Genomic DNA, 143580 nt, shown 5'->3' on the forward strand with positions numbered 1-143580 from the left:
AGGGATTCACCATCATCTAAGTAGCACTCGCTAGGCAAGGGTCATGGGTTCCAAAACTGTGTGAATGGAGAGAGGCTGGGGACAAGTATTAATACTTGGTGGCATGGGCCCCTTGGTGAGGGCCTTACATGCTGATTGCACTTCCTCCTCTCTCCACTGTGGAATATCAGAGCTAATTTTGATTTCATTAGAAGTCTAGTTATAGGCTGCTGAGCTCACTTTGGGCTGACAGTGCCCCAGCACTGGGGCTCCCCTACTATAAGCTGAATTCACCTAAGAGCTGAAATCACTGAGTGTTGTGTTAAGTAGTGGGGGAGCCTGAAGATATATTGTGGAGCAGTTTGCGGGAGGGCTGGTGAAGCAGTTCGACACGGAGCAGTGTGTGGATGGTAGGAGCTGCTTGTGGGCCGTGGAGCTGAGTGAAGGAGTTCGTGGGGCGGCTGGCGGAGCGGAGCGCAGCTGAGCGAAGGAGTTCGTGGGGCGGCTGGCGGAGCGGAGCGCAGCTGAACGAAGGAGTTCGTGGGGCGGCTGGTGGAGCGGAGCGCAGCTGCGCGAAGGAGTTTTGTGGGGCGGCTGGCGGAGCGCAGCTGAACGAAGGAGTTCGTGGGGCGGCTGGTGGAGCGGAGCGCAGCTGCGCGAAGGAGTTTTGTGGGGCGGCTGGCGGAGCGGAGCGCAGCTGAACGAAGGAGTTCGTGGGGCGGCTGGTGGAGCGGAGTGCAGCTGCGCGAAGGAGTTTTGTGGGGCGGCTGGCGGAGCGGAGCGGAGCGCCGCTATGGAGCTATGGGGCGGTCAGCTTCAGATCACGTAAGGTGCCTCTTACCCCCGTCCCATTTCCACCCAGGTTGGGAGGTAAAGCTCCGCCGATAAACTTTCAAACTCTGGGGCCGCCCTGACCAGGGACAGAGACTTTTGGGGCATTGGACTTTTGGGATTGCTGGACTCAAGAACCAAAGGGAAAAGGGCATGCCCCAATTTGCCTGGGGTGGGGTTGTTTTGCTCATGGGTTGTGTTATGAATCCTGTTGGTGGTGTTTCCCCAACATAATGCCACATTGTTTCTCTCTGTTATTAAAAGACTTTTTGCTACACTCAGACTATGTGCTTGCGAGAGGGAAGTATTGCCTCTTGGAGGCGCCCAGCGGGGGGTGGTATATATTGGTCCCAGGTCACTGGGTGGGGGCTCGAGCCGGTTTGCATTGTGTTATTGGAATGAATCCCCTAGATATTGAACCCGGCCCTTGTTGCTGCCAACTCTGACGGGCAGAAGGGTTACATACATAATACAAATAAACTGAAGCCTTACATGTGTAATTGTTTTGGCTGCCAGGTGTATGCAATAATTCAACACAAGTCATTGCTTATGAATACAAAGTGTCAGCTGAGGCGGTAGCATTTTCTAGCATGCTGCTTGCCTCTCAGTGAAATGAAAAGGGCTTTTTGAGCAATGGCATTCAGTAAAAAGGTTGTATCTGGGGCTGGTCAAAAATTTCTCCTCCAATCTGCTTTTGATGGAAAATTGGGGTTTTGACAAGACAATTTTTTTTTCACAGAAAGATCTACTTTCCTTTTGAAATTTTGACTTTTTGTCCAAAAAGGAAAAAAGCAACCCAAGAAAACAAAAAGGTTTTCATTGAAAACCCAGAAATTTTGGGTTTGGAAATGCTGTCATAGATTCCAAGGCCAGAAAGAATCATTGTGGTAATCTAGTCTGACTTCCTGTATAACACACTTCTCCAAAATAATTCCTAAAGCAGATCTTTTAGAAAAACATCCAGTCTGGATTTAAAGATTGTCAGTGATGGAAAAATCCACCAGGACCCTTGATAAATTGTTCCAAAGTGTCTCATGGTAGTTGTTTCTGGTTTATCATGTCCCCATTCTCTTCTATGTGACTGTCGGACTCCCATAAGTCACAGCAGCATCTCAGGAAGAGGGAAGAGCAGGATATACATATGTGTGAGGATCTATGAGTATAGACAGAATACTGACCATGCCTGGCAGAAATACAGAGAACTGAGATTATTTAAATCCAGCCCGGAGCTAGATCCACACACTGATTTGCTAAAATATATGGCCAATATATGGTGTAAGTGCAGTTATCCTTATAGTGTACAGTGCTACATCTAATATTTCGAGTTTTGTAGGTGTATTTCTGTGAGAGAGAGGGGGGGAGGAGCAGAAATTTATATATTTTTTTAGAGTATGCAGTATACACACCTTCTTCCATAAGAGTATATGAGCATCCTTACTTCCATGTCCTGAGTTGCCAGGCTTATTCCAATTCACACAAGTAGGATGGGTTGATGTCAATATACATCAGCCATAATCCTTTACCTGAAAGGATAAAATATATGATATGCAGTTTCTACAGTGCCAGAGTCTAGAGAAATGTTTTTAATACAGAACTAAAGCAATATCAAATTATTGAAGTCTAAAATGCAGTAATTTATATTTTCTTTCCAACTGTGTTCTATCATCTAGTCCTCTCAAATTCTCTCTAGAACACTCCTACACCAGCATCAACTTCCTGGACAATATGATCAGCAGAATCTAATAGACAACTATATATAAGAAAGCCATGCATCATCATGCTTATTTTTACAGATTCAGTAACAACGCAAAACACTCCAAGAAATCTGTTATCTACAGCCAGGCACTCAGATGACACCAAATATGCTACAAGGAGAAACTCCAGGATACTTACTTTAACATACTTAAAACCTCCTTCACCAAAAAAGAACAGTCCAGCAGAGAAGTAGATCACATCATGGAATGGGCCAGACAAACACCCTGAGAGAACTTGCTTCAATACAGGGCTCCTGCAGAGCCCTAGTTGTCACCTACCATCCCGCACCAGAACCCATATGGGGAATTATTAAATAATTACAACCCATACTCGGCTGGGACCACATCCTGAAATAAATCCTTCCTGAACCCCCTCTTTTGGCCCTCAAAGAACACCCCCATCTCACCAACCTCATCAGAAGCAAGCTCCTCACAGACCAGGATACATCAACTCAAAGGAGGACCAGACCCTACCATAATAACAGATGCAAAACCTGCAGACATATCTCTCCTGCTACGAAGATCAGTACCCCTCCACAACTCACCTTTCAAGATCTATGGGTCCTACACATGCCTATCACAACATGTGATGTTCTCATCCAATGCATCAAATGCCACAACAACTATGTAGGTGGCACCAAACAATCGTAATGCTCTCAAATGAACTCAGACAGAAAAATAATAAGACAAAACCACCCTATCATTCCTGAGCAAACACTTTTTTCTAAAATGAGCACCCCATGTCTGACTTCTCAGTCCTCAACCTGAAAGGAAACCTACACAACGCCTTCAAAAGACAAGCCTGTGAACTTAAATTCATAACTCCGCTAAACACCAAAAATCATGAACTTAAGACACTGGGTTTATGGCTCATTACAACAACCTGTAACCCTTCTTTGTCATAGGAGTGTTGAGGGTTAACTGCCCATTTCTCCTTGAATGGTCTCTTGCAACATGTGATAACTCCTTATCTGCGGGCTGTGACTCTCTATACCTTTCCCGGACCTGAAAAAAGAGCTCTGTGTACGCTTGTCCCTTTCATCAACAGAAGTTGGTCCACAAAAGACTTTAACTTCACCCACCTTGTCTCTCTGATATCCTGGGACCAAAACAGCTACAACAACACTAGAAACAAGACATTTTTTGTCGTGTTCTTTTTGTTGCTTCTGTTAAAAGTTTTGTAAATATAGTATCATTTGGGTTTATTGGAAAGATCTCTAGATTTAAAAAAAAAACCAGAGTGCTCATCAGCTCACAGGATCAGCCTCTCAAAGAGCAGTACTGTGTGTATGTATACACACTGTAACTTGGCATAAATAAATTATGTATGTATTTTGCCAAATTGGTTGATGCCAAAAAGATGTTTGGCCCTTAGATACCTGTATTTCCAGATAAAAAAAGTATTAGCTATGATATAACTTACTGTAAATTATTATGCACATGTACATAATTTTCAATGGTTTTGAAGGTCATTTTAGACAGCAAATCCAACTACATATTTTTCTTGTTACTGAACAATGGTAGACCATTGGGAACATAAACATCTAATTATAGATGAAAGACCTCTTAGGTCATCTTGTCCATTCCCTGGCCAATGCATGACTCTTCCCTATAATATATTCTTGAGCTCTTTATATACGCCAATTTTAAATTATTTAAATGACGGGTCTTCCACCACTTCCCTTAGGAGATTGTTCCACTGTCCTCTACATGTTTATTTCAATGTGCAATTTAAATGATCACACTTTGAAACTTGACTGAAGTATGAGCAGATGGGCAAGGAATGAAAAGTTGGTCTTCACCTTTACCTTGTTAGAGCTTGTTTTCTAGAGCATATCCTGGTGCAAAAATACATGCCATGAAACAATTTCTTCTTTAGTTTCAGATTCCTATAGTAATGAATTAAGATTCCACAAAGCTTATCACATCATCATTCAATTATAACCAAACAACTGAACACAACCACCTTGCAAGAAATACAAAGAACACACAAGAGCAAGGCTGAGTGAACACTGCCCAACATCTTCTGCCCACAGGTAGGCTCAATTCCTCCAGGTTACTAATGCCACAGTAGCCAGAGGGTAGAGTTCATTATGATACAGGACAGACACAGGATTCCCAATATTTTATAGGTCCAAAGCACACATTAGTTAGAATGTGTACCACAGCTATCTACTAGATGGAATGGCAGACATGCACAAATATATTTATCAGTCCACTCAAGTGGCTAAGTTAGTGGCATGACATGGAACTGAAGGAAGCAAGATCGAGTCCACATGCTGCATATGCAAAAGACATTTAGCTTCAAAATCTACTACCATTGTCAGCTAATGGGACATAGTATATGCAAGGGGACTAGACTTCTCAGTCTTCCTTTCCCAGGCATGATTCTCTACCCAATGAGTTGAAGGAGAAGCTGAGAGGTAAAGATGTGTTACTCAAACTTTTGAAAACTGAGCACCCGTTGAAGAAAAGGAAACCAATCACGATCACTCTGCAACTCCACCATGTGGTGTTCAAAGCCTATCCATCTTACTTTATACATTTTCCATGCCTTCCCTGCTCCAGCTAGTCTTTTGGGGAGCGATTCCAAAGGGAAAGATTAGTGTAGTTCTTTTCTCTTTATTACATGCCGAGAAGAGCAATGAACTGGTTAATACACATTTTTAAAATATCATGGTTGGCAATTAAATTAGCACTCATTAAAATGAATGGAGCAGTTTATACCCCAGAGCTATTGTTTCAGGCTCTCTGCAAACACGGGTAGACATTACTACTGTGGTTCCACTAGAGTCACATTTTGAAGGTTTTTTTCATGGTTTTTTCCATGACCATAGCAGCTAGAGCTTAAGGCCCTGATTCTCATTTATGTATAGGCTCTTTTATATCACTGTACAATTATAGTGCCAGTTCTCCATGCCTTTCTTATTTTAAGGCTAAAGAATTTCATTTTCCAGAGCAGTTAATCCGGCATATTTTACAAGCAATAAAAGTCAGTACATTTTCAATGTGGTCTGGCTCATTCATATAGCAATTATTTGTTAAATAAATAAATGTCAAGCCTCTAGCATTTGACAATATGCAGAAGTGCATAATTCCATATATTGCACAACATTTTTCTCCCTGTGGCAAAGAGTATGAGACTATTTTCATATAAAGCACATCATTTCTAAATCTGTTCTCATGTCATGAAAAATTACAAATCCTTTCACTTCCATAACAGTGCCATTTAAATCATATTGTATGTGCAAACTATTCTGTCAAAGGAAGGGTAGCCTGTCATCTTTTACACTGTAATCTCTCTGATGATTCAGAGATTAAGACTACAGTAATCTCTCTAATAATTTACAAAGCCTGCCTTTTCTGGGATGACACACACACACTTCTGTGTGTGTGTGTGTAGATGTCCCGATTTTTATAGGGACAGTCCTGATATTTGGGACTTTTTCTTTTATAGGCACCTATTACCCCCCACCCCCATCCCGATTTTTCACGTTTGCTATCTGGTCACCCTAGTGTAGCTAGATAGATAAAGGCTGATCCTGCAAGGCGCTAAACTCTCTCAACTCCCTTTGAGATCAATGCAAAGGAAGGGTAATCCTCAGGATTGGTCCTTAAAATCCTGCACTCTGTTTGATAGAAAGATGCTCAGGGCAAGATTGTGTCAGTTGTGTTTTTAGATCACCTGTCAAAATGGGCCCCAATGTAGACTGAAGCCTCCAGGCAATGCAAACAAAATATATTTGTAATTCAAACTATAACTTTTACTGATGTAAGCAGAGTCAGGATGAGCTCCACCCTGACATCTGGTGGTGAGGTGTGGCAAGTTGTGGAAAAGAACTTCAGGGGCCGATCTCGTTTGCATAGGCACACCCACCCGCCTAGAATGAGGCCATAGCTGCCCAAATGGTCACTTTGGCTGCTGTGGGATCCCCAGTGTCTCTGTTATTGGGGCGGGAAGAATAAATTATTACCCTGATTATGGGAATCAAGGACAGTGGAACTGTACTTGGCCTTTTGTTATGATGGAGGGACTCACCATCAACTAAGTAGCACTCGCTAGGCAAGGGTCATGGGTTCCAAAACTCTGTGAATTGAGAGAGGTTGGGGACAGGTATTAATACTTGGTGGTGTGGGTCCCCTTGGTGAGGGCCTTATATGTTAATTGCACTTTCTCCTCTCTCCACTGTGGAATATCAGAGCTAATTTTGATTCCATTAGGAGTCTAGTGACAGGCTACTGAGCTGAATTCACTTTGGGCTAATGGTGCACCAGCACTGAGGCTCCCTTACTACAAGCTGAAATCACAAAAGAGCTACATTTACTAAGAGCTGAAATCACTGAGTGTTGTGTTAAGTTGTGAGGGAGCCTGATGATATATGGTGGAGCAGTTTGCGGGACGGCGAGCAGAGCGGCTTGTGGAGCAGTTTGCGGGACGGTGAGCAGAGCGGCTTGTCGGATGCCTAGAGCAGCTCATGGGGCGGCTGGCAGAGCGGAGCCCCATGGAGAGGTGGGGCCATCAGCTTTGGACCACGTAAGGTGCCCCTTAAACCCCCCCCCCGATCTCCACCCAGGTTGGAAAGTAAAACTCTGCAGATAAACTTTTGAACTCTGGGGCTGCCCTGATCAGGGAAACAGACTTTTGGGTTGTTGGACTTTTGGGACTTTGTGTGATTTTGGGTTGCTGGACTCAAGAACCAAAGGGAAAGGACATGCCCCAATTTGCTTGGGGTGGGTTTTTTGCTCATGGGTTGTGTTATGAATCCTGTTGGTGGTGCTTCCCCAACATAATGCCACATTGTTTCTCTCTGTTATTAAAAGGCTTTTTGCTACACTCAGACTATGTGCTTGCGAGAGGGAAAGTATTGCCTCTTGGAGGCGCCCAGCGGGGGTGGTATATATTTTGTCCCAGGTCACTGGGTGGGGGCTCGAGCGGCTTTCCATTATTGGAATGGAACCCCTAGATACTGAACCCTGCCCTTGTTGCTGCCAAATCTGACAGGCAGAAAGGTTACACTTACAAATAGGACTTGTGAAGGTCACTGTAAGCAAGTGCCTTGAAACTAATTTGTAGCCTAGAAAAGCAAAATGGAAAGGCTATTGAGGTGGCTTTCACTAAATATTCTCTACACAAGTAAAACAAATTACACATTAGCCAATGTCTGGCAGAAGGATGAAAACAAAGTGACAGACACACAGAAGTTAACATGAGAGATGGAAGCAAACACCAGCTGTATTAAATTATAGCAAGAAAGTAGCAAAGAGCAACCTTTTTCACCACATCTTAAGAACTATTGACTTTTAATGTGTGTCAGTGTTCTCTTGCCTTCCCTTCCTTCCATCTGTCCTCTGAAGAGTTTGGTTTTAAAAAATAACCCCAAACCAGCTGGACTCTAGATGTTTGTGGGAAAACTAGAAAAAGAGACAGACATAAAGTACCCTTTAATTTTTTTAATTGTAACTAAGGAATTCACAACACTGAGTTAGGTGCCTGGTCTCCCTATATAGTGCATGGGGAGAGAGAGATGCCTAAAGAATGGGATCCACAAAGGACAGCATGCTCAGCGGGGAACCACCTAAACTAGACAATGGGGAATGCTGAGGAGAGGGGTGTAGCCTCTAAGTCCTGTTTCTGAAATGGAGATAAGTGTCTCTCTCTGGCTTTAGCCCAAGGGTGAACACTTACCCAGGTTATGGGAGACCGTTCTGCTTGGTGTGCAGCTGTGACTTGAACTTGGGTTTTTAACATCCCAAAGTACTAGCCTATAAGATACTCTAGGGTAGGGCTTTCCCAGTCTCTCCTTTTGGAGTTGTTCCACTTTCTATAAATAATTAAATATTCCTTGGAGCAGGGGAACTGATGCCTGAGCCTCCCACCTCTCAGATTAGTGCTCTAACCATTGAACTATAGAGTCATCCTCACTCTCTCCCCGGCCCAGTGAATATTTAAGTAAATTTAGGTGACTGGGCACATGACCAGCTGCTGAAATTTAGGTGACTGTGGGACTTCAGTGGTGGACACATAGGTACCTAGGGACTTTATGCACCAACAGGGTTAGGCAGCAGCTGAGCAGGGGCTTTGTAAATGGAACCTTAAGTGGTAGCTAAAGACCTAAATTCACCTTGTGGATCCCACCCTTAAAGCCTAAATTCCACTGACCTTCAGTGAGATTTGGGTTCCTACGTGAAGCTGGGAAACTAATGGATTTTTCAGTTCACTGACAACTTTGAAAAACTGAAAAAAAAATCTTATTGGGTTGACTCAAAAGCAATTTTTTTTTAAATTTTTGGCAAATCACAAAGTCAAAAAATGTTGAGTTGGTCCAAAATTTTAAGTTTTGCTTCAACAGTCCCCCCAAAATCAGGTTTTTCAGTGTGGTCAAAACTCTTTCATGAATTTGCAAATAGTATCGGGTTGACCAAAACTGTATTTTTTTGTGAATAAACTATTCACCGAAAAAAAAATTAAAATTAAAAAAAATCCCCAGCTGACTCCTAAATTCATAGGTCACTTTTGGAAATGGAGCTTAGACCCCTAAATCATTTTAGGATTTTGAAAAGTGCATCTTTAGGCTCCTAGAATACTTAAGTGCTTTTGAACATTTTATCTATAAACTCTTTCAGGTAAGACAATATTTTCCTAAAACTATTATGAGTAGAGATGGACTGGAACTGCATATTTTGTGGGCTGCTCCAGATTTTTAGGTGGTGATTTTTAAAAGCCCTCAGCATTGACCTAACTCTTTACTTCAGTAGCAGTTTTATCACTGTGTTCAGTGGAAGAGGTGTTAAGCTAAAGCTGAAGTGCTCTGGAAAATCTCACACTTAAATCCTGAGGATGTTCAGATCCAGGGGTTTGGTTTAGCCAATTATAGGGTCCAGTGACAAAATTCCAGTCTGGATCCATATTCAGATTCTGCACCCCCTTTGATTCCCCCAGAGTTCAGACACGTTCAGATCCAGAGATTTAGTTTAGTCCCATCTCTAGTTATGACACTGGAAAGGAAAAAGAGATTTTCAGTGACATGCTGTTCCTGCTGTACTGGTCTCCATAGAAGAGGTTTGACTGGATGGATATGCGCTTAAACGTACCTCAATAATTTCAACAGAAGTTTTTTAAAATATTTATACCAATTATCAGAGGTGCCGACTCTCTATTGTGCCAGGGAGTGCTCGACCCCCTGCTCTGTCCCAGGCCCCACCTCTACTTCCCCTCTTCCCCACCTCTTCCTGCCCCTGCTCCACTCTTCCTGCCCCCACACCACCCCAACTCCGCATCTTCCTGCCCTCTTCCACCCGCTCCCTCTGCCCTGCCCTGCTCTGCCCTCGCGCTGTGGAACAGCTGGTCATGGTGGGTGGGAGGTGCTAGGAGGGAGGGAGAGGAGCATAGCCCGCCAGCAGGCAGGAGCTGCAGGCAGGAGCAAGAGGAGCTGATCGGAGGAGCTCCAGCCCCAGAGCACCCACAGAGTCAGTGCCTGTGCCAAATATGTAGGAAAAAGGAAATGTAAATTCAATAAAGGAATCATTAGAAAGCAATGTAAAGGCCTGAAAAATAATGTGACAAAAGAGCAAGGAGTTATTAGAGGTAGATTTGCCATGATTATGTCAACAACTCCACTTTTTTTAAAGAAAGCACTGCTAAGAATGAACGGCAATACCATGATATTAAAGCATTAAAGATGGAGTAACATCCTGTCCCACATTCTGAGCTATCAAAGAAAGATTATGACATATAGAACTTTATTCTGATTTTACTGACACTAACGTAATCCCATTAACTTCAACTAGGTTACTTGTGATTTACAGCAGTGTAAATGAAAGGAGAATCAGACACCTGGGTGCGTCCATTCCTTGATGGAGGAAAAATGGGTGGACACAGATGCTGCATATGCTTCTTGGTCTATTTTATTCACAGTAGCCTGAATCCCGAAGTCTTGCCTTGGTTAATCTGGTTTTGGTGTGTGTTTGCCATGATTCAACCTGGGTAAAAATCTGAGCAAGGATATCAGGAAGTTCAAGTTCCCATATCAAGGTTGCTTTTCTCTGTGACTTTCATTGCTACTCACATACTGTTTCCAATTGTATATAAAATGTACTCAGGCCAAAACCACCCTTCTTCAAGTGGTTGTCCACATGGATTCCATGCTTGGTGCACAGGCATGTGAGACTGGATTATTTTGGCCAGTAGTGTCAGTTGAGGCTGTGCCTTAGAATATGTTCTAACCACTTAGCTAAACAATCTCTTCCATCTTGCATTTAGCTATGTCTCTGGGAGTACCTTTCCTAGAGCTGAAGAAGAACTCTGTGTGGCTCAAAAGCCTGTCTCTCTCACCAACAGAAATTAGTCCCATAAAGAATATTACCTCACCTACCTTGTCTCTCTAATCCCCTGGGACTGACACAGCTAAAACTACACTGAAGATAATAAAATGCATATCTATCTTTCCGAGAGTGCTAAAGGAATTGGCGGCTGTGATTGCAGAGCCATTGGCCATTATCTTTGAAAACTCGTGGCGAACGGGGGAAGTCCCAGATGACTGGAAAAAGGCTAATGTAGTGCCAACCTTTAAAAAAGGGAAGGAGGAGGATCCTGGGAACTACAGGCCAGTCAGCTTCACCTCAGTCCCCGGAAAAATCAGGGAGCAGGTGCTCAAAGAATCAATCCTGAAGCACTTACATGAGAGGAAAGTGATCAGGAACAGTCAGCATGGATTCACCAAGGGAAGGTCATGCCTGACTAATCTAATAGCCTTCTATGATGAGATTACTCGTTCTGTGGATGAAGGGAAAGCAGTGGATGTAGTTTCTTGACTTTAGCAAAGCTTTTGACACGGTCTCCCACAGTATTCTTGTCAGCAAGTTAAAGAAGTATGGGCTGGATGAATGCACTATAAGGTGGGTAGAAAGTTGGCTAGATTGTCGGGCTCAACGGGTAGTGATCAATGGCTCCATGTCTAGTTGGCAGCCGGTGTCAAGTGGAGTGCCCCAGGGGTCGGTCCTGGGGCCGGTTTTGTTCAAAATCTTCATAAATGATCTGGGGGATGGTGTGGATTGCACCCTCAGCAAATTTGCGGATGATACTAAACTAGGAGGAGTGGTAGATTCGCTGGAGGGCAGGGATAGGATACAGAGGGACCTAGACAAATTGGAGGATTGGGCCAAAAGAAATCTGATGAGGTTCAATAAGGATAAGTGCAGGGTCCTGCACTTAGGACGGAAGAACCCAATGCACAGCTACAGACTAGGGACCGAATGGCTAGGCAGCAGTTCTGCAGAGAAGGACCTAGGGGTGACAGTGGACGAGAAGCTGGATATGAGTGAGCAGTGTGCCCTTGTTGCCAAGAAGGCAATGGCATTTTGGGATGTATAAGTAGGGGCATAGCCAGCAGATCGAGGGACGTGATCGTTCCCCTCTATTTGACGTACTGTGTCCAGTTTTGGGCCCCACACTATAAGAAGGATATGGAAAAATTGGAAAGAGTCCAGCGAAGGGCAACAAAAATGATTAGGGGTCTGGAACACATGACTTATGAGGAGAGGCTGAGGGAACTGGGATTGTTTAGTCTGCAGAAGAGAAGAATGAGGGGGGATTTGATAGCTGCTTTCGACTACCTGAGAGGTGGTTCCAGAGAGGATGGTTCTAGACTATTCTCAGTGGTAGAAGAGGACAGGACAAGGAGTAATGGTCTCAAGTTGCAGTGGGGGAGGTTTAGGTTGGATATTAGGAAAAACTTTTTCACTAGGAGGGTGGTGAAACACTGGAATGCGTTACCTAGGGAGGTTGTAGAATCTCCTTCCTTAGAAGTTTTTAAGGTCAAGCTTGACAAAGCCCTGGCTGGGATGATTTAATTGGGGATTGGTCCTGCTTTGAGCAGGGGGTTGGACTAGATGACCTCCTGAGGTCCCTTCCAACCCTGATATTCTATGATTCATTTACTTATGTGTAAGCACATTGTTAAATCCTCTTGCTAGTTAATATTTATGAGAAAGTTACAATGTGTATACCAGGTTTCAGAGTAGCAGCCGTGTTAGTCTGTATTCGCAAAGAGAAAAGGAGTACTTGTGGCACCTTAGAGACTAACAAATTTATTTGAACATAAGCTTTCGTGAGCTACAGCTCACTTCACCTTCATTTCGGATTCCAATTTCTCCTTTACATCATCACTTTTGTGTGCATTCTTCTTTCACATGAACATATTTGGAGTAAGGTTTTCAGAGAAATCTTCCGTCCAGTTCTGGTTTCAGAGCCTGAGTTCTAGTGAAATGAGCTTTAATGCAGCTGGGTGGATCTAACTCAGCTCATTCATAAAATGTGCTTTCATAGTTGTAGACCCAATTTGATAAACTCCATGGGGATATTACCTAACCCAAATCCCTATCGGCAAAGACCATGAAATATAGGTGTGTTCCTGAATTATTTTTCCCTGTTAAGGTAATATGAAAATGCACCGACTACATCAAGTGCATAAAGTGGACTTTCAGCATCAGGACTTTCAGAACTTTCAAAAAGTGGGAGGGCCCTCTGTTCCTGCACCACTGGCCAGGTTCTGAAGTCCTCTTTATTTAGTCCTAGGCAATCTCTTACTAAAGAAACTTGTTAGAGTAAGAATGTAGTAAAAATTGAGTAAGGCCTTCAGAATTGTATTGATATTATGTATCTGTAATAGTGAACATGAACAGTCATAATTTGTCAATGATTGCCACAATGGTGAATTTGTACCCCCACAGAGTACACAAATCAGAGGTACCTGTGGAGAATATGGGTTAACCATTGGAAAATGTTGACTTTTTCAAGTTTTCCACTCCACAACTAAATATGATTGCGCACACACACTTCCACCCTTTTCAGACCCTACTATCCACCATTTCCACACCCACATCATCATTACAAATATACTTGCTACACTGAATGCATTGGGGCTTGATTTTAATTATCTCCCAGCCTACTGAGATGAAACTATTCCCTTGCTGACAAAGACAATCTTTGGATTCAACCCCAAGTGAATCAACTCTAGGCAAACTTACTGATGATTCCCCATCTCCTAAGAATTGAACTGTGGATTTCTACCAATGATTCTCTGAGGCAGCTGGACACAAGCTAGCTAGCACACAAAGATGGGTTGGACGGTTTGGTAAGAGCTAAGTACATTGGCAGAATAGTTTATAGAGCCTCGCTTTGCAACCATCATTATTTCTATAATTTTAGTGTTTCAAAAAATGCAGCTTTGGTATAGCCCCTTAACACAGTCACCCCCCTGGCTTTCATAAGCGGTTAATTGTCCAATAGACATTGCAACTATTGTTAGCAGTTAATGAAATTGCTTAATCTAGGATGATGATAATGAATTTCAGCAGAATTAAGAGCCAAAATGAAGAAATAATGACCAGAAATAAGATGAGGAGAGTATTTTTGATTAATCTCTTCAAGTTAGATGGTTCCAAAAGAGAACCCTGGATACAAACTTGACTCCTAGTCAGAAAGGTTCTGATTAATGGTCTGACTAATGAAAATATAAGTACATGGTATTACAAGGTATTTATTAGCCATTTATTACAAACACGTAATAACATTTTATTAGTAGTAAGCAACACATTTTAAAAAAATGCTAATACTGTAACCACATTTCTCAGGTAATTAAAGGCACTTGGCCTTCATTAGACACAGATCCAGTCTGAAAAGTTCATATCTTGATTCAAATCAAAATCTGAATTTCCCCATAGTTTAAAATGGGTGTCCATGGGGGTGATGGAGTGTTGGGGTTTCCAGTATGGCCTATTTTAGAAATAGACTCAAGCTGGTAAATTGACCTCAGTGCTAATATAGATCTACTTCCGAACTTCCTCAAAGTTTGTTGGCAGTGGTCCACATCCAGCATTCCATTTCAGGCCTGCCTTTAATCCTTCAGCCTGATGCTGCAAACTAACTCAAGAAATTAAAGTACTATCCATTGTCAAGTGTTACTATTGATATATTACAGCAATGCGAAGGTCCAATGTAATTGACAGACTTTCTTTAAATGCTGTTTAATGAACCATGGAAGTTCCCACCTGGAATGGCATGCTTGGTTTTGTTTGTATTCTCTTTCCTTGGGACTTATTCAAAGCCCAGCAAAGGGAACTGCCCTCTACTGTGTCTCTAGGCCTCAAGTGAGGTGGCCTCCTAGCAGAAGGAGTTGCAAAACAGAGCATCTTTCAGCCCATCAGACATGCACTGTCTTTCAAAAATGAACACACAGAAATAAACACAAATGCAGTGTATTACCAAACATAGTATGTTCCATCCTACCAATAAATATGACCACCAAGCACATTCCTGAGCAATTCTAAGAAACAGGCAGACCTTGAGCAGACAGGCTTATCAATCAACTGCACAGATGCTTGTTTTATAACAACAAAGAAGTGAAGCAACTGAGAGAACAAGCGTATTTTCCACACATGAATCACACTGTGCGATATTTTTTCAAAATCCAATAAGAACAATTTCCAGCTTGCTTAACTGGAACCTCAACCAGCAAAATAGAAGTTAATAAACAGTGTGAGTCCTTTCAGATGATTCATTATGTCCTGGCTCCTGTAGGGATGAGCACCCCAGGCACAGTTAACAGTGTCGAATGGCTTAATACTGTAATTGGTATGCTTCCTGGGCGCACACAATTTAAAAAACAGTGGGTTAGCACTTACCCAATATTTCATAAGTGGCCACTGCTGCTAATATTTAAAATACAGCCAAGCGCCAAAATTAGCTAGACAGATGACCTACACCGCTGAGAACTACCTCACCTTTTACTTATAATACTGACAGGGGCTTAGGAATATTCATGGAGTTGGAGAGTGAAAGAGAACATATTATCATGTATTTTGTTCACATGACAAAAATCACTGGAGAAGCATCACTCAGATGAGGCCAATCTTTTTTTTTTTCATTAAAATAAAGAACATTTTGGCCAATGTAAAATCAATGTTTTTTTGTTTGTTTGTATTTTTAATGAAATTTTAAAATTAATTTTGTATTTTTTTGGCATCAGATTTAATCAGATCCTTTTTAATCAGATCCATTTTCACCAACCGAAAGCGCTTGGAACAGGGAAGGGGTATTCATGAGGATGAAAGGTGGTTTGTGTCTGTTTGGCAATATAGCTAAAAAGGTTTGACAAATGGAAGCGAATATGTTAAATGGATTTGCAAAGGTCGTTTTGTTGGTGACAAGCAAATTTAAAAAGAAAACAAAAAAAACACAGCTTTGCTGACAAGGAGTACTTTTTCTGAGCAGCTGTACTTTTGCCATACCATAACTGTCAGGCGCCTCTGTTCAATGTATCCTAAATTACCCCCAAAGCGTCAAACAACTTGCCAAGCCATAGAAAAAAGCTACCGCATTAATGAAACAGAAAATTGCCAAAAGCAGGATCTTTACAGATATTATGGCCTTATCCTGAAAGCCCTTCATATTCTGAAGTAAGTGGGTATTTTGTATGTAGAGGGCTTTGGGAGTCATTTGGGGTATGCTTAGCAGAGACTTCTGACAGAATATGGTGTGGCTAAAAATGCATAATCACTGGCAAATCAGTGGGGTTAAAAACAGGAGGATGGGGATGCTTATTATAGACCTGTTCTTCAGACATTTTATCATTTTTAACACTGAGGCCCAAGTCTTCAATTACAGCTGCAGAGTGCTCCGCACAGCTGAAGATGGGGGATGGAGAGGTGTTGCTCTTATTAAGGCATGAAAAGCCTATATTTAAAAGTTAATTTTTTTAATTTAAAATTTGCTTAAGAATAACACAAAAGAAACCTGAGCCTGGAGTTGACTGCAGCTCACCGCTCCCTGCCATCTAGAACCCCACCTTCCAAAATGGATAACTGCCCTTACACCATGGTCCGTCCACAGAGACCGGTACTCCACACGTTCTCTCTCTCTCTAAAAATCAAATTTAAACTTGAGTCTGTGAGGCTCTGGACATGTATCCTGCAGTTCTCTACAGTTGCAGTGTGTTCTTTCCAACAGTAGTCCACCAAGTCCACCTCTAGAGGCACCCATAGAAATTTTCTTCATCTTGCAGAAAACCTAAAAACATCACGCTGTTGATTGAAATAGTGCTGGAAGTCTGGTTGGTATGAGATAACACTTTAGAGAATTCTTTAATGGTCATTATTGCTTATCCTGAAGCTTCTTCTTATATCAGACTCGAGTCTGTTCCCAACAGTCTGGTGCATGATCTCTAGTCACTCTGTGTCCAATTCCCTCAGAAATAGTAGGATATTATTTAGGATGATGTTCCTCCTCCTCCTCCTACCATCTGCCTCATTTTGTGATAAGAATTTAAATTTATCTCTTGGAAAGGGCTTCATTACCAGCTACTGATGAGTTTTATATGTCTCCTTCAAGCTCAAATTCAGAAGTTACCTGTAGACTCTGTGGCACTCAGTTCACTGGAGGTTGGACAGCCATTATCTATATTCTGCACAGCTGAGGGTACTGTGATTTCCTCCCCATTTACCAGGACCTCTGACCGTTTCTCTGTGGAATCAATGTACAATGGCTCATCACCAGCGCTATCACTGTATCCACAGTTTTCTTTTGCCAGCATTGTCTAGCAAAACGTACTTAAGGCAGACTTTTGCCCACATGTTGAATGATCTCTATATGCATGTTCTCATCCCCATCTCCCACACAGTCATCTGGGGGCTTGTACACCCTATCACTTATGTTGGTATAATTTATGTCACTCAGGGGTGTGAATAAGCCCCCCCCCCCCCAGTGACGTAAGTTACACTGACCTAAGCACGGGTGTGGACAGCTCTGTGTCGGTGAGAGAGCTTCTCCCAGCAACATAGCTACCACCCCTCATAGAGGTGGTTTTATTATACTGACAGGAGAACTCTCTCCTGTCAGCATAGAGTGTCTTCACCAGACATGCTACAGCAGCACAGCTGTATTGGTGCAGCTATGCCATTGTAGCACTTCTAGTGTAGACTAGTCCTGGGCTGTTTGAGGCAATGTTAGGCAACCTTTCTTGTGCTGCCTAATTTCCTTGTATGTTTTCTCCTCATACCCATCATTCAAATTCCACTGCATGATAACCTCATGTCGGCTTCTTGATTCTCCTTACTTAGGGTCTGTGCTTGCAATTCTGCTGGTTTGCAAATTTGTGTATTTTTCTTTTAAAAAAAAAAAAAGTCAACTCACAATATCTCAGCAAATGGTCACGTAGCTTTCCATGCTGGCAGCCCACCACCAGCCAATCTAGACTCAAAGGATCTCTTATGGGGGCCAAACTTGAAATACTGGCTCTTGAACTTTCACAACACTTTTTTCCGTGCCTTTTACATTCTTGTGTGGAAGAGGAATCTTTTGTAGGCTTTATTCTTTTTGTAGATAACCAAAATTAGTGTTGGGCAAAGCTGTTAGCTGGAAACTATTAAAATTATCTAGGGCCTCTGCACCAGCTACAGTTAGAGTCATAGAGTTTAAGGCCAAAAGGGACCACTATATCATTTAGTCTGGCCTTTTGTATATCACAGGGCACCAACACCATCCAGCATCCACACACTGAAATTAGACCAAAGTCTTACAGCCAACAGAAGACTAGATTTGTATGTGCCAAAGGCAGAGAGACCGAGGTGCACCAGTGCTTGTGGCCCATTCCATGTCAGTAAAATGATTAACTGAGATATAATCCTGGCAAGTGACTAACACCCACACACTGCAGAGGGAGGCAAAAAAATCCTAGGTCAGTGCCTATCTGACCTGAGGGGAAATTCCTTCCTGATCCTACATATGGTGATCAGTTAAACCCTAAGCATGTGAGCAAGAACCATGAGACAGACTGCTTGGTGCCGCCTCAGAGCCCTGGCCCACCCCATCCAATGTCCCACCTCCAGTTGTGGCCATCCCAGATGCTTCAGAGGAAGGAGATTAAAAAAAACAACCCTCCCACGATGTATTGTGGTGGGAGGCATTCTTTCCTGACTTCTGCAGGTGGCCAGCTGAAACTCTGAAGCATGAGCTTTTAGGAACACAAGACATAAATCAGAAGTGAGCCCCAGGGCTGTTGAGTCCTGTCCCCAACAGTCACAAGTAATCCCATCATACAATTGAACTCATACATTTGTCCAGCTCCCTCTAAAAACTAGTTAAATTGTTCCCCTGATCATCCTAGTAGCTCTTCTCTACACCCGTTCCAGCTTAAATTAATCTTTCTCTAACTTGGGTGACCAGAATTGTACACAATATTCCAGATGAGGTCTTTTGAGTGGTTGAACAATGGCATTAATTCTCTGTCTCTACTGGCTGCCTCATCTAATACATTTTAGGATCTCACTTGTCTTTTTCACCAGATGCATTGCATAGGTGGCTCATAGTCATCCTGTGATCAACCCACACACCCAGGTTTCTCTCTCTCTGTTGCTTGTAACTGATGAACTCCCAGCTTCTAGCAGAAATTATTATTATATCCTAAGTGCATGATCTTGCATTTTGTACTATTGATTTTTTCATCCTATTTCTGTCACTCCTCTCTTCAAGATCACACAGAATTTCTTGTCTGATATTCCGATCATCCTATATATTGATGATGCCCCCCAATTTTGTATCAGCAGCAAATTTCATTAACATGCTCCTGCTTCTTGTGCCAAGGTCATTAATAAAAATATTGAATACGATTGGTCCCAAACCCGATTCTTGAGGAACTCCACCTTAATAATAGGGTCACTTTCCTGGTACCACTAATTGTGTCTGCAGCCACTGGAGTTGTATACAACAAAAAACTTCTGTTTGAACCACTTCCTCGCTTTCTCCACATTGTCCCCAAACCTTAATTCAGGTAGTGGTCTCAGGCCCTCCACACTTACTGGCTGTGTAGGTATATTTCAGGCATCTGGAATTACTGTGAAAATTCTGCCAGTCCTGGTTCCATGTACTGTTCTTCTTTTTAGGGCACAGAGAGCTTGTACTTAACACTTACATTATTTTTATTTAAACATTATATAACTCTAGCAGCAGGAGACACAGCTTGGTGTTGGCAGTAGCCTATAGCTCCTTGTACTCCAGAACCTTGCTTTCCAAAATGATCTTTGTAGCCACACCCACATCTCTCCACACTAGGGTTGAAGAAAGGATGCATTAAGATACCTTTCCTTTCTCCTAATTCTGGGGCACTCCCACCACTCTACTCTACACCTATCACCACACCCTCAGGGGCTAGACCAGCAGCCAGGAATCAATGGAGGTGTGTGCCAGTGGCTGGTGTTGGGGTGCACTTGCTTAGTTGTTTTGGCATCTCAGTATTAACCAGTGCTTATGGCAGGTGCTGCTGTAGGGTAGACAGGCTTCTGTAGTGAAAGCTAAGATCATGCTTTCATTATAAATCACTATTTTCAGATATCGCTTCAAGCTGATGTATTTGCATGGTTAATATTGGTATAGTTAATAGCATCAGCTTCTCCCTTAACATTGCTATGACACAAAATAAAAAATGAAGTCCAGCGTATAGCTATCAGAAAGGTACAATGAATGGTATCACTTCAAAACTGGCTGCCTAAATAGCACCTGCAAAAATTGTGTAAAGAATAACTGCACATATGTGAGGAAGGTGACACTTCTATGCAAAACATGCACTTCCATTCCTAATTACCAGTGGTGAGACCATCCTGTCACTCTCCACAGTGGGAACTCTGTGTGGATCTCCTCTCCCTCACAAGAAAGTGGAACTCAGCCAACTCTGCAGCACCATTTCTCTTTGGGTCTGGTGTTTACACTGGTGGAAGAAGTGGACAGGCTGGGATTGGGGCCCTGTGGGGTTTAGATAATCTTTCCTGCAATCATACAGCGTATCCCAGGAAAAGCAGCCTGGGACTGCTACTTTTTTCTGTGGAGTCCCTCATTCCAGGAACAATTGGAGCCAGGGGGAAGTCCCACGTAGCACACCACTACCAGGCATTGCAGCCAGAGGCCAGAGCAGTGCACAGGAGATCCTATGTGGGATGGCCTTGGCTTCGTACTGATCTTTGGGGGTAGCTCTAATGGCTTAGTCTTCAGGGGACAAATATCACTTAACCTTCAGGTAGAACAATAGGGCGGAAATTCCCAGAGCAGACCTCTGTGGACATCTCCTTCTTGTTAGCTCCTTCCCATGGAAAGGGGCAATTTGGCCTTTGAACTGCGCGTGCAAATGCATATATACACATTCCAACAGGTCTTGCGGTGGTATTTTTTAAATTGTTAATTTGTTTAGTCACTGGCAGCTTAATCCTGACTATTTTAAGAGAAAAATGACTGTGTATTATGTTTTTGGGGTTGCTGTTGGGGTTTGTTTGTTTGGTTTTTTAAAAGCTAAAAACCAACCAAACAAAAAACCACCCTAAAACTTTCCTTTTAAAAATAAATCTATTTAAGATAATACATGTAAGGAATTTTTTTTCAGGGTTGAGTTTCCAAATCTGTACAACTAGGAACTGATTGTGAAATCACAAAAAAACCTAGGCTAAGGTTATTATTTGTCCTGTATTTTAAGGATGTCCTTTACTTCTTTCCTCTTCTCCCATGATCCATTGCAGTAAAGTGCTACTAAGAACCATATAAACAGTACATTTTCAAGCACTGATCATGCAAACCATGACACAGTCTGAGCCAAAATGTATGAACTTGTACCTACAGCAAAGGACGTATGCTTTGAAAAAGACAAAGTGACTGCCACAATTTCTTTTCCTTCTTTCCAGATTAGCCAAAAGTAGGGAATGAAAATTACATACAGCTCTGATGTCCAGGACAAGAAAATTCAGTTCTGGACTAATGATGTGTTTAAGGGCTAGAGACACTTGCTACATCCTATTGGATGTCTAGGAATTCCAGCTTTTCAGAGAGGGGTATAGCAACCCTGGCAAATCACAAGATGCTGGAGTTTAAAATTGCAAAACTGAAGCCAGTGCTTTGTAAATAAGGCAACTAGAATGTAGGGTACTTAAAAATAAAACAATTACAACTATAAAACCCCAAAATATGTTCTGAAAGATCATCTCAAAATGGGTCCTAATGTAAATACATGATAATGTATATTGTATAAGGGTTTCTTTGTACTCATGACAAGGTGCCGAGCACATTCTTGGTACTATGTTAATAATAAATAATAACACACTCATGGTTTCAGCACATGTGGGTAATGCAGCCAGCCCAACCTAATGCCAATACAATCTTTATATCTCCACATGCCATCCTGTATTCTCTCTATACATATACTGTATACTTTACATATTATGTCAACATTTCTACACTACTACTAAAACATTGATCAGGTCACTGTATATTTTAAAATCTCTGACATCTGGAAATCTTAAGCTCCTATGGGATGAAATGTAAAAGGGGCTTCAGAAAGTCAGAAAGAAGTTGCTTACAGAAAAAAATCTGACTGGAAAGTAATGCATAGAAATCACAAAGTGTCAGTGGAAAGTAAAATGAGTTAATGTGAAAAACACAGAGAAAGCATTTGGGTTTTCAAAAATGGGAACTTAGTGATCACACTGAAGAACCATGCACACTGTAGGCAAAGGACAAAAACCATATGACTTTAATTTTATAAATTACACAATGTTTTGATCGGCAAATGTTCATTATATTGATAGCAGCTTCTGTTCCGCTTCACCCTCTCCCTGTCCACACTCTCTCGTGCATTCCAGGAAAGATTTGAAACATTTTAATCTGTCCAAAACCATGGACTGACTAGTCTGAAAATGAAAGATGTTTGCTTTTATGCCGTGTCTTTTTCAGATCATTTATATTACTGTTTCAGGTTTTAGATTTCAGGCTTTGCTGTTTGAAGCTGATCCTTTCTGTGGTCTGGGCAAGGTTCATGGAATGATGTGTTTTCATCAGGCTATGTCTAGTTCTGCCAGCTGAAAATATTACTGCGTATGACAGCACTTCACAAAATACCATTTTCTCTCCTCTCACTAAATATATCTTCAAATACTGTAGGGGCTTAAGGTATGTTTGCAAAGCTACAGTACCAGTTCCATAGTTTCCAGTGCAGTGTAACCCCATAAATGTCAAAAAGAATACCCATGTTTAAAGTTAAGTAAGTTTATGGAAAACAGATCAAATGGTTAACTGATCTGACTTTTGAGCAAAGAAAAGGGGGAAGGAAATGTGACACAGTAATTGAAACCAAACTGTCCAACAGTTCAGATGAAACATGCTAAAAGAAATTAGTTAGGAATATAGAATTTGCCACACCAGATCTGATATAATTTGTTCATCTAATCTAGAACCATGCCTCTGACAATAGTTATTGCCTATTATTTTGGAGTAAACTAAAAATACCCATAAGGCATCTCTCTCTCTTCCAGGCTGGGACAGGATATGCATCTATAACCTTCACAGCTTTCCACACATTGTTGGCACACAGCTTATAATGATTAATAATGGGATAAAATTCTTTCCTGATTCCTGAAGCAAAGTTTTATGCCCTGAAATATGAATACTGTTCATTCCTAGTTAGACATGGTGTTGCTACTAATATTACTGGTCAAAAATTACCCAATCCCTTCTCAGTTCTATAGCATATAAGAAATCATGTGTCTGATGGTCAAATTAAATCACTGTCAGCAAGTATCCAGTGATGGATAGGTTAATTTTCCTCAGCCCAGACCTATAAAATTTTGTATTATGACTTTCATTTAGCCAATAGTGAAAAACAGAATAAAAACCAAGACAAAATGGTCATATTTTCAAAGATATTTAGGAGCTTAAATCTGCAGATAGGTGCCTAATGGGATTTCCAAAAGCACCTAAGTGAGTTAGACACCTCAACCCAGATCTGAGTGATCTCTCAGCAAAAGCAATGGCAGTTTGTTGCCTAGCCTGCTGAGGTGCTTTTGAAAATTCCACTAGGCACTTAACTGTATCTTTATGTGCCTAAATACCTTTGAAAATCTGGTCTCAAGAATGAAATTCTTCTCTGGCTACATTGTTATAGCAATACTTAGTATTTTTCTATTTGCATGTTCAAAACACTGTACAGACGCTAACTAATCTTCAACAGCATGTGAGATAGGTGAGTAAATATTATCCATATTTTACAGATAAGAAAGCCAAGACAGAGGGATGCAATGACTTATCCAAGGACATACTAAGTCACTAGCAGTGCTAGGATTAGAATATAGGGCTCCTGACACCTGAGGTTGTGCCTATTCCTCCATACCACATCACATAAAGCAGGAATAGTTACTTCAACACTTCTGTGCCTGGGTTCAGGGCACTGGATCCATAGAAATGTGCCCTCAGCAGCCCCACACCAACAATACTTGCCGCTCCCTCATGTTTAAGGACAGTGCAGAGATCCACTTGGTGGCATGTAGGCAGTGTGCAGAGCTACTTCTCACCCATCATCCCTCCACTCACAGAGAATGTGGGATGTAAGTGGTGAGGAGAGTCTTGGCCAGGCTCACTCACATGGGTGAAATTTCACCCTTTATGTGGTCTCTTTAATAAAGTTTAGCACATATGGTATATTTTCACTGAGCACTACATAAACTAATTAATCCTCGGTGAGGTAGGTACTAATTATCCACCTCTCACATAGCTGTACAGTGCCATTCTTGCCAGATTAAATGGAGGAACTCATGTCTCAAACACAACACTACCTCTGTGGTGGTTCACGTTTAAAGGAAACCAGCAGTGATTTTTACTATAGTGTCATGGATGATGAAAGAAACATTCACAAGTAACTAAAAAAAAAAAAAAAGTATTTTAAAAATACCTAACAGTAGTTCCAATACTCAGTTCCTATGAATCAGGAATCTGTGTAATCCTTGGTGGTGGCCGTTTTGATGGTAATTCCAGCAGGATATGCAGCCAGATGACATATCTGAAAACAGGACGATTAGAGCTGCAGCTGGTAGCAAACAGTGGGAGATTTGCACTGTACTGTTAGCTTCATTCTGTATTTCAATCAAGGGCTTTGGAAATCTCTTGCTGTTCTCCAGAGCTCTCATGCAGCTTCTTGTGTCAGATCTTTGCCTTGATACATATTATCCAGCTTACAATATGACTTCCTGCTTCAATTCATATCTCAAGGGTTTTTATACTGTATATACACGGTTACGTAAATTTGAAAGAATCAACAATAACTGTAACCTCTTTTCAGTGATTTAGGCCTCTATTCTGGAAAAACAATCATGTGCTTAACTTTAAGCATATGCATGTTCATAAGTGCTTTGCTGAATCAGAGACTTGGTAAAAAAAAATTAACAATGGCTCAAATAACTGAAATATTTTATGTGTAATTTTAGTTTTCCTTTTAATATCATCATCATCATCGTTCACATCTAGGCAAATCTCAAAGGGACAAAGGACCTTTACATCGCTGCCTGGATCCATCTCCATCTAGGTCTTTAAGACGCCCTGGCTAGAAGTTCAGTCTGTGTCCATCATTGGCAATCTTATTGAACTACCAAAGATTTTGGTGTCCATGTGATTGCCCACCATGTAGCGGCATTCCTTGGAAAACATGCTTACAATTCATTAGTCTTCCATTCTAATCATATGGCCATACCAAGAAATCCACCAAAACCAAACCAGTGCCGATGGATACAGTTAGTAGCTTAGGCTATCAATATCCTCATTGTTGATCTTGCCCTGCCACTTAATATGGAGCCTCTCATGAAGACAGTGAGAACCAAAAATGTCAGTCTGCTGTTTTTCAGGCTTCCTCGGCACCCACGTTTCTCTGCAGCACAATAGAGTTGATATAACCACAGTTCTGTAGATCTCTAGCTTCATAGTAAGCTTGATGTCTTGACAAATCCACAGAGGTCACTGAAGAGTCTTTAATATATTACATAATAAAAACCCATGGCAGATTTGTCCCTGTTATTTTGCCAGATGTCCATCACTTATTTTTTTTGTTCGTGGGAAAATAATTCCAATAGAAAGAGGAAAGGTGAGTGTCATTAAGCCCAGCTGAGAACTTCAAGTTAGCTTCAGCTCAGCCTTAATGCTTATGAGAAAAATGCTTCACTGAACCTCAAATATCAAGACCAAAATGGTATGTTAAAATGAGAAAAAATCCAAACCAAATTTATAAAACACATCCCATGAACCTGTTTAAAAACATTGTATTAATGCCTTTAATATAGTTCTGTGGTGAATGGCACTTATCTTACTTTTATATTTTTGAACTAGTACATAATGGCTGGTCCCAATTCTACTGAAGCCCAAAATATGAGTCTTTTAGGGTGAATGACAAAATGGGGCCCTGGTAAAAGTTTGCATGTGGGTCAATAATTGTGTTACTACTCAATTACATTTTACATTTCCCAGCTGCACTGTTCAATTTAGATGATAATAATAATAATAATTGATAATAATACTGAAAGGTTAATAGAGTGATATTTCAAATTTTCAACACAAATTTTTGTAGGATGTGAATGCCATTCATCTCAATAAGAAATTCAGTTCAACTACATCCTGAATTTGCTAAAATTTAAGACACTCAATTTACTTACTACAGTCTGAATAAAGATAAATTAATAATGAGGTAATTACCTCCTGGGGCATAGGAACTCTATCCAGCAACTGTAGCCAGATGTCAGGTGTTTCTGCTCTCAATACTGGCTTTAAATATTGTGATCAGCCTGTCAAGTGGGAAAGGGAGCTGTAGAAATTCACGTTCTAGAAAATGCAGGTCATTGTAAATACATGTGTGGTAAATACAAAGCCATATGTGTGAAAGGTTTTTGTTCATTGCTTTTCCTAGGGCAAAAGACTTTTTTTCTTTGTTTATGTCCTACACTAATCCTGAAATGTGCAAGTCTCATGCTCTGGCAAAGACTTTTGGGTAAAAGGGATGTGTACAAGGATCTGGTTCTTAAAGAGCTTAGAAGGAATGGTATGTTCTTTTTGCAGAAGAATAACTGAATAATGCATGACACGACGCAAAGAGCAAACTGGCTGATATTGCAATGGCTGATGCATTGTTACAGCTACTTTATCTTATTGTTTGTTTATTGTTGTGGTGTGTTTGCTTGTGAAATGATATGGCTAGTGTGTTAAGGAGCTGCTACTTAATGGGAATACTTGCAGCATGGAATTTCTAAAAGTAGAAGCAGGCCCCAAAACCAAGGTGTCTTACACCATGGAGGGTATTGTGAAATTTGACCTTAGGCCTGTCATTTGGGGGAAAAAATAGGTTCATAACTAGATGGTTGTGGTGTGATTGGTTAAACCAAACCACGTGTTTTTACTAAGGGAATTTTTGTATTAAAGAATTTAGCCAAGTCCCCTCTTCTTTCACAGAAGGTGTTAGTTAACTGTTTATGTTTTGAATGGAGAGGAACAATTTCATTATTTTAGGCAAAGAAATGTTGGATTATCTCCTACCACACTATAAAGAAGGCTGGTCTGTGCAATCAGAGAGAGGCCTGTTTTAGGAGAGCTTTAGAAGTGATCTGCAAGACCGGATTTTTAATGCTTGTGTGTGATGTAAATTAGTAGCTAACTTGTAAAAACTGGGCAGTAACAGTTTATTATGTATTTTAAGTTTATTATATATGTGTAACTTTTTATTTATTAAAGTGGAGATTTTATATAATCCTCCTGTTGCTTTAATGAAAGAGCCTAACCTCTCACATCACCTTGATAGCAAACATAGTAGGAGGTGAAATATACAGTAGTGAGTTAAATTTATTCTTGACATTGCCCTATTGAGATCAGTGGAGTTACAATGGAATTTGACTCTCTTGTTTGCATGTGATAGATGAAATTACTGGCACAAACCATGAAGGGCCCAATTCTTCTCTGATTGATGTCAAAAGCAAAGTTGTCATTAACTTCAAAGGGGGAGGATGAGGCCTCAAATACTAAGAATATATCTTGAAGTATTAAATATTTTAATTTGACTGAGATGAGTCTAAGTTCCTAAACTCTGGATGGGGGCATGGCCCAAGTTACGCCTATACCTTGCCCCCTTAGTGCAGTCCTGTGCTCTCAGTGAAATTCAAAAAAGTTTTGGTTGACATGAAACTAAATGTTTTGTTTCAATTTTGAGATTTTAAAAACATTTCAAGTGTTTGTTTTTTTCAGTAAAATTGAACCATTTGAAAAAAATAAAACAATGTTGACATTTCTGAAAAAAAAAATTTTTTTTGACTGAAACAATTCATCAAAATCCACCCAAATTCACGAATTTTCAGTCAACCCAAATCTGCATTTTTCTGTGAAAAAAAGTTTCACATGAAAAATATCCCTCAGCTTCAGTTGCAAAGCTCTTCAGCCATACAAGAGGTGCACTGATATCTCACTGTAACCTTTGATTTATGTATTCCCAATTAGAACTTGAAAGACAAGGCATAAAACTAAACTGAATTCTTTATGGTTTGAGCTTCTAGGGTAGTTACAGATAATTTAATTTAATGGAGGACTGTGAATGATACAGCGAATGATAAAATTAAAGACTTTATTGAAAATAAAGTTGTTAAAGCAAACAGGCATTGCAATATAACCATACACTGTGTTGATACTCACATTCTAAGATGAAATGTTGCATCCAGGAGTGATCAGCCCCTTGATGGGAAGAATAGGTATAATCCTTTCTTTAGCAGTACCTTGATGGTGGATGGGCACTCCTAATCTAAACTTAGTGTGCTACCTTTGGTATAGTCAATTTATAATAAAATCAATTAACTAAATAACATTAAACCCACCTTTTACCTTATCTATATTTCCACTGTCATAACTAAAAATTTTCTCATTGGCTATGTACTATAAAGCATCACATTAATAAATATCTGCATAAATGCCACACCAATAACTATGAATAGCAATAACATTTTCCAAAACATTAACATTTTATCTAAAACATTTGTAAAAGCCAGTTAGGACTAAAACATGTTTACAATGTGACCTGGGGTTATGCCATAACTTATCTCTAACTTGCCTCTGAATTGTCTCACTTCACTTATATTTTACCAGGCCTCGCTTGACTATTGTCAGACCTATTTTTAGGCAATAAAATTTTGGGCCTACTTATATTTCAACACATTTCTATATAACATAGGTAAGCATCATCTCTATAGGCTATATTGCCAATGGACTGGATTGGCTTATATCGGAGTACGGCTCATTAATTATATATATAATTTGGCCCTAGATATAATTTAAAATGTTTTGTGCTGGTTTGCAATATCAATCCTTCCCCATGAAAAGTATTTCATAGTAAAATAATGAGAGGGAATAGTAGCAAAAAGATTATAAACCCATTATCTCAGATATTTTGACTATATTTATTCCTTGCTATTTTTTCTAACCCTTTTTCTCTTTGATGAAGGTTCCCTTTCTACAGCAATTTATATCCTAACAATCACTTTCAACTCACCTTCTTTTATTAAAAAAATATTTTGGACTGTTGAACAGATCCCAGTTTAGCATTTACATTGGAAAGTGGGTGGAAAAAAACCTGAAAGGGCCAAATATTGCTGTTGAAAAGGGTTTCTTGACATTTTTAAGGAAGGGGAAGTTTAAAATGTCTATTTTTTTTCCTTCAGCCCTTCCCTCCCCTCACTTTTTACTCCTCACGACTACCTCTCTTTACACCTTGTATCCCCAGGGTGCCTTATCTGTGTCCCTCACATTGATGTTGTCCCACTATTGAGCAGAATATGCATAGGGATTTTTGTGTGTGTTCCAGCTGTGCATTCTTGTAAGTTGGCATAGAACTGTAACATCACCAAAAGTACCCAATCAGAATGCAGTATTGGACAATTGGTACCAGATTTGCATTGCATTGTATTTGCATTTTGTCCTGGGTAGTCTTTAGTGGTAGGGTTTTTGTGGAGTCTTGACTAGATTTCAAAGCTGACTTCCCAGGAATAATTATCTCCTGCAATACAACTACCCCCTTACCCCCATCCCCAGCAGGGGGTGGGTGCAGATTGTAAGTCATTGCATCAGCGGGGCGAATTTGGCCCTATACTGCTAATATATGATACATAAGCCAGAAAGAGATGAAATTTGACAAGAACACTAGGGATCCTATTTAGCAGTGAAGCATTCAAGAGTTTTAAAAATATGAAAAGAAAGAAGCCAATTTCTAGAGACAAATTTAGCTTTTACTAGAAACTTTTTTTCCTTTTTGGGGGGGTGGGGGGCGGTGGAGGGGAGGGAATGGAAAAAATGTACCATTTATAGTTTGCTCCTTAAAATGTTTCTGGACCAATTTCATCTTTACCCTTTTTGTCACCTTTAAACTTTGAAATGGAGACTGTCCTCAGCAATGTTAGGGCTCATCTGTCCTTTCGCAAACATCCCAGCAGACTCTGCATGGATCAGCACAAAAGAACCCAAATGTATAGAGTACACAGGCCTTGGCGTGGAGTGAGCTGCCAAAAATTGAACTCTGTGCTCAAGCTTCAAGAGCCCTATAAGTATGTGGTCAAAAGGGGAGGGTGGAATGCATTCCTAATGAAATACATACTTTAAAACTCAAATTAATAGGTTTTTAGTTACACTGTGGTTCAGAGACGAGTAGATGTGGAACAACTGCTTACACAGACATAAAACAGTCTCACTCTCTCTGGGTCCCTTAGGATGCGGTTGGGCAGATGGATACACATATGTGCAGAGGAATCCTCAACAAAAAGCCTAGGAAGAAAGACAAAGGAAAGTACTTATATATCAGAAATGTAATTAAATTCTCAAGTAATGAGGCTGACAGCCTGCCAATGCACATTTGCTGGATATATAATTTATAAGAATCATATTTTTAAATGTTTTATCAAGGATACCTGGAACACTGGGGAAAATACTTTTTTGCTTTATGTACAAATTGAAATAACTAAATCATAATAAAGAGCAATACAGTACTGATGGAGGAATTTAAAATTTTTAATTTAATTCAGTTTTTATAAATGCTATGGATCTCATTCATTTAACACTAGAGTATTTTAAAAGAAAGCATTTGGGCACATATAATTTTGCAGCCATTCATTGTTCAACAACACGTAATACTGGAGCTTAGGCTCCCCTTAAATATTTCTGCCACAGCACACAACTGGCTTAGAAATATTGTTGTTCTTAACATTTTTTAAGTTTGTATTTCATTCTTGTGTGTCTTGTCAATGAAATGATACAGTGTACGTACATATTTCCTATGAGAAGCTGAGAGGATTTTTTAAACTGCCTGAGGGAATTGAAAGTGTCACTATTTTCAGTGATAACTGAGTGTCTGTTTCCTGAGGTGCTTTTGAAAACCTCACCCACCACGCTATTTGCAAGTTGGATGGCAAATACAAGTAGGAGTTCTATTGCTTTTAATTAGACCTACTAAAATACATTGTACAGAGTCTTTTATCAAAGGACCTCAGCATTCTTTACAAATACTGATTCAGCAGTGTTGCCAACTCTCAAGATTTAGTCTCCAGTCTCCTGATGTTTGGTCTTTTTTTCCTCAGAGCTTCAACTCCTGGAGTCATGTCATTTTGTGAGAATCTCAGCTTTCATTAAAAACAAACTAAAGTTTCTAGCCTTCATGGTTGAAGAGCAAAGCTTGAAAATGTGACCTGAGTGCACCCTAAAGATTCAAAAACCATTGTGTAAGACTGCATATCCCACATTTTAAGTGCAAAGCATCTCTTAGAGGAATATAAAAGGGACTAATACATTGTGGAAGAGAAGGCTGGTTCCAGCCTTAACTATTAAGAGACATATGTATTTTTGGAAGAAAGGTGGTGTGGGGGATTAACCTTTCAATGGACCCACCATCCCACAGGAAAAAGGCCTGGTGATTTTTGTGGGATATTTCCTGCATAAGGGCTGCAGAACTGAGCCCTGGAGATTGTGGTTAGAACATGCAGCGAGTAGTGCAATTGGCAGCCGTGAGTCTGTTCCAATCTTTTATTTATAATTCCTGCTTCATATGTAATCTAGTGTCGAAGGAGAAAATTTTTGTCTCTGTGCCTCTCGAATAACAGTGAGATTGCAAGAAGTGAGTTTGTAAACAATGATAAAGAGAACTATGCTGCTGAGCAACCCCGTTACACTGGATCCTTTCCCAAGCTTTCTGTCTTTGATCCCTAGTCTATAGTTTATTACTTTATCTTACAAGGGATGCACTGATCGTGCAGCACAACGGAACTTTCGCCCAGTGTGTACTAGATGAACTGTAGAGCTATCACATTCGGCTTTCATGTGGTTTCAGTGTGACTGAAGGTCAGTGACAAATGGCGCTTAGAGTGAATACAAAGTTGGTTTTACCAGCTACTGAGTCTACTTGTATACTTCTGATTGCCTTCCATTACCTCATCATGCACTTCTGTCAAAGCAGAAGGGCACAGATAATAAGGAGATATTAAAAGCATAAATGGCAATGCTATTGATTGTTAAAATTGTAAAGAACACAACATGCCCCAATGATTATTCTATTTTAAAACCATGAGGAAGGTGATTTAGTAGAGATGTGCAAAATATTATATCCTAGGTATATCCTACTAGGTTGGACTTAACTCTACCACGTAGATCTGGTTCTTGAGGGCTGCAATGATTACCAAGTACATGATTTTACAAAAATGGAAAAGTAGTCTTATGCCCAGAATAGAGTAGTGGTATTCGGACTTGTCTGAGTTACTAATGAAAGAAAAGCTTATTGACACACAGAAAAATTATATTAATTTAAGAAATTTGGGCCCTCCTTTCTTGATACATTTGGATAAAGAATGCAGAGGCAGCTCATATAGTGCCAGACCTCCATTCCGCCTGACCTCTCTGCTTTTTCCCTTCCTCTCCTCCCCGCCACACTTGTGCATTCCTTCCTTTATTTGCCTATTGGTATATATCTTTTTTTTTTAATTGTTACCCCCACCCTAACATGTTATGTCTGTGTAATATTGTCTGGTTTTATACTGTCTTTCAGTTTTGACAAGTTGTAAAGGTGCACAATTGCATAATTTTATTGGATAACCTGTGAAATGTGCAGTATTTGGTAACATATAAAAGCTATAAGTCATTTATCTTTTTGTATTTTTTACTGTTTCTTTATGAAAATTAAAAAAATCACAAAAAACAACATGCAGTAGTCTGACCAATACTAAAGAAACTATTGCACAGTGCCAGCAGCATCACAAACTACTACTCAGTTTCCAACCTCCCTTCCCTAAACAAGCTAATTTGAAAAGCTAATCTAAAATTAGCCTTTAGTGCCACTGCTCTGCCACCTGGATCTCTCCCAAATAAGCTTCAGACCAGGTTGTGGTATAGAGACAGCACTTGCTTTGGTGGATAACTTCCTCCTGCTCATAGCTAGGAAGCATGCCTACATTTCTCATGTTAGATTTCTCCTCCACCCAACTTCTCCACCAATGCCCTTTCCAGTCCCCCACCAAATTCCATATTATCCTCCAGGACCCTACTACATCTCGAAGCTCTACTAGTATCCCATCCAGCAGTTCTATCGCATCCCTCACCTCCTACCCGCTCCACATCCAACCCCCAGATTACCACAAGCCCTTCAACAAAGCTTCAGCAACCCTACCTATTACTTCTAACCCAAGATCCATCAGCCTTAGTGCTTCCCATCAGCACCCAGAATCCCGCATCTACATCCCCAGCACCCAGGACCTTGATCAACAAAAGGGGAATCCTATGGTTTTCTGGAAAATTATATTTATACTGCATGAATGAACATTAAGGGTCTTGAAGTGTTCTGGAAAAAGACAAGCTGATGCCACATCTTCCATTTATGAGGCCCTGTTATCAGGACTTTTTGCACAGTTCTCAGATTGGTTGGTAAATAAAGGAATCTGTGTGCCCAGGGCAGCTGTTATTTTAATTCCAGACTCTGCAAACCTGACTTAATCCCTCCACACATGCAATAGTTCACATTTTAGTTTATTTTTAAATTTGGAAAAGGAACAGTAATAGTAAATTAGCAGTTTTTCTGCTACAAAAGAATTGATGTTGCTGAGCATTTAGGGAAACTTTATTTCACTTTTTATTTAGAACTCCTCAGGTGGGTTGTGTCCCAGTGATCCATATACAAAGGAAACTTCTGTGTATCAATCTTCTCCTGTCCAAGGGGAAGATGAGGACCAGCTGTCTGTGACATCATTCCATTGACTGCTGATTGGAGATTTACCTGTGCGAAGGAGGCAGGCTGAGGGCAGGAGGAGAAAGTTGGGGTGGGGGAGTCATGTATTGTCTCCCCACCCGCCATGTGGGTAATTCCCAATAAATTAATATAGGGTGTACTACTTTTGTTTGTGGAGTGTTCCAGAGTAGGGATGCACTTCTCCCCAGAAACAGTACTGAGGCACAGTGCCTCTCTGTAGATGGCCCTGGCTGCCAGTGAATGCCCCAAGATTCATGTGAACTGGGTATGAAAATAAAATAATTTTCAAACTATGGGTTACCCAGAAATTGGTTGCTTCATCTATTTACTATTCATATTGTATGGCTGGTCCCATAAATCAAATGGTGCTGTTTCTGCTCTCTGGCTGGATGACTGAGACTATTTAAAGTGAATAAGCCAGTAAAGAAGAGCAAACAATGAATAATGCCCATCCAGTATGAATTTTCAGACAAATTATTATTTGTGACAAAATGTATTAAATTTTTCTATTTCATTAATAATTTTGCTAATACCTAGTGCTTGTCAAAATCTACATGACCCCACCAGTAACATTTTAATTGTCCCCTGGCTCTACTGATAATATAGCAAAATGTAGTTCAGACTCACATTGTGCACTGCCTGAAATACTGGAAATTTTATTGCTGCAAAAGTGGAAATACTTTGCCCATGCAGAAAATAATAAATATTCTGCGTGATTTAAACAGCTCTGAACCAGGGACAATGACAAATTCAGTCTAGTTTTTGTGCACAGCAAAATGCATCCCACTTAATGATTACAGCATGTAAAAAGATAAACAAACTACTTCTTCACTATACGAGGTGGAACCCTGCTAAGTATACTGTATAACCAGGAGATCATTAAGCAGCTAGCCAAAGGGTTATTGTTTCATTTAAAATTAAGAGGAGTCATATGGTCCATCAAAGACATTTAAAAGTTTTCTTTTTGTTTTTTTGCAACTAAATAACAAAGACATCATCATCATAGCAGCAAGCAATCTTTTCCTGTTTCTTATATTAAACCATCATCTATCCAGTCTAGTAATACTTTTTTGTTTATACTTACAGTGGCTCAGGGACAACAGAGCATAAGCATTAGCATAAGAAATCATTTCAGTAGTCTTCATTTGATTTATAGCTCTTATTGTAGCAAAGATACCTTATCCAAGAAATTAGTATATATAATGTAGATAAGAACAATTTATATACATTTACATTTTCTACTGCAAAATAATAATGTTTTATCAAATGTTAAATATGTTCTTGCCTACATATTGTCTTTATAGGGAACCAAGCTCCTTGTGATGTGACACTGATCATCAAATCCAAGACTATTAAAAAAAATCTGTAGAAAATTAATTTTCCGAAGACCTATGGCATGATCTTCAATTCCATAGTCCAAAAGGAGTTCAAGTCCAGTTCATTGTTCAGACTCCCCAGATTATGGGTGGGGCTGGCAGAGCTTCCTATTAAAGTTTCCTGACATTGCCCATTATAAGATTCTGGTTTCAGTTGCTTATAACTTTTCCAGACTTTAACCACTCAGGCTGAAACTTTCCACTCTGTGTATCTGCCTCAGGCTGAATTTTTCTGGAAAATTTCAGCCAAAACAGTTCAAATCTTTCTGAGAATGAGGCTAGGGGAAAATGTTTTTTACCCCATGTTAAAAAATTCTGGTGACCTTTTCTTTAAAAAAAGATCTAGCACCACCATGCTTTGGAGCAAGGACTTGAAATTTGGCGGGGGTAGGGGGTTGCCTTTATGCCAGGGATGTGCCTTTTACCATCCCCATGGAAATCCACTCAAATTCGGCCAAGTTATATGCCCTTTAAAAGCTCACACATGCTCAATAAAGACACCTTAGATTTTAGCAGCTAAATTCTCCAAAGAGTCTGTCTTCACACAGCATGCTGCCACCTGGGGCGGAGCAGGACTTTCCCTGCAATTGCAGGTCTGGGCTGCTGTGGGCCATGCTCAGTCCAGGCACCTGAACTGAGAGCAGAGAGCCAGTCACCCTTGCTGGGCCTACGCAGCCTGGAGGAGGAAGCTGCCTGATTGGAATACAGAGGAGACAAGAGGCACACCTGCATGTGGAGAAGAGAATAGATTAGGACTAGGAACCTGGGTGTGTACCTGTGCAAAAAATTGAACTGGCACCAGCCAGGGAGGGAGAGGGAAACTGGGAATTGGGATGTGGTGAAGACTGGTACTATAAGTCAGGGAGGGAAATGAGATGGAGAGGAGTGGGAGCCAGTAGATGTGGGGGAGACTTAGATTAGATGAGGAAGTCTGGGACTGGCAGGACAAGAAGACTGGGCCTGAGAACCAGTGGGGTGGTGGGATAGAGGTGAAGTGAGGTGTGACAAGACAGATCTGATGAGGAGCCAGTGTGTGGGATCAATACTGGGGCTGGCTGGGCAAAGAGACTTGGACAAGGAGTCAGGTGGTGGGGCACTGAGTTTGGATGAGGCACCCAGGAAATAAGACTGGGACTAGGAGACACTACGATAGAAAAGCAGATTCTAATCAGGCGCATGATATTTTGAAACAATTAGAAAAAGTGATAAATTCAGTTTGTAAAACAAGGGAAATTGGCAATAATGCAAAAATGAAGGGAAGCAGTTCAGGAAATGCTGGTACTGTGGGGAAAAAAATGGCCACTAAAAGAAGGATTGTTATAAATAGAAGGATGGCCAGCATAAAGCATCATAAATGCATAATGAAAGTCCCTCTCCCAGTTCAGGAGTTGAAGGGGCAAAGCTCAGAGGTACAAGGATCAGGCCCACAGTTTTTGAATAGGTATGGGGCAGTTAAACAATAATAATGGGGATTTAGCTATTGAACATCTAATAGGATTTATGACTCGCACAAGAACACTAGATACTGACTCAGGAGTCAGACGTTACAATTATTAGACCAGATATGCTAAAAGGGAGTGGGGAATCCTAACTGATCTCAAATGAAGACAGTGGCTGAGGAACTTTCACCCATCGGAAAATTGGGTTTGAAAATCTAGAGATAGAAAAAGTCTGTCTAGCCAAGCTAGGGGTGAGCTAATAATAGGTTGGGATTTCATTATGACATACAACTGCTTCATAAATGCACAGGTATTTACACTCCCAGCTCCTGATGCAGGCACAGTCATTGTTTCCTTGTACTCCCACATCAGTCTGTCTGTATCCATCTGTTGTCTCTCATCTCATGCTTAGATTGTAAGATCCTTGCGTCAGGGACTAGAGACTGGTGATTTTGGGGGGTGGGGGGTGGGAATAGTAAATTTGATAAATAATACAATTTCCTCCTCAAACTGGGAATTACACCCCTCCAGCTTGAAGTGAGGACATATCTAATGGTCAACATGATAGGCAGTGGTCTCAACACATCAGTAGTTACATTTTCTTTTCTTTCTGTCTGGGATTGGTTGGTTAGAGTGTCAGCATTTTAGCTCCAATAGAATGATGGGTGGAGCAAAGATGGGGTGATGATATGAGTTGAGTTAAGCCTCATTGAAACCAGTGGGTACAACAGTCATCCTTCATTATGGATAAATGTAAGAAATGATTAAGCTCCTTTTATGGAACCAGGTAACTGAAACAGTAGCAGCCTCCACCCACAACACAGGCACATGTTACCACCCAAACTAAGGCACCTGTTTGGGGAGGGAGGGAAGGGAGCGAGGGAGACCAGAGAAGTTGGGAGAGATGGCAGGAAAGAAGCACCAGACACAGAAACACTGGCTCTGAAGGCGGCGGGGGGGACGGACCCAATACCACCACCACTGAGAGAGACCTTTGGGGCTGAGTGCTGGCTAAAAAGGGGCTTGAAGAAGTGAGCAAAGAAACAGTCTCCTGCTGTTGGATTCCTGCTGTGTTCAGGGAGACAGCACTTTGTGCATTCTTTATAAATAGACAGGGTTGCATCGAAGATACTTAGCTTCATCATCATTTTATTCTAACAGAAATAACCTGCAGGACCTCAAATTTGGCTACTCCTATTTTGGCTAATAGGGGTAACCATTTTAGGCTATCCTGGTTACCAGGACAGCCAGTTGGTAGTGGTTATGCCAGATCCAGCAGGGAGTTCCAACAGTTGAATGGCAGCCATGGGATGCACCCCATCTCATGTACTGCCTTTGTCCAGTATGCCTGATCAAGGATTGGATAGATGGGAGCAGCCTGCAATAAGCCACGCAATACCCAGGTCACAGTAAAGAGATGTGTGTATAGAACATCTGACACAGAGATCTAGTCCACACTGCACATGGCTAGCTACCACACAGGTAAAGTAGCAAGTAACAGAAAGATTATGGAGTTAGAATATGAAATACATGTATTGCTGGGTCAGCATCTATTTACCAAACTTGTTGGGTCTTGTCTCAAAAGACATTACTCACATTGTAGTACAGTGTCACGCACACACACATACACACAAAGGAAATGAGTATGGAGACCACAGAATCATGAATTAAATTAGAAAATAAAAGGCTATTTGTTCAGCACACTGGATCACCCAGGTTTTTCACAAAGATAGTAGATGAACACATTAGTGACTGTCACAATTGCTGCCAAATATATTAATACATGAACAAGGACTCACATGAGATGTGCATAGGAAGAAGCCATACAAACTTTATAAAAAATAATTGTCTTTCTTTAGATTTTTTGATCCATTCTATAGAATTTAACAGAATTGTATCCTCTTATATCTACAGGATGGTTAAAAAGAACTATTCCAAGGATATTCTCTTGAATTATATTCGCTTCTATGTCATTTGTATAGCACTCTAATGGTTTCATCTCTATTCAATTATATAGGACTTTTCCATTAGGGAGTAACTAATTTAGTTGCATAGCACTGTGGCAAATTGCTGGCACAATTATGATAGGTCCCATGCTTCCTCTTCTTGTGTGTGTGTGGGGGGGGGAGGGTTCAGGGCACAGTTTCCTACCCCTGAACTAGGTTATCTACTATCCCACTAGTAACCCAGAGAAAGGTAGTGGAGAGGGAGGGACCCAGGCCCACCCTTTACTCCAGGTCCCAGCCCAGGGGCCCTAGGGATGGTGGCAAACCACTTGAACTAATGCTTCCTTCCCCTGGGCTACTTCCCCTCCTGCTCTTCAGCTTGTGGGGCTTCCTGCCCAATCTCTGCACAAGCCAGGTGTCTCTTTGTCTAGGGTCTGGGTCTGGGTCTGGGTCTGGGTCTTCTAGCCAGCCACAGCACTTCTCCAAACTGCACTCTGCTCCAACTCCTTCCCCTGGCTGATTGAAGCAGGGGGTTTTTATCAGGTGACTAGCTTCAGGTGCTCTAATTGGCTTCAGGTGTTTTTAATTAATCTATAGATACCTTTCTTCCCTCTTCTCCTCATCCTGGGACTTACATATCTCTCCTATATCACTCTCCTGCTTTGACAACACTCCTATCCCTGTTATTTCATTAGTTTTCCCCCGGATTTATTTGGTGTCCTGGTCCTGTGGATCCCCCTCTTAGGCTGGGGGGGATCCTTTAGCAGTGGACGGGCTTCGCCCGCCCATTTCCTGGATCCCAATAGGATCACTCTCCTGCTGCCTTTTGGCCATGCTGTATCACAGCACATACAGAACACCACTAGAATTAGAAGCTGAATGCAAATGAGCACACAAGAGATGAAGGGTCATCCCTTCTGACCCTGCCTCCCACATCCCTTCCTCGCACTGTATCTTCTGCTTCCACTGAGTGCATTCTTTTAAGCTTCCTATAGTTGCTTTAATATAGGACCCTGCACACTCCTAAAGGATGCATATCATATGGAGAGCATGCCACAGTGCCATTTATCCATAAATGACATCCCACTTGTGTGTGCAGCAGCCATTTTCACCTGGAAGCACTTCAGTATCCCCAGGCACAGCATGCCAGCATTTTACAATTATAAGGACTACAGTAAATTCTTGCACTCTCTGGTCATTAGAAAGATCTAGAACATTATGATTCTGGAGTAATGGATTGAATTTTTGTCTGATTATGGTACAATTTACATGTTTTGTGCATATTAATGTTGTTCTACACTAAATTCTCCGTTTGCTTCTCTGTATGTGTCTGTAACTGTATGCACCTCAGACTTTCTTTGAACTGTTTCTCATTTACTTATTCAGTCATGTCATACCTCCAGAATTCTTCCTTGTTTCTCTTTCTTCCTAAAGATGAATCTCTCGCTCTGTGATTTGGGCATTTATTAACTCCCTCAGTTTTGCTTGTCTCAGAGACCAGTGAGACACATTGACTTAAACATTATGAGATTTAATCTAGGAGTCACTGAGAAATGTTACAATAGGAATAAGGGGAAGCTGTGTGTTGCCAAATTTGGATCTGAGTTGCATTGGTGGTACTCGGAACATACAATAGAATGTTATTTATTGTATAATTGAGGGTGCATTGTGTGGGATATTTTGGCACTTGATTCCATTAGTTTTGCTGTTTGTTTCATTAGGACATGCTGCATTTGGCTTTTCAGGACTTGGTTTCGGTTCTATTTTTGTTATTACAGCCATGGGCTTTTGAACATGGAACATTATAAAATTAACAGAAATATTATCCCCATATTATGGGAATTTCCTTATTGCTCCTATGTATTTACTCTCCATTCTCAAATATGTTTATAGGCCACCTATTCATTGCCATCCTGGTGGCTCTGAACTAGTTTTTGAAGTCCAGTTCTCATCCCCAACCTGTAGCCACTTCCTCTGACTGCCACAAGGAATGACTCACGGTCCCTATTGGGTGCTATGTCCAGTCCTCCTTGGGAAGAGAGAGCAAAAGGAGAAAAAATAAGGGATCCTCTGAATTTCAAGAGGGACTTGGATAACTTCCCCCCAAAATCCCACCAACCAAAAAAGGCAATGCTTCTACATGGAAAATAATAATAGCTGCTCTGGGAGTTGCTGCTGGCTCTCCTGGACTCACTGACAACTCTGCAGAGCCATCCCTATAATAGGAGGGGCTTCAAATAAGAATTTAGGTCAAATGCTGAAAAATAATAGGTACATGTTAGAGGTTAAATCCTTGGGCCTATGCCCTAAAATGTATTGTTTTGTTTATGTGGTATGTGTGTGTGCAGTGAATTACCTTCCATCCTTTAGCACTGGCAAAACTGAGAATCAGGCCATGTGTTGCTGGTGCTCTGTGGGCGTACTGATGCACTCTTTTAGCCTAGTGTTATACCTCCCAAAAATGTGAAGCTACAAACAGCTCCCTGCCTTGCCTGCTTCAGGTTGCTGCTGTAGAACCTTTCAGAAAGGCTGGGCCTTTACCAAGGAAAATGGTTTTAAGTTACACTTAGGTTTACAGGGGAGGGAATGATTTCTGTCTCAATACCTGGAGTAAATAGTGCTAGGAAAGAAAATACTCGTTTTTCTGTTGCAACACTGATTATGACCATGTACAGTGTAGCTGGTTTAACTTATCCCCCTTTGATTTTTTTCTCTGTTACACAGTTCCCATACTGTAGCTCCTGGAAATCATTTCAGTCAAAAATTTGCATCTGTGTAAAAATCTGAGACTTCCTGCAGCTGTGGGATGCAAGCCAGTAGACTGGGGATTCAGGGCTTTCTTGCCAACTCTTATACAGTGCATGGCAGCAGAAAGACCCATAAGATCATCTGAGTTTGATGTGTAGAGTTTCCACTATAGAAATGGAAGCAACATGGTAGTTAAAGCAGGGATGCTGGAACAATTTGTGTAGTGGGGTGCTGAAAGGCATTGAACACAACTGCAAACCCTGTTTATAATGGAAACCACTCAGTCCAGGGGGAGCTGCTGCACCCCCAGGACCCCTAATTCCAGCACCTATGAGTTAAAGAAAGATTAGAACAGAAAAACACATACATAAAAGTCAGATAGCTACTCAGGTTGGTTCTATCATACATTGTCTTCTCTCACTAATTTCCATGAGGACAAAAGGGAATCAATATTCATTCCTTGAACACCACCCCCAGACATGGCAGTTGGCCAACCCCCTCCTCTCTCTGGCATGTCTTGTCTCCTACCCCACCCTAGGGGGTGCCTAGGCTAGCCTGGACCTGGATCACATAAAGAGGCTGACATAAGAAACATGGTGTCACACAGCATCTGAACTCCAATTCCACAAGGAAAGAGGGAGATCTGTGCTATACTTATTTAAATAAACTTAATTAAATAAGGCATCCCTTGTTAGGATTTGAAGTCAGCCCTCTCCTGAACAAAGTAGGAGTCAACAGCAGTAGAATCCCACCCAGTGAGGAGGAAAGTCCTCACGAGACTTTTCTTTTACATGTATTTCAGATCCAGAAATTTAAAGCGTACAAAGCCAAGGCTATGTGCCGTTTTCCCCTGGTTGGCATGAGTCGCCCCTGGAGACGGGTACATGTATTTGACAGGTGCAGAAATGTGTACTACTTCAAAATCTATTTGGAAAATAAATCATTTATTGGACTGGTGTCATGTTCTGCTCTTCATTGTTAGAGCTGCCGCCAGTCCCATACATGCTAGCAGCTTCCAATGCAGCAGCAATTTCAGTGGACTGCCAATTTAAAAATAAAGATAAACTAAAGGTTTGCTTTAATGACTCCTTACAGGGTTATGATTTTAATCTGAGACACTTGGCTTTTTGGGGGAGGAGGATTTGTAAATACTTCTTTCTGTTCACCTTCACATTTATTGGTTTCTTTACGGGAGGGAAATAAGTGAGCTGAAGCAGAATTTGGGGGTAGGGGAGAGGGCAAACCTTACATTCTCCGAGCAGTGGGAGGGGGAAAGGAAAGTGGAAAACTGCCAGTCTCACAATTCAAGACCCAGGCTGCTGACAGGATGCCTCAGGTGGGCCAAGGAATACATGGTTGGGGACATCTTAGCTGTTTTCAGAAAGGAGCTGCCTAGAATGTGCTGTACAACACAGCATTTGTGACAGGCGATTGGGGCTTGCCCATGCCCTCCAACCAGGAGACCATGCCCTTTTTTTGGCAATGATGCAACTGCAAGCGTAGTATCGAGGCACGAGCCTAGATCTTCTTGAGCATTAGATTTCAACCCTAAGAGGCTCCTTTACTTCATTACAGCACCCAAAAAGCAGAGGGTAGTATTTTGCCTTTGGAGTTCTCTCTTTTGGGTGCTTCCAATTCTGTATCCAATTATTTATCTGCACTTTGAAATGATTAAAGGTAGAGATGGGCCTAAATGTGAATGACAGATTTGAACCCCCTTTGAACTGGGGAAAGTTAGGGCTGTCTCTAATTTAACAACCTGTTTCCAAAATATGAATTCTGTTAAATAAAGACCCCAAAAGATAACATCTTAGGATGAACAGTCCATCTTAGCCTTCCCCTAGTATTACATTTTGGTATCACCCCAGGCAAGGACAGTGGAGTGGCAACTGTGGGTGAGGTATATGGTAGATTGGTAGCTGATTGGTTTTGTTTAAGAATGGCAGGGAGAATTTAGGCCTCAGCACCTGCATTTCTTTTTAAGTTAATAGAGATGTAGACCTCCTATGCCAGGTCTGATTTGCCGCCACCCTTCTTAAGGGTTTCCAGTTTCCTTGACAGTGTAGTTTAAATAACTGAGTACAGTGTAAATAACCAAACAAATTCCACAACTAGCTAATAATTTTATACTTTGATTTAAATTTTGTGAGCTCCAGTAAATATATAAACGTACTTTAAGAAAGTGCTTTTGACAGATTTCCTTTAAAAAAAAAAACAACAACCAAAAAGCTTGCTGTGTTTTCCCAGGTTTGACCAAACCCGAAACAAAAATCTTTCTTGATTAATAAAATAGATAATAAGTCCTGCACTGAAAACAATAACTTACCACCTATGATCTGATTTAAGCAGACTAAGCACCCACATTTACCAAAGTGGAGAAAGAGGAACAGAAGAATAAGGGAAATTTCACACGTTCAGTATTTACCATTTGAGCCCTGCTCCAAGGGTTTGGGCCAAAGTATTTTGGCACAATAGGTTAAATCAGTAATCCATTTTATATTTAGTTACTACTGTAGCTTGTACAAAAATCTCTCAATACACATAATAGAAATCACCCAACTCCCTTACTAAAATGGACATGTATAAGGAAGCATTTTTTTTCCCAGTTGAGCAAGATGCTAGGGACAGTTTTGTTTGTTGTCCAGGTGCTTTCCTAAACATACAGGATTTCTCTGATACTGATAGTTATAGTTATGAGTGTGGGATGATTCTCAGCTCTCCCAAATCTTCTTTATAGCCTTAGAGGGGATAGACAGGGCCACTACAATACCTAAGAATAAAAAAACAGACAAATTCTTGGATCAGTAGATTAGAGATAGGTAAAACCCCAACGCTTTGAAAGATCAATTGAGATAAGGATCTGGGATGAAATCCTGGCCCTATTGAAGACAATGGGACTTTTGCTATCAACTTCAATGGGGACAGGAATTTACCTATGAAGCTGATTTGAATATTTTTGTTTAAAAGTTGGACTTGAAAGCTGCTATGAGCATACTTCCTTGTGAGACTTTTATTAGCTCTAGGTGCTAGCTAAGTTGGAAATATGACAGGAATGGTGAAGGTCACAGCAATAATTATTTATATATTATATCAGCATTTTCACTTCCAAAACGGGGGAATATAAAGGCATGGAAAAAATGGAGGCAGGCCAAATCCTTAGCTGATGTAAATCAGCATGCGTTCACTGAAGTCAGTTCAGTATGGACATTAACACCAACTGAGGATCTGTCCTAAAGAATAAAGGTATAGAAATGAGGAAAAGAAAATGTGGGTGGGGAAGAAGCCCTCATCTCCAAAAATCAAAGAAGAAACTCCAGCAAGTTATTTATTTTTCAAACCTAAGAAAACAAATAGAGGTTTAAGTTTTTAAACAGACCCATTTCACCAATGCAAAGGAGTAAGTGGAAGCTAAAGGCTAGATGTTTGCCAGAGTGAAATGATTTGGTGATCTAAGTCCATTACCTAGTGGTTAGGTGCCTACCCTGCAGGAGCAGTTTTAGGAGGTACTGCAGGACTGACACCCAGCAAGAGTTATCCCTCCACCCAGCCCAGCACCTTTCAGAAAGAAAGAAAGAAAGAAAGAAAGAAAGAAAAGCCCAAATCACCCCCAAAACATTTGGAAATAACATAATGCTTGCAAACCATCACTCTGATTGTGTGTTATATTCCTTCCCTCTTCCCTGTGTCTGTCTTGTCCATTTAAATTGCCGACTCTTCACAACAAGGGTTGGCTCTTGCTATGTGTTTATACAGGCCCTTACGCAATCATGAAATCCTAGAGTCATAGGGTTAGAAGGGACCGCAAGGATCAGCTGGTCTAACCCCCTGCCAAGGTACAGGATTTGTTGTGTCTAAACCATCCAAGGCAGATGGCTCTCCAGCCTCTTTTGGAAAACCTCTAGTGAAGGAGCCTCCACAACTTCCCCAGGCAGTTTGTTCCATTGGCCTACTGTTCTTACAGTTAGGGTGTTTTTCCTGAGATTTAATCTAAATCTGCGGTGCTGTAGTTTGAACCCATTGCCTCTTGTCCTGCCCTATGTGGCAGGAGAGAACAACTTTTCTCCATCGTTTTTATGGCAGCCTTTCAAGTATTTGAAGACTGCTATCGTGTCTCCCCCTAGTTTCCTCTTTTATAAACTAAACTTATCCAGTTCCTTCAGCCTTTGCTCATATGGCTTGCATTCCATCTCTTTGATCATCTTTGTCGCTTGCTGCTGGATCCTTTCCAGTTTCTCTACATCCTTACTATACGTTGGTCATCAAAACTGGACACAGTACTCCAGCTGAGGCCTAACCAGCACTGAGTAGTATGGTACTATCCCCTCCCGTGACTTGCATGCTATGCCTCTGTCAGTACAATCCAGATCTTGACTGGAGCCTCTAGGTGCTCCTGTTACACAAGTAATAATTATCAGTCATTAAAACTGATACATCAGATTGAGGCATCAAGCTCTTTATCTGCATCTCTTCCATGCGATCTTGCAAAAACACAATCACACCTAACTCAAAACTTTCATTACAGTTTTCATTGCTAAGGAATTTTTCTCCCACGCTTTGGTGGATCATTTTGACCCAGACAAAACAATTACAGAAATATGTGAGCTATAAACATTCTTGCCTCTTTCTTCACCCGCGCATTTAAAAAAAACACACAATACTATTTCATTCTGAAAGGTTCATCAGAAGTGAATTCAAAAATAAGTAAACAAAACAAATGATAGATAGATAGATAGATAGATACAACAGTCTGACTGTAGTTTATCTGACCTTCTTTTGTCATGAATTAACATAGCTCTGGAATCTTAAAAGGATCATATCATGTACAATTCCTAAAATAACAAAGATAAAGAATATAGCTATGTGCTGCATTTAACATGGCCTTGAAATTAATTAATGGTCAGCGCTCTTATTTTCTTCATCATTCTTCCCATGAAGGGTAGGTATGGTCCAGATTCTCCATATAGTTATAGACTCTTTGACACACTGAGGTGGCGCAAAAGGCCCATAATCTAGCCACAAATGCCCCACAGAGAATTTTCTGTCAGAAGGGAACTCCCTGCTGGAGCAGCTGCCCAGTAGAGCTCTGTGCCTCCCATGTTGGGATTGGAGGGGTGGTGGCAGAAAGGAATTCTGCTACATCAATCCTCCACTCTGCATAGGGTCTATTAAAGACCTTACACAACAGTTACTTTAAGTGCCACAGGGAGCAACGCTGGCTGCCTGGCATCATGGTGCCAAGCACATTTCTAACACAGGAGAGAAGGTAGCCTCACGCCTTGCTGAAAATGGTGTGCTGTGGAATAAGGCAGGCTACCTTTTCTATGATAAGAAAATGGGACCAAGGTTAAAGCTTACACTAACTAAGCCAGGGACCTGTGGAAAACAGAACCATTTTTCTATTTGCTTGATAGAGAACACAATTTAAAATGTGTTTACAATGCATACCTCTCCTGTGCAACACACCAGTTTCTTGCGTGCCTTTGCATTACCTCTGCTTACTTTACTGACAAAATTAAATGTTTATTGTTATTAGCACTGCAGAGTTGATACAGCTCTTGGACTCCCAGCTGGCTCGAGCTTCCTTGTAACATTCACATGACCATGCTAAGTGCTATGAACTCCATCATGGGCATATTGGATCATGAGACTTTTTTTGGCAAGCATTTGAAAATAGGAAGGGCTGAGGGATGGAGAACAGATGGTGGTAGTAGTATTGGGATTAGGTTGATGTTATTTACTGACAGTGTCCAAAAGTGCAGGTAGGTTGCATTCTGTATTTTGGAATTTTATTTATATATATTCTTAAGCTTTTGTATTAGCATCTGAGGGATGGGATAGCCACTTACAATCAAATTACAATAAATCAATATTGTTGATTACTGAACATTCATTACAGTGATATAGTGTAGCTTCCTACTAAACTAAGAAACAACTAGTCAAGAACACCTGATTTCTAATCTTGACTCTGCTAATGAACCATTCTTCGATAATTGACTTACCTACCCCGTGCAGTCCCTTTTCCCCATCTCTAAGAATGTGAATAATAATTACAACATCCCCATGAGGTAGGTAGATAGGTATTTAAGACTGCTTGCCTAATGTTTGTGCAGTGTATTCAAAGCTGTGAAATGCAAAGTATGGTTAAGAGACAGAAAGAACATAGGTTAATTTTCCAAAAAGTGGTTGGGCTAGAACTGAAAGCAAATAAAAAAATGATCTTTTGGTTTGTATAAAAACTGATTTGATATGGAAGTTACTAAGATGAGCCATGTGGAAAGCCACAATTGTCATTCTGAAGGTTCATTTTTGGCCTATAACAATAGTTTAAAATATAATGACCCGGGTGGGAAAAATGAGTGCGCCTCCCAGAATACAATATACTACTGGGTAGTAACTTTACATTTCCCATTGCTGTCATTAAATTCACCTTTCACATATTTGTTATTTAACTATTATATCTGTTATTTCACAAGATTTTTCTCTGTTGCGGACTAGCTTCTCCTTCTCCCTAATTCTTCAGTAATGGCATAACCCTATCTTTCTGACATCACAGCCTCGTGCCATGGAAATGACTGCGAAGTTCCATATTGAGCATGATGCCTTCACTGCTATAGCAAGAGGAAGCAATACAAGCAATAAGCTTGAAAAGCTTTGTAAAGTAATAAATGTCATTATTAATAATTAAGACCAGAATCATAAAAGTTAGAGATGGAAGAAACCTATTCCGTCATCGGTTACCTGAGAATGTATTGAAATATGTGAAAAATACATACCAAGTTAAATATACATTTTTGTCCACTACTATTTCAAAACATTTACACCTATGTGGCTAAATTAGGCCAGCGTTTCTCAAATGCAGCCACCAGCTGATTTCTTTTTTTTGCAGCCATGACAGCCTCCAAAGCATGGGCAGAGATTGTGGGGGGACAAAGCAGCAGCCCCTCTCTGCGGCTCCCAGCTGTTGCTCCTGAATAGCTCTTACCAAGGGCAGCAACATGTAAACACTGTCTTGGTGTTTACGCTGGCACTGCCAGCAGAGATCGGTGCCCCTGTGCTGTGCAGCCTCTTCAGCAGCGCCTCTGGAGACACATGGGGCTAGCGTGCCCAGTGCTGCAAGCAGCTCTTGTCAGTGGAGGTGGCTGCTGCATTCAGTCACTGTGGTGCTCCTCTGGGCTTCTCTACTGCTCCACCTGGCTGAGGCATGGGGAGCCAGGGACATCACAGGTGGCTGCTGAGTTCCCAACCCACCGTCCCCAGGGCAGGTTCTCGCTGAAGGGCCATGGGAGGCAGGGACAGAGAGACAAGTTTGTCAGCGCGGCCATCAAAAAAATTGGTTGTGAGAACCCCCGAATTAGTCCATGATCCTATAGCTGCATCCAGATAGACGGAGTCCTGTGTTCACACAGAACCCCTTCAGTAGGGTTCAGCACAGGTGTATTGGGGTCTGTCCATGCAGATGTAGTTGCAGGATCAAGGCCTTTATTTGCTGATGCTGTGCACTTGTTAGACAGTAAGGTTGAAAGGAGCCAGAGGAAAGGGAGTTAGTAATGACTGGTTAAATGAAAAGTTGGTATTACTACATGAGAGAACTGAACTACCAAAAAAGAAAAGGAATGGGACCTTGCACGAATTGGCATCTTTGATTAGCAGTCAGTCTTAAAGGATCTAAAGCTCTTTCCAATGGGAGTCAGCAGAGTTAAAGCTGAACTTCAGCATGGTCTGGGTCCGTTTAATACCTGGACAATAAGTAGCAGAAACTCATTCAGCAGTATTGCTTTTTCTCTAGCTAGAAAATAAGTCATAGTATTGAGCCAGGGTAGGAAAAGGGGTGATTTTAGAGAATAGTAAGGTTCTTCTGTCTTAAACTAATAGTTAGGAGAACCTAGTTGGTTCAAACTGCTGATAAGTACTGATGCGAATCTTCATTCTTGCCTTGAACTGATCTCTGAGATTTAAAAAGTATCATAAAAATTTCACATCATCTGTGCAGCTCTGAACGTCCTGGTTTTGCCCAAAATGCTGTACTTGTACTGTGCTATAGTACTATTGAACTATATAACATAGCTGAAACCATGAAATACCAGAAATCCTAAGGATAGGTTTCAGAGTATTAGCCATGTTAGTCTGTATCCGCAAAAAGAAAAAGAGGACTTGTGGCATCTTAGAGAATAACAAATTTATTTGAGCATAAGCTTTTGAGAGCTACAGCTCACTTCATCGGATGCATACTGTGGAAAATACAGTGGGGAGATTTATATACACAGAGAACATGAAATAATGGGTGTTACCATACACACTGTAACCAGAATGATCAGGTAAGGTGAGCTATTACCAGCAGGAGAACAGGGGAAAAAAAAACCTTTTGTAGTGATAATCAAAGTGGGCCATTTCCAGCAGTTGACAAAAATGTCTGACGAACAGTGTGTGTGTATAGGGGGAGGGGGGGAGAATGAATATGGGGAAATAGTTTTACTTTGTGTAATGACACATCCACTCCCAGTCTTTATTCAAGCCTAAGTTAATTGTATCCAGCTTGCAAATTAATTCCAATTCAGCAGTCTCTCGTTGAAGTCTGTTTTTGATGTATTTTTGTTGAAGAATTGCCACTTTTAGGTCTGTAATCGAGTGATCAAAGAGATTGAAGTGTTCTCCGACTGGTTTTTGAATGTTATAATTCTTGATGTCTGATTTGCGTCCATTTATTCTTTTACGTAGAGACTGTCCAGTTTGGCCAATGTACGTGGCAGAGAGGCATTGCTGGCATATGATGGCATATATCACATTGGTAGATGTGCAGGTGAATGAGCCTCTGATAGGGTGGCTGATGTGATTAGGCCCTAGGATGGTGTCCCCTGAACAGATATGTGGACACAGTTGGCAACAGGCTTTGTTGCAAGGATAGGTTCCTAGGTTAGTGGCTCTGTTGTGTGGTGTGTGGTTGCTGGTGAGTATTTACTTCAGAAATCCTAAGAGTTACTTTATGCAAGATTTCCTGACCAAAGGTATTCAGAGTAAGGTTTGGGCAAATTCTGAACCTAGCTGCCAAACATTTTGAGGTTCAGTGTTTATTTAGACAAGAGTAGTGTGAAATTTGGGTTGATCTGGTTTCAGTAGTAGACTTTTTAAAATCTATTATGATTGGCCAATTGAGTTTCTTTAGGTATGCCACCCACCTACCTCAATGGGTGGGGAAATTTGATGAGGCCGGTGATGAGTCCCAGCAGCAAGGGTGGGAACACGAGGGATATCAAGTAGCTCCTCCCACATTGGAGTCTCTGGCACCCATTGGCCAGCTGTGGGTATGAGATGCTAATCGGCTGGCTGGCATTCCCCAGGTCCCAGGATTTAACCTGGAGGGGGGAGAGGCCATGTGGACTCTCTTTTGGCTCTATTCCAGCAGAGTTACTGCCAGCTTCCCGCACCAGACCATGTTGTCAAGACGCAAAGGAATTGAACAACTAAGGATTCCAGAGCCCCTCTCCCTAAGGGCACACCTACTCCAATAGTGGGCATTCTCCCTATGCTGGGGGGTAGGGGGTTTGCTAGCAGCATGCAGATAATGAAGCGAGGGATTGCAAATGTTGTCATCGCCCAGGGTCACACCTCCCTGTGACACCCCCCTCAAGGGATACGAGGTGATCTGGAAAAATCAGCGACTCAGGTTAGGCAAGAATGGTACCGTCAGACAAGGGAGTAATGCTTGGGTCACAGGTTTAGGGTAAAATAGATATTCTGCTACAGAATATGGCACAATTAGGGTAGTACACGGACACTCCATCTCCAAGTGGCAGCATCCTACCAAAACTCAGGCTGGAGAAACGACAGCAAATGCTATTAGAGCTTATGTGGGATCTGATCACATATTCAGGAAACATCTGTCTAAAGGGGTTTGAAAAGGGGAATTTGTGGATTATTTACCTTGCTGTTCAGGGAAAAGCAGACAGAGAAAGGGGCAGAAAAGGACAAGAAAGAGGAGGCCAAACCTCGCAGACCTAACTCCTGAGAACCGGTCTGCAGCCTTTTTCATTTATGCTAATATAATTTCCTTGAGGAACTCCAAGAGGTTATCTCCTTCCTCAAGTATGAGGACTTAATAGAGAGGGCTTATGCTTCATATGAGTTATGTCTGCTCTGCAGTTAAACACCCATGGCTGGCCCATGTCAGCTGACTCGGGCTTGTTGGAGTAGGCTACAAGGCTGTTTAATTGCATTGTAGACATTCTGGCTCAAGCTGGATCCCAAACTCTGGAAGATGTCATTGCTGCTGTAGTTAAGTCCAATCTTAGAAGGAGAAGCCCTCTTGTTTGACAGTCTCTTAGATGGTAATAACTGTCTGGTGCTTGGGATTCAGTTGGAGCCAGCAGAGGTGGCAATGTCATAGAATCATAGAATATCAGGGTTGGAAGGGACCTCAGGAGGTCATCTAGTCCAACCCCCTGCTCAAAGCAGGACCGATCCCCAATTAAATCATGTCAACTGGGTCCTGGTCTCTCTACCTCATTCTGGTCAGGAAATCTCTCTGGATCAGGATAGTGAAAGCCTGGGGTCCCATTAAATGGTGGGGGTGGCAGCCAAGATGGTGAAGATCCTTCCAGTAGCCTCTGTCTATTCTATCTGTCTGTTCATCTTTTTGTTTTTTCGTACTTTTCCCACAACAACTCTTTCACTTAAGGACCCAAAAAGGGAGTGATAGGTGGACCAGCCCATCTCTTCATTATTTCGTCCACCAATTAGGCCAAATATCTGACATACCAATTTTGGCTCACTAACTTCCAGTTGCACATCTGTTTTTAACAAGCATAATTTCAACACAGTCCTTGAATCATATCAAGTTGGCCTTTTTGTTTTGACTAATTCAGTTATTCTGTCTCCCTTTCATACCTTTTCCCATCACATTTATTATGATAGATTATTGTAACATCTTATGTGCGTTTACATACTTTTTACAGTTGAGCTCACAATTTGGGTAAATGTGTAGGCCTAATTGTCACAACAAGACACAGAGCTGCACAAAACTTGACAGCTATGCTCTGGTAGGTGTGTGCTAGAGGGTGGTATAGCCGTGGTGGGCAACCTGCGGCCCACATACGGCCTATCAGGGTAATCTGATTGTGAGCCACTAGACATTTTGCTGATGTTGACCACTAGGAGCTGATGGGGGGCTGTCCTGCAGATGGTCAATGTCAGCAAAATGCCTCGCGGCCTGCAATCAGATTACCCTGATGGGCCGCATGGTTACCCACCATTGGTGTATAGGGTTGCAGGGGTATATGGATACTGGGATGTCTGGGGTAAATGGGTGGGTGCTAGGGTGTGTCTGGGCTCTTGGAATGGTAGGTGCTAGAGACCTCCGGCATAGGGGGGAGATAATAGAAGGTGTCTGAGAATGCTGGGGTGTGTAAAATGGGTGGGTGCTGTCTGAGGATAGTTTGGTCCTGAAAGGACCTTGAGGTTGCTATATAGTTGTGTGTGGGGGCTGACTGGGGACAGTACTTGTAGAGCTGAAGAATGGAATTGTTTCTTTTCTTTAATTCCTATTATTAATAAGACTCCATATTGTAACTCAAACTCCATTTTGAAATGCTCACTCCATTTTGTAAACCCTGCTGAAACCTTATTAGTTTAGTTTAGATGTGTGAATGAGGTATGCATGGATAATGGAATCAACCTCCAGTCCCAGCCTGTCCAGATAAAGTTAAACGCAAACACCAATGGCTGAAGATGCAGACAACAGCCCTAACAAAGTGAGAAGAGTCCACCCCAAAAGAAAATAACAAAGGTACAATTGAAACAAGATCAAAGTCAGGTCCCAGGCTGAAAGTCACCTGTCTGCAATTGACGGGTGAACAATCACACTGAACCCAGAGACAGCGTGACATAGCAAGACCTAAAGACTCTTAATTCAAACTAAAGCCTACAAAAAGGATGGGTGAGATGGAAGACTTTGGGTAACATTCTGCTGCCAACATCGAAGGGCATCGGTGTGCACCTGACAGAGACCCAGCCCTTCCTCGTGCCCGGCTTTCCTGGCCAGTTAGCAGCCATGAGCTATGAACCCAAGCTGCGAAATCAAGCCACAAACTCAAGCTACGTTCAGGACTGGTAACTATCCAGCAGCTGCAGAACATTTGATATGTGTGTGTGTGTGTGTAGGTATTAGCTATTGGTTATCGATCAAATTGTGTTATCATAATAAACATGGCATCTTGCCTTGTCCCCTGAAACGATCCTGTGTAGCTTTATCTGCATAACATACTGGCCCTCCCCTTCATCTTCTGGCCTCTCCTCCGCTTCCTCCTCCTTGCTCCTCCTTCCTTTTTTTAGATCCAGCAAAAGCAGAGGGGTCACCTGGCAACTTCAGGACTACGCCTTACTCCTGCTGTCAGCAATAACAATTGTTGTATTCATTTAAATGTCTTGCTCATTGTCTTGTATTTTGTTTGCTTGGCTATGCACTTTTTCTTTAAAAATTAATATAGAATCTTAAAAATAAAGACGCCGGAGATCGCCTGAGATCCACATGGCTTAGAGGTGAGAGAGAAATTTGCAGGAAAGCCCCAAACTTGATAAGACTTTCCTGAATCCAATGAAATCCTGTGTGTGCATGTGCATGTGAGAGAGAGAAAGAGAAGAGGAACATTAAAAACCTAACCTCCACTTTAGCGGGTGATTTGGATACAAATTTAAACAATATGGTAGATTTCACTAAACTTAAAGTATACTACACTAATCAACAGTATTTATTTATCTGACTTTCTCTATACACATTATAAAACATTTATTAAACCTCAGTTCTTCATGCAGTATAGGAATACTTGTTTGTTATACAATGAAAATAGATCGGATTCAATATACATCACAATAAAATAATCTTGTTTTCAAAATCCTCTTTTGGTAATTTTGCCTAAGCATTTTTTTATACTATATGGGACAAAATTTCTGAAATCCCATTTCATTTCTTTTTGAAGTCAAGTTTAAGAATATGGCAACTGTTTTCCTGCCGGGCTCTCCTACTCTTCATGACATCATCACCTTCAACTTGTACATAATGCAGCTGTTTAATTGGTACAGTAGGTGGTCTGTATAGCAGTTCTGTTACTTCAAGAACTTCTTTGGCTTCTTGTGTCATTTATCCCTCTTAAAATCATAATGTTTACTTTGGATCATTTTGCTGGAACTGTTTCTTGGTGCCTGATTGATTTGATGTAAAGATGGACAGGCTGCCAGTGCCACTCAGCCGAGTTTATTAGCAGAACTTTTTCCTCTGAGGTTGGCAGAGAGCACTAATTCTAAGTTCTGGTCCAGAAAGTTTCCCTTCTGAGTAACTACTTCAGTGGCACGTCGCCTGCTCAATGGAATCCTATTGAGAGCATCAGAATTGGCCTACTCCATACCCAGGCAGTAGAAGATGCAGTTCAATGAGATGTGAAAAGAATGGGAGGACAGTGGAAGAGGGCAGGGGAAATAATGCTCTCTAATCACAGATCAAACATATTGTTTTTCACTCATAATCAGGAATAGATTTATCAGATACTAAGCTGGGGAATTCACAGTGACATCCCTAACATAGCTGGAACTCCAACTCGATTTATTTATTATTATCCTTTGCTTAGTGACAACAACTGTGCTTGACTTGAACTTTAAGCACACAGTAGGGAGGTTGCCAATGTAGGACCATAAGGCTACAAGGTGCTGGGTCCTCTCAACTCCGGTTGATTTCAGTGGGAGTTGAGAGAACCTAGTGCCTTGCAGGCCGTGGTCATCACGTCGTGATTAGGCCCAATGACTATTAAAGAATTCAAATATTTTCCACAAATTGAAAAGTCATAAATATGAAGCTTTGATTCTCACTAATGCTATGGAGTCTGAATCCTGAAACATTTATTTTTAGCTGTGGAATATCTCAGGCCCTGCAAGATTTCTCTCTGTAGCATGAGCTATGTATTCTTAGGCATATCGCCTCAATTTCCTGAAGCCTTCCGTAGCCCTGTTATTACAGGCTGTGAGAAATATACTTTTGAGTGTCGCCACATTAAAATAAGACAGTTAATAGTAGTGATAGAACCTGATGCATTCATGCCTCAAATTCATCCAGTGAATACAAATCCCACTGCTTTTTTCCTAAACAATTCCCTTCAACCACATTTCATCAACAGCACTGGACTTAATCCAGTAGAAAAATTCAGAGGTACAAGACTACGTTCGTCATGCTCCACAGATATCTTCACTGAACAACTATTCTTGATAAAAACACTCAAAGGCTATTATTTCATTTTATTTTTTACTCAATTACATTAAAGTTGACCTGACATTCTCACTCAAAATCCCTTTATTGACCTCCTCGCACTTACCACATCCAGTTCAAGCTCTTTATCCTCATTTTCATGGTTCTGTACAACCTGGCCTCACCTCCCTCTGTCTTGCTTATCTCTGATCCCCTGCTTGTGCACATCCCTCTGCCCAAACAACCTGTTTCTCTGCCACCTTCAGGACCTTTTCCCTCTCCGACCTCAGTGCCTTCTTCCATGGAGTCTTCTGCATTTGGGACCACCTCCTCAACCCTGTCCACCATGCCTCCACCATCTCCTCCTTTAAATCTCTTCCGTAAAATATACTTCTATCAAGTCTACAAAACTCAGTCCTTCCCAATGGGAAGTTTTTACAAACCAGACATCTGACTTCCCTTCCCCATCAATAACAAAAGTCCCAACTAAAATGTTGGCACTAACAAGATGAGCGTCAATATTTCTGAATGTATTTGAACAGTGGAATGTTCAGATCCAGGGCTTTGGTTCAAACCCAACCCTAATTACAGTCGAAGACAAACCACCATGGAAGACTAAAACAATTATAAAATGAGACTCCAGAATGCATCATCAGCTTCTTGGCAATAATGCTATGAAACAAAAGGGGGCACGTTTACGCTTTAGCCACCCACATGTCAATATCTCAGAAATTCCATTATGCCTTTCAGCCATAACAAGTGCTAATTTGTGACACAACTAGCCATTTACCCAGTATCAGAGAGTATTGCTCAGAGATTAAATTCCAGTGTATTTAAATGCCGGGGTAGGATCAACAGATATGTATCAAGTAGACAGAGTCTCTCCCTTGTCAGCTTTTTATAATTTTTTTCCTGTTCCAAAAACAGGACTCAAGATAAGTCCAAACTCTCCAGAAATAAACGGAGTCTTTGCTTCAAATTTAAAATCTTTTCCCACCAGTAATATTATAAAATTTCAAAATCATCAACAATTTTCTGGTTTGTTTTTTCCAGAGTCTCCTTTTCTGAGTTTAAACACCAAAGAGGGAAATAAAATATTAGAGCGGCTCAAGGTGATGTAAATAGAGTAATGGGATGAATGTGAACCAAAGAAAGTTAAGGCTAAATAGCAGGGGGAAGGTCCTAAAAGTGATCTCTAGTAGACTTTGTAATCATCTCCAACGGTAAGTGATAGAAACCCTTTAGTTTCAATAATTTCAAATGAGACTTTGCAAAGCCATTGAGAATATGCTATTGGAAAAAAGCCTGCATTACGGCAGGGGATGGATTAGGGTTAGGGTTAGGTGATGCCAAACAGTCACAAAATATTTTTAAAACCCTCCCTGTCTTGGTTATTTCAAGTCAACTGATTAATCTGGCCCTTAATGAAGTATATAAGAAAGTGGATATAAAAGGTAACACACATTTCTAAAGCCAGTCCTTTTTATAAGCCTATTTTTACTTTGTTTCCCAATTTCAACATTGTTAGCTCTATCAGCAGTATTAGTTAGTGAGTAAATCATCAGTTTCAATGGTGCAAAAACATAGAAGAAGATATAGTCCAAGTTTCAAGGAGCTTACATGTTGATAGACTACATATGTAAACTTATTCCTCCTTTTGCCTTTTCATATCCTGCTTGAGAGCTTAATTGAGATTCTAATTTGATAGGACACTGAACTAGAAGTCAGGAGACCTAGATTATATTCTTGGTTGTGCATTGACCTGATGTATGAGCATGGGAAAGTCACTTCCCCTCTCTGTTTGCCTCTTAAAAAAAAATCCTGACATTTTAAGGCATCTAAACCGCTGCACTTCACATTTCTCCTTTCTGGTCCAGCATGCAGTGAATTGGAATCACAGCTTTCTTTAGCCTGGTAAGAAAGGAAGGAAGAAAGGAAGGAAGAGGATTGCTTGTGTTAATACAATCCTTAAGTTATAAAATATCTTGTATAGCAAGATGGTGAGTTTTCCCATTCCTTCTTGCTCCTGGGTCAAAGCCTGACAACTTTATGTCCCTCCTTCCTTCCTGGAGGTGAAGGAAGTGTCCCGAAAGTTGTTATTTAATATTGTTATTAATTGACATTTGTGTTCCGGTAGCAGTATACTGATAGTGACATTCTAAATGCCTCAACCAGGGCCAAGGCCCTATTGTGCTAGGCACAAATGATGGCCCCTGCCCAGAAGAGATTAAAGCTAAAGACAAGACAAACAGACACGTACAGACAGTACAATTTCTCCCCACTTTCTACTCACATAACAACCAGCTCCCTCTCCTATCTCCACCCGCCAGTCAATTTCCTTCACAGCCCTTATTCCCACCAAGTGCCTTCCTTCCACCTTACCCACTCCAACATTAAAACATGCAGCCTCATTCTAGTTGTAAGAGTTGGGGGGGGGAGGGGAAATGCCAAAATTGTCCGACTATGTTTTCAGCCATTTCCACCCTCTCAGGGACTGTGGAGGGAGGATGCCTTATTGCTGCTTCCTGCAGGGAAAAGGCAGGGGACCTACATAGTCTTTCCCTGCCGCACCATCCCACTTGTGTTTGGCAGCAGCCTGGCTCCAAACCATGTCCATCCCCCATGGAAGGGGGCCTCTCATATAATGCACTTTGCTTCACAGCTGTGAGGAAGTCAGGCTGTTGGCACAGAACTTTGCCTGTCTTTGGACCAGAAATATCCAGGTGACACCCAAGTTTCTCTGTCAGCTTGTCTTTTTTTTCAGTAAGTTTGCACCTATGACTCCATTGTCAGAAATTTCCTTAGTGCTGTATGGAACTATTCATTCTCCACCAAATATGTGGATTAGATTACATCCCGTATTGCAGGTGTGCTAGTTATCTTATCTTGGTTTCCTGACTGCACCAAAATTTCTTCAAAGCCAGACTTCTTAATCTTTCAGGGTAATTGGTTCATCTTGTGACTTGAAGAAAAATGCATGCTTCAGTAAATCTATGGAAACGAAGTGTGTGGGCTCCTGAAAATCCTTGAACCCAGCTGGTTCTGCCAAGGCTCTGAAGGAGGCCCTGTGAGGTTTAGGAACTCCAAACTCCACAAAAATGACTATAAAAACCTTGATTTTGTTTAATAAATTTATTTGAGCATAAGCTTTCGTGAGCTACAGCTTACTTCATTGGATGCATCCGATGAAGTGAGCTGTAGCTCACGAAAGCTTATGCTCATATAAATTGGTTAGTCTCTAAGGTGCCACAAGTCCTCCTTTTCTTTTTGCGAATACAGACTAACACGGCTGTTACTCTGAAACTGGATTTTGTTTGTGCAGGTATGTGTGGTAGAGGACTTATAAGATAGGTGTGGAAGTGCTGAGGAACACCTTGACAGTGCATGCCCCAACTACTTAACTCCAGCGTCTATGTGTGTCTAAGAAAGTTTAGGAGGACCTAGGATGGGTACACACAATCACTTTTTCAGTCCAAACCCCCTTTACTGCAGGGGTAATTTGGCATCGACTTTAAAATGGGCCCAGGCTTTTGCACCCACAATTTATTATTGGTGTCACACACAACACCTGCTCTATACAAATGATCAGCTATAATAATCATCAGAGAGATGTGCCTGGGTTGAAAAATGTGTATATGTCACATTTTGACACATTGGGGTGTCAAGCTCCAAGGTTACAGCTTGACTCATTTAGAGAGAGGGGGTGAGGGTAACCATAAAAATCAGGCTGACTCTGAGTTTGGAGCTATTGGGGGGAAAGTAGTAGTGAGATCGCAGGCCAAACTTCCTTCCACCACAGCCAACACAGTGTAATTATTGTATATGTTGCTGCATGGCAAGGTCTGCACAACCTGTACACTTAGAGGTATCCCCTTTCTCTCCTTGAGGAAATCTCTTCATAGAGCCTAGCTAACTGCCAAAAATTGCAGTATAATCAGTGTAGAAGGGAGATCTGATGCTATTAAGCAGAGCAGGGGCCACCTTTCCATGCTTTATTCCATGGCAAGTTATTGAAAGCAGAATATCAGAGGAGCCAACTGCAGCATTCATTAACAGGAGGATGCCAGAGAAGCAAGGAGCTGACAAAACCCTCCTTTTCCAGAAACCAACTCAGCTGCCTGCAGTGAGCAGGCAAGGCCCTCCAATGACCTGCCACAGCAGCAGGTCTCTGAACTGTAGCTGAGCCCATGGAATTTCAAAAGTTTGAAAATACACCAGTTCCCTGGTTTGTTTCCAATGAGATGATCATATAAAATAAAATACCAGAAAAAAGCAGGAAAACGAGAACTGCTTTTATAAAAGCATGTCTGCACTTACGTAATTCATGTGTGTGTGTAGCCTTTGCAGCCTGACATTAAAGCCTCTGCACAAATGAAACAGGAACTGCGTTTTCTGTTTTTATCATCTAATTTAAGAATATGCCGTAAAAATGAAAGGCTAACACCTGGAATCTGATGCATTGAACAGAAGCCCTGTAGAGGAGTGTGCCAGGCATCTTAGGTGGTTCTGATCACAGTTAATGATCTCTGCATACAACTAGGCTCTAAGTTTTAGCAAAGACTGAGCCTTGGAACAAACTTTGAGCAAGATTGCTATGGTTTAGTTTGGTTTTTAATACAATATTTCCGCTAGTCCACATATGGGATGTTACATGACACCATGGGATAGATTGCTGCCTGGCTTTCCAATAGCTCGAGCAAAATAATGCTAACATTGATATTTTCTATTCTGTATTGCACAACAAAGGGTGAATGGCTTTCAGAGCTGTAGCCCACGACAGCCTATTAGCCATGTATTGCAGATGGACTAATGTGTGGTGAACGGAGTGTTTTCACAGAACTTTTGAATAAAATAAGACGTCAGAGGCTGTATTTTTGCTGATTGAGATTGTGCAGTGAGGATTTTTTTTGCTTTTGATTTAATTTTTTTTTAATCCTTTGTGAGTGGAACTGAGCTGGGGTGGTCAGAATAATAATCAAATACCAAAAAGAAAGCAAATATTAATGATGCAGGACAAAGGATGGGCTAGTGAGAAACTGTGAAGGGAGTTTGCCTACAGAAGTTCACTGAGGAAAATGGTAGGTAGATACAAAACAGCCCTATGACAAAGTGATGACCATTTTTGTTAATATTTTTGCCATTTAGTTTAGGGTGAATTTACTATGCCTCCAGAAATGTCACTTTTTTCTGTTATTTAGCACAATGGGTCTTTCCTCGCCAAAAAAAAAAAATTACAAAAATATGAATTTTCATATTTCTACTACAAAGCCACTCTCATTCCAAATTGGACACACATGTACATCAAAACATAAAGTTCCTTTATCATAAAAATAGGACAAATTTTATATCACAAATGCAGAAGATTTTTACTCAGAATAAGGTGATTGGCGTATCATAGGTAGATATGCCAAAAAATACCAAACTGGTTTGGATGACAAATAGACTTGTTATTTATAGTTTTAGGTTGTAAACTTTAGGTGATAAAACCTTTGTCCTCAGAAACTTTAGATGACAAACATTTGATGTTAAAATTGTAGACAACTGTGACAGCTACTGTGCTGTGCTGTGGGACTCAGACTCCCTCCCCACATTGCCAGTAGAGACTGGTGGCATGCTAGATAGCCACAGGTTCTTCTTACAGACCCCTTTGCTTCCACAGTTCCATGGCTTCATTCTCTGTGCATCCTGGGGATCTATGAGGTTGGCAGACATCACCCCATTCTATCTCAGCACCCATGTGGATCCCTCACCCCTGAACATTGTGTAAGGCAAAGTTTGAAGAGTTTTCTTCCTCTTCCGCAGGTTTATCTATGGGAGAGAAAGATATAGACCTACGAGACTATAGACCAGAGCTTCAGCTTGACAGGGAGCCTCTCAACCTGCCAAGGCCCATTTGTGGAATGCAGTGTATGACAAAGATCCAAAGTGGAGGAGCAAAATAAATAATATAAATAAATAAAATTGTTAATACAGGAAGCTTAATAAACTGTGGGATACTTTTCTGTAGTATAAATATCCCTTCCATAGCCTCACTTTGGTCATTCTTTATTTCTAATGTAAATAATTTTCAGCACTAGAAGTGAAGAGACACTCAGTTTGTGTGGAATATAGGTAATTTTTGCACTAAAATGAGTGATGTCCCTCCAAACAAGGGACATTTGAGTGCTGTGGGAGGAAATCAGCATAGCCCCACTGAAGTCAATTTAGCCACACATTTATCCCAGGTGAGGTGTGACCCTATAATGATATGATCCAGCAATGGATTAGAAAAGGTATCTCAAATAACTACTATTCTTACTTAGCAAATCATTTATAAATCACCATTTAATGATATTTTTACAAGCTACCTTTTAAAAATGCATCTTTAGTTCTTGAAAAGGACTAGTTACATGTCTTGGATTACTTAGTAGACACAACCCAATGGTTTCCCAAACAACCTTTCTTGTTAAAACAGTTCCAGAATATTGCAAATAAAGAGGTCAGAAGTGTGTATTGATAAAATCATTTCCATGCCCACCTTAAATTAATGATAAAACTTGGATCAAATGTGAGGAAAAGGGGCATTTCCTGTTTATGTGTAAATGGAACTTTCATTTATTTTGTAGCTATGCAAAGAAAAGGTAGTTTTTTTCCAAAGGACTTTGTATTTCTGAAAATAAAACACTACTAAAAACTTTTATGAGTCACTGTGTTTTAAAAATTAGACAGGACCAAAAACACTAATAAAAATGAGTAAAAATGTCTTCTTTATTATTTAGCTGAAGAAGAAGATGTTTTGCATAAAGTTAAATACAAATAACGTGGGAGAGAATTTGAACCTCACAATTCAAGAAAAATAGATCAGGGTTTACCAGTGGTATCTGCAGGAGTTAAATTTAAATGATTGCCAAATTTCTCCATTGCACGTTGGAAATATGACAAGCTGCATGCAGGTGGAATAGATGCATACTGCTTGGAGCTGATCATCCTGCATCATAAGGTAAATACGAGTCACTGCATCACAAGGGAAATACGAGTTACTGCATTACAAACAATTTGTGAGCTAGGATTACCAAATGACAATAATATTAATTTGCATGTATACAGCACATTCCATCTGAAGATCTCAAAAGACTTTACACACATTAATAATAATAAAAAATAATACCTAGCTCTTATATAGTGTTTTTCATCCATACATCTCAGAGCACTTTATAAAGGAAGTCAGTATCATTACCCTCCTTTTAGAGATGGAGAAAGCGATGCACAGAGAGGCAATGCATATGTTCATTCATCCTGTGAGATAATCAAGTATTATTATCTCCACTTAACAGACAAAGAAAACATGGGCGCTGCTGAACAAATTCACGACTTGATGTAAGCAGGGTGCAACTCCATTGGCCCTACAGCCCTTCAAATCCAAGGCTAGTGCTCTCTATATATCATCAAGATCCAAATCCTAAATTCACACTCAGCTGGCATAACTGGGCTAGACTGACTGGAGTTCAGGAAGCTTTTTTTCAGTTCCTATCAGCCACTGATTTGCTCTGTAACCTGGGGCAAGAGACTGAGTCTTGCTCTGCTGCAGTTCCCATGTGTAAACTGGGGATAATACCACTTTCCTACCTCAGAGTGTCGTGAGAATAAATACCTGAGTGACTGTAAGGTTTTCACATCCTACATTGATGGGGCATATATAAGGGTCGAGATAGAATAGAGAACTTTAGCCCTCTTGGCCGTAAGTGAGAATGACCTTGTCTCCTCTGATTTAATTAAGAATTTTGGTATCATGTATATTTTAAGGGACGGGCATCACTTTCAATGGGAGAGGGGATATCAGATGACCTGCCTGAGGGAATAAGGATTGTTTTTCCACTTGTGTTTAAATATTCTTGAAGCAATCCAGAAAAGTATAAATTACATCTGTAAATGAAGTAAAAAAAAATTGACTCTGTTGAATAAATAATGGGTTCTGGACTGAGTATCTTCAATTTATAATAGATGAAACTTCCTAGGAAGGTAGGTGTGAACTCTGTTGTGATATATTGATGATAAATATTGAATGACGATTACGTGTTGGCTTGATTTTTCTCATTTTTCCCCACTAAAAATCATTCTCTTCTATTTTTATAAGTCCTTTTCTTTTTAGTGTTCCCTTCAGGCTCTTTGCTTGCCTGCTTATCTCAGTGCTAGTTGTTCTCAAAATCATGTGTTGTTTTCCCCTTTGCCTAATCATCTTAAACAACGTTCGATACCTAGCTCTTTAAACACATGAATGAATGATTAGTGTGTTCTAGAATGTTACATGAAAGCATTCTGAGACTGTTGTGTTCCTTTCTAAGAATTATTCTTTATTAATGATAGGAAAATTCTTCTCCACCCTCCCCATCTTGACTGATGTTTGGTGCCTCTTTAAAGACTGCAATAGCAAAGACACTGGACAGACAACTGTGTTCACTACACTGTTAGGAGTTGAGCTCAGTGAGATCCCTGGCCTACAACTGAAATGGAAGCCCTCCGAAGACAGAGGTTTTTATGAATAACAGTCCTCAGTTCAGTAAAATATTTCATTTTGTTTTCTTCGAAGATTTAAAAAAAGACATTTGGTCAAAATCAGTCAGGAACTGATGTGACTGCTGATTTCTGCCTCCCACACAAGCCACCTTACTCTTTCTTTATGTCAGTTATGATTTAAAGAGCGGAAAATGACTCACAAAGGGAGTGCTCAGAATGTATCTATTAGAAGTTACTCAGTGAGTACATAATCTAAATGACTATAAACAATTTCCGAGACACAATGTTAACAGCGGTTACTAAGTTTTAAAGTGTGATTTGCAGAATGTGAATCTCCAGTATTTTTAAAGAAATCTCCAGTATTTTTTTAAAGAATTTTTAAAGTATTTTTAAAGAAAAGATGATAATCTTTTTTGTTTATGGATACTACAGTGATATATACAAGTCGATAGATAGATGTAGATTCGATAATTGGTTGGCTGAAAAGTATACTGTAGCTTAAGCTATAAATGTTTCTAAAGACTTAGTTCTTCTTCACCTAAATGGAGTCACCCATCATGCAGTAGGCTTAAAAAAAAACACATGTAAACATAAGGTCAAAATTGAAATGAAACATTTCACAGTTATCTAAATGCAATGTTTGAGTGACCCAAACTTGTCTTTTCTTTCTTTTCTCACCTTCCTCTCCCATCACCATTCCCGCCCCTGTCTTTTTATTTGTGAAAATCTTTGAGATTTCAACTTTTTATCCTGATTTCAGACAGGAATATTTTTCAAAATCTTGACTTTGGGGAGGTTGGCGGGGGGAGGAAAACCACTTTCCACCCAGATTATTTGTGATTGCAACACGGAGATGCAGCAAATATGAGCACTAGTTCCTGATACACCATACAGTACCCACCCCACTTCACTTAATAAAATAGCAGGCACTGGCTGGATAGGCAGAGAGAAGCATCCTTGGAGAACAGGGCAGCTCTGGTAGATAAGAACTGCTCTCCTTTTTCTCACTGAAGAAGAAAAGGCATTACAGAAGCCCCATGACAACTAAAAAGTATTGTCTGCATACTGCTCCACAATATACCATGTACCAACACTGCTGGATTGATTTTATACAGAAAAGCAGAAACTTCTGGATTTTATGAGCCAGATTCTGATATTAGTTGCGCTGGTATGGTCGTCTTCTGAGTCTACTGAAATCAGTGGAGTTCCTTGGGATTTCACGGACAGACAGAATCTGGCCCATAAGGCATGAGGTTTTCAGGGTTTACATACTTTCTATATGGATGCATTGCAGCATGTAGCTCTTTCTCAGCTATGGAGGACATAAATCCAAAAAATTATGAGACTGAAGGAGAAAAAAGGACAGTTAAGAAAAATGGCACTCACTCATGCAATAAACCAGCACACATTTAAGCAACTTTTTTTGGAAGGGGGAGACTTCACAAGAACGTATTTCTAACTGTATCTCCATCTGCTGTAAGTTTCACAGCTTTTATTTATTTAATTCAAACTGCCAACCCACCCAATTTCAAGGGAAAAGTTGTACAACTGTTTAGTTTTACACCTCATTTAAGCTAACCTGTGTCGTCACCCACATTGGGGGTTTGGCTGTGTAGTACCAGTCACATCCTTGAAAGGGGGGGCAGTTAGGAACTGCATTTCTTCTGGAAGGGTTTGATGAGAGATTGTAGAGAAGGGTACACACACATTACTTCATCTTCCTAGGATAATCCAGCCTGCTTTGCACTGTGCATGCCAGGCACCCTGTAGGCCAGTATAAGGAGGACAAGAAAGGAGTGGACCATGGCCCCGCCTCCTCTCTTTCCCCTCCCCCCGGCCTTTTGAGGAGCTATCTGACCCTCAGCTTCCCATGTTCTCCTGAGGCTACGGCATTGTCACTGGTTGTTGAGCAGGCTGCTTAGCAGCAGGGAAGACTCCCTTTCTTTTGGTCTTCAGCATACCCACTCAAGGGCCAGAGATAATATGGCCCCAGGTGGTGGGACTCAAGTATCCCACTCTTTGAGCTCATCTCTTATTTAATTATGGGGGGGGGGGAGAGGATTTTTCACCAAAGCAAAAAATCCCATTCCATACAGGCTTACAGTAACAATATTTTTCATTCGTGCCACAAATTTTTGGAGATATTTGATTTTTTTTTCCATAGGGAAAAAAGGCAAAACATTATGGGAGTTAAGAATATTTATCAGCTGGAAGGGATAAAGATGCCACAAGCAGCAGCCAATTGAAGAATGGTCATATTAGGATACAACTGTTTGGCTCTGCCAAATTTAAAGGGCCAACTAAAGAAAGGGCATGCTGGGGGGAAAATTTCTTGTAAGAGGGAAACCTTGCACTAAGGAGGCTTAGCAGAGACCATGAAAATGCAAAGGACAGTGTTCCTGAGAAATGGTTGTTTCTGCCTGTTGCATATCACCACTTTAACACAGGGAAATTACAGCCTTCATCTTTTTCTTACAGTCTCCCTCCCATTCTTATCACTTTCTAGTTGTCCCTTTCTTTTTCTTGGGTAGCTTTCCCTGAAATGCTTCTGGCTTCATGCAGAGAACAGGTACAACTACAGGGTCTGAATCTATGGAGAAGAACATGGTATAGGAGGGAGGGATGCAAATTTATGAGGCACTGGGGAATCCTTTGAGGAAGATTCTTTACAGAAAGCGTGGACTCCATTTTAAACAAAGTGGAGCCAGATTGCTGGCACAGAAAATTGGGAAGATTTGGGGGATTATTTAAACTAGGTGGTAAGGGAAAGGCTGACGGGTTCTGAGAAACATTTAGGTCAGACAAAGACATCTGCTAGGGATGTCAGTAACACGAGAAACTATGCATCTAGCAGTAGAGGAAAGAATTACAACAGCACTGCAGGAAGCAGAAGTTGAAGTCATTGAGGTACAATCCAAAATGATAATGGTGCAGATAAGCATGTTATATTAAGAAAGTACATCCAGGAATAAAGTCTACAGATGTCTATGTGCTAATACAAGAAGATTAAAGGCAAAAATAGCTGAGCTTGAATTCCCAGCAATAGAAAGGACCTCACGAGAACAGATATTTCAAGAGTGAAGTAACACAATCTAGTTCCCTATGCACAGTGTGACATAAGGCCCCATGTGACTCTGCCCCTGTGGCCCCACCCCTCCACTATGATCCCACTCCCACATGCAATACACATTGGAAAGAAACATTTGTATGACTCATACACCTTCCAGGTTTCTAAATTAACTGTATCAACTCAGGAAAGTGCATAATTGTGCATGACGGAATGAAGACGTCTGCTCAGTGTGCAGCTGCAGTCTGGAAAGCAAACAAGAAGGTACAATGTATAAGGGACAGGATGGAAAACAACATGATAAATATTATAATACCATTATATAAATCAATAATACTGTCTCATCTGGAATATTATGTGCTCCAACCCCCCGAAAGTATATTGTGGCAATAAAATGGGTTCAGGTAAAGGTAATAAAATGATTAAGGGCATAGAAAAGTTCTTGTAGGAAGAAAGGAGAAATATAAGGAGGGACATGATAAAAGTTTATAATATATTGAATGGGATAGCAACGGTAGCTTGGAACCATCTGTTCTCTGTGTCTCACAATACAAAAACAAATGGGCAGTCAATTAAATTAAAAGGTGGCAAAATCAAAACTGCTAGGAAATCATTTTTCCAGGCAACGTATAATTAGAGTGTTGAACTCATTACTACAAAATGTCACTGAGGCCAAACATTTGGCAAGCTTCAAGGGAATGGACATTTATATAAATAACAAGAATGTCTAGTGCTGCTATAATTAATGCCAATAAACTATGGAAGGGATATTAAACCTCATGTTTCAGGGTTTAAACCAATCTCTACCAGTTAGAAATTAGGCGGAGACAATGTTGGGGGCAGATAAAACAAGTATGTTTCAGTCTAGATGATTTATTTCAGATTAAGAAAAACAACAAATTACAGAGTTTCCATGTGAGAGTGAGAGAGTGACTACAGTGAGTGTCCCTGTATCTGTACTGAAATACAAAATGGCAGCTTTCCCCCATCAGCAGGGAGGTGATCTCCCTACATACACACACAACACAGAATGACAGCATCTCCTTCCCGTTACGTAGCTTTATAAAGAACAAATTGGTTTGGGAAGGAAACAATTCAGAACTGACATGATAGAGGTATATATTGTTTACCCTCTCTCATAAGGCAAGAAAAAAAGGCCATCCAATGAAAGAAAAAGGTAATACAGTTACAACTGAGAAGAGAAAATATATATTTTATGTCATGCATGATCAAACTGTGGGACTCACTGTTAGAGTTTACTGGGGCCAAGAAGTGACATTCAAATAAATTAGACACCAACAGGAATAATAAAACTATCTGCAATTATATTAGCTTGCTAAAGTAAACACTCATGCTTCAGGACATAAGCCAACCACTAGCCTTTAATGCATGCAGCTAGGAAGAACATTTCCCCCATAGGCATGTTAAAGTATAATTTTTAATCATATGGATTTTACACCTTCCGCTGAAGCATTTGATTTTTGCCCCTGTCAAGAGACAGGATACTGGATCAGATGGCCTTTTGTTTCGAGTGGTTCTATGCTCCTTTTGTTTCAAGGTCTCCCTTCCTGCTCTACAGGGGTGGTCCCCTCCATATTGTGAACAAATCTCTGCCAAGTTATTACATAGTTATTTATTTTTCAAATGGCTTTGTAGAGCAGATGTTCCCATGTGAGCATTAGCTCTTCTTTTACTTACATTTGCTGTGCAAATTGAACACTGAACCTAACCCAGATCCCATGGAAGTCAATGGCAAAACTCCCACTGAGTTCATCAAGATCAGGATTTGGCTCACTGACTTACATTCTGCTGCCCCAGAATGAAACTAGCAAGCAGTAGACATCAGGGGTGCTGGAACAATTTATATAGTGGGGGTGCTGAGAGCCATTGAACCAAACTGTAAACCCTGGATATGAGGGAAACCACTTCAAGTCAGGGGGTGAGGCAGCACCACCATCATCCCTAGTTCCAGCACCTACGGTGGACACAGATGTTAACATTACTTATGCTACTTTTCAGGCTGTTTAACATGAGAGTTCACAGGTCTGACTCTTGCTTTTGTCTTCCTCCTGGATGAAAACCCTTGTAGCTATTTTAACCTGGTGGTGCTGGACAAACCTTTAAAGATTCAGCAGCTCAGTTCAGATAAACGCTCTAAAATTCAGAGGCCTAGCTGAAGCTTATCTAAAATAGCTAAACTGCTACAAAATTGGACTGGAAATCTAGTCACAACTTGCTTTCATGGGATTTTCAGTAGTGATTGGTTTGGTTGGTCCAGAAATAATAATACATGGCACTTACATAGCACTTTTCACCCACAGGTCTCAAAGCACTTTACAACGGAGGGCAAATTTGATCATTCCTGTTCTATATACGGGGCAACTGAGGCCCAGGGACTGTAAGTGATGTGTGACATTGGACAAAACAAATCAGTGGCAGAACCAGAACTCAGGTCTACTCACTGGCCCACTGCTCCGCCCACTGAAGAAACAGTCTGCCTTTGGGTCTCTTTCAACACTTCTCTTTCCATTTCCATCTTGAAGAAAGAAGTTCAGAGGCTGCAAAAATTAAATTGCTTTTTTTTTTCAAACGTTAACCAAATGTTTCTGAACTTCAAGATCCTCAATTCTAATTTAGCTAGACGTATGAAGAAAGGTCAGAGTATGTTATTGTTTTATATGAACGCATTAACTGGGAGCAGTACCTTCTATTCAGGCATTTTCATCCCTATTTTCTTCAGAGACCCTGTATTTTTGCCATGCTGTTATTAGACTTTTCCTTTCTCCGAGGCTATGTGCCACAGTATACCAAAAGAAGCCTTTGCCTCTGCAGCCCAAACGGCAGTCAAAGCTAGAGACAGATAACTCTCCACAAGCCTGGAGATCGGAATCAGTTCAGATATGCTTTCAAAAGATTTGGGGGGTTTAATCAAAAGATTCTATGGCTTTCTTGTGTGACGTTTCTCGTACTTCAGATCCTATCTAGAAGTGTCACCCAAAAAACCTTTTGTTTCCTATCCCCATTGGAACACCAAATTGGAAAGGCACATGAAAATTAAAGTTGGGGGTGTGCAAGCCTATTCAGAAATTTAAAGAAAGGTTTGGTTCAGGTTCATTTCGCAAAGTGTGCGAAGTTTTGGCATGATGGGTGTTCTTGTTTTCTCTAAAACAATTCACCTGCCCCCATCTCCAAATGATTGCAGCTCATCGTCTGGCAAAGCATTGTTGTGTTGTTTTGAGAATTTTTTCTCATTTTTTGTGCTCATTCCTGAAACCGTTGATTGTGTGGGTAATCTTTATTCACACTAATATATCCCACTGACTTCAATAGTGTGTGTGGGAGTAAGGATTATAGGATCAGCCTATACATCTGTTCAATTACGCTGGCCAAGATCCAGTGCAGAAACCTGTGCATTTGTCTGGCAATGACAAGAAGCAGGAGTGAATTTCTCAATTATAGTGTTAGAAATAAAACAACTTTGGGTGGTTCACCAAGAGATTAAATGGCTCAAATGGAATTATGGCTCCTGTCAATGAGCCCAGGAAGCCTGCTGTTACATCCTTAAAATATACTCAATGATTTGTAACTAACCAGCAGATCTGTTTGACTATGAAATGATTTTTAACCAAGCAACAGGTTTGTTTAGATACCAGAGAGTTTCAGGGCATGGTAGCACTTTCTTTCTTTCTTTTTTAAGAAACATTTTTAACTATAAAAAAGGTAAAGAGATTTTTTTTATAAAACCTTTTTACAGTTTATTTCCTATCATTAATTGTTAAAATATAAAAAATGATCTAACTAAATGAAGCAGGATGTTAAATGGTGAATTTTGACTGTGTAAACAAATAAATAATTATTTACAATCTTTGGCAAAACAAAGTGAAGTTTCATTGATCTCATTCTCTCCCTCCTTTTCTCTCTCACAGGCACACACACACTTGCAAAGAAAAAAGGAAAAGAAAAAAGAAAATCTTCATAAATAATTTACATAGAATAGGAAAATTATGGTACAATCTAAATATTAACATCTTCATCCCCACACTGATGTCTTGCTTTCACAAAACCAAACCAAAAAACCCTACATGTCCATCACAATCATTACATTTAATGAAGTCTCCCCACTTTCTCACTGGGACTTGGGGATACAATTTGAAACAACAAAATATGAATTGCAACAAATTCAAAAAACCTCATAAGGAGGATTTTTTAAAGGGTTTGTTCATATGAAGAGACTGTAAAATGTGCAACTGAATTCTTTCTAATGAATATAGCAGTAAAATCTATTTAAAAGGAAAAAAAGAGCTGAGTCAACATTTGGCTCACCATGCCCTATGATAAGGCAAGAGATACTGTATTATTCCCTTAGTAAACCTCATCTGTGATTAAAATTACACCAGCATGAGTTTTTTTTTTTTTTGTGAACAAAGCTCATACATCTTAAACAAAACAAAAAAGTGTTAAATACTTGCATACTATTGTATAACTGAATAACTGTTGTATCTGGTTAGAATAAACACTGGTATCCCTTCAGCATTATTTAAAAAATAAAACAGTTCTATATACAGCAGACATAGGTAACAATACAAAATACTAAAATTAGGATAACAGTATATATATTAAGGTTCCATTTATAAATTCCTCATTATTATTTATTTAATCATGTGCTACTTTAGAGAATGCTGGATTGTCATGACATAAAACCGCATGTTTAAACAAGTGTGTACATTGCTACAATGATAGCTTCATGGTGTGATACGCTTTAACAGATTGTTCTAGCATTATTTGTTAATGCATTACTAATGCACTGTATGACATGCTTTAAAAATAAATTATCAGAGAAGGTAGCAGTATGTGTAATCATGAGAAATATTAACAAAATATTTATAACTGGAACCTTAATTTCTGAATTACCAAATTAGGTAATGGTAGCGTGGCTACCTTTTCATAACTCTAGATCAGGATTCAGTATGTCAAAGTGCTTTTTGCAGCAGAGATGGGAAAGTGATGCAGGTTCAACTTGTTCCAGATGGTCGTGAAATATGTTTATGAAGAGGAAATGCAAAATAAGATGTACACTGGCCAACTGGAAACCATTTTATAAAAGCCACAGTGGATGGCCTTAAGTGCTTAACTGAATTGTTATGCTTTCTTATATTGATGTTTAAGTTCTGGTTCAATTGTATTTGTCCTGATTTAAGTCCATACAAATAACATGCATTGTTATTTCTAGTGAGACATTATTAGAAACTAAAAATCTGAAGTTTCAGCAACTTCTAATCTTAAAAGGTATTTTTGAAAGAGTTAGTAAAAGCATCTTTATCAGCTGAAAGATCTTTTTGCATCAAGCCATCTTCATATTATGTGGCCTTCACTTTATTCTCCAATGGCTTCTTCATTATTAGGCTAGATATTGTTGGTGTTGTCCCTTTGTTATTTTACCGAAATTAGGCTCAGAGGTTTTGTGTTACTGAGGTCCAGCCCTGATCGGAGCAAGGGAAGTGTCAACCCTAGGCATAAAAAAGTGTTTTTTACACTTTTTTTCCCCACTTGTTTAAGACAATGGATGATACTCATCCCCTTTTTCTCCATATATATATAAATACATTAAGTAATTACACTTTATATGTAAACGTCATTCCTTTGTAAAAAAACAAACAAGTCTTGCTAAGTTTTCACTCTACAAAAATGTTCTAATGTATCAATCTGCTTTTGCTTCAGTGGTGGGTTGGACGCTCACATTTAGGTCCCATTAGTCCTCGTTTTCAGAAGGCACTTGAGCGTAGGATTGGCTGAGCACTCTTGGCAGCAGGGAGGTACAAAGTCAGTTGAACAGAAGGCTGGAGGAGGAGGAGGTACACAGAAAGAGATGTTGGGAGTACCAGGATGTACTGAGGTGTCTAGGTTGCACAGCATCTACAGTACTTTGCTGGTAATGCAGCAACCATAGCTCAGAAATCTAAAGCAAAAGAGAAACCAATATTAATTGGTGCAGAAGCATATTTGGTTCGGAATCCAGTAAAAATGGAACAAGAGCTTAAATGTGCTACAGTAAAGGGAAGCAGCCTGAGTAATACAAAGATAACTTTTCCTGTTCTGAATTCATTTTCTTATAAATGTGAAAATATAGTACTATTTAAAACATTGTGGATGGTTTCATTATATTTTAAAAAAAAATTGGAGAATGCATGAATCACCATATTTGAAGGTTTTTAAGAATAGGTTAGGCAAACACCTGTGAGGAATGGTCTCGTTCTTACTTAGTCCTGCCTTGAGTCCAGGGGCAAGATGACCTATTGAGGTCCCCTCCAGTCCTACACTTCCATAAAATGATAATTGAAAATATCCGCTGAATCCTTAATGCCTCCTTAAAGAAGGGCTATCCATAAATGTGCAAGTGCATGAGTAACCCACTGCTGAATACGTTACAAGTCCTGCTCTGATCAACAGAGGATATGAGTTGTTACTTCTCCCAGCTAGGTAACATTGGCTCTTTAGCTCAAGCTGTAGCAGTTCATACTTTTAGCTCTAGAGATTCCCTGCTTCAGTCCTTGTGTGTCAGACATGAAGGTAACCATCACACATGCAACACGCACTAATGCGCTGGGTATGCACACACAGTTCCAAACAAATATCTCCCTCAGATAATTCCATCTTCTTTTTCCAGGCTGATTGTATTAAGCATGTGTTTGTCGTTATTCAGATTTACATTAAGACTAGTGGGATCCAAGCTATTTTAATGAATCAGTATCTAAATTATGCTGTGGTCCCTTCCGGCTTTGGAACGTGTCTTCTGGCTGAAACTTATCAGGACTATTGCTATATGTTATACAGTCATGCCCTGATTCGGGAAAGCAGTTAAGCACATGGCTTAAGTCTATGTTTCAGGACAGCACGTTGATCAACTCAAAATAAACTCCCTCTTGTTTCATTCATAGTTAACAATTGATTGAGTTATTTCAGAATGATTGACGGATTAAGGATTCCATTCAACAACTGGAAGATACTTTCTATTTCCATCATTTCTCCCTAGTGCAGTGGTTTTCAAACTTTTTTTCTGGAGACCCAGTTGAAGAAAATTGTTGATGCCAGAGATGCAATGGAGCTGGGGATGAAGGGTTTGCGGTGTAGGGTGTGGGAGGGGCTCAGAGCTGGGGTGGAGGGTAGGGGTGTGGGGGTGAGGGCTATGGGGTGGGGCCGGGAATGAGGGGTTCAGGGTGTGGGAGGGGGCTCTGTGCTGCAGCAGGGGGTTGGGGTGCAGGAAGAGGTCAGGGCTCTGGGCTGGGGGTGCAGGGTCTGGGATACAGTAGGGGCTCTGGGTTTGCGGGGGGCTCAGGGCTGGAGAAGGGGATTGGGACACGGGCTTACCTTGGGCGGCTCCCAGTCAGCAGCACAACGGGGGTGCAGAGGCAGGCTTCCTGCCTGTCCTGGCATTGAGGACCACGCTGCACCCCGGAAGCAGCCAGCAGCAGGTCTGGCTCCTAGGTGGAGGCATGCAAGCGGCTCTGTGCGGCTCTCGCCTGCAGGCACTGCCCCCCTCAGCTCCCTTTGGCCGTTTGCTGGATAATGGGAATGTGGAGCCGGTGCTCGGGGTGGGGGCAGCGCATGGAGCCCAGTGGAACCCCCCGTCTAGGAGCCGGACCTGCAGCTGGCCACTCCTGGGGTGCAGCGCAGTGTCAGAAAAGGTAGGGACTAGCCTGCCTCAGCCAGGCAGCACTACCGGTGGGACTTCTAACGGCCTAGTCAGCAGTGCTGACCAGAGCCACCACAACCCAGAGCCTTACATGCTCTGACCCAGTTCTGGGTCGCGACCCACGGTTTGAAAACCACTGCCCTAGTGCATACATTTTATGTGCACTGGCCTCTTTCAAATAGTTCTGTTTATCTGGGAGACTGAAGTAATTGAGGCATAAGTAAAACTTTCATAATTGCCTAGTTCACTGAAAAACTAACCTCTGCATTCATATTTGAGGTCAGAGAAGTAGACCATTTCTTGAGAGAAGACAAAAAGACCTAATCGTCCACCAGCATAGGTCTTATCATAGATTGGTCCAGAGTCTACCATGACCTGTTTTCCTTCATATACTAAAACTCTGGAAAGAAAGACATATTTTGGGTTAGTATCTTGAATCAACAGAACATTCCAAGATTGGACATGTAATAACAGCTGTCAGATGATGATATGATGTTGAATTCTAATGCTAGATGCCGTGTAGTACAACTTCATTACATGGGTCATTCCTCTGTTGTACCTCCCCCGAGTCTGGCTGGTAGTCATAGCCCATTTATTGGAAGCCCTGGTGCTGTTCCATGAGTAATTTTATGAACATCATCTGCAAAGAATTTCCCAAATCCTTGTGTTATTACAGCTATGTCTTCTGGACTGTAAAGAAGGAGTGTTACGTTCTTAATGTTGATTAGCCACAAGCCTCTTTATGCTCAGAGGTTAGCTTGAGAAATATACACATAATTGACTCACAGTAAGTCTGTTACCTCCTCACAAATAAATATACTTTAATGACTATTCAAAAACCTATCTAATTTTTCTTTTTTCTATTAGAATTCCCAGTAGGATGAAGGAGCTTCATGGACAAGGACCGTATAACCTGCCACATTAGATTAGGGCAATGGGCCCACTAGAGCAGTATCCTGTCTGATAGTGGCCAGTACCAGCTGCTTCAGAGGAAAGTGCAAGAAACACCATAGTGAGTGTGCAACTGTGATATAACCTGCCCATAACAGGAGTATCTTTCTATACATTATTTAGTAAGAATTCAAGATATTTTATTTAATAATATTTAGTTTATGTAAATACTGAACAGTCCGAATGAAATTGAACACATATGATGTGTGTGTGAGGAGAGAGAGAGAAGTTATTTAAAATCTAATAAAATGTTCCAAAAATAGAGAGACACTCTGCCATGAATGAATCAGCAGCACTGGATTTAACAAACAAACCATTAAAAGCCACTACTTCATTCGAAGCGAAAGCTATATTACTAGGAAATCTGTAGGCACTGAAACACTTCTTACTTTATTAATCCTGTTTTAGGCCTGTGAATCAACTGCCACCTGTAGGCAGTATAATCTTTCCAGCCAACATTCTTGGGGTCATGCCACAAGGTACGTACCTACAATAGGAATACAAATGCTTCGTTAGAAACAGTTTGTACTAAAGCAACTGGATATCTGATCACAGCTTATTTTCTTTGTATCATCAAACTAAAAATCACTTTAAAATTTAGTGACACTGAACTACATTCCCCCCACACTCTGATCACCTATATTAAGTCACATGAAAATTGCCATCTTCAGTTATACATCAGTTACCCTCAAACAAGTAGATTAATTCATAGATTCATAGAGTTTAAGGCCAGAAGGGACAATTAGATCTTCTAGTTTGACCTCCTGTATATCCCAGGCCATAAAATTTCAACCAGTTACCTCTGTATTGAGCCCAATAACTTGTGTTAAAGAATATCCTCTGCTAAAGAATATCTTTCCAGAAAAATGTGAAGATATTAGAGATGGAGAATCCACCACTTACCTTGCTAGTTTGTTCCACCCTCAATGTAAAAAAAATTATACCTAATTTCTAATTTGAATTTGTTTGGCTTCAACTTCAAGCCATTGGTTCTTGTTAGGCCTCTCTCTGCTAGATTAAAGAATCGTTTAGTGCATAGAATTCCCCCCTCCCCACACACACACACACACCTTCCCCAGGAAGGTATTAGACACTGTAATCAAGTCACCTCTTAGTCTTCTCTTGGATAAATTAAACAGATTGAGCTTTTTTAGTCTCTCCCTGCAAGGCATTTTATTTATTACTCAAAGCATTTTTTGGCTCTTTACTTCACCCTCTCTAATTTTTTAGTATCCTTTTTAAAATATGGGCACTAGAACTGGATGCAGCATTCCAGAACGGGTCTCACCAATGCTGCATATGGATGTAACCTCCCTCCTCCTACTCGGTATTCCCCTGTTTATACATCCAAGGAGCACATGAGCTCTTTTTGTCACAGCATCACACTAAGAGCTCACGTTCAGTTGCTTGTCCACTCTGAGCCCTACATCTTTTTCAGAATCACTGCTTCCCAGGATACAGTTGCCATTCTGTAGGTATGGCCAAGATTTTGTTTGTAATGTGCCCAGCTTATCCAGTGATCTAGATCACGCTATATGACTGGCATATCTTCATCATTATTTACCTCTCTGGCAAGCTTTGTGTCATCCAAAAATTTTATCAGCAGTAATTTTATATTTATTTCCAGATCACTTGATGAAAATGTTGATAATTGATGAAAAAGTGCAAGGAAGGTAAAGGTGAGTGGAGACCTGGGAATATATTTTATCTTTGAGTTCTGTACATGTTCAGACACACACACACTCTCACACAACATTCACCCTACAGAACTGATCCTGCTACACTTACCTATGTGAGTAGCTACATTGAAAGAAATGGGACTAATCAGCTGAGTACGGGCTACTGCAAGACTGGCCCAATATTTATTGTACATTGTTTCAGATCTCTGGCACAATAAAACTCTCCAGGAAGGCCCAGACCCTGGAATTAACTGTATGCAGTTGGATCCCTGTGCTTGTGCAGTGCCCCACTGACTTCAATGGACTTCCTTAGGGTCACAAGGGCCACCGTGTGAAGTTATTGCAAGATCCGGATCTACATGGGAGTTTGCGGCAAACTTGCTGAACACAGCCACGTTCAGAAATATAAACATCAGATATATGTGATGCCCCAAAGGTGGGTGTTTAAACACCCATCTGAAGAGAATAAAGCCCATGAAGGGCTTTTAGAAGTAGTGTAACAACAATACTATCTCCAACCTGGAAGAATGACCTGTACTCCTTGTCCTTTGATTTTGCAGGTTCTTTTTAACTACTTTGCATATTCTCTTTTATCTATGTATATTTTGCATTACTGTGAAAACAGTACAAATAAATCAGAACAAAACCACCTAAAAAGACTGGCAATTTTATCCAAAAATTAAAATAATATTGAAAAGTAATTTACCATTTTCCCTACTCTTATTGGCATACTGAGCCTCAATGCCCTTTTTTAATTGGTAACCGTTTTTTGTGTCAGCCCCCTTTTTACAATATTGGTCACTCCTCAATGGTATGAAGACTTGATTCTCTTACCTGTCCAGGTGTGTTTCCAGTGTGCCAGAGAGCATTTCTCAAGTGCTCACCAGTGCCAGTCGTAGAGTTCACTACTTTGAGTGATACCCCTGAATAACCATAAGCCCTGGTGGGCTTGTCCTCCCAGTAGGTCTGTGTGACTTGCTTCCACATCAGGACATAAAATCGACTGCTGGACTGATAACCAAACACAAACCCGGCATAATCGTCATCACGGTCTGTGTTAACGTAGAATGTGCCACTGAAGTCAACAGAGGTGAACTCATCAAAACCTGGTAGGGGATTAAATGTGCAAGATATTCAGTTCCTCCATGTGTTGCAAATTCAGAATGCTTGAAAGCAGACTATTATACCATTTCTGTTGCTTTGGGCTTTCTAGTTTGTTTGGTGTGGGGGTCTTTTTGTGGGGGGGGGGAGGGTTGAGAGAGAGAATGAACTCATATGTACTGTTTATATAGTACTTATATATCTGTTCTGTCTCATTCCTTAAACCGGGATGAGGATAAGATGATATCATCCTCTCTTTGTACCTTTGTTTCTGAGTACTCTTGCATTTCTCTGTCCCTTTCCCTTTTGTAATACCACTGTTACAGAAACAACATGACTTGATAGCCCTTTTAAACAAAAAACTAAGATTTATAGTGTCTTACATTAGGATCCCTTACTGTACCAATTGGGAGCAAGGAGGAAGCATTTGGCAGGAAGAAAAACTAATGTGTTGTATGTTTGCAAGCCTGCCTCAGTCCTGATTTATTCAGATCAGTGAAACAGCTATGCTCCCTCTTACCTATCAGAATTAACTCTATAAAAATGCATGTGGGGGTTATTGTAGGTAGGTCTAACATATAGCAGCTGACATTCCAAAATGAAATGGAATCAAGTAGCTCAACAGGCTTTTCTCTCATATGCAACCTCAATACAGAATGCTTTTTCTTCATCAGCTGAGCAGAGAGTTGTGCTAACAGCAACAGGAAAAAACTCTGACAGGTATATACACGCAGGTACTCTCAGACACTCAGGATATATACTCCCGTTTGAGTAAATGAACCAATCCATGCTATGTTGGGCTTCTATATGAAAAGAGAAACAAGACTATGCAGTTGTTTGATGTGCTACACCAAGTATAATAGAAGTGTGGTCTAGCAGCTTGAACACTCAGGTCACTATGAAAAATTCAAAGTCCTAATCCCAGCTCCGACACTGACTCTGTATTTTAAACCCTCTGTCTCATTTTCCCTATCGGTAAAATGGGAATAATTATACTTACCTACCTAATGGAGTGTTGAAGAGAGTGCTGTAGCTAAAGTAAAGTGCTTTGAAGATAAACAGCACTATATCTATCCTAAGGTCTGGGGCTGTGTATTATTCTGTATGTGTTTCAGCCAGCACTGTTCCAAAGAATCCAGATAATTCTTTTCTCTTTTGATACTCACCTACTGCTATGCCAGGATCAGAGTTGGCAGTCTGCACCAGTTCTTTACCCTGGTGGCGAATAACCCAGTTGGGGTCAATTTGAGCTGTTCCCTTTGGATCCAGGGGGACCATCTGGAATTTTCTGAAGTCAGTTTCACTGATGTCAATATTTTCGGGGCACACGTCATAAATATCTGGGACACTGTCATTGTCAAAATCGTCTTTGCAGATATCACCTCTGCCATCACCTACAAGCAGAACACATACACAGGCAAAAATTGTTAGCATTGTGTACCTCTCTCCTTCTCTATTTATATAAGTCAACAGCTGTTCACATAGGAATTACTACACTGGAAGAGACCAGTAGCCTATGTAGTGTGCCATCCTGCCACCAACAAGGACTTGTTGCAGACGTAAAATGCAGATGCAGACGTAAAATGTCTTTAGTGCACTTGATCACCATTGTATTCTTCAAGCACAGGCTTTCTGACGGAAAGAAGGAGAATGAACCTCAGGAAACAAATCAAAGACTTTCTGCAGTTCAACTTGGTGGGAAAATGGTTCCACATTCCACTGTCTGACAGCCAAGTAGAACTCCAAATTCTGACCAGCTGTGCACTCCTGCACTTGTTTATCTTAACATTTAAGATAAAAAACTATGCATTTCCAACTTTATTCCCTTTGCCAATATCAAAGAAGCAATTCTTGAATCTATATGAGGATTTTAATTATTCAGTGCATATGTTGCTGAAGTTCCCAGTGGTCCTGACTGCTGACAGAGTTGATTTTGTTTCAAACGATATTGAAAGCATTTGTCCAACAAGCCATGTCGTCCACAAACTCTATCCACATCTGCAACTTAAAATTGTGTGGCTCACATGAACATCTTTTGGTTTTAGTTATAGTCTGGCTTTTGCCAAAGTTGAACAAGATTTATTCTGCCGTTGATGATGATGATGATGAGCAAGTCAACCTGTACTATTGATTCTGTGGGATAGTCTTCACAGAAGTGCATTCACACACACACTGGCCTAGACCTCCATAGCCCGGCTGAGCTGTGCTTGGCACAAGACCAGGAGGAGCAAAAGCTGGCTTTAATGGAACTATACTGCCCAAATCCCCAGATCACCCTTGGACTACAGAGGTCCTGATAGAAGTTAGAGCAGCCCAAGGGCTATAGGGCCACTACAGAGATTGGCAGGGCACAGACTTGTGTAAGTCATTCCCTCTTTATCCTAGCCATGGCCCTTTACACCAGGATACTGGGAGGAGAGGAGGTGTGGGAACTGCTATCACTGTTCTATATCACCCAAGGACTTCCCAGTGCAGATAGAATCCTCAGGGGGCTATAACTACCAGCTATACAGCGCAAAGTAACCAGAGCACCAATCGAGAACTGGTCCACTGTAAATGTATCCTCACTATGAACATATGAACTAAATTTTGCTTTCAGTTACACCAGCATCAATGTGGAAGAACTCCAGCAATTTCATATACACTCGTGTAACTAGGAAATATCTCATATGTATTTATTTTGTGGGTCATTACTCAAAGATATATCAAAAGTATATCTCAGTTTTTATCTTAAAGGATCACAAATTGTATTATATAACATATAAAACATATATACATATTATATATATATATATATAGGTAGCACGTCATTAACCACTGAACTGCAACCATTTACATGGTAGACCATTACACCTATTTAACAGTGACCTAGACTACAGCACAACAATTCAGGAAAAGAAATGAAGAAAAATACTGCATCCATTTATGCAAGTGTATGGTGCACATGATCAACACATACCTAAAGTGCTTCCTCTGTGAAACAGTTTTTAGTAGAGTTGGTTGAAAAATGGCAAATATTTTCCATACATATTTACAAATAAATGAATATTTTTCATTTGTTTAAAATGTTATGGAATATTTTGATTCTTTCAATAAAAAACTGAAGCTGAATACCAAAATTTTTCAGTTGTGTTGGTTTTCAAAACCCAAAACAGTTTTTTAAATTAAAAAAAATCTAGTTTAATATTGCATCAAAAATTAACATTTGAAAAGGAAAAAACATTTTCCCAGAAAATGTTTTTTTAATCAAAACTATATTATATGTTTGACAAGTTCTAGTTTGATGCCTTAATACAGTGCTCCAAGTTCAGACATGGCATAAGCAGGAGCAAATTCACTGAGGTCAGTGATATCAGGCCTGTTACCTCAAGTTCAATTTGGTCTGAAATGTCTTATTTCTTTTATCCATGGGAAAAAATATCCTCGGCATTAGTCTATGCATGCACCAGTTCTTCATGTACTTAGAACTGAATCAAACCCACACTACTTGGTTCTTACCATCAGAGTCCTTTTGGTCAGGGTTGAACATGAGCCGACAATTGTCCCTGTCATCAGGAACACCATCATTGTCATCATCGGAATCACATGCATCCCCTTTGCCATCCTTATCATGGTCAGCCTGGTTAGAATTGGGGATGTAGGGGCAGTTATCTTGGTTGTTCTGGTGACCATCTTCATCTATGTCCTCATTGTTGTCACACTGGTCACCAACCAGGTCATTATCTATGTCAGTCTACAGAAAAAAACAGGCAACAACATTAGCCTCTTGATTGTTACAAAGCACAAAATTGAGATGACATGTTTCCTTATTCTCTACATTTCTCTTCCAGTAACTTCCCGAAGAGTTCCTATATGGTGGTGACAAATTTCTATGAAGTAGAAATGTAATAAAATTTCAATTTTTTTCACTCTAATATGAGGAATGTTAATGAAGACCTTACTGAAACTCGGGCAAACATTTTCCGACATGGCTCCTAGTTTACGTTTGTTGGTTGGAACCTACTGGTCCTAACTCACAGGTCTGATACATCCCCTTTACACTGCTGAACCTTGGTCAGATCTAGCCCACAGGAAATAACCCTGATGTAAAGGAGTTCTCTGTGCATCATAGGGTATGTCTACACCGCAAATAAAAACCCACAACTAGCCCATGCCAGCTGACTCAGGCTTGCGGGGTTTGGGCTAAGGGGCTGTTCAACTGCGATGTAGATGTTTGGGCTCAGGCTGAAGTCCGGGTTCGAGAACCCTCACAGGGCATGGGCCAGCTGAGGAGTTTTAAATGCAGCGTAGACATACCCATAGAGTCATAAAGGTCATGCCAGGGATGTGGCCAAGGTAGGAGGTTTGCCTGGAGTGCCACTGCATTCTGGCAATTTTTGTTGCCACGTAGAGCCCTTGGAGCCATGGAAAGCCAAGTGAAGTTCAAAGCAGACCTAAGGCTGCTCTAACTTGCAGTGGGAGCCAAATTATTCTCCAAATGGCACAGGGAGTGAAAATGTGGGGTTAAAGACATCTTTGCCCCAATCCCTCAAGCTCTGCACGGAGTGGCACTTAGCCAGACCTGAAAATCAGGGCTGTTGTTTTTCACATATAAGGAAGTTTAATGCCTACATTGAAGAGGAGAGGTTTTTTTATATGTATAAAATGTTAAAGGTCCAAAGAAGGATGGACAATTCAGATCTAACTTTTCAGTCTTAAAGCCAGCTGTTTGGGGTTTGACTGCAACTGTTATACAATTTAGAAATCTGGGATGGACACTAGAGTATTCATTAGATACATGGCAGGACAAAAATCTGATGTAATTATTTAATAAAACATAGTGCAATGTGATAAAATTCTTCCCTGGAACATAATTAACATTGCATGATATCATATATGCATCTATTTTTTGCTTGCATTTCAGCTGGCCCGACAGTCCCTCATGAGAGTGTGTTACCTCATATTATTGAAGTCTGTGCAAGCTGTTGATCACTTTAGATTATCTTTAGTGACCTGATGATCACTTTAGATAAGCTATTACCAGCAGGACAGTGGGGTGGGAGGAGGTATTGTTTCATATTCTCTGTGTATATATAAAGTCTGCTGCAGTTTCCACGGTATGCATCCGATGAAGTGAGCTGTAGCTCACGAAAGCTCATGCTCAAATAAATTGGTTAGTCTCTAAGGTGCCACAAGTCCTCCTTTTCTTTGTGCAAGCTGTGTAGCTCTCATATGAACTGTCTTGCCCAGACAAGGTTCTTAAGGTATGAGTGGCTGCTATTGGGCTCAATGAAGTTTAGTTATTATAAGCCCTGAGGTGAAGCTAAGTGCAATAACTTTGCATAATTATAAATTCCAAAGCATTCACCTGAACCAAGGCAATATTCGTTGTTAGATCATTGAAAACCTGCAAAACTGTTTTTCATAATTTTTGCTTTCAGTTCATACCAGAACCTGCAATTTACCACGAATACCATAAAAGAGCTGTTCATATATTATGTTGCCAACCAGGGCAGTTTTCTTTTCATGTAAAGTGGGTGGATTGCAGGTAGAAGAGAATTATCACTAAACAGAGTGCATCATTGCCATAATGGGCCTTTATGTTTTATGTGGAAATGAAAAATGAGCAAAATACGGCCTTTTCTTTTCCACGCATTGTTATGTCTCTTCTGTGAAGGAAGGGGCATGATTCTCCTACCACAGGTCTGAGTTACTGTCACTGAAATCAATCACAGTTACTCACGTCCTGTGATAGGAGAAAAGGGCCCCTCCAGTTCAGAAGTGAATTTAGGCTGCATTTTGCACTGGCGGCTTGTGGGATATCAGACTTTTAAAATCACATCATTCAAATTATGCATCTGATGAAGTGAGCTGTAGCTCACGAAAGCTCATGCTCAAATAAATTGGTTAGTCTCTAAGGTGCCACAAGTACTCCTTTTCTTTTTTCAAATTATTCTGTATCCTGTGATAATAAAAGAGCTTCCTGGCCTTTTACCCAACGAGTCTGTACTGTATCTCCCACACCCACACAGAGCAAGCAGCTAGCTAAAGATCATAAAAGGAAGGCAAGATGGTCTAATGGGCAGGGCACTGGACTGAGAGTCAGGAGACCTGGACTCCATTTCTGGTTCTGTTGCTGATCTGAGACCTTGGGTAAGTTAATTAGCCTCTCTGTCACTCTTTCCCCTCCCACCTCTTGTCTATTTAAGCAATACGTTCTCTGAGGCAGGGACTGTCCTTTACTATGTGTCTGTACAGTGCCTAGCTCAATGGGGCCCTGATTTTGGTAGAGGTCTCTATGCTTGACTCTAATGCAAATCATCATCATCATTTAGTTTAGTTCCTTAAACATTTTCTCTCTCTCATTCTCTCCTATTCTGAGGTCAGCATTAATACATGCAGTTAAAAGGTTGCTTTCAGAGTTCCCACTTCAAGAGCAAATCCTCCCACCCATCGCTCCTCACACAAATGGGCTTAGTGTTTACCTGATCAGGATTGTGCACCAATGGACAGTTATCACAATGATCGCCTACTCCATCCCCATCTGTATCTCTCTGGTCAGTGTTGTAAACGTATGGACAGTTATCTCGTTCATTAAAAATGTCTGTGAGGGTAAAAAAATAATGTGACTGAAGCATATAAGAAATCTAGCATGGCTGGTTCACATACAGTAAGATATACCATTGCAGAGGTCAGGCCCCTACTTAAATTCCATTGAAGCCCTATTTTGAGGGTTAAGTGGCTCTGAAGAGGTTCGTAGCCCTCTGCTGATCCTCTGTCAGATGTGAGTTTTATTCATGGTACATTTTATTTGACATTCCATTAAAGCTGCTTCAGTTTTATTGTACTACCACATCACAACAAGAAATGAAAGAGCTACTGAGGAATGGGTGTACAGTAGAACCTCAGAGTTACAAACCCCAGAGTTACGAATGACTGGTCAACCACACACCTCATTTAGAACTGGAAGTATGCAATCAGGCAGCAGCAGAGACTAAAAATTAAAAAAGCAAATACAGTACTGTACTGTGTTAAACGTAAACTACTAAAAAAAAATAAAGGGAAAGTTAAAAAAAAGATTTGACAGGTAAGGAAACTGTTTCTATGCTTGTTTCGTTTAAATTAAGATGATTAAAGGTAGCATTTTTCTTCTGCATAGTAAAGTTTCAAAGCTGTAGTAAGTCAATGTTCAGTTGTAACCTTTTGAAAGAACAACTATAATGTTTTGTTCATATGAACAACCTCCATTCCTGATGTGTTCGTAACTCTGAGGTTCTACTGTAATTTCACACTGTGGGCCAAATCCTGCTTTCCTTACTAATGTAAAAACTCCCAGATATATTTCAATGGAAGTTTTGCTTTTGTAAGGATGCATGAGCTTTGAAGAATTTGGCCTTTTATATTTGTGAACCTAAAGAAAATGTGTATTGCTAAAAAAGTAGGATTTTTTTTTCATTTTAAATTACTTGGAGTTTTATTGCTTAGAGTTGGAACTACCTCCCCAGAATTTTTGAGTAATGTTCTGCAATAAATACTATATCACAATGGAATTCCTGAGGAATTCTATATAGCAATGCATTGCATGAGTTTATGCTTTAGTGCTAAATGAACTCATCTTAGTATAACATATATATCATTAATTGTACAGCGTTGCCAAATATTCAACAGACACCCTTCCTTCTCATTTTGCACCAAATTGTCCTCTCCTTCCAAAATTATTGTCATGGTGATAAAAAAAAGTTAAGACAGTGTTGGCACAAGTGCCAGAAGATGACACTATGATCATCTCTTCAATTATATGGCTTCTGGAGCTTTATATAAACGTCAAAATATGGAGCCTCAGCCAAAGATACAGAGTTATGATTTCCATTCATTGCACATGCAGAAATCCCATGAGCTCTAGTAAGAATCTGATGTTGTGAGTGATAGGAGAACTTCAAAAGGTTCAGCAGTTCAATTCAGATAAGCATCCAAAAGTTACATGATTACTGAAGCAAATGCAAGACCAGACATTCTTCTTCTATTTCTAACACTCCTGGGTTTCAACCGTGTTAGAAATGCTTCAAGAACAAGCTTTCTAAAGATATTTCAATATTTTTGCTTCCATTTCTGGCCAGAACCAAGACTAGAGAGGTGTGTACAAATAAGCAAAACTCAGAGGGTGTTTGAGTTTGGATTGGTTTGAGCTTTGTATGATTATCCAGGTCAATTCTGATTTTCCCTGGCCCAGATTAATATCCTCTAGATATTGCCTTAACCAATATCTTTTTTTCTCTAGTATCCAAACAGGAAACAAAAGTAGCATATTGATTGCATCCTGATTATTTTTGAGTCAGGAAGAAATTCTTCCCCTCCTCTGAGGGATATTTGCAAGGGTCTTGGAATGGGGTGGGGAAGTGTGATTTATCTAGAATGTTGGGCAGGGATGATCTATTACATTCACGTGAGTACATTTCACATTATTTTCACATAAGATTTGAGGACTTCAGCAACACAAGCCGAGGTTATGGGCCTATTACAGGAATGGTGGGTGAGATCCTGTGGCTTGCAATGTGCAGGAGGTCAGACAAGAGGATCCTGATGGTCCTTCTGCCCTTAAAGTCTTATGAGTCTATAATCAATGTCCTGTGTTCAATGCAAAGCATGGGGATTGGTGGACCTTGGTCTTCCCATTTTTTCCCTATATTTCTGATTGCAAAATATAAGCTGGAACTGATTTTATCTTACATACAAATGCAACCAGCCCATCCATTTGACCATAAGGCAAAGTATTAGGTCTGGAATAGTAACTAATTCTGAACCAGTTGCTGTCTGGTTTATTGAATAAGAACATACCATCACCATCAATATCCACAGCACATGAGTCACCCTCTCCATTATTATCCGTGTCAATCTGAGCAGGGTTGTGCACATACGGGCAATTATCACAGCGGTCACCAACTTCATCCTTGTCATAATCAAACTGACGGGGGTTGAACAGAAGAGGACAATTGTCCTAGCGAGCAGAAGCAAAGGATTTAAGAATATAAATCACAGCTTGGCCTGAGACATTATTTCATGTATCAAGAAGTATTTCCCCACCCTCCCGTCCCTCGTATTCCACTTAGGCAGAAATAAAAGTGAAAATGAAACTAAGACATATAAATTGATGTACAAGTGTACCTTTCACTGATGAGCTTAGCCCTTTCCCTTGTGTTGTTATTTACACCTCTATGAAGCGGGTGCAAAATACTAAGGCAGATTGGTAGGCATATTACACCCATTTTATACAAATGTAAATGACTACCTAATGTGCAAGGCAGTGGAGGATGAGGCCCAACGTACATGTGTAGAGAGGAGACTAGATCTCACAGAACCTTAAGAGAAGTCATTGGAGAATATTTTGCACAATTTTGTTGTTGAGCAAGCATTTTCCATGAAGACAAATTACTGTCTTAATGCAACAGCCAGACTTTACTATTCTGGATGTTCGAGGAAAAGATATAAAGGAAAGGCAAAATATGTCCTAGTTTATCAAATATTGCCATAGGGTAACAAAAAAATAAATGTGCCTGACAGAGAGAAGAATACTCACTTCAGTGTCACCTAACTCGACAATGTAACTGATGGCAATAATTTCTGTAACTGCACATGCAAAATAAATGTTATTGATCAAATGCTTGTTAAACTTTTTTTTTTAAAGTTTCCAAATACAGATCCAGAACATGAAGGCACGCAGCAAACTATACCTCATTTTCCCCTTTGGTTGTTACGTTCTCCCCAGTGCAGACAGAGCAATCAAATGTCATTTTTGATTTAAACCAGAGGACCAGCTCCTGCTCTAGTCAATATACCAAAACCCTAAGATTATGCCACAGAGCACTCAGCACAGCACAGGATAGGGTGAAGGCTTAAATGGGGCATTAGGTCCTCTTTGCCCTCCTGCAATCCTACTCTGCTCTGCACCAGGCTGTACCCCCCCAAGGATAATTGAGAGAAGACAGGACAGTTCAAAGCTGCCCTAATGCAACTGAAGATCTGATCCACACAGTCCTTAATTATTTCTTGTAAGGGAGTGTTATGGGGTGCACTCACCCCACACTGGACAGGGAAGGGTTAACTCCTGACTGTGGGCTGAGAAGCCATACCCCCATGTCCCAACTGGGCGTGCTTGAAGTGTAGCACCCCATTATAAGAGGGAGCAGCCCAGCTCAGTCTGGGCTAGCCGCCAGAGAGGAAGGATGCATGCTGCAGGCTCCAGCCCAGGAGCTGCTAGAGCCTCAGACTGTGGGAGCCGGAGACATTGAGTCTCAGGCAGACGCCCAGGCCAGGACTGCAGGAGTCACAGTAGGAACTGCCTGAAAGAGGGTTCCAAAGAGGATGGATCTAGACTGTTCTCAGTGGTAGCAGATGACAGAACAAGGAGTAATGGTCTCAAGTTGCAGTGGGGGAGGTTTAGGTTGGATATTAGGAAAAACTTTTTCACTAGGAGGGTGGTGAAACACTGGAATGCGTTACCTAGGGAGGTGGTGGAATCTCCTTCCTTAAAAGTTTTTAAGGTCATGCTTGACAAAGCCCTGGCTGGGATGATTTAGTTGGGGATTGGTCCTGCTTTGAGCAGGGGGTTGGACTAGATGACCTCCTGAGGTCCCTTCCAACCCTGATATTCTATGATTCTAAGTAGCCCAGGGAGGGACTAGTCATTGTCCCTAAAGCAGTCAGCATGTTTCACTGCTGACTAAGTGGCAAGCCTACATCTCACTACCAGGGCCTTGGGCTGAGACCCGGTGGAGCCACTACCATGGCCGCTACCCCCCTGGGCCCAACCCTATTGACTCTGGCCTCTAGGTCTCACTTCCCCGAGGTTCAGGGTGTTACTAGGGACTCTGGCCACTAGGCATCACTGCCCTGGGAGCCAGGGTATTGCTAGGGACTCTGGCAACTAGGTCTTACAGCCCAGGTAGTCAGGGGACTGCTGTAGACCCTGACTCCTATGCTACACAGCCCTACAGCAGAGAGCCAATTGGTAGACTTAAACTCTGAGGCCTAGAGGCAGAAGGCGGCTTGAGAGAGAGTGTGCACCCCGCTCTGGACAGGGACCGCCCTCCCCCCATCCCATCATATGCATTAAAATGATAAAAGACTTTTTTAAAAAAAAAAATCAAACATTAAATAAAATCTCATACTTTGTCATCCTCTACCCCATCATTGTCATCATCTTCATCACAGGCATCACCTTTGCCATCCTTATCAAAGTCTTCCTGTCCAGAATTAGGCAGATGGGGGCAGTTATCCTGTCCAGAAAAATCAGTACATTATTTTTATGTTATGTCACAGGCTCGTAACATAGGCTTGAAGATTATATAGCCCACAAGAGGCTATAAAACACATAGCTGAGGAAATCTGTCACAAGTACGTTTTAAAGACTTTGTGTTTGTTTGTTGCCAAAAATATTAGTTCATCCAGTTTTCACGCTGTATAATAAATTAAATGAAGTTGCAAATCACATTCCCCAACTTCCTTCTGTTAAAAGGAATGTTTGGAGTGTATGTTAACTGAGAGCATCTGATAGGGAAAACACACACACACACAGTGTCAGCTCCTTATAGGCAGCTCATGAAGGAACTTTGAAGATTGCAATGTAACGTGGCTGGCTTTGGCTGCCTTTAACCAGAAGAATAAAGATGAAAGCTAAAAGGATGATCTTCAGATGTAATCTGTCATACGGAAAGTTAATGCAACAAAGACATAGACACGGGGTTGTAGTTTTGAGACATGTGTGTCCTTTTGCACTGTTAGATTTCCAAGACTTTTGAAAATAAAAGACAAATGTATCCTTTTTTATTTCTCATTGAAGGTCAGAACTGAGGAAAGGGTGATTATTCCAAGTGAACAGTTTTCTGGATTGGGGGAAAAAATAAGTATAGATTTTCAAAAACCGCGGTTCAAGAAAGCAATTACTCTGATTAACATATGGAGGCAAATTCTGCTCTCATTTACACTCATAGAATCCTATTTAATTCAGGGAGGTTGCATGGATGTACCCCAGTGGCATCACAATGGTGCAAAAAAGAGTAGGTCCTTCAGTCGCCAAATCCTGCTCTTACAATAATTACGTGGGCTTTCTAAATTGGAAATATAAATATAAAAATAAAAAAGTGAAACAATGATCAAACATTTTAACTGCTATTTTTAGTGATGGAGAATCCACCATGATCCTTGGTAAATTGTTCCAATGGTTAATTACTCTCACTGTTACAAATTTATGCCTTACCTTGGGTCATCATTCTGCCTTGGGATAAAGAATGGGTGAAAATGTAAAAAGCCACTCGAACCATTGTCTATTTCCTATCCCAAAACATTTTCTGGGGTTATAAATTGTTCTCATTGCTGTTTTCACTTATTTTCACCTTTCCACTTCTGCTAGAAACCAAAACTGGACATGCCAAAGCACTGCAGAAATATTGTTCTTATAGCACATATATTTGTGTCCAGGATCAGCAAAGAAAATGTTGAACTCTCCGGGAAAGATCTATTCTCATGAGGTTTCCAGCCCAAATTTTCAAGCTCAAGAGATTCTGTTCATCTAGATAAGCTAAGGAAAAAGCATTATAGTTTTTGGATGATTATCAACATCAAAATGAACCTCCAAACTTTTAGGACTCCTTTTTTTGTATATACAGGTGCTCCCGAATGATTGACCCAATCTTAGCCTCCAAAGTATCATATTTATGCTAATGTTTCATTTTTCAGTACAGGAATTCTGGAGGAAAAAAATGTCTATACATGAAAACTTTGAGAGAACCAGAAGAACATTTAAATTCAAAATATTAATTTTATTTAGACAATAAGTTATTTTTCAATCACTTTCACAGGTTAGGAAAAGGATATATATATATTTTTTTAGAAAATTGCTAAACTAGAATAATTTCTAATGAGTGCTACTGCCTGAGAATATTTTCTGTGTTTTAACTAGACCTTTTTTAATCAAACATTTGTTTCTATAAAATTAATGTATGTCTTACAGAAAGACAAGACTGAACCTTTGGGAACAGTCTCCTCTAAATGTGTTCAACATGTTATGTTCTTAATGAAAGCAGATCTTTTGTGTTGCATCTTGAATCAACATGTTGCATGTCCTGATGACAGGCGCCAAAAAGAATATATGAACTGCAAAAGCTGAGTTGGCCAGATCTACAATGAGCTGACAGCAGGCAGCGTGAGAAAGTTCAGCATCTGAGACTAGTGTTCAGCAAGGGTCTATCTAATACACCCTTTCTGTTAATAAGGCTTTGGCCCAAATTCATTCCTGGTGTAATGCCATTGACTTCAATTGACATTTTGCCCCATTTAACACTCTTAGCTCAAACACTGTTAGTCTCTGTGTAAAGTTACTCATTTGTTTACCCATTATGCTAGTTCAGAACTTGACAAGGTTCTTTTGGTTTTATTGCCACTGTCAGAGTGCTAGAAGAGGATGCCATCATTCAAGACAGGTTGGTTGCATTCTCAAGTACATTAAGGACCTATGTTTTTTTAATTTGGGGCAGGAACAGAAATCTAAGAAGGTCACGCTTAGAACTGAAAAAGAGCAATTAAAAGAAAACAGTGCCATCTGTAGGCCTATGCAGCCAATGTCCTTGCATGAAGACTAACTCAGCAAAGTGCTTAAGCACGTGCCTAACTGTAAGCATGTCAATAGTGCAGTGATTTCAGTGGGACTGCTCAAGTGCTTAAAGTTGAGTACATGCTTAAGGACCTTCCAGAGCTGAGGCCAAGTTCACCCATGGCCCCAGACACACCTATCCTAACCATCATCTACCCTTTCTCTACTATCTCAGCAGCCCTGCTCCATCTGCCCTTCAGTCAGCAATACCTGAGCAATTGTAATCCTATTGTCTGTTTTGTTGTTGAGTGAGGTGTGCCAGATCACAAGTGGGGATGGAGTTGCATGGGGCTGCACACTTCTGGCATAACCACCCACAGAATCTGCATTCTGGTGTAGAACATTATTAATATTTGGCTACCAGTACACAAGCTCCTACTGAATTGTGGTGACTGCATGGTTTCAGTCTTCTTAGATAACTCTTTAGAGAAGAGATTTTCATGCAAGTAATGCTTGAGTGATTGTCAAATGATGGTCCACAGAACTCTTTCTAGTGGTCCCCAGAAGACCTCCCAGAACAGAAAAAGAATTCTGCTACAAAGGGGAGGGGACTGACAGTTTGGGAGAAGCAGTGATCCAGGAGTGTCCCTCTTTTTCCTATGAAGTGTTTTACAGAATAGGATCATTGTGTGCCAGTGAAACACAGCATTCCATTAAGGGGTAAGTGAATATACATTCTATACTATCTCATAGAAAGACTGGATACCTTAACAGTTTAAGTCTGCATAGAAACCATCACCAGTTTTATAATGAAAAGTAGTATCCTTAGCTATTAAAAAAAAGATAATTGGTTGCAACATAATGACTTTTTATTGTCACTTCTTGCTTACCTTCATGCAATGGTAAGTAGCATTGGCAGCACAGACCAGGTTGCTATTGGGCCAACCATCCAGGTCAGAATCTTCACCACAGATGCGTCCATCACCAGCATATCCTGTTCTACATTCACACTTGTACATAGGGTCACTGAAATGGCCGAGGTAGATGCACTCTGCAGATTTGTGGCAGCTGTGTGTCATATCTAGGCATGGATTTTCAGGTTCACACACCTACAAGAACAGATCGTCCTCATTCAAACTTAATGACATCAGTAGGAACTTCTGGGTCCTCAGCACATTTCCAAACCCAGGCCAGATATTTAGATGTCTCAAGTTAGGCACTTTTTAAAAAAAAAGTTGGTCTAAGCCACACTTTTTTTTTTTTTGGTCATTTAAAAAAAAGCATAAAGCTCACAGGTAAAAATGGACATTACTCAATAAATAAATTGAAACAATTTGTTTGTGGTTTTTTGGAATTACATCTGCATTCCCCTAGGAGCCATTAATTCTCATCATGGACAGGAAAGACTGCACACGGCCATTTCCTTTCGAGTACTGGTCGTCAGGATATAATGGTCTAAGTCTACCAGATGGTGCGTAGTCATTTTTTTCTTAAACCAGAGAGACAAACAAATTGATTTTAATATCCTGTCAGCAAATGCGCAGTCACTTTCCTCTTTTCTCTTTTGTTTTTCCTGGTAAGGTTTGAGTGGCTTAATTTTAACAGGGTGTTGTACATTTAGACTTCGCATGTTGGGCTAACTACAGCATGGCCCAAAAAGAAGAGCCTGATGAAGTCTCATGGCAGCTGTTTAAAGAAGTTGCCTTAATTTTCTATGAGATAACATTCCTCTGTGTCATTTCCTCTCCTTTCCCCCACCCCTCCCCACACACATACATCTTGACCTACTGATATTTAGAAAGTGAGATCTTCAGACAGATGTTTGATGACTTACTTTGGTGCATTTATCAAGATAATCATCCTAGCTCTCCACTGCATTGAATCTTATGTAGTCTTTTACACCTGTGAAAAGGGATTGTAAACTCTGGCTGTAAAAGGCTATCATTCTGGCCTTGTAGCATTTTACACTCATTTTGCGCAGGTAGAAATGACTACACAAGGTGACGAGCAGTGGATAATCAGGCCCAATGCATCATCGTATTAATAGAAAAGTTGCATTCACATTCAGAACCGTATTTTTAAAGGGATTTTAGGCACCTACGGAACAGTGTGATTTTTCAAAAGCAACTTAGCACCTAACTCCCATTGATTTCAACGAGAGTTAGCCACCTACGAGCTTGTGAAAATCCCACTTGGTGTCCATCTATATCCGTAGCTGCTTAAATACATTTGAAAATCTGGCACTTAGCTATTTGAGGCTATATTTGTTTGTTGCCCAAATCTATTAAATATTCTTTCACAATTTCTTTTTTATGGAGAATGCCTAGATAGGTTTCAGTTTCCATCACATTCCTAACCATTGACCTCTCTTCAACATCACTTACTTGCTTTTCTGTCTTGGCAGCCTCCAGGCCCACCCCAAAAGGCTGATTTCCTTTGTAGCGTGGTGGGCAGGGCAGGCAGTGGAACCCTGGATTTGCGTTCACACAGCGATGTACCTGATTCACCTTAAAACAAACATCTGGCACAGCTATACACTATGGAGAAACAAAGAAGCAAAACGAAAGAACCAAGTTAGCCTGTTGTATAATCACCATACAATCTTTATAAATAGCCTCAAGGAAATGTTTCATGTTGATTGACAACTGAAACAACGCATACCTCATCAAGATCCTCACACACTGTTCCATTTCCAAGGTACCCAGCTGGACATGGGCCACATGACCAAGATCCATCCGGGTAACTGTTGCATTCTGCTCCAGGAAAGCAAGGATTTGACAAACACCCATCTGTCAAAACACAAGCAAAAATGTAAATAAGGTTAGTAGTGCAGAAAGTAAAGAACCATAACCCTTATTAAAGAAAAAAATTCTCCATTCTTTGAAATAGATCTAGATAAAAATGATGGAATGCTGACAATTAAAAATATTTGAATTTTCAACTATATATGAAAGCATTTCCCTTTTGGTTCGTGGATTACTACAAACAGTTGACTATATCAATAATACACTGAGACCCTGATGCAGGAAAGCTTCTTATTCCGAATAACACTTAACATTCAGCACATGCAAAAAGTTTCACTGAAGTGAATTAGACATAAGCATTTATGTAAGTGCTTTTCTGAAACAGGGACTGAATTAGTGTATTTCATACATGTAGACTCTCTAGTATCAATTAGTGTTCCTATCCATGTGACAGGAGGTAAATAACTAGCAATAACAAAGTTTGCAAGCTACATAGCTCACTGCTGGTCATTCAGTGCATACGCACCAATTGGGCAATCATTCTTGTTGCATATATCATGTTGCTTGACATCTCCCACACATTTCTTTCCTCCATATTGTGGCTCTGGGCTGTTACAGAGACGAGACCTCTCATGGATCCCTCCTCCACAGGTGACAGAGCATGCGGACCATGGAGACCAGGGACCCCATCTGCCATTAACTGAAACATGCAGGACAAAGGGCAAAATTAGTATGAGCAACATACTGTAGACAACATTCAATAACGCCTCCTTCAGATCTCTGACTATAAACAGTTTGTAAATGTACCCAGAGGAAGAAATGAAACTGGACAACTGAAAACTGAGGTTACATTATTTCCAGAAAAATACATGGATTTTTCAGCCATTTTAGTCATTGTTGACAACTCATAACAGCATGCAATGCCTTTTCATATGGTATATTTCCAATTAAAGTGATCAGAAGCAGTTTAGGTTGGCTGATGAATCTGGATTTTCAAAGTTCACTGATGAGATTGTTATTAAAACAACTCCTATTATGGAAACATGGCACTGGAGAACACCAAGCATATGACCTGCATGCCAACTCTGAGCTCTGTGACTTCTTCCATGATAAAGGTGACCTGAGAAGTCATTTTGTTAGTAGCCAATTCTGAACCAGCTGTTTCTAATCAGAATTTACAGCTGCAAAAACCCTCAGCTTCCACTTGGTGCTGAGAATCTTTTGTTTACATTTGGTGATGAAGATCCAGCTCAGTGAAATTAACTGCATTTTGGGATCTCCTTCTATAGATAGCAAATGACCTCAATTTTTTACATTCAAATCCCTTCTTAAGAAAACTACTTCTATCAAAACCTGAAAGTAAGTCTGCTAACTTACATGACATGTTTACAATAAAGTGACATATACACCACCTGCAGATTTCCCTCTCGTTTCGTATTCCAAACTGCACCACCTAGCTAACTCAGGCTATAATGGCCTGATTTTGATTTCATGCACCTTTTATGCTAGTACAACTTTGCTGATTTCAGTATAGTTATTCCAGAATTACATTAGTATAAGAACAGAATCAGGACCTAACTTCCCAGAATAGAGACTGTGTGTTCCCATATGCTTTGTAGAGCACCAAGCACCCTGATGGCTCTCAATAAATAAAAAACACCTGGCACTTATAGTAATTTGGCCTCACAGGGAGAGATGAGTAAATTCATTTTGCCTGTTTTTTAATCCACACAAATATACAGTGGATTCAGAAGTTCAGCTTTCACTTAAACATACTTGGGTTCACATTCCATGATAGACTGGAGAGACTGTGAACAGAGAAAGAGAGAGAGAGAAAAAAAACTGTAAAAAATAGGATGAAATTGAGCAGGAAGTGGGCAGAATGAAAAACAAATCTAAACTGACTCTGAGAAAAGAAAGCAATGGAGGAGAAAGATTTTTTTTTAAAATATAAATTATGTGTGTATTCTATATATAGGGCATATAATTATGCCAGCTTTAGGGGGATTCTACTTCCATTCCTAATACATAGCACAGGTTTCCCTTTAGACAGAAAACATATTTATCTGTTTGTTATTGTACATTTGAATTATCCTTGGAAAATATGTCTTTAAATTACAGGAAGGAAAGATTCCCAAACTCTAATTTTTTAAACCCAAATAACAATTAAAGAAGCTTGGAAAGCCTCAGGCTACACCATTGTCACCCATCTATTCTTAAAACACCCCTGTGAGCTAAGTAAGCATGATAATAAGTAAACCAAGGCACCGAGAGGCAATGTGACTTGCAAAAGGTTACACAGTGAGTCAGTGGCAAGGGCACAAGTAGAACCCTGGATGTCCGATTTCAATGCCCCTGATCAACCCACAAGACCACACTGATTCTGAACTTTATTTTCTGTATTCAGTGCCACAGTCCCAAAAATCAAAGCAAAGGAACAGAGCCAAGTGACCACATACCATAGGCTTATACTAGTCCATCTCCAAGCTGCATGTTAGATCCTGTATCATTATCATTTAGAGCAGTGATTCTCAGCTAGGGGTCCAGGGCCCCCTGGGGGGCTGTGAGCAGGTTTCAGGGGGCTACCAAGCAGGGCCAACATTAGACTCACTGGAGCCCAGGGTAGAAAGCCAAAGCCCCACTGCATGGGGCTGAAGCCCGAGGCTCTGAGCTCCACCATGTGGGGCTCAAGCCGAAGCCTGAACAATGTACTTCATGTGGGCCCCTACGGCATGGGGCCCCAGCCTGCCTGCTACCCCCTAACACCAGCCCTGGTTTTATATGCAGAAAAACAGTTGTTGTGGCACAGGTGGGCCATGGCATTTTTATAGCATGTTGGGAGGCTTCAGAAAGAAAAAGGTTAAGAACCCCTGATTCAGAGCCTGCCTTCTTGGAAGACACAATGTAGTTCTATTTGACTTTCAATTTGGGTTTAAGCCCTCAAACTTACCTGGACATGGGACTCCTTCACATTCTTTTGTTTCACGGCCACTTCCTTTACAAATTTTCCCACCCATCTGTGGGATGGGGGAATTGCAGAGACGGATGCGAGTGATGTTGCCTATTCCACAGGTCACAGAACAGGAAGACCAAGGAGACCAGTGACTCCAGCCACCATCTTGACGTACTGACAGAGAAAAAAAAAAACCCACACAACATAAAAAAGTGCTTGTCCCATCTGGGGGCATAATAGCAATTCACTTATGAACCTAGCCCTGCAACAGAGCTTTCCCCATTTTATAATAGGTGTCCCATTCTTTATTACTATCTATTACAAAAGCCAGCATTTGGGTTCAGACATCAGAGACTATCTTACTTATGAAACACAACCATCAACACAGGACTGAAGGGGATGTTAGAGTAGCTCAGTTCAGAGGACAGATATTTTAAAAATAAATATGTTGTAAGAACATAAGAAAATACTTGTCTTAAACAGGTTTCAGAGTAGCAGCCATGTTAGTCTGTATTCGCAAAAAGAAAAGGAGGACTTGTGGCACCTCAGAGACTAACCAATTTATTTGAGCATAAGCTTTCGTGTGCTACGGCATCCGATGAAGTGAGCTGTAGCTCACGAAAGCTTATGCTCAAATAAATTGGTTAGTCTCTAAGGTGCCACTAGTACTCCTTTTCTTCTTGTCTTAAACAGTTGTTCAGGAGTCATTGAAAGTGATCATGACCAGTGTTCCTTTCGTCTAACTTGTAGGTACAATAAATATAAGATTACTTAGTATTTTACAAAAGTTTTCTATAACCACTTAATGCGGGTATTTTTCCCCCATATCCTAAACACTTCTGTGCTTAAGGACTGTGCTGAGAATCATGGCTCCATGACACACAAGCAATTAGCTGCCCCTGCACAGAAGCCAGTACTGTATATATGCTGACTCAAGGCAAGAGGCCCTACTTGTTAGATCTTTCCTTTCACAGAGCAAAAACTAGACTGGCCAATACACATGCATATTAGATTGACAATAAAGGTGAGGAATATTAGATGCAGGAGTAAAGGAACAAAAATATGTCTTGACAACAAGTTTACTAATGCATAAATTAGTATTAAAATATATACAGTTCTGACTATCAAAGTGTGCGTAGGAAATCCAGGCTAGGATTCTTTTTGCTACTTGGTTAGAAAGGGAGAAGCAGAGGGAACATTTATTAGGAGAGAGAGATGTCAGCACTCACTGCGATTGTCACATTTGCCAAGGCTACACGTTCTTGTCTGGATGGACGGGCCTACACAAGTGTTGCTAGTGACATCGCATGACCGTCCTCTCTGCTGTGTTCCAGAGCCACATGTCACTGAGCACTCTGTCCACTCAGACCATGGAGACCAACCATCTTCACTGTCTTTGGCTGCAGAAGAAGCAAAAACTGCTTAACACTGTGAATTCCTTTTGTCATAAGATTTTTGTTCTCACGTGTCTTTCTGTTAGAACGTATTCTTTGCTATTTAGATCTCTGGTTCTGATTTTTATTTTAATCTATCACAGAAAAGTTAGAGAATTTTTTTGAAAAAGAAAACATAGTTCGAGATTGGCCCAGCTCAGATCCCTGGATCTGAACACCCTCACATTTTGTAAATTTAGATCTGGGACTGATCTCTGTAATGGGCTGACCCAATCTCTGGTTCCAGACATCCACATACTTTGGGACCCAGATCCAAAAGGTGAGGCTTGGACCCATCTCTGAACACAACATAACCATAAATGTGATTGAGAGCACAATGAAAACATGTGCTGTATATGATTTGAATAGGCAAGAAACCTGAATATGATGCAATAAATATTACACTTCAGAAAACTGAAACTATTAAAAATGTATTGCAATTTTTTTTCTAAAATAGACCTGTCCAGCCCAGAGCAAGATATATTTCCAGAACTATTCTCACTACAAAGGCAAGCCACAAACTGCAGTGCTATCTTGGAAGAATCCTTTTGTTATTCTGTTCCACATAAGTAAAATATTGTAAGATTCAAAACAACTGAAAGAGAAAAGAAATTTGTGAGACTTTTTGCCTTTCCAACAATTATTATACTGAAACACAGGAAATTCCCATTAGTCTCTAGAATCTAAACACATTGTATAGGGGAATGGCAGATGCACTAATCCACTCTCACTGCAGTCTACTTTAACCAGTTAGTAAGAAAAAGAAAAGAAAAGAAAAGAAAAGAAAAGAAAAGAAAAGAAAAGAAAAGCATACGCAATGAGAAACCGGAATGTGCAGCCAGGGAAAATGCAGTTAAACCTCATTATCCTGATGCTTAAATAATGATTTTTCTTTGGTTGAGCTGGTTTTTAACTCTTCCTTTACCATCCCTTAAATGAAAAGGTTTTTTAAAACTGCCAAACAGGTGGATTTTCCTTTTGTTAAGTACTTACAATGAAAGCAGACAGGACAGCATTCACCTTCAATAAATGATGGATTGGCACAAAACACTGCTGGGCAGGTGATTTGATGGCACACAGTTTTAGAATTCTACAGACAAGGAAAGCAATATATTGGCTTGTGTTTATGTTCAAATACAGGCAAATTTGTATATCCAGAGAAAATTCTATCCCATACATTGAAGAGATTTTGCTTGTCATAATTTTAAAAAACAAAAATATTTTGTTGAATGGAAATATTTTTAAACCAAGCAAGTTACCAGTATAAGTCTGTAGTATTGTCCATCAGAAACTGAGGTCCTAACCCAAAACCCATTGAAGACAATGAGGAGTCTGTTTATTGATTTCAGTGAGATTTCAATCAAGCCCTGAATAAACGTTGAATGCTGGAACAGGACTGAGTAGCCAAGCTGGATTCAGTCCACTGTCCATTTTGGAAATAGGGGGACTCCTTCTATAGTCTTACCTCGCAGGTACATTTGGTACAGCTATCCACAACCCAGTTTTCATTATCTGAAAAGGCACGGCCATCCTGCCAGCAGACCGACTGGTTCTTTAGAGTTTTGTTAGGCCCAATCAATTCCCACATAATTTGGTTCTCCTCAGACTGAAAGATTAAACAAATAAATTAATTAAATAACTAAAGTGCCTTAAATCAAAAAACAGAGAACCTGTTGCTCAGTCACCTGACTTTAATTTTATGATTGAAAACTTACACTTTTATACATTCATGTACATTAGCCAAGAAGAAAAACACAAGTCAGTTACTGTACCACAGGGTGCAATTCTTTCAGCTAATATTATGATCATGATTACCTAGTGCTCAATAAAACCTACTGTAAAAGGTGGGGTTTTTTTCCAATGTAATTCATCATCTTCAGAAGGGAAAATAATTCTAATCTCATGACATGCAGTAAATTATTAAAACTTTGTTTAGAAAGTATGAACATGATTCATAACTAAGACTTTAAGTAACTACACACTTCATCATGCTGCAGTGGTGAAAGAAAAAGATAAAACTCACATGCATTCATTTGGCCCTTAGCTATAATATGTGGATATCATAAAGATAAACATATAAATTATGTACACAAATGCATAGATATGGACGTACAGACATATGGATATATAGTACACATATGGCCAAATTTGACTCATGATGTTGGGTGCTTTGAATTTTGATTACCAGATCTGAAATATTTTTAAAAGGCCTGATTTTCAGAAAATGTTGTTCTAAACCTGCCCTGTGAAAATCAAGCCCAAGTAAAGTGTCATAGTCAGGCACGCAAAATCATTTGTAGTCACTTTTGAAAATGTAGGATCCCCCTCCCCCAACATCTTTATAGATGTTTAAGCAAAGTGACAGAGGGCGACAGAGAAGACACATTCTATAATTGACGTTTTGTATCTTTTGATTCTTAAGTCCAGAGATACCTACCACTTTTTGAAGATTATCAACTAAATTGTTAACAACAATACGCAACCCAGTGAGCTCAGTGAACATAGTTCCCAGCTCTTCACAGGAGCGGTCACAGAACTCCATCTTCTTCTCTGTCTTTTCACCAACATACTCCGTGGTGACAGCAGGGTTAAGGTGAAGGATTTCAGTACTCTCATTGATAGTGTTCACTTCAGCTGGTAGAGAGAGAGGGGAAAAACAGTTGTGACTACAACAGACTTCTGCTGATTATAGCTTACAGCTGGAATTATAGACTGGCACCTGTAGGTAGGGTTTAACTGCAGCTCTTTTGGAACAGCTTCATGCTAAATTATACCCAAGAATAAAAGAGTGGGGTTGAATGTCAGCTGCTTCCAATTACAGACTTCCCTTTCAAAATTATGAGCCCAGCTCCGTCTCACATAGTCATAATTTCAAGGCACTATTGGCAATGTAAAACACTCATTTATGAAGAAAAGATAATAAAAATATAGAACGTCATAAAAACATACACATTAAGTCCTCTCAAGGCCATGAAAAGTTTTGCATTTTTCATGAGGCGACAAGGACTATCCTTTTCGTTTGGGTCACAGAGACAGGACTCTTCTGCTAATGAGGCCACCACTAAGAGGCCAAGGTGGCTTTTAAGCCACTTCTGTGCTCCCCCAACTTCTTGGCCTTCTTCAGCCCCATGCACATCTCATAGCAGCCTTGTGGCTTGTCTAAATTTAACCGGCTGGTAACAGCTTCTTTGGGTATGTGTACACTGAACCTAAACACCCACAGCTGGCTGGTGTCAGCTGACTTGGGCTCACAGGGTTCAGGCTACGGGGATGTTTAATTGCAGTGTAGACTGTCAGGACCAGGCTAGAACCTGATCTCTGGGATCTGGGACCCCCCCCACACACACACACACCAAAAAACACTGTGGTCCAGTCAATCCTCTCTCCCCATTGGTACAACCCTCTACATCCAGAGAAGTAGTATAGCCGGCTGTACTGACCAGGATTTCGTCCCAGTTCCAACGCCTAGGAAATGCTGCTAGGATAACTTGGATAGTTTCTCTGCTTGGATAACTTTTCCAGCCCCTTTGTGGCACCAGACCGCTAGTTATCTACTGAATAGCAATAGAATGGTCAGTGTTTCTATCACTGGTGGAATAAGTGGAAGACCAGAGAGTGTTCGCTGCCACCTGATAGTTAATGCCGCAGCTCACATAGTATCTTAGTGTTTTTTCAGCTTCACCTTATGGCTGGGTGAAACTTTGAATAAACTCCTTTACTACAAAAACTATGGAGAAAAATAATTAAAGCCAAACACTGCTCTGGCTGAAGTTGGAAGTTTTGTCATTCTCTTCAACAGAAACAGGCAAGGACCCTTAGGGCACATCTACACTGCAACTGCGAGTATGTTTCCCAGCACCGGTAGACCAACACTCACTACTAGTCTAGCTAGTTCACAGAAAATAGGAGTGTAGCTGGGATAACCTGGGTGGCAGCTTGAGCTAGTACAGACCCAGTGAGCATAAGTGGGTTTGTACTCCAGCCGCGAGCCCAGCTGCGCTGCTACTTTTAGTGCACTAGCTAGAGAAGAGCTAGCTCATCCATCTAGCCGAGCCGGGAAGCATGCTCCCGGAGACAGTGTAGATGTACTGTATGGGTCCTTGCCTGTTTCTGTTGAAGAGAATGACAAAACTCTTATTATCTTCAGCTGGAGCAGTATTTGACCCGACTTCTTTTTCTCCTTAGTCTCTGTAATGGCAATTGTTGCAAACAGCTTTGTGTATTTGTGTGACTGAGAAGTTTTGTTTCGCTAGCAAGAAGTTTATTCAAAGTTTCACCCATGAAACCAGGCAAAAACACTAAGACACCAGCTGAGCTGCTACATTTACTAACGGGTGGCAGTGAAAACTCTGTTCTTCTACTTATTCCACCAGTGATAGAGTGTCCTGAGGTCTCTTAGCTAGTGTACCATACCCCTGAGTGTGAGGTCTAAGTAACCCAAGGCTTGGTTATTAAACTGCAATGAAAATTATGGCAGAAAGAAAGGAGACAGCTAAATATCACTGAAAATCAACAGCGAAAAATGGCTTTTGGCATAATCCTGCAGTCCTTGTGCAAACAAAATTCCCATTTAAGTCCCCTGGAGTTTTGCCAGTGTGAGGACTACAGAATCAGGCCTTTTTTGTTCCCCCCTCTGAGTAAATGAGGGAACAACATGGTCCAATACTGAATGGAACCGAAGGATATCTTCCAGTTACAGTTTACTTCCCAAATTACTGAAGGTGTTAGGGCCAGACTCTTAGATGTTTAAGTGCAGTGCACTTCTAAGGGCAGGGAGAGTATAAGCAGCTTTTGCAACCTTTCTGCCCACTCAAGCCCTAGTACTGCCTGAGTCTAGTTCAGGGACCAGTGCAATTTATAGAAGTCTCCAGTCTAGTCTAATGCTATGTACACACTGTAGCTTACGTTGCTATAAGTTACGTTGCTCAGGGGTGTGAATAAGCCACCCCCCCGAACGACCTAAGTTACACCAACCTAAGCACCCGTATGGACAGCACTATGTGGCAGGATTGCTCCTCCCGCTGACACTCACGGGAGCTGGAGTAATTAAGTCGACGGAAGAGCTCTCTCCCACCAGCTTAGAACATCTGCCCTAGCAGTGCTACAACGGCGCAGCTGCATCCGTGCAGCTGAGCTGCTGTAAGCTCTGTAGAGTAGCCATAGCCTAAATTGTAATGGCTGGTGACAGCCCTCATAGGAGCTGTTACATTGACATGGAAACTCTGGAGTGAACTGTAGGCCCAGCTAAGACCAGGCTATAAATTGGCTCCGGGCACTTCAAATGTCCCCGAAGAAGGCAGAGGTTCTACAAAATGCACTCGATGGTGCATTACGTAGGGATAATTGAACAAAGGCTTGGGAAGAGTTCTGAAGTCACAGTTTAAAAGTTCTCCCTGTGCATAGCAAATTGCTGGAAATCAGCATGACAGAAAACAGCAGAAATAATTCTTCCAAACATTTTGTGGCAAGACGACTCTCTTTCTGCCAAAAGATTTTATTTAATGAAACTAGTTTTTTTAACAAACAATAATTTGATAATAAACGGGGACTAAAATCCTTCTCTGCACCACTGAGGTCCTTACTCAGTGTCTATTCGCTCCATAAATAGGTAAAGCTCCTTTTGACTTCAAAGGGAGCTTTGTGTGAGTAACAGCTACAGGATGTGGCCCAGTATTGATCTCAGCTATATGGAAAGCTTTACTTCCCTGCCTTTCAGTAAAGATTCATTTACCATATTTAGTGTCAATATAGTACCTCAATCTGGTAAGGTGAACCAGAGCCTAACATAGCTTAGAGAGATGATTTGAACACTCTGCCCTTCCTTAAATATTCCAAAGGAGAAATGCATCCAGTGATTGCAATATAGCATATGATCACAAATGCATCAGCACCATTCCTCACTCTCGGCTCAATAAAGAGCCACACGAGGTGAAAGGAATTTTAAAAAATGCAGCGAGGAGGCTGATTTTATTCTTGGTTACCTCATGGTTGTGAATACCCTGTGACACAGTCAACTTTGAATTGTTTCCAGTTATCAAATTTTAAAATATTGGTATCTTAGCAACTAGGACAGAAAGAAACTACATATGTGGCACGATGGGCCAGAATCATCTGTGGTGTGACTCCCTTTACCTCAGTTGCCTTTTGATTCCTTGAAATGAATGCCGTTTTCTTACCATGAGGAAACATTAGGCTTCTATGATTCGCCATGTGATACTTTTCAAATCATTAATTTCATACTTGTCAAGTCAATGGAGATTTTTGACTTGACCTGAGCATTTTAAGAACATTATTAAATCTGTAATCTCAACAGAGAGTGCAGCCCTAAACTATGTTAGAAGCATTACATCTACGCTCCCTACTCCCCCCTGGCAATCTGCGAAAGAAGACACTTGGGAATTTCTGGGGAGTCAGCTCTACAGGGCTGGCTTCCTGCTCATTTCTTTAGGGCTAGATGACTCGCTTTGGAAGGTAAAGGTGCTGAAACTGCAAATGTTAATATACAGGTAAAACCGTGCATCTTTTCCCAAACACAACTCTCATTCCTCTGACCTGGCCGTGGGTGGGATTTTATTTTATGTATTTATTTACTTTTTTAAACATGCCTCTCCAAATCTCTGGGCACATGTATAAATCATTTTTTAAAATGCACACAATGCACACATTATAGTGAGGCTCCCCCACCCATCAACCCAATAGCTCCCTCCTGGACCACCTCTCTAGTCAGCCTTCCTCTCAGAAAGGGTTTAAAAATATATAGGCCTTGCCCTGTGCCCTGAAAGTCAACAAATGCAGGCCCCTTTCAGAAAAGCAACAGGAGTAATCCCAGAGTTGAGGGCATTTCATTGACAATGCCTGCCCCCCTCACATTTAAATCTGGAATCAATTTGCTCAGGCACCTCAGCTCAGCTGTCATGTAATCAGCGAAGGAGAAAGGAAGGGCAGCCTTCTGTTTCGCGCATTGTCCTAAAGCTTGCAGGATCCCAGCCCTGCCATAGACTTTCTTGGGAAAATCATTTAATCGATCTGTGACTCAGTTCTCTTCCTGTAAAAGGGAGATAATCACATTCCCTTTCTCCTACCCTTTGTCTGTCTAGTCTATTTAGATGGGGGCATGGATTCTCTCTTCCTATGTGCTTGTACAGAACCTAGCACAATAGAGACCTGAACCGGGTTGGATTCCCTAGATGCCACCATAATACAAATAAATAATAATAACAGTAGAGGTCTCTAGCTATTAAAGGTTTCATAAATCAAAACTAACTCCTTGAATTGCACCCAGGAAAATAGTGGAAGACATTGCCACACACTCCCAGCAAGAAACTCCTCTCAGTAAGTGGACAGCCGCATCCTGCAGTAGCTGAAGTTCCCTAGAGTTCACTAGAGATAGCCTCCAGTAGTGTACATTGCAGTAATCCAATCTGGAAGTAACACAGGCATGAATAACTGTGGCAACTCATGGTCCAAATTCTAAAGAATAGGTTGCAAGCTAATCAAGTGTAGACGGGACAAAGATTTCTTGGTCACTGCTGCTATCTGAACATCTAGAGGCAACTGAGGATCCAAAAAGACCCAATGCAGATCCATACGTCAGTCACATTTGGTCAATGTTCGGACAGACTAGCATCTGGGGCTTGATCAAGGTGTGTGGTGTTAACTGAAAGTAATTTGTCTTGGCATCAAACCATACCAAGGATTAACTAGTTGTTTTCTTATCTGAAAGTACAGCGATTGTCTAAATAGAGAATAGCCTTATGTGAAACCTAATTTAGATTTGTGCTGAAATACCAAGGTTCTGAAGTATAATCTGAAAGCTTGCTCCATGATGGATTTTCATAGATCCCAGAATGTGTTTTGCAAGAATGTCACAGGTCACAAAGGTTGAGACTATCTTCATGGTAGTTCCACGCAAGAAGCAACAAGAACTGCTAATATAAGGCTCCCCGGGTGCAAAGAACAGTCCATGGAAGTAGCAGGGCCATTCTATATTCCTGCCTGCTCAGTGTTCCCATGGACATGGTGGTCCAGTGTCCTACACCTCCTGCCTCTCTCCAGACTCCAAGTGATTAACAACCATTCCTGCCTCTCTCCAGGCTCCAAGAAAACATCCCTCAACCTTTCTACTTCCCAACCTTCTCAGTTCTCTCAGCTGTATTTTAAATGGTTTTCAAATAAAATGTTAAATTGTCCCCAAACAAGTTCTGAACCTGCCAAACTTGATCAAATACTTCTAGTGTGTAGCATCACCATGCTCAGTTAAAGCCCTAGCCTTGTTCTTTCACAAACCTCCCGTAGAAGGGTGCAATCCAGCCAAGGGGAAGGGCAGGAGCACAAGCCAACCTGGACAGAAACCATGCTGCTGAGCTTGCAGGCAGCTCCCGGCACATTTGCAGAATTCCCTGCCAGTATCAGTAATAGGTGCTAACCCAGAGCTGCAGCAGAAACAATCACTTTCTGTCACAAATATGGACCAAAAGTTCATAATGGGAGGTGGCCCTTGTCCATATAATAATAGGCCAGAACACCAATATGGACCTTAAACTGGAAGAGGCACATACAGGCTTGGCCTGAATAGCAATCCAGTGTTCCCTTTCATGTCTTTACTCAACATCAGATCATTAAGATGATTTGAAATACAGAATGTTACACCCCCATCAATATGTTGCAGTGCATTAAGGAATGCAGCACAGTGTGGCATGTGTTAAACTTGTTAGTCAAGTGAGTAGTATATCACCAATGGCTTTTCTACTGTGGTAATTAATCTACATGGGCAGCGTCATGAAGCTGCTAACTACAACCACGTGTGTGGCATGTCTCATGTTACTCACATGCATGCCACAAAATGACGCGACTTCACCTCCTGTATTTGAATGAGGAATTTCCATTCCATTGTGTTCAATTTAGGGTTGTAAAATAAAAATAAGAACATTACTAATTGGTCTGTTGACCCACCTTCTTCCAGAGAGGGTGAAAAAAAACAAATTTGTGTAATGTAACTGATTTGTAGCTGTTGTGTTTGTACCCCAAACATAGCTGACGGATATGGTTGGGGGAGGAACACCTGTAGCAAAACAACTCCCTAGTTGACTAAACAACTGCAATTGCTGAAGTGTGCAAGGTATTCCAGCTAAGGTTAGTATCAGCATGCAGTACTGTCATAATTTTCCTTCTACTTTCTCTTTATAGTATGTTTCCATGGGTTTTGGCATGATCCAATCTACTTTTAATGATACTATTTCCCTTCTTAGTAATCTTCCAACACAAATAGAGAAGATCTGGAGATCCGCTCTGTATTGGCACAACAGATCATGCCATTATATCCTCACCTAGGTGGAGAGAGTTCTGTCAGTCCCTTAATTACATCAATTACTCTAGATTTCAGAGCTCTGCCTTGTGGATCAGATGGTTTAATGTGGTCCTTGGTGTCCACATGAGCTTGATATTTACAAAGCTCACTCTTTGCTGGGGAATGAGGGAAGTGATGCCTGAACTTTGGCATCCTGGAAGCCAGCCTTCTGCTTTACTCTGAATGCACCATGGCATAGACCAAAACAAGATTTACACTTTCTCATACCTGTCCCTTCACCCACACATGTCCTGCCACTAACAAGGGAGCCATGGATAAAACTGATCACAGGTTTTGATTTGCTCTCTATTCAGAATGGAAACATTAGCAATGAGATGTTTCCCCTCCTACTCCCTCCTCCCTTTTACCATTCAGCAATGGTGGGAAAGGTAGGTATGACTTATGTAGAGTTCTCGCCTAACCTGAGCAAAGGAACCTGCTTAAATGAAATGTGCCACAATGATCAAATGATAGGAGGCCTTGATGCCTATGCTGCCTAAAGTAAGATACTCAGCTATCAAGCCTACAAATGTTTAAAACACCCATCACTACAGTATCTAAGAACTCGAACCACAAGAGGACTTAGGTACCTAGCTGCTACTTTAGGCACCACTGAGGTCCTCAAAACCCCTGCTCAGCTGCCACCTAGTTTTGTAGATTGCCAAAGCCCCTAGACACCTAAATTTCCACCATTACAATTCCCTTGGGGACTGCTCCTTGTTGTTTGCTTTGGCAATGAAACCATTTGCCACAAATATGAAAAAAACAGCCCCTTGGCAAAGGGCATTAAAATGTATTCTGAACTAGAACACAAAATAGCTTTGTATGCTGACGATACCTTGTTGTATTTTCAGGATCCAGAAGCCGCATTAAAATTTATAGAACAATTGACTCCAGAATTTGGGCAGGTATCAGGCTTCAGAATAATCTACAATCAATCTGAAATGTTAGGAATTAATATTCCCAAAAGGGTCAAAACAAACTGTTGTCAGCTACATAAATTTAAACAGGCAAGAAATTGTTAAAATATTTAGGAATAAATATTGTGGAGAAATATAAAAATCTTTTTAAGGCAAATTATTCTCCCTGTGGAATACAGTAATAAAAGACTCGGAGGAATGGAACAAATATTAAATTTCTTAGCTAAATAGGTAAAAATTAATATTCTCATAGAGTTACTATTTTTGTTTCAGTGCATCCCTACTGGTATCCCTGCCGTGACATTAAAAACACGGCGAGATACACTATTAAAATGTATATGGAAATGGAAGAGACAAAGGGTGAGTGCTATAGTTCTGTGTAAGCCTACAAAGTGGGGTGGACTAGTGTGCCTCAATTTGGTTTATCATCATTATGCATTGAAATAAAAGGTGTGATTGATTTGGTTAACAATAGACCATCCAAACACTGGGTAAAATTCAAACAAAACTGGAAGACAAATATAGCTATTCATAGTCATTGTTGGGTTAAAAAGAAATATCACCCGTTCATCCAAACCACCACAGCTTTGGACAATGTTTTTAAATTCCTGTTTTTAAAGTCCTGTCCTCTCCCTTAGCTACTTTCATTAATAATCAGGAATTTATCCTTAGGAAATTTCAAAGTGGCTATTTGTTGTGGGTAACAGCCGATATTACTCAGTTTGGACAGCTGTTTCTAGGTACTGATCTGAATGATACCAACAGATATGTGATGTAAATAATATAAACAGATGGGATTTTCATTATTTACAAGCCAAACATTTTATTGTAAATCTGGACACAGGGCAGCTCTGTCTAGACTTTCAACTATATTTGAGGAGTTGATGCAGGAGCAAGCTGGAACAAAAGGTTTAATTTCTAAGATACATACAATTTTGATTGAAAAGGCTGTTCCTGAAAAAACAACCCAGAAGAAAGATGGGAGAGGGACCTGGACAAAGAAATTGATCTGGATGAGCAGGTCTCTGTATGAGGAGGGGATATACATTTTCAATTTGTGTGGTTCATAAAGAACATTTTAATAAATTATTGCATAAATGGCATTTTGGCTCCAATTAAGAGCCATCAGATTTTTGCTGCTAGGGAGACACTCTGTTAGAGGGGTTGTGGGGAAAGAGGAACATACTTGCACATATGGTGGTTGTGTCCAGGAATTAGAGAGTTTAGGGAGGAAATTATTTAAAAGATTCTTCTTATGATAAAATGCTGTCTTCCTAGAAATCCCCTGGGCTTCTTACTTAATGTTCCAGTACAGGATCTCTCTTATAAACAGAATGACAATTTCATTTCATTTTTTATTGTTAGCATCAAGACTTTGAATTGCACATTATTGGAAACATCTGACTTCTCCTGTGGAATTAATCAAATATGGAGTGTCTTTGTAGTAGAAAAGTTTCATACCAAGTTCACACACAAGAGAAGTGCCAAAAGAGGATAGGTATTTAGACATTTGGTCACCTTTTTTAGAGTACTCAGTCGAGGAGGTCTCCCCAGCGTGCAAGCCAGAATCTTTAGCCAGGTTCTTTGAATATTAACCTGATCCTTAATAAGTGATGTACGATGTACTATGTTAATGTTTTATCATAACTTTGCCTTAATAAAATGTTTCAAAAATTCCCTAGGTGCATGCAAGGTCAATCAGCTAGGCATCCTAGGAACATATCTAACCCCACACAAAGTGGCTACAGGAGGAGTTGGTGTCCACTTTATAACTTTTAGCCTAGTGGTTAGAGCACTCACCCAGCATGTGGGTTCAATTCCCACCTCTGCCTGATATGGAATTTGGACTTGGGTCTCTCCCCTCTCAACACAATTCTTTAAGCACTAGGTATTCTAGGGCAGGACTTTCTCAGCCTCTCTTGATGGAACTGTTCCACCACGTATAAATAACTAAATATTCATTGGTGTGAGGGGACACCCCTAAGCGGCACAGTTATACTGACATAAGAGCAGGGCAGAGTCTAAGTGCCCCACCGACTCGGCCAAAGCGTCATTCTCACTCACTCTCTGGCCCAATTAATACTTTTTTTGAATCACAACCGACGAAGATTCAGCCACAACACCCTTTCAATAATATCTCCAATAGATTGGGCACCTAACAATTTCACTTCTTTAAAACTTGCCCAAGGTCACACAGTGAGCCAGTCAAATAGTCAGGATTAGAACCCGGACATGTGATTGCTAGGTTGTCTGTACTACAGCAGCACCTGTACAGCTACGCTACTGTAGCGCTTCTGGTGAAGCTGCTCTCAGCTGATAAGAGAGAGCTCTCCTGTCAGCTTAATATCTCCTGCTTCTGGGAGAGGCGGTAGCTATGTCGGCGGGAGAGCATAGCACTGTCCACACCGGCACTTATGTCAGTATAACTTATGTCACTCAGAGGTATGCATTATTCACATAAATGACGCTGAAGTGTCGACATATCCCCAATCCCTTGCTCTAATCATCGGAGAACATTCCTTCATGGAAGTATATGGATATTTGCACATATACTAAAAAAATTTTTCCAACTTTCAATAACTTTCTCCTTGGTCATTAGCTTTTCCTCAACCTGCACATAAAGAACCAAAATTCTAAATTTGAGCAGCAGGGATAAAAGATCAGAGTATCTGGCAGAAGCAATATTTTGATTATATCTATTCACTACCTTCATAGCAAAGTTTACAACAATTTGCTTCGCTTGTCACTGCCAAACAATGTTCATTGCCAGCAATTCCAAACCTTCCAGAGACATGTTCTACCTCTGCCCCAATTCACGCTGGCTTCAATGGGAGCTATGCCATGGTTTGAGGTTAATATATGAACCTTGGGCTTCTTCATTTTCAGACTCAATTGAACACTGATAGTGTGAAAAAATATACGTACTTGTCTGGCTCCTCTGACATCCTTTGTTACGCAGAACATCCTCTACTGAAGTATCAAATATTAAATAAATATTTTGAATTAGACCCTGTAATTAAAGAAAACAACTTTCAGATCAATTCAGGATTAAATTTATAGCATTGGGATTTTTGTATGTATTCTCCTCCACCTATCAACCTCCGCTGTCTATTGGCTGGATTTAATCTCACGTAAATACTCAAAAATAATTTAGGATACAATCCATGAGAAATACATACTAAAAGTTAACTTCGATAACTTAGTTACGTTATTATTTATTATACTAATGAAGTGCAAAAGGAAGCGTTTTTTTCAGAATGAGTCATGATAAAGTAATATTTGACTAGATTTTCATGCTACTGTCTTGTGAGTTCGAATCTCTATTTCCATACAATTCGTAGCACAGTGGGTTGCAAGACACTGGCTTTTCAACTCTGGAGACAAGAGTTCATGTTTGATTTCAGGTATAAAGAATTGGACGGCTCAACCTATCCCCTAAAGAACTTTGTACAAATCACTAGAGCAGGATAGGAGCTGGATTTTTCATTTTGCAGGAAAATCCACAATTTCAAAATGTTTTCCATTCTGAAATGGAACAAAATCAAAAAATTTGAAATTTTGCTTGAAACAAAATCCCCCCCCCCCCCCCCAGAAATCTTGGGTCAATCAAACTGTTTCATTCCAATTTTGACTTTGAAAATTTTATTTTATATCAAAGAATTTTTTAAAAATTGAAACAAAGTCACTTAAAATTAGAAAATCAAAAATGTCCTGTTCTGAAAAGGTTGAAATGGAATGTCTCAACCTTGTCTAAATGTTTTTTAACATTTTTCTTTTGAAATGAAATTTCACCAGAATTGACACATTTCCATGAAATGTTTTACTTTCACTGATCCAGTGTTTTCTGTCAGAAAATGTTCTGCTGGAAAATTTTTGACCAGCTCTAAAATTCACTGCAAAATATGGCATGCTTGACATTCTGCTATGGGAAGCCTCACAAATTGGAAAAAGGGCTGTTGGACACTGCATGGGGAAACCTATACAGAGATGGAGTGCATTTTGCCTGGCTCTAGACTGTGCTGTATCAGTCCTTCACTTTCATGAGCACTAAGATTCATATAATTCACCCCAAGCAACCAACTAAAAGACACACTGGAGCAAATTCTGTTCTTTCACCCATGCTTCCCCATTGACTTTGGAGTGCATGTGAAAGCAGAATTGGGCCCATTGTCTTCTAATATTAAATATAGCTAAATTCTTTACCTCACCACTGACCCTAACACTTTCACGTTACCTACCCTGAAATGGTTCTCTCGAATGGACCCCTTTGTCACATACATTCTACTGTTCTCTGCTTTCAGCTGCTCATAGAAAGGCTCCTCCAGGATGAAGCTGTCAATAAGGTCACAACCAACATAGAGGCTGTAGTTCTCTCCTGTTACTTGCACTGTGATGTTCTTCCACTGTGAATCTGCTAGGTCCACATCTTCCAAGGAAATCACATTCTGGGAGCCATCTGCCCAATAGATAAGGTCCAGGGTATTGGCTCGGCCATTGGAAATAATCTCAAACTGTCTCTGAGAGATGCCAGGGCCCTCTAAAGCAATGATAGTACCTCTGGATTGCCTGTCCTGCCTTAGGGTGGCTGAAAGAATAAAGCCCTCATTTTTCCGGATGAGTTTAAGAATCTGTTTGAATTTCTCTGGGTTAAATGGAGGTATGAAGTCAAATCGGATGAAACGATATGCCGGGACGGTGGGATTTGGACCCCGAAATAATTTTGCTCCAATTGTCTTTCGGTTTATGTTACTGATTTGAAATAAGTCAAACGTAGTCTCATCTTCCTTGTTACCATCTGCAAAAGTCAACAGCATGTAGCAATGTGAATACAAAAATGGGCATAAGGGAAAATAAGCGTGCATAGTACACCCAATAATTCTAACAATTTGATAGACACTAGCATGTTTGCTACCTGTCAGGCACAATAAACCCATTACTTCCAACTGCTTGGAAGATAGAAGCACATGTGCTATATTTGGCATGGCACAATAAACAGCATTTCCATCTATTTAGCACTTTCATCTATTTGGCAACTTTATATGTAAAAAAAATCCTCAGTGAAAGTGAACAAAATTCCATATACATAAACATGCTTATTTTTACAAGGACAGGATTTCAAGCTACCTACTCTAACTCTCAGTGAAGAAGAATCAAATTATGAACACCCACCATGTTACAACAGGTTAGCTCTCAAGAAGAGGGTAGAGTTACACAAGATATGAATTTTGCCCAGGAGGCCATCTGGAAATTAATATCTGGCATTGTGCCATTTTACACCCAGCCTGGATTTGATCCATAGAGATTTTCTTCTCTCTAATTTCTGAGAAAGCAGCTCCCATCCACTCAGTCCATTAAGTCTCATATTACATACACATTACAGAAGGAAATCATTTAGCAATTAAGAATAGGTAAATTTAGGTCAATGCTCAGTAGGGGAAAACTATTTTTATATATTTCTTTTATCAGTAATAGGTAAATGTTACCATCCAAATGTGCCAGTAGTAATAAGACTTATCTTAAAGTTTTTGCAAAAAGAAAAGGAGTACTTGTGGCACCTTAGAGACTAACCAATTTATTTGAGCATAAGCTTTTGTGAGCTACAGTCCCACAAGTACTCCTTTTCTTTTTGCGAATACAGACTAACACGGCTGTTACTCTGAAACCTTAAAGTTTTTGTGTTACTTTGTTCATTTTAATCAGGTTTTCCTTAGATTATGCTCCTACTGGATTGTCTCCAGTGGTTTAGCCGTCTCATTTTTAAAGTCAACATTTAGCTTTGCAAATTACTGTCATTTCTCCTTGCTTTCAAATGCTTCAAGCTTCAGGAAGTTACGAAGTTTAAGGACTTACCCTGAGCATTTGAAGAAGCCCACAAAGTTAGCAAGACAATTAGCCACAACAGCCTGCTCCTCTGTAGCATAACTCCTATGAATAAACAAAAAAATCAGTTAGGAAAATGTTCTTTTTCTATTGTAAAGACCTTCAGATGCCTCATGGACTGTAATGAAAAAAAACTTAGACCAAAAGCAATTCTGTTTATATCCAAACAGCACATATAATATACAATAAAATCTCTAATTCACAGTATTTCTCTTCCTGTTTGTTTGCGGTTTGCTTGTTGGTTCATTTTAAGATGAAACAGGATGTTTGCGATTAAGAGTTCTGCTGCTTCTCCCTTATATGTGGTCATGCTCTTATGTTTATGACATCACAGTTGTGTGCTCTGGACTTGATTTTTGACATCAAATGCAAAGCATGATGATTTCAAGTGAATTCTTAAAAATAAAGATCCTGTATTTACGCACGTCCCTAACAATAAAAAAGGAAAGATATACAGAAAATCTATGCTATGTGAGCAGAATTTTCCTCAAGGTTTTTCCATGAGACATCATCAAGGCTTTACATGACAGGACAGACAGTATACTAGTTGTTCCATCTTAACTCCACTTTGAATCACAACATATACCTGAATTCTTTGCAAGATAATGGAATTTCATGAGTTCTATTCAGCTTTTTAACATGCCACTTTAGAAAGTCACACACACAATATTTATCTCAATGCTGACTTTAAGGTAGATAGCAATCCCTTTAGGTATTCCTGTATGGTTACAGAGATGTGTAAGCAGTATATCTGCATTTTCATCTAAACTTGTGTGTATGTACATGCATGTCTGTTAAACAGAGCAAACCCAGTTTGCCAGCTGTACTGTATAGACACACAAATTTCAAGATACGAGTATGCTACCTTGACACTTTAAAAAATGTCTAACCTACATTTCCAAAAAGCTCAGGGACATTATCTTTTACACAAAGACAAAGTTTCAATATAAAACTATAAGTGTTTGCTGCTCAGGACATTACTACAAAACCACTTATCTGCAAAAAAAAATTTTTTTTGGGGGGGTAGCTAAAAATCCTACTTCAAGTACATTTTGACAGATGCAACACCAGTCATTTACAAATATTTTCTTTTCTATCTAATGTACGTATTATGGTAGATAGGATACAATGAGCAGTAGTATAACAAACGTGTTTACATCCCATTTCTAAATGCTGTTTCTGTAATCGTATTATCTACCTCACTAACCATCACCAGGAAAGATGTCCTATACTCTGTTTGTGCAAAAAATTAACCTGTACTGTATGTGCACAAAGCATGAATACTAGTTAACACGAAGTACTTAAGGGACAAAATTCCCAGCTATCATCACAGCTGAAAAGATAGTCGTCCGAAAGAAAGGTGGATTGAATAACAGATGCTCTAATACTGAGCTAAGCAGACCTAAGAGGAGATGGAGGGACAGAGAGATAAGCAGACAGACAAATCCATCACCCACAGCTAATAACAGCAGTTTTCTGCCAATCGCGGCATTTACAGATGTGAAATCTTAAAAGGTGCCCCCCCCCCCTTACCCGGCATAAAAGGCTCTGCTGCTGCAGCTCGTTTATCGTTCACGCTCCGAATCAAATCCAAAAAGAAAGAGAGCGGGAGTTATTTGAAAAAGCGAAGTGCAAACTCCAAGCTTCCTCGGGGCTGCAGAATCCGCCGTAGTCTGGCTGAGATTTCTTCCAGTGCCTTGCGAGGGGCTGCTCTCCGCTTTTATATACTCTCCTTCGCATGTACTGCTGTCAATCAGCCACACGAGGAAGCGCTTGTGCATTCATTCCTCCGCAGGAATGACATAATTCCCGTTTCTGACCTGACAATTTGCTCCCGTCTACCTGGAAGGCGATCCCAGCTCCAGCCCCCCAGCGCCATCCCGCCCCGCCCCCTCTCCTGTTTCTACAAGGGACGGTCCTACACTGGGGCAAGGGAGGAGCAAGACGAAGCAGAAAGGGACGTCACTCTCTTACTTTCCCTAGTCTTCTGGCAGGACAGGAAGCGCCCTGCATTTCCCTCCTCTCTTGGGAAGAGGAACCCGGCGCCTCCAGCCCTGGCTGTGGCGAGGGTGAACGCGGCGGACGCGAGACGAGGCCACCGCACGGCGCCCTGCCCCCAAGGGCGGCCGAGCCTCTTATCCGGCGTCCTTCGCCTCAACGTCTCGCTTGGCTCAGACCTTCGCCGTGCGCCCGGAAATCGGCCCGGCTCTGCCGCGTCCCCTCGGGTCGCCCCGTGCAAGCACCGCATTTCCCCCGCCCCCAGCCAGAACCCCCTTTCTTTTTATGACCCGGAACCTTCGTTTTTAAACACACCGCAAAAGTTGGGTGCCCCCCTTAAGTCGTTTAAAAGGCACCGGCAACCGATCTGGAGAACGGACTGTCTGAAAATAGAAGGCAAGAAAGCCAGAACGGGCGCAACTGAATCGGCCCTGGCCTCCTTGAAAAAAAAAATGGGGGGAGTGGGAGAGGGGAAGGGGTCCTTTCGGGTTGTAAGTCTCTTGAGGGCTGCCCGGCGTTGCATTTGGAGAAGACCTCAGCCCCCTCACACGTGGGAGCCTTTGTTTTCCGGATCGGAGAGAAGAGGAGCGCTCGAAGCTGTGTGTTGCCAGAGAAAACGGGTCGATGGCTAAAGTACTGTATCCAGTATAGGACTCTGCTGCCTATATGCAGTGCAACGGGATGGTCCACACACACTTCATAGCGCAAGCTGTGCGCGTTAGACAGCCCTGCCTGGGGGTTATTTAGTACATGCGTATTCATCGGTTGCAGTGCTGTGTAATATTGCATGTAGCCCAGCAGATCTCTCTCTCTCTCACCCCCCCCACCCCCCAAATGTATGCACTTTGAAAAAAAAAGATAGAAAGAAACGGAAAGTCGTGTCTGACGTGAAATTCTTTCCCTTCTTCTAGCTACATTGGCTCCTTGGCAGCCGTACTTGCGGAATAAACCTGGCCCTCATTAGCTGGGTCGGTGGATGGCTGGAGGCCCGCCAGGAGCAGCCGCCGCTCTCCAGCTCCAGAGTCAGGCTGTGGATGGGGGTCGAAGAACGGGGGGGCGGCGGGGGGAGATATATGTTTCACTCCTGGAAACCCTGGCACGTTCCGGGAACTTGCACCGCAATGTGACACCAGCGCCGAGACAAAGCCAGGGAAAATACCTCAAGGTGCAAACACAGTCATGCTCCCCAGGACATGGCGGGGGGGGGAGCTGCAGGCAGGAAATTCTTCACTTTTCCTCCCCCCACCTCCAGGAACAATTTTTGGTTGATTTTATGAAGCTGAGTACCTTGAATAAAGTGGCGGAGGAATTCACCTTTCCTTTTGCCATTGTTTACCTTTGATGCTGCTGGTGATTGATTGTGATACTTTTCAAGACATTGGATATACAGGAGGAGTCTTCTCCACTGCTGAAGACCATTGAGTCAACAGCCTCCTAAGCGATCCACTCTATGTCTGTCCTGTAATGTAAGCCATGGGTTAGTAGAGCTCGAGTTAGCAGACCCAGCCTCTACACTCATTTGTAACCCCAGGCTCGGAACTGCTGAACTCTGAGTCCCAACCTGGCACTCCAGGGTCTACACTGCTTTATGGGAGCCTGAATCCAACTCCAGGGTAGCTGCCCTGCTCCTGTTCCCATTTAAGTCAACAACCACCAGTCTCCTATTATCATCATGGAAGCATCATCTGCTTTTTAACCTAACGCACCCCTGCAAGTGGGTCCCGCACAGGAAAGTTAAAATCTGTACACAGATCACCCTTCCTAGGCAACCTACTGTTTTGAAAGACCAACTCAAAGTGGTCTCCAAACATGACTACTATCCTACTCCACTTTGATTAGAAGACCCCATGCTTTAAGCAACAGATTTTTTATTAGACACCTCACCATCCAGGTTAATTCTCAAACAACAAAGTGAATAGTCAGCAGTCTGCAGAACCTTTCATAGGGAACAATATGAACAACATTTTGAAAACCAAGAAGTGGAAGATGGGGTGCCAGGTGGTGGGGTGGCTCCATGACACTGATTCTGCCACTGAGCACCTGAGCCAAAGCCCACTGAAATCAGCTGAAAGATTCCCATTGGCTTCAGTGGGCCTGGGATCAGGTCCAAAGTGGTGTTCAAAATGAAGAAATTGGAGAACCACCCATATGTACCTTTATACAGGAGATACTATGATAGAAGTAAGAACTGGTCAAAATATGGAGAGAAATTATGAAGATGTCATCAGCTATTTTTGTTGAAATTCAATTTCAGTGAAAAAATGTTGAAATTTCAAAATTAAAAATAATCAGGAACAGCTGTGTTTGAAATTAGACCTCAGAGCAAGGATCCCTGCCTTTCTCTTTGCCAGAGAAGCTCCTCCCAGATTGGGCTCCCTCTACTGACCCATGTGAGAAGTGTGAACCAGGGAACTTTCCCCTTTCTTTTTCTCCCAGGGGCCAAGGGGGGAGGGGGAAGAGGGAGAGAAAGCTGCTGTTTGTTTGTTTGTTTTTTTCCAAATGAAGGACAGACCGAAGCATTGGTTTCAAGTGACTTCAGAGTATCCTTAGTAGCAAATGGGATAACGCAGCCTGTTTGTTGGTACCTGTAGTAATACTGTTTTCAGTAGAAATCTGCAAATGTGTAAAAAAGACATTTTAGTGGGCGGAGAAACAAGGAAATAAATCCAATAAGATTCTTTCTAACCAAGTACCATATAATAAAACCTCCTTTCGATCTCAGTATGCTTTGTAGGACTCAAGGATTAATAAAATCTTCTTTCAAACTGAGCCATTTATATATAGGGTGATGATCATTTATATATAGGGTGATGATTATATATAGGGTGAGATTGGCTCCTATCTATTCCACAACCTTGCAAATATTCACTATTCATTCTCCACTTGACAACTTCAAAATAGCAAATGCCATCTTCAGCCCAAGAAGCTTCTTCCAGAGAAAAGGGGCTATGCTCCTAACCCTGTGCTGGCTACTCACACGCTCACAAAACCAGGAATTACATCCAAACCTTTTCCATTTGCCTTCTTAAAAGGGTGTCTGTGTTAAACAATTGCTGAGTAAACCGTAAAAGTGTCTAATGCCAATGAGAGGGTTCAAAATAAAATCTACTAACATTTAGAAATATCAGAGATTTAACTGCAGGTCTTATATTAAGGTTTGAAGCAAAACACAAGGAAACCCCAAGGAAACTGTTAACTACTGAACCACAGCAATTCCCCTTTATAACTCTAACCTAAGCAGTAGCCATCTTCTCTCCCTTTCAGTTTTTGTCTATTTCTATTGGTTGTTTTACGTTTGTTTGTTCTGCTCCACCAAGAATTCGAGTGTCTTCATTTTGGATCAGGTGAGAATCATGACATTCAGAATGGATTATTTGCAAATCACTGTAAGGTCTATTCTCTTCAGACTGCCAACAAGTGCAACTTGCAAAATCAAAATCAATATCTGCGCCTGCAGCTGGCCAGCATGAATGTGTTGTGTGTGTGAGTATAACTGGGCAAATAAGGGAAGCAATAAATCAGCCCTCAGTGCTGCTCTAGTTCACCCTTTGTTTGTGGTTATTTCTTGGCTGGTTCCAAGAATGGGTAACGCATCTCATCAAGACATGCTCTGAGCAGGTGTAAAAGAGCCTTTTCTATACTAGCTCTCCCACTATTGATCTTAAAGGGCATGAGCTGCCCAGTAGGGTAAACACGAACCTTCTGCATACTGGATGAAATTAATCCAGAGGGTAATACTGCTGACGTCCCGTGTTGTTACATCAAGAATGAATCTGGCTCATGGAATTTAATCTTCACCAGATCAAAGGTTATTGAAGTATTGTCTTTGGAGCTGTTGGTCATTTCAGAAAAACAAATGACTGAACTCAAAACACTGGTAACTGGGTACAATTGTATGGCCTGTCAAGTCAGACTAGATGATCTAATGGTCCCATCTGGCTTTAAAAATCTACGAATATATGAAACATCCTCTCCAAATGTTACAGCAATAGCTGAGGATTGATGCTTTAGTGTTACTGCCACATTTCAGATCTAGGGCTTAGGTGTTATCTAGTTTATTTGCTCTTATTTTGTAAAGCCAAACAAATAAACATTTTAAAATGTGGGAGGAGGGGATTGTCAAGCAAGATTTAATTTCCACAATCTAGTGTCAATCTGGGCCACAAAACTAACATATCTGACTACAGAGCAGACTGTGACACAGCTATACAGTTTCTGAATGAGTTTGTGCTGCTATCCAGGAATATTTGAGGGGAGGGGAGGTGTTCTTCAGATGTCCCTCTGCAACTACTCCAGTTAAAAGATGAATGTAGATTTTGGATTACTGGAGTAGATTATTTTACATGATAGGGGTCTTTGCCCTTGATGAGGGTGAAAGTTGTTTTTACCAAAGTGTGGTATATGATTAATTTACCCTCTGGTACAGGAGGAGCAGGGGGAGGCTAAACGTCACAAACCTAAACAGATTTCCATGTTTGTCTTTCTTTGACACATAAGGTGAAGTATTCTATTTCCAACTCTCCCTAAACTATTTCTGGAAGCTAAATGTATCCAGCCGTGAGTTAAAATAGTAATACTGTGAACTTGTATAACACCTTCCAGCAGAGGATCACGATGTGCTTTACAAACATCAGCTAGCATATCCTAACCACACCCTTGTCAGCAAGAAATCATATTACCCCCATTTTACAAATGAGAAAATTGGGTCAGAGACCGATCAAGGCCTCAATCCAACAAACGCTTAAGCATATAAGTAATGCCGTTGAAGTCAACAAGACTGCTTATGTGCTTAAAATTAAGCATATGCCTGAGGGCTTTGCTGGACCAGGGGGCCTAAAGGCTAGACACAAAGGATTTAGGCACCTAATTGCCACTTTAGGCACCTAAGTCCAAAATCTAGTCTTCAAAACCCGTACTCAGCTGCTGCCTAACTCTGGAGGTGCATAAATCACTTAGGCACCAAGATAATTGTCAGTAAAGTCCCCATGCCTAAATTTCTGCTGGTGGGAATACATAAAGCCACCTAAGTCCTGATACTACCAAACTGTTCAGCAGCCAGCTCATGCCTAAGTCTTGGCTGGATTCATAAATGAGGTGCTCCCCTGCCTCTCTCACCTGTAGAGCCTGAACAAGTAGGCGTTTTCTGAGCCTGTCTAACCCACACACCACCTTATTATGCCATACCCAATAACCTAGCAGCTAGAGCACTCACCGAGAATGTAGGAGACCCAGGTTCCATTCCTTACTCTATCTGCGCAGAAGCAAAGATTAGAACTCAGGTTTCCTCTCTCCCACCTGAATGTCCTAACCACTAGTTTATGCAGTATTCTGCAATGAGTCTCTCTCAGTCTCTCTTGTTGGAGCTGTTCCACTTTGTATAAAATACCTAATGAGCCAGTAAAGCAGAATTGGAACCTGGGTCACCCAGATACGTATGCTAACTACTAGGCTATGGAATCATTCTCACTCTCTCAGGCCCATTGAATAAGTATTTTAAGAGGAGGGCTTTTCACAAGGAAAGGCTGACCCGGCTTAGGCACCTAACTCCAGGATAGGTTTTATGGCTGTGACTCTGGAGCAGAGATAGGCAGCACCCTCTGGCCCACAGTTAGGTGCCTAACCCCCTTTGAGGCATCACCCATCACTTCAGAATTTCCTACTGGCTAACTTCAACAGTTCTCCACTCAGCTGGCTGGTTTCTGTGAATCCCTTTCTTAGGCACCGAATTCTCCCCGTGCATTGTTTAGGGAATTCAGCACTGTGAACTCCACTGGACCTAATATCAGGTGTTGCAACGTGAAGCCTGTCTCCTTTGTGTATTTAGCCATAAGTGACTTGACTAAGACCACGTAATAAGTCACTGGCAGAGCCAGGAACACAGCTCAGAACTAATAATGAATATTTACCCACTAACAAATAGTTAAATATTTTCTTATCCTCTTTGTTGGATTTTTTTGTATTTTTTTTCACCAAGTGTGCACCACAGAACACATCAGGGATGCCAAAAAATGTCAGCATACAATAAGGAATACTCCCCCACTGAGAGAGTTTGCTATGTATATGTGTATTGGAAATGCTCAATGGATCCCACATTGTTGCTGTGGATTCTACAACATATTTTCCATTAGTTTGAGTGGTTTTATTATTCCACTTCATATTTTTATTATACTTTTGCTACATAGTTCCTCACTCTACCATGAAGACAGTGTGCTGTATTCAATTATATCCATTGATGACAGCATCCATCACTATACTGTAGACTTTGAAACGCACAAGACTATCTTCATTGTACAGTATTCAAGCCATAATCTTAATTTTGTTTTCATTTTAGCACTGAGTTGACTTTCTCTATGTCAAATGGAATTTAATCATATTATATTTATGTGTAAAAACCAAACTTATGTCCTTACCAGTTTATACTCAATTCTTACTCTCAGGCAAAACATATTGAGGTAAATTGGAGTTTTACCTGGATAACGACAGAGGACAACTAAGTGAGAACTTCAATACATAGCCCAAGAAGTTGGTCATTTCCACCATGTGCAATAAAAGATACATCATCCACTGGAAACAAAAACCAATAAGAAATGAGATTTGGATAATCTTACTGTGAAAATAGCTTTTGATTACACAGAGGGCAGCACTCCAGGACTTTCAGTGAGATGTAACTGTGTCCACATGGAGCATTACTTCGCAGCAAGCTGGCGTGCTGTAGATTCACATCCTAGTTTGTCACATGGTAACTTGCCGTGTAGCCAAACCCCTAGACTCACTTTGTATGTGTATATATTAAAAAACGAACAGATTACTTACCCATATTACTGTTGAGATAGGATACCCCATCTGTAGGCCTAACTGTACTGCTTGCATTTAGTTATACAGGGACAGATTCTGCAGTGACTTTATATGGGTGCACAGGGGGAGGGAGTTTGAAAGGAGCCTCTCTCTTGCGCACTCCATGGAAGGACCTGTCAGAATTGCAGAGCCTGAGTCCAGGGGAAACAAGGGTACTCCCTCTATGTCCCGCCAGGAGTGCACTTAACTCCCGAGGCTCAGCACCCAGTCGCTGCCCTGGCCCACACATTTTGGTGTGCATGCAGGAGGGTGTATTGTGCACCCAGAGGAAGTCCTAGGGAAGTGTGGCACTCCACTGTCCCAACAGGTATGGAGCACCCACAAGACAGAGGATTCACATATCTTTTTAAAAAAATCCAGAGGAACAATTGACTGAAGGGAGGGCAGTACTAACAGAGTGAGAAAAACATTCTAAGAATTGAAATTGTTTCCAAAAAGTGGAAAAACCACAAAAAGCAGTCAAGGGACCTAGTTTTTATCTGTATGCACACAACTCCCAGAGAGAAAAAGACAGATAGTAACAGATCACAAAGGATGGGCATAGAGATAAAAGAAGGAAATTCATGAGATGGATATGGGACCCCAAAGAGGAGAAAGGTCTTCATCCAGCTCTGGTTTGATAATGATTACGTGATTAAAGCTGAGCAAATACAAATAATGTGTTTGACTCTAATTGTTTGACTCTTTTTCTGCACCCAGAACATCCACAAACAGATCATAATTTCCTCTAATTTATTCATTACTTGAATGTATTTGCAGTTCTTTTCTTTGTATTGATCACAAACAATCAAAACTGAAGCTCTGTTGCTTAGTTCTGAATGGTCAGATAAATCACACGGATCTGTTTCTGTTCCCTGATTGGATGAGCAAGCAAGCCCTCTCAAATACTTGCATGCACAAATTAAAAATTTGGCCTCTGACTATTTTCATGCATCCAACTTGGTCATTTGCTTTCTGCAAACATTTGTGTAAGGAAACCTCAGTGACACACTGTTCACAAAACACAAAAGCCATGGCAAAGAGTGAAGATGTTTCAAAACTTGAAGAAATATTTGTTGACCATCTTTGCCTTATTCCTTCTGATCTGATGCTGCTGCAACAATTATTTGGTCCTCATGGAAAGCAACCAGAAAGGATTTTAATTTCATTGTAACCTTCTACCTCACTAATTTAGTATAGCAACATGATGAGACATTGGGAAAACTGCAGAAACTAGAAAAACCTCTACAGCTGAGTTTTAAGTAATAAGGAGATAACAGTATCTTAATGACTTTTCCTCAGTGCTTGCTTTCTGAGCCTCCGTTTGTTACAGTTTGACCCTTTTGCTTGCCTGATCTATTATGTTTCTTTGTAAAGCTTCCACTATGACACATATAAGAACTTTACCATTTCTTGTACGCTATTGGCCATGCTTTAACTTTGCAATTGATTCTGCGTTCTACCCCATTCAAGATCTTACTGACTTCGGATCAGTCAAGACTATCAGGAGACTGCAAAGATGTTTTTTCCCTACATGTATGATTCGCCATGTGTTCTTTTTTTAGATGTTAAGCTGATATACAGTGACACAATACTAGTGACACACTCTTTATTGATATTAATATTCTTGCCCATTTACTCAGTGTTCCACTGGGATTGTATATCATGGCAAATGATGACATTCCTCACTAATGACATCACTTCAATCATCACTCTGCTTTCCTGTTGCACACGCACCAACACTGATGTGCTAAAATGAGAGGGCGGGGGAGGAAGAAATCATATCAAGATGGATGTTAATGTTTTGGGAACAAAACTTTGCATAATAGGCAATTATGTAAGAAAAGGGTGGGATCTATGTTTAGAAAGCATGTGTGTTGAATAAATCCTGGTTTCTGTTTTGTTTCCTTCTTTTCTCAGTTCAGTATGTCACTTGCCTTGAATTTTCATTGATAGGTCATCAAATTAAGAAAGAATGCATGGGGTGTAGGGTAGTGCATGTTTGCATATGGGCATGAAAGCTTATATGGAGGTAGATGTGTGTTTATTCATGTAGCTATTTGGGGCAGGGGTGCATGTTGATGGGCTGGACATGTACTCATGCAAACACATTTGTGTAAGCACGTGTGTGTGTGTAACAGTTTCTGGGTTTGTCTATCGCTATTCCATCTGTTGAATTCAACTGATACACCAGTTTAAAGCAGTTGAAAACCTGATCCAAAGCATCCACTCACTTAAGGCCTAAGAATGTGTAACTTTATTTCTATTCATATTGCTTGATCTTGTACCTCGTTAATCCTTCCATCATCCACCTTTTTCATATATAGTGAGTCCCCCTTGCTAATACCCCTTTAATCTGGTTCTAGAATCATAGAATATCAGGGTAGGAAGGGACCTCAGGAGGTCATCTAGTCCAACCCCCTGCTCAAAAGCAGGACCAGTCCCCAATTAAATCATCCCAGCCAGGGCTTTGTCAAGCCTGACCTTAAAAACTTCTAAGGAAGGAGATTCCACCACCTCCCTAGGCAACGCATTCCAGTGTTTCACCACCCTCTTAGTGAAAAAGTTTTTCCTAATATCCAACCTAAATCTCCCCCACTGCAACTTGAGACCATTATTCCTTGTCCTGTCCTCTTCTACCACTGAGAGTAGTCTAGAACCATCCTCTCTGGAACTACCTCTCAGGTAGTTGAAAGCAGTTATCAAATCTCCCCTCATTCTTCTCTTCTGCAGACTAAATAAGCCCAGTTCCCTCAGCCTCTCCTCATAAGTCATGTGTTCCAGACCCCTAATCATTTTTGTTGCCCTTCACTGGACTCTTTCCAATTTATCCACATCCTTCTTGTAGTGTGGGGCCCAAAACTGGACACAGTACTCCAGATGAGGCCTCACCAATGTCCAATAGAGGGGGACGATCACGTCCCTCGATCTGCTCGCTATGCCCCTACTTATACATCCCAAAATGCCATTGGCCTTCTTGGCAACAAGGGCACACTGCTGACTCATATCCAGCTTCTCGTCCACTGTCACCCCTAGGTCCTTTTCCGCAGAACTGCTGCCTAGCCATTCGGTCCCTAGTCTGTAGCTGTGCATTCTAGCTCATCCTTCTGCAAAACCCCAAAAACTATTCCTTTAATTTCAAGAGTACCTACTGCTCTCCTCTACCGGACAGAAAGTCTAGGCTAGAGGCACTATGAGTTAAGTGCTCTCCTTAAATTTAGATATAGGCCTCTACATGTTTGAACCAGCTTCAATTTTTCATTCCCAGTTGCAGATTCTTCATAGACCAAACTGTGGTTTAAATTGTTATTTGCATTTCTCTCTTTCCTCTCTGCTGTTAGAGATTTAAAGTGCATTTGATAATGTCTCTCCCATAGATCATATGCACGTGGTATGAAAAATTGCAGTAGAGATACTGAATAAGGAAAAGGAAAGGAAAGCATGGCCTGAGCACAGGAAGTGGTAGCTTTCATAGGGGGAAAATCAGAGGCGTTTGGAATTTACTGCAGCCTTGAAATCAGGAAAAATTAAGCAGAAGTTGGTTTTAATTAACAAGAGAATAGCCAGAATCTGGAAAAAGGGTTAGAGGTTGCTTTCACTTTAAGCGTAACCCTTCTGCCTGTCAGAGTTGGCAGCAACAAGGGACGGGTTCAATATCTAGGGAATCCATTCCAATAACACAATGCAAAACCGGCTTGAGCCCCCACCCTGTGACCTGGGACAAATATATACCACCCCCGCTGGATGCCTCCAAGAGGCAATACTTCCCCTCTCGCAAGCACATAGTCTGAGTGTGGCAAAAAGCCTTTTAATAACAGAGAGAAACAATGTGGCATTATGTTGGGGAAACACCACCAACAGGATTCATAACAGAACCCATGAGCAAAAACCCACCCCAAGCAAATTGGGTCATGTCCTTTCCCTTTGGTTCTTGAGTCCAGCAACCCAAAATCACCCAAAGTCCCAAAAGTCCAATGACCCAAAAGTCTCTATCTCTGGTCAGGGCAGCCCCAGAGTTCAAAAGTTTATCTGCAGAGTTTTACCTCCCAACCTGGGTGGAGATCGGGGGGGTGGGGGGAGAAGAGAGGTAAGGGGCACCTTACATGATCTGAAGCTGACTGCCCCGCAGCTCCATAGGGCTCCGCTCCACTCCACTTCACCAGCTCCGCATCCCACAAGCAACTCCCAGCGGTCCACAAACTGCTCCACTCCGCTCCCCACAAGCGGCTCCCACCGTCCTATGAACTGCTCCACCAGCCTGTCCACAAGGCACTCCAGCTGTCCCGCAAACTGCTCCACAATATATCTTCAGGCTCCCCCACTACTTAACACAACACTCAGTGATTTCAGCTTAGCTCTTTGGTGAATTCAGCTTGTAGTAGGGAAGCCTCAGTGCTGGTACACTATTAGCCCAAAGTGAGCTCAGCAGCCTGTAACTAGACTCCTAATGGAATCAAAATTAGTTCTGATATTCCACAGTGGAGAGAGAAGAAAGTGCAATTAGCATGTAAGGCCCTCACCAAGGGGCCTATACCACCAAGTATTAATACTTATCCCCAGTCTTTCTCAATTCACAGAGTTTTGGAACCCATGACCCTTGCCTAGCGAGTGCTACTCAGTTGATGGTGAGTCCCTCCATCATAACAAAAGACCAAGTACAATTCCAAGCACAGTTCCCATAATCAGGGTAATAACAATTTATTCTTCCTGCCCCAATAACAGAGACACTGGGGATCATACAGCAGCCAAAGTGACCATTTGGGCAGCTATGTCCTCATTCTAGGCGGAGTGGGTGTGCCTATGCAAATGAGATCAGCACCTGAAGTTTTTTTCCACAACTTGCCACACCTCACCACCAGATGTCAGGGTGGAGCTCATCCTGACTCTGCTTACAAGTATCACTCAGTTGATTAGATAGGCGATCAATTCAGTGGAAAGCCAATCAACCAAGTATGTAATTCATCAGCTTAGGAGCTATTTTGGCAGTCAGAGATTCAAGTCAAATGCCCATGACAGAAGTCATGTACTGCAGACATGAAGCCAGGACCTATGAGCTAGTTGAGAAGACCCAGTGCAAGGGAGCTAGACAAAAGTGGAAAAAATGTGTGAGGAGGACAGTAAGAGGCAGATGGCAGGTGTACAGAAAAGCATGTTTACACCATTACATACCATTTTGAATTTTGAGGGATGGTGACTTATTTTTAATGTACCAGCATTTTCTTTTTGTCTATTATTGGGTCTTTATTGCTGCTAGGTCACACCAACTGCACCAGCTGTGATATTGATTGTATTGTGTATAATGGCATATATGCCCCGAAGATTATAGGTACACTTCAAGAAGAGGACAATAAATCAACCAGTGTGTTTTCAAGTTGCTAGCTAAAATCTTGGGTCAGACAAGGAGAGTCTTTCCAAATGATATTCCACTATATGGGCAATGAGCCACAGCATCTGAGCAACAGACTCTATCCCAGCCAATTGGATAACAGCCAGGAAAACAACCCGCTGCACTAATTATCTAGCAGTCAAACAGAGTAACACAACTCAACAGGGAGCCCAGGTCATTCAAGATATATTAAACTGAAAAAGTGAAGAGAGATTAAGGCTTCAATTAAACAATGACAACAGGATTCCTTTGGAGCACCAAGGTCTTACAAAAATTTTACTATGGTCCACGTATGCAAAAAGACAGAATAACAGGCAGGTCATCCTTCTAAATAAAAGCTGTACATTTTGTTTATGGAAATAGACAGGAATGTATGCACCATTTCTGGCAATCCCATTGATTAATCTATGCAATTACTCTGCCTCTGTCAGCGGGTGCATTCTTCAAGTTTGTTCTTCTTCTGTGGGAACTGCTTGACCTCTTATTTTGACATGAGGGCTTTCTGAACCACTTTTGTCATCTTACAGAGTATTTATGACCATATCTGTGTGAAATTATTGGATCACATTCTCAGGTCAATTCCATTTCATTTGCAACCTTCCTGGAGTGCAAAGGGAGCAGAAAGCTCATACTTCCCCTGCTGGGTATTCTCACAGTGTAGCAGAGTTGGAGGAAAGATGGCAGAGATGGCTTTAACATCAGCCCCTCCCCTTCAGCAGCCTCTTGTCTAGGAGTGTATTGGAGACATGGCTGGAGTCCAGTGTGGTCTAGCAATCTCAAGATGGCATACAGAACAAAGGAACATGCCCATAACCTCACCTCTACCAAGGGTGGAGTTACAAAAGGCTATCACAGAGCATAAAATGAGCTGCACTGGCTGGATCAGAGATATGGCCAAGGAAGCTGAGGCTGCAAACATCCCATGCTCCTGACAGCTTCCACCACTGTTCTAGCCACAATTTAAGTGGCTACCACTGCCTATCCTCCCTTAGGGTGAATATGCCCCTTAAGCACCAGGGGCAAGGCTGGTGAAGGGGGATGTAAATTACACCCTCTTGCATGAGCAACAGTGAATCTGGCCCAAGGATTCTTAACTTACTTCATATCATCAACCAAGGTAGCATTGCCCCAGAAACTACAGTTGTTAGTAAGCAGTGGGAGCTTGTAAATGGTCATTTTATGGGGGCAAATAAAAGTTATGGCTGTTTTATTTTTCTGTTTTAGAAACATCTTTGTGATGGTGAGTTAAAGCATTCTAAATCACTATTTAAGGACCCAGAGGAAATTCTCCACCCTTATAACTTATAAGAGGGCTGATCTGAAACCAAAAGTACATGAGAGTGGCTCCATTTGTGTTCTAAAAAGGGAGAGGAGAGTGACAGCTTTTCTTTAATGGGTGGAAGCATGTTGCAGGGTGAATGCAAGTCACAGGCATGCAATGGATAAATGGAAACGTGTACAGTTTTTGCAGTCACATGCTTCTAAGAGACACAGCTGGTGATGTAATGTAGCTAAATCCTCACACACTAATTGGTGTCGGCTAGCCAATGAAAATAAAAGAAATCTGAACATTAGCCAGTGACAGAAAATAATGGATATTTATCCCGATGGAATAAACACATAACCTTGGCACTGACACAAGCATCCAGTGTGCTGTATGTTCACAGTTGTATTTTGTCTAGGACGCCACAAAAAGACACAGTAAAATATGGAACCGATATAGGAGATTGTTTGATCGAGTACTATTGATTCATATAGGCATGCATGTGCATTTAGTGCTCATTAAAGGTGCCAGACTGATGCCCCTGGCAGTTGACATTAACTGTTGCATTCACTGTATAAAGTACAGAAGGGAGGAAAGCCAACTTCTGCATACTGACCTGCCACCAAACCTCAATCTGGATTGGGAGGGGACATTTTTAGGGATAGTTCACGCTCCTTGACAATTAAACCTTTGGCATCAAATGCTAACATGGTGCCAGATCCTTGGTCAGCAGCCAGAAAGCCCACATAACCAGATGAAGTGAGCTGTAGCTCACGAAAGCTTATGCTCAAATAAATTGGTTACTCTCTAAGGTGCCACTAGTACTCCTTTTCTTTTTGCAGCTACCTGAAGATTCCATGCTGTATGGGGAATCCCCATGTGGCAATGTGGCATACAGCTGGCCCATCATCTCCCACTCTCAGTCCCCAGGACAGGTGGTGTGTCTGGGGAAAATTTGAAGGAGGAATGTGGCCAAGGAGCTAATAAGATCTGGTGATCCCCAGCTGCTGGAACAGCTTCTTGGGGCAACTTGGAACAGGCCTGCAGCTGCTCTAAATTGCACTGGGGACTGAGTCAGACCCAGATTTGGTGGCAGGACTATAAACATGCAGCATTAGTGCAAGCTGAGGACACTTTGCTTTTAGGAACTGGAGTGAGACCAACAAGCTCAATTCACATTTATAGTTTCATAGATTCCAAGGTCAGAAAGGACCATTATGATCACCCAGTCAGACCTTCTGCATAACACAGGTCATAGAATTTCACCCAGCAATTCCTGCATCAAGTCGAATAACATCTGATTGAGTTGGCCCTGTCTTTTGGAATGACATCCAGTCTTCTGATTTGAAGTTTTCAAATGACAGATAATCCACCACACCCCTAGGTAAACTGTCTTAATTGTTAATTACCCTTGCTTGTACACTTTCTTTCCAATCTGAATTTGTCTAGCTTTAGTGCTTAGCCTTTACCTCTTGTTATGCCTCTGCTAAATTAAAGACTGCTCTACCATCAGAAATCTTCCTGATTATGATTGAGTCATCTCTTAACCTTCTCTTGGACAAAAGAAATAGATAGATCCGCTTAACTCTCTCACTGTAAAACAGGTTTTCCAGATCTTGAATCATTCTTGTAGCTCTTTACTGAACGCTTTTCAATTTTTTAACATCCTTTTTTAAGTGTGGACACCAGAACTGAACACAGTATTCCAGTAATGATCTCATATGCTAGATAGAGAGTTAATAATACCACATCTCTTTTTATACTCTATATTCCCCTGTTTATATATCCAAGAATCATATTAGCTCTCTTAATCACTGCATAGGAGCTCACGTTCAGTTGGTTATCCCATCTTAACCCTTAAATCCTTTTCAGAGCCAGTACTTTCCAGGATAGTCTCCTATTCTGTAAGTGTGACTTATATTCTTAGTTCCTAAATGTATGACCATTCATTTGGCTGAATTACAATACATGTTATTCAAGAAAGCCCAGCTCACCAAACAGTCCAGACCACCTGTAGAACAGTCCTGTCCTTATCATTGCTTACTACTCCACCAATTTGTGTCATCCATGAACTTAACTAACAATTATTTTATATTTTCCTCCACATTTTTGATAAAAACATTAAATAGCATTGGGCCAAGTAAAGACCCTGGTGGGACCACAATAGAAATGATGATGATGCTTCCCAATTTACAATTACTTCTTGAGATCTATGATGAATATGCCATCCAACAACCACCAGACAATAGTACCTCTTATAAATGAAAGAGGAGGATTTTCCAGTTTTTCCAGAAACTCTTAATGACTGTCTTAATTCCATTTTCATAGAACATCTGAAGCTCTGCTCTAGAACTGGTTGAAAATTTTACTTAATTTTTATTGTGATTTTTATAAAAAATAAAAGGAAAAATTGAGAATATTTTCACTAAAAAATTATATCCTATTTTTGACCAGCTCTAATCCTCTCTATTACATATGATAATTTATTACTTTCAATAATTCTTACCTCCCTGACAGGGCTATTGTGCTCCTTAGTTCATAAATGTGTATAAAATGCTTCTAGATGATCAAGTAAAAACTGTCATAGAAGTAGTCACTTCAGTATTATTAGATCACGTGTGACATGTGACCTTGGGGAATACCAAAAGAAAAACATACACAATCTAAGACAACAGCAACATTCATATAATACATTTAAATGTCAATCATGATTTAATAAAAACTCTCTTCTTCAGCACAAAGTTAAAAGGGCAAAAATTGCCACCAATTTATTTACTACAGGAGAACTGAGAAAATACTTAAAACATTCTCTTTTGAGATGCTAATAAACATTGTTTTTATACAAGAAAGGTAAAATCCAGCATGCTCTCAGAAGCTGGAAAATTCACCAGTCCAAAAGCTACTGAGGTAGATCTATCAATGCTCCAAATTTATATCAGGAAAAACAAAGATGTGAAGGAATTTTCCATATCTACCTTTAAGGACAGCAGTTTCCAGGGCTTGGAATCTTAACTGAGTATAGGCCTTATGTAAATTAGAATTTGATAACTCATTCAAATCCTTCAAAAACATGTGTTGTCTTCAAAGTAGAAAACCAACAGAATAATGAAACTTAGAATAATGAATCATAGGCAGATGTTCTGGTTGGGTAATATCGGTCATTCTCTGTTTAAGTAGTTCATTCCATTGATTAAAAGATATCAACAATAAGTGAGTAATAGAAAAACCCAACTTAGCTATAATAAATTGGAGGGTCTTATACCATGGAAATAAGGAGCACACAGATTGTTCCTCCATATCATGAAGGCAAAGAGGGCAAATCTATAATCTGGAACAGTACAGATATTAGACCGCAATTTAAGAAAAGTAGTACAAGATGTACTACCAACAGAAAAAGCGGCCCACCTTGGCTCGTAAAGACAAGGCAGGGACAGAAGTTGGGAGAATAAAAGGTCTCCTCACAAATTTTTTTGAATGACTTCTAAGGCCAAAATTTGGCTTCTGAATCAAACTTCAGCCCCTTAGAGCACCTGTGACATTCTTTTAGCATTAAAAATTCTTAGCACTGGGGCAACTCTGTTTTCACCATATAAGCAGGTAAAACACAGCACCCCCTGAGCAAAGCTAAAGGCCTTTTGTTTTAAGTTTTTATGATAAAGGGGACCAACAGCCCGAATGACAAAACTTTATCCCTAAATATATAAAAGCAGACACCTGTTCTACAAGGCAGCCTTTTGTCTTCCACTCAATTTGCAGGGGGTTCTTCCCAAAAATCATGAACTTTGTCTTATTATAACTAAAAACTAGCTCTTGAGAAGAAAAATGAGATAATAGTATGGAGGTCTCTTGGCATTTGTGATCAAACAACCATATCATTGCCATATTTTTACACCGGGATAGATATACCCTTAATTTGTGTCAGAGACACATTATCTTTCTTTAAAATATCCACCACTTCATTAATATATAAATTAAAAAGAAGAGGCACTAGAAGGCTTCCCTGGTGTACTCCCCTAGAAGTAGAGAAAACAGTACATTCTCCACAGACTTTAGATCTTACCCTAGCCATATTGCCCTAATATAGAGCCTCCAAAATAGACAAAAAGTGTAGCTGGATATCCATCCTCCTTAATTTCACCCAAAGTTTGTCTCGGTTAATAGAATCAAATGACATCTTTAGATCTATGAAAGTACCATACAATCTAGTACCCTTAACCACAGTATATTTATAAATCATATAGGATAAAATAAAATAATTATCATTTGTGACTCTACCAGCCCTAAAGCCAGATTCCTCTTCATATAGTAAATTAGCCTCTAAAGCCCATATTTCAAGTTTAGATAGTAAAAATCTGGAAGAAATTTTCCCTGCCACATCTGACAAACTAATAGGTCTGTATAACATAGGATTCTTTTGGTCCTCTTTTTTAAAAATAGGAGCTATCACACTAGACTTCCAGCCACACAACATCTACCCAGTACGATTGATGGCAGTAAACAATTTAGCCAAGACTGGAGACCCCCAACCAAGATTTCACTGAAAAATTTCAGCAGGGAAATAATCATCCCCTGGGTTTGTTTGTTTTTCGGTCATGGGGCTAAAATAAATTACTAGACTTCCCTGTCCATTACTGAAGGCCAGAATGGTAAATCAAAGAAAGAATTCTTCATTTCATCAACTATGGTAGAATTAGATTTTTTTAAAAACTGATTGAAGGGGAATTATTAAAAACCTAGCCAAAATGTGCTATCCGGGTTTCATTGTTAATATGCAGTTCCTCAACTGGAGTATATCTACCAAGCCACCATCTTTCAAAACATGGGGAAAAAAATTAGTTTTAACTGCTGCTTCGAAATCCTTCCACAAGGAACTAAGACAGTCTTGGGTTTTATAGTATAATACATCTTTATATCTTCTTCTGGCAACTACTAAATTCTGAAGTAAATAAGAAGAGGGATTGTGTTTTACCCTATTAGCTGTGTACACTAGAACAGACTTCTCCACCAAGTCTGCATCACACCAAGTGCACTTATATTTGAAAGCATTTTGGGGATAATTAAAAACAAAATCAATTTGTTTACAGACAAGTGGTTGTAAGATCTTTCCAGCAACTCATATGATTCACAAATTTGAGAGGAATTCTTGGAATTAATAATTAGGTCTCTGAAAAATCTAACATCAGAGTCCTGCAATCTCCGTGAGGACTTGTTCTGAATGGCTGGGGTACATTTTAGACTTTTACAACCACATTGTTCCAAAGGGATAATTAAGGCATCCTCACCCAGCAGAAATAAAATGCTTTCTCTAAAGGGCACTTCATCCATAATTATAGAGAGAAGTCACTATCTAGCCAAGAAAGTATAGAGAAATCCCTATAGAAGAGCCAATTAATTGTAGAGAATAATATAATACTATCACCATGTAATATAAGTAAAATGCCCTTCTCTATCTCCCTCACTTCTCCCATTTACAGGTATCAGATTAAACTTATCTAATAAAGCCTTTAATTTTTGTCCAGAGATGTTAACCACCTGACCTCTAGAGTTTTGAGGGGCAAGTTAAAAACCTCCTCGATATTTTTTTCCCCTGATACTTAGTTAGTTGGAGTACCTATTCAACATCAAAGTCTTCCACAATAATGAGTCATGCCATTGGAAATCGAAGTCCTGCCATATCATTTTGCTCGTCCTGGCATACCCACAATGAATCAGAATAAAAAGGGGGCGGATATGAAGGGAAAATAAACATTTAATACTAAAATTGGGAGATCAGGCGAAAAAATTTAAAATATTGCCTGAATGTCCAAACACTTTGGGCGTTCAAGCGTAAGGAAACCAAGGTGCCAAATCTTCCTGATGTACAACTCCTTTTTGACAATTGACTTCCTCCTTAGAGAAATAATTAAAAACCCGGAATGATTTCAGAGTCAGATAACCACGTGTTAGGTAAAAGAATCAAATCACAAGTTTCCAAACATTTAAAAAAAACCTCCTCTTATTTTTATACTCAGATAAATTCGAGGATAAAATACATAAATTGTACTTGCAAAAACTCTCCCTGGATGGAAGCAAAGTAATTGGACAATCTAGTCAAATATAAAAAATGGACCCAACTGCCTAACTGTAGGACTTTGATTAATCTCCAAATACCACATTATTCTAATTAGTAATCTGCATGGAGATTGTGAACATAAGGGTGGAGGGGAATCCTCTTGAAACTCTATCTCAAAGCTCCTATAAGAGCACCATTTTGGGAAAGGGGGAATGGTAAAACTGTTTGGCCTAGAATAAGAGATCAGAGGATCAAACATGGGAGACCCAGTTAAATCAATAGTACAAAAAGTTCTAGAATGTATCTGAGAAAGAGTTGATGTAAACCCTAAAATATATTCTCATAAATTAAATAATAAGAACCAGCCTCTTCTTGTAGATGCAAAGAATTATATTTTACATTATTTGAGAATGTGCTGTAGAGTAAGGATATTGCAAGAGTGGTTTCTACTCTAGAGATGAAGCCTTAAATGTTTCAGAGCTTTGGAGCCTTAACTATTTTCTCACATTCCAAATTCTAGAAACTATATGCCAATAAGAAAATTCTACCTCACAACTCTCATGCACATATTGAGAATAAAGGTGCCTTCTGAACTTAATAGTTAAACGGTGACTAACCTTATTAACCAATAACTGGTTTAGATCAATATCTGTAAGGGTCTGTGTGTCTGAATATAGTCCCCTTGAAAATCTAAAAAATCAACACAGGGACCCATTTATGTCAAGTATCAGAGGGCCAAATTTTCAGCTTTTTCCAAGACACACATATTTGAAGAATTTCTAAGGGAGGGGGAATTATTCCTGGAAGTATTTAAATCAACAGACAGGATTTTTGAAACCTCAGAGATCCTGTCTGTGGTAAACCAAGAAGAAGAGGAGTCAATTTCTCTTCAGTTAGCTTTAGGAACATTAATAAAGCACTGTATATTCCTACCTTGAGTCAAATTATCTATAATTTTAGGTCTTTCTATCTCCAGATTAGATTTAGCTGTGTGTGGGGCTGGAGTGGGGAGGGAATCTAGTTTGCCAGTTAGACCAATCCTCCCATAATCCACCCAACAGAATTTTAAATTCAAAGAGAGTTCTTAATACTCTAACTCCTCCACAAGAGATTTCAACAAAGATAAAACCAATGAGAACTTGGAATCATGAAAAGGAGAGTCATAGTCCATTGAGTCTGATGATACAGGTTAGTAGATCTTGCTTCTACTATTCATAAGTTCTAAGTCTATAAGAGCCTTAGTCTATAAAGATACTCAGTCAATAAAGATACTTCCCTCAGACTTCAAAGTAGCAGGAAAATTAGAACTAGTGTGTGCCACACTCCTGGTGGTGAGGAAGAAAGTTTGCTTCTTGAAGAAGTCAGTTAATTGCAATAGATGAGGATACACAGGTCAAGCTGGCAGGAAGCAAACAATCTCTAAGGCAAATGCCTACTACATACTTCAGGACCTCTCACAACTGGGGGAAGAGTAGAATAGACCTCTCAGCCTTCAAATCAGGGCCATCCCGCTATTCCCAACACAGTGGGAGAAAGGGCTCCTTCCCATCTTTTTCCAGCTTATTCGCCACTCAGCAATCACCACTGTGATATTGCTACTTCCTATGGAGGGGAGAGGGTGAGCTCCTTTCCAAATCAATCAATGCCAACCAACTGTTGATTTAAAAGTTCTATTTAAGCTTCACAAATTCCTGTCAGGGAGGAAAGACTCCACACCAGTCAGGCCTCTGTCCAACATAGATGATACTACCATCTTTCACAGCTCCCAGGGAAGACAGCTCCCCACTAGAACTCTCATCTCCACAGTCTTCACCCCTGCAGCAGACTGAGGCCCACTGCACCCGCCACTTCTTTCAAATCTCCAGACTCTCCAAGGCCACAGAGCAACACTACCACATAGAGGAAGCTGTTGCTTATTACCTCAGTAGCACAGACTCCCAGCAGCTCCTCCACTGCTCCCCAGCCCAACAGGTTGGGCTGCTCAGACACTGCTCTCCCTGCACCCCCATGAGCAGCTCCTCACTCCGGGTGCTGAGCTCACTGTTAGTGGTTGGGTTCACTTCACTCCCAATGACTCATCCAAGATGCCAGTCTTTCATCACAGAAGTACAAAGCATTGTTGTTATTTATTATTACCCATATTATCAAGGGGGAGTATGAGGTCTTGCAGGCACAGGTCGACTCTGATCTCAGGTCTATATTGGACCTAAATGGATGTAATTGTCTGGGTAAAGATTACTCACTTGAATAAGGATGACAAAACGTGCCCTATATTTTGCTAGCTAATTAGAGATCTCTTGGCATTATTTTACATGAAAACAGATTCAAATTTCCCTGCAAAGCAAGTACTTACTAGAAATTTGGCAAATGAATAGCACATTTGTCAAACAGCACAATTAGTATCTTTGTTCAGCAAGTGAAAAGATTTCCAGTAGCAACTGGAAAATATTTAGCAACCAGATCTTTGTGAGCATGTGTCCCTAACTGCAGGTAAAGGTTAGAAGTAGGGGTGAGACAGAGGTTTACAAGTGTAATGAGAGCATTCCTGGAATTAGACTCAAAGCCTAATTTTACTCCGAGTGAAGTAAATGGCAAACTTCCCATTGGCTACAATGGTAGCAAGATTGGCCCATCCGTTAAATGTCAAAAGTTGATTCAGCCATTTTTCAGACTTTTCTCAGTGCTTTTGGGTCCTAGAGTGGCGGAGGCAGTTGGATGCTCGCCGTGATGGTAAAGGAAAATATCTCATTGTCATCTCAGGGTTCCCAAATTTCCACACCAAGTGAATGAAAAAAGCTTCATGTCATTGCATGATGCCTGATTTCATAACTGACAGGTACAGTGCTTAGATCACCCTTTTTGATACCTGTAGTAGTAGTAAGTAATAACAGTAATAAATCACCAGCCTAAGTTTTCAAAAGTGATTGTCCATTTTTGGTTGCCTAATTTGAGCCACCTTAAAGGGGCCTAATTAGAGGATAATTAAATTTTCTGTCGGTTTTTGACCACTTAATAGAATTTTTTTTAAAAAAAAATTAATATTCCTGCTATAGAATTTTGAAGACTGATTAAAAAAACCTCCATAGATGTTTAGAGTAATTTCTATGGAACTCTTTAGATTTCATCCCTATTAAAATCTCAAAGGACTTTTTCATAAGGATTATCTAAAATTATTGCAAGTATGGCCTTGCTAATTCTGTTAATTTGAATTCGCAGGAGTTAGATCTTAGAGAAATACTTATGATCAGCTGTAATGCAATTATCTTTATATACTGAACATATAGACAGTAAATCTTAATCCCTACCAGAATATCTCCAACTAAGAATCACTCTTAGGTATAGCTATAGCTGTAGCTACAGGTTATACCCACACAAGCAAGCAACATTCCATGACGCCACGTCTTTATAGATAATTCCATAAAAAATCCCCTTTTAACATAATATAAAGGTACTATTTGTCTTTTAAAACAGATTAAAACATTATTAAATGCTTAACAGTTGCTTGTTTTCTTTATAGGTTTCCAAATAATTAAATCCTTATTTCCTTTTTTGGAATTAGTCAACAGCCAAGACACTCCTTTTGGGTTTGAGTTTCTAAAATACATTCTATTAGTGTAATTTGGCTGGCTGCATAAACTGGAGTATTTGCACATGTAAATAGTCTCTTAAATGGATAAACATTCATTTGCCTGTACAATTGTGTGTGAAAATTAGATGTGCAGTTGCTTGCAGATTTTTGTGTGTGCAACTGTAGAAAAGCAAGCTCTTAACATTTAGAAGAAGAAAATCTAACTGCATGCCAGTTATTTACAATGATTTCTCTCAGATTACATGTACATGGGATAAATTCATCCACCACCTCTGTGGGTGTGGAAGTCACCTTAAAATGGAAATGGTACAATCCCACTAGACAAATCAGGGGAGCTGCACATGGGGGCTCCTTGAATGGTAGCACATAAGGGTTGATTCAGGGCCATAGCACATTCTGCTATGCAAAATCCTTCCAACCCCCCATCATGGAGGGAAGTAGGAGGGTGTGTATACAAATGTGCAGGTTTACTTCAGCCATTTGGTTTAAGGAGATTTTACAGACCTGCTCCATAGACCTGAAGGACACGTCATCTTTCACTCTCTCTTTCTCTTAAAGAAATGCATCTGCCCAGTGTGAGTAAAGTTTGTGTGGTTTGGGGGAGACTTGTCTCTGCTGATTGTACTAATGAAAGTGGCTAAGGCTTTGCTTTGCCCTTAGCGTGAATGTCTTTGCTGTACACACCAGATTTCCCACCAAATACTGAATTTGTTAATTTTAATTCTGTTGTGTCTGATCCTGGAACTAAAACCCAAGCTCTTTAAATTGGTATTAATTGGCAACCAGCAACAATTATTAACCACTAAAGCATCAGGCTACAAGAGTCTATGGAATTAGTTCATAGTTTTAAGGGTCTTCTAAGAGCCAAAGGATTTCCATTCAGCCCACCATCATGGGAGCTAGGTAACTCAAGGTATCATAGTGTGGCCATTGAATTGGAACTGCACATATACCCTGTGAGTTTGATCCCTACCCTTGGGATTCACTTTCAGAGAATGTGCCGTGTGCGTTCCTTGTATTCTTCAGACATTCTCTTTGGAAGTTTTGCCCAGAGACCAAAATTTCTGGTTTAATAGCAAAAATTTAAAGTGCTCAATAATCCACATAATAGATGCTGAATTTATGTTAACAGGCTTGTCAAGGAAATTAGCATTACTTAAATAGAGGGAAGTTGAAAGACCAAATAAGCAGCTGGCATTATGTAATCATCCTGAATAAATGAACAGAGTAGATCAAATGAAAGCAATTTGCAGAGGCATTTGGTCAAGGTGTTCCTGATACACAGTCCCCCTTATATGAGTTGCTTATTACATTTCCAGATTCTTATAACTCTTTCGGTGCAAAGCCAGGGTCTGGCTGGGGGAGGATTGAGCAGAGAGGGGAAATGTATGGGGGTGTTGGAGGATGCAGATTCAGGAGTGGAAGGGAATAGGGCAAAGTTAAGGTTGCATTGCAGGGGTGTTATGTACCTTAGCACTGTATGTCCTTCTTTTCAGAGGTTCTGAGTGTAGCTGAAAACATTATGGAAGGGCACTAGGTACCACCAGGCAACCTAAACTCCGTGTTAAGGTTTTTGGCCAATAAATAAAAAATTCAGTAAAAAATTCCACACTTATCTCTCTGCCTCAAATCTTCAGCACATAATCTTCAGTAAAGCTTTAATTTTCTGAGGTATTTCAAGAAAACTGGTTAATTCGTTTCCAAGTTCTAATCAAATGCATATTAGCTGAGAAGTGACATTCTGAGTCACGTGCTTTTTCAGGTCCCTCTAGCTTAAAAACTACAAACTGTGGAAAGTTAAAAGTCAGTAACTAGTGAGAGGGTAGTGGTCTCGCTGGAGTTATGTAACAAATAGTTTAATTACCAGCAAGAAAAAAATATAGCGTTACTTGTCATAACTGAATTTTGTGTGTCACAGTTGAGGAATTGAAACAATTTTCTCCATCAGCTACTTCCTTTCTTCAGTGTGGTATGCAGAAGCCTTTTAAAATGGATTAGAAGAGGGATATAAAACTGTCCTTTGACATCTGCCACCAGGAATTCTCCCTGCATCCAGAAGCGGGGGATAGTATGGTGCATGGAGGAGCCAGTGAGTTAAGTGGCATATGTGTTGTGTCCGGGATTTTCATAAAAATATAGGCTACTTTGCAAAAGACCTACTCATCTGTGTGAAATTTTTCATTTTGGGGGGAAATGGGCCATTTTTCATAAAAGAAAAATTTGTTAAAAGAATTTCAACCCATTCTACTGTTTACCTAACCTGGAAAGCCATGAACCAACTGAACAATTTAATGGAGAGAAGGACCTGCAACAGCAATATCTCCTGTCATGAACAACAGGATTTTCATCAAAGAACCTCGCTGATTTAGGAGTGTAGTAGGGTCCTTGGTGGGATGGGTGGCCGAGCGGTTGGCATCCACTCAGCCGACAGGAAGGGGGGTAGTGGTATGTGAGCCCGGGTCCCCACACTCCACTGGGCCCTGACCTAGGCCCCAGGAGGGTCAGCAGTCTTGACCCCTGGGGAAGGTTGTGGACCGTTTGCATTACCTTCCCTGGGTCACTTCCTACTACTGCTCAGTCCCAGATAAGGAGAAAGAAAATATAAAAGGGAAACCAAACCATCTGCCCCAACCAGGCTCAGTATACAGTCCTTGGTATCTCAGGGAGGTGTCTCTATTCCTTTCACAGGAGCCTGCAGGGTACTCTGCACTCCTCACCATCCTCCACTTTCTGAGGTGGGTTGCTCCCTTTTCAACCCCGTCTCCACTTGGAGCATGCTCTGCAGGGTTGGAGGGGTGGGGCTAGGTGGGCCCAGTATAAAGTCTTTTAACCCCTTCCATCCCAGCGTGGGGTTTGTATACCCCATCACAAGGAGCGCCATTGCTTTCTGGAAGATCCTATTTAAAACATTTTGGGAATTAATGCACAAAAACCCTGCATTTTGTGTCAGTTAAGGTGTCTCTACAACTAACACAAAACCTAAAAAGCAAGGAACTAAAAAGTTAAGGTTACCAACTAAACATACCCTCTACTCCCCCAGCCACACATACATAACAACTAAGAGAACACCACACAACAGGGAATGCATCACAACCTTAATTCTGCCCCGCTGCTAGTCTTCCTTCATCTCTTCCCTAATTCTACCCACACAAACAGAACAGACTCTTCCCCCACCACACACACACACACACACTGTTCATTCTACCCAATTCTATGAAACACACACGCCCTCAGGTTTGAGGCAGGGG

The 143580-nt window shown here is 40.7% G+C and overlaps 1 protein-coding gene across 1 annotated transcript; it reads right to left on the reverse strand.

Moving 5' to 3' along the window:
• Positions 1-70698: 70698 nt before the first annotated feature.
• On the reverse strand, positions 70699-117024 carry THBS2 (thrombospondin 2). The gene is made up of 22 exons (XM_073337960.2): positions 116743-117024; positions 115180-115254; positions 113568-114124; positions 112255-112339; positions 101501-101697; positions 100529-100669; positions 100057-100153; positions 98860-99030; positions 97628-97804; positions 95204-95377; positions 94595-94722; positions 94318-94470; positions 92824-93042; positions 89514-89621; positions 87184-87343; positions 84834-84952; positions 81868-82102; positions 79536-79763; positions 78103-78374; positions 75979-76076; positions 74899-75038; positions 70699-72904 (listed from the first exon to the last, which is right to left on the reverse strand). Exons 1-22 carry the CDS (start codon positions 116747-116749, stop codon positions 72897-72899), a joined length of 3549 nt encoding a protein of 1182 aa, XP_073194061.1. The 5' UTR covers positions 116750-117024; the 3' UTR covers positions 70699-72896.
• Positions 117025-143580: the final 26556 nt, after the last annotated feature.

This window comes from Lepidochelys kempii, chromosome 3 (assembly GCF_965140285.1).
Source record: "Lepidochelys kempii isolate rLepKem1 chromosome 3, rLepKem1.hap1, whole genome shotgun sequence".
Classification (NCBI taxonomy): domain Eukaryota; kingdom Metazoa; phylum Chordata; order Testudines; family Cheloniidae; genus Lepidochelys; species Lepidochelys kempii.

Excerpts from the sequence above, each read along its gene's own strand:
- THBS2 (XM_073337960.2), bottom strand. Across the intron at positions 79,764-81,867 it reads TGACCAAAAGGACTCTGATG|GTGATGGCAGAGGTGATATC; the intron begins GTAAGAACCAAG and ends TTCTGCTTGTAG. Across the intron at positions 76,077-78,102 it reads CTGGAAACACACCTGGACAG|GTACGTACCTTGTGGCATGA; the intron begins GTAAGAGAATCA and ends TTCCTATTGTAG.